The 144,179-nt window shown below is 46.5% G+C and overlaps 2 protein-coding genes across 2 annotated transcripts; one reads left to right on the top strand and one right to left on the bottom strand.

Annotated features, from left to right (window-relative positions):
• The first annotated feature begins 2,881 nt into the window (after positions 1–2,881).
• LOC129405859 (ubiquitin carboxyl-terminal hydrolase 17-like protein 6) lies at positions 2,882–4,348 on the top strand. Its single transcript, XM_055143541.1, has one exon. The coding sequence runs from the start codon at positions 2,882–2,884 to the stop codon at positions 4,346–4,348; it is 1,467 nt and encodes a 488-aa protein (XP_054999516.1).
• A 29,132-nt stretch (positions 4,349–33,480) lies between these two features.
• Positions 33,481–104,705, bottom strand: CHRNA7 (cholinergic receptor nicotinic alpha 7 subunit). Its single transcript, XM_004617757.2, has 10 exons — positions 104,543–104,705; positions 104,188–104,327; positions 72,135–72,179; positions 61,523–61,632; positions 47,672–47,751; positions 45,613–45,780; positions 42,835–43,029; positions 41,435–41,521; positions 41,162–41,271; positions 33,481–36,996 (listed from the first exon to the last, which is right to left on the bottom strand). Exons 1-10 carry the CDS (start codon positions 104,595–104,597, stop codon positions 36,472–36,474), a joined length of 1,515 nt encoding a protein of 504 aa, XP_004617814.1. The 5' UTR covers positions 104,598–104,705; the 3' UTR covers positions 33,481–36,471.
• Positions 104,706–144,179: the final 39,474 nt, after the last annotated feature.

The raw sequence follows: 144,179 nt of genomic DNA, 5'->3' as shown, positions 1-144,179 counted from the left end.
AAGAGAAGAGAGTTGTGCGTGTGTGTACTCTTTGTGAGCTTGTGTGTGCTATCGCGCGCACGCATGCCTCTGTTTCCGATGAGCCTCTGGAGTCAGAGCGTCCCTTAGGGCCCCCTGGGACCCTGGACCTAAGCGGGGTGGTGGTTGACCTGGTGCAGCACTCAGAAATGTGCTCCGGGGAAGCCTTATGGGCTGTACCATTTCTCGGTTGATTTCCAGCTGTAGACAATTGTTTGCGACTTTATACATTTGATTTGTAACTTTTGTGTGATCCTAGACATTTTAGTGAACATGATTTCTATAAAAGTGTACTGGAGTAGTTGCACATGCGCGGTGGGGGGCTAGGGGGGTGGGTGGAAGGGGGGACGTATACCGTGATTCTTGGTGGTGGTATACGTGCACTGGTGAATGGATGGGTGTTTGAGCATCGCATAACGGAGAGTTCAACCTATAAGCTTTGTAACTTTCCACACGGTGATTCAGTAAAGAATAAAATAAAATGGAAGCAATTTTAAAAATGTGTACCGGCGTAATTCTTTTTTGTTTGCATTGTTTCGTTGGGTTTGCTCACACCCAGCTAGCTCACGACTTTCTCCTGACTCTGTGCTCAGGGATTTCCTCCTCCCATCCCATGAAACCATATGTGAGTGGATGCAGGACCTGAGCTGGGCTGGTGTGAAAAATACAAGCGAGTGTGGGTGGAAGGGGTGTTGTCAAAAGAGACAAAGATTCCTCCTGGGGGAGGGGGAGATGACGTCTTCGTCACGTTCTGTTGTCCGAGGGCTCTCGGGGCAGTTCTCTCTCACGCACCTAGCATGTGTTCAGTGTTCTCGAGCTGCTGTGTATGGAGCGGATTTATCCATCCCTTTCTTCGGTTCTACCTTTTGATGCCTCTACAAGATAGACTATCTCCGTGTAATGTGCAGCAGAGGAGCATGCCTGAGGAGGTGCTGGGCCAGTCCGAAGGGCTCTGGAGACAGAGCGTCCCTTAGGGCCCAAGAGTATCTTGCACGCACGGCAGAGCCTGTCAAGCTACCCGTGGCATATTCGATATGCCAAAAACAGTAACAACAAGGCTCACAATGAAAATGTTACTAGTGGCCACTCGAACAAATCAATGAGCAACAGGATGACAGTGATCAAATATATTTATTACATATCGATTAAATCTGACGAATATTAATTATATTTTATATAATACTTTTTCCACATAACCCTTCTAAAACTTACTTCCAAAGTCATTTGGTGATTTTTCCCTCATCCTACCCACCAAAGGAAGGAAGGGTGCAGGGTTTTGGATTTGGATACCATTTCTCACTGAATCTCTGTGTCTGTGTCTGTCTCTCTCTGACTCCCTGTCTCTCTCTCTTACAGACACACACTTGTGATACCTTCGAAGTTAGTGCTAGAGAAACTTTTCGTATGAGAGAAAGAGAAGAGAGTTGTACGTGTGTGTACTGTTTGTGAGCCTGTGTGTGCTATCGCGCACGCGCATGCCTCTGTTTCCGATGAGCCTCTGGAGACAGAGCGTCCCTTAGGGCCCCCTGGGACCCTGGACCTAAGCGGGGTGGTGGTTGACCTGGTGCAGCACTCAGAAATGTGCTCCGGGGAAGCCTTATGGGCTGTACCATCTCTCGGTTGATTTCCAGCTGTAGACAATTGTTTGCGACTTTATACATTTGATTTATAACTTTTGTGTGATCCTAGACCCTTTAATGAACATGACTTTTATAAAAGTGTACTGGCGCGGTGGGGGGCTGGGGAGGTGGCGGGAAGAGGGGAGGTATACCGTGATTCTTGGTGGTGGGATACGTGCACTGGTGAATGGATGGGTGTTTGAGCATCGCATAACGGAGAGTTCAACCTGTAAGCTTTGTAACTTTCCACACGGTGATTCAGTAAAGAATAAAATAAAATGGAAGCAATTTTAAAAATGTGTACTTGCGTAATTCTTTTTTGTTTACATTGTTTCGTTGGGTTTGCTCACACCCAGCTAGCTCACGACGTTCTCCTGACTCTGTGCTCAGGGATTTCCTCCTCCCATCCCATGAAACCATATGTGAGTGGATGCAGGACCTGAGCTGTGCTGGTGCGAAAAATACAAGCGAGTGTGGGTGGAAGGGGTGTTGTCAAAAAAGACAAAGATTCCTCCTGGGGGGAGGGGGAGATGACGGCTGTGTCACGTTCTGTTGTCCGAGGGCTCTCGGGGCAGTTCTCTCTCACGCACCAAGCTTGTGTTCAGTGTTCTCGAGCTGCTGTGTATGGAGCGGATTTATCCATCCCTTTCTTCGGTTCTACGTTTTGATGCCTCTACAAGATAGACTATCTCCGTGTAATGTGCAGCAGAGGAGCATGCCTGAGGAGGTGCTGGGCCAGTCCGAAGGGCTCTGGAGACAGAGCGTCCCTTAGGGCCCCCTGGACCGGCCACCCTCTATGCTTGCCACAGCCTGCTGTGGACGTCCGCTTGGGGGTCAGGTGAGCTGAGGGATTGGTCACACACTCACTCTCCCGTCATTGGGATTGGACAGGTTGGAGATGGGTGGGTCTCGTCCAGGGGCTGCTGGGTCAGGCCAGACAGTATTTAGGGACTCGCCCGCCAGGAGGTTGGGCTTCTCTCCAGCGCTCTGCCAGGAGGTTGGGCCTCTCTCCAGCGCTCTGCCAGGAGTTCGGGCTTCTCTCCAGCGCTCTGCCAGGAGTTCGTGCTTCTCTCCAGCGCTCTGCCAGGAGTTCGGGCTTCTCTCCAGCGCTCTGCCAGGAGTTCGGGCTTCTCTCCAGCGCTCTGCCAAGGGAAGTCGTCGTTCCGACGAAGTCTTAGTCGCCGAGTTCTGGGGGCACGGAGGCCCCTTCTCTGCACCGGGCAGCTTTCCCCCCAAGGCAAGAGATGGCACACGCCGAATCCCGGAGCAGCAAGAACGCTGAAGTCTGCAGCGCCACGGCCCTACAGTCACCAGCCCCGACGTCCCAGGTGGGTCTGGCTCCCCCGGGCCAGGGCCAGGGCCGGGCTGGCGCCAAGGCTCTCCCTCCCCAGGGGAAGATGGGGCGTGCCGTGGGAGCCGGGCTGCGGAACGTCGGGAACAGCTGCTACGTGAACGCCGCCCTGCAGTGTCTGACCTACACCCCGGCCCTGGCCAGCTGGGCAGCGTCCGGGCTTCATGGCGGCGCCCACGGCCAGCGGCCCTGCTGCAGGTCGTGCGGCGTGCGGGCGCACATCGGCCGGGCCCGGCGCCACCCCGGGGAGGTCCTCGCGCCGTGCCCCTCGCTGCTGGCCGGATTCCACAGGGAGCGGCAGGAAGACGCGCACGAGTTCCTCATGTTCACGCTGGACGCCATGCAGCAAGGCTGCCCGCAGGACGGCGGGCGGGAGCCGGCCGACATCCCGGGCATCTTTGGAGGCCGCTGGCGGTCCCAGGTGCAGTGTCTGCGCTGCCTGGCCGTCTCCGACACCTTTGAACCTTACCTGGACGTGGCGCTGGACGTGGGAGCGGCGCCGAGCGTGGCCCAAGCCCTGCGAGAGCTGGTGAGGCCCGAGAGACTGGAGGGGGAGGACGCCTACCTGTGCGGCACCTGCGGCCAGAAGACGCCCGCCACCAAGACGCTGACCCTGCACGCGGCCTCGCGGGTCCTGATGCTGGTGCTGAAGAGGTTCTGCCAGGGCGGCGACGCCAAGCTGGCTGGGCACGTGAGCTACCCCGAGTGCCTGGACGTGGGCGGCTGCACGTCGGAGCGCCAGGAGGGGCCTCTCGCGTACGTGCTCTACGCCGTCCTGGTGCACACGGGCTGGAGCTCTCACGGTGGCCACTACCTGTGCTACGTCAGAGCGGGGGACGGCCAGTGGTACCAGATGGACGACGCCAGGGTCAGCGCCTGCGACGCGTCCCGCGTCCTCAGCCAGCAGGCCTACGTCCTCTTCTACGCGCAGAAGGCCGAGTGGGAGAGAGTCGGCGGCGACTGGGGCTGGGCCGGCCCGGAGGGGCCAGGCTGCGGGGCCTCGGCGATGCCCAGGGAGCGGCCGGGCCGTCCTGCCAGGGACCGCGAGCCCTCGGTGTCTGGCCACCTCGAGCCTTGCGAGGACTCTTCTGCCATCAGCCTGGACTGCTGGAGGCGGCTGCAGGAGCAGAGCCGGCCCAAGCCGCCGCCCGGCCTCAGGAGGACGGTTGCCGCCCTGCCCGCCAACGCAGTGGTCATCCACCGCTCCAGACACAGCCACGGGGCGCCCTGGGAGCAGCCTGAGCCCCGGAAAGCTGCCCCAGAAACGTGTGCCACGGCCGCCAAGAGGAAGAGCAGGAAAGGCCAGAAAAGCCTGCGGGTCCTGCACAGCCTTCAGCTCCCACGGGGGCCCCGCCTCTGACAGCCCAGCGGCCGGCGCCAGATCCAGCACCACGGCACCAAGCGTGTGCCCTCTGCTGCCTGCCGAGACGATTTTCCTATGACCCAGCATGTGGGTGGCCGCTTCGCACCCCTTAGTCTTTGCCGGGACGCGCAAACATAAGTCCTAGTGTCGGGTGGGGGGGGGAGGGTGGTGATGATCCGGGTGCGGCACTCAGAACTGTGCTCCGGGGGAGCCTTATGGGCTGTACCATCTCTCGGTTGATTTCCAGCTGTGGACAATTGTTGGCTACTTTATACATTTGATTTGTAACTTTTGTGTGATCCTAGACATTTTAGTGAACATGACGTTTATAAAAGTGTACTGGCGTAGTTACACATGCGCGGTGGGGGGCTAGGGAGGTGGGGGGAAGGGGGGAGGTATACCGTGATACTTGGTGGTGGGATACGTGCACTGGTGAATGGATGGGTGTTTCAGCATCGCATAACTGAGACTTCAACCTGTAAGCTTTGTAACTTTGCCCACGGTGATTCAATAAAGAATAAAATAAAATGAATGAAATTTTAAAAATGTGTACTGGCGTAATTCTTTTTTGTTTGCATTGTTTCGTTGGGTTTGCTCACACCCAGCAATGCTCACGACTTTCTCCTGACTCTGTGCTCAGGGATTTCCTCCTCCCATCCCATGAAACCATATGTGAGTGGATGCAGGACCTGAGCTGGGCTGGTGTGAAAAATACAAGCGAGTGTGGGTGGAAGGGGTGTTGTCAAAAAAGACAAAGATTCCTCCTGGGGGGAGGGGGAGATGACGGCTGCGTCACGTTCTGTTGTCCGAGGGCTCTCGGGGCAGTTCTCTCTCACGCACCAAGCTTGTGTTCAGTGTTCTCGAGCTGCTGTGTATGGAGCGGATTTATCCATCCCTTTCTTCGGTTCTACCTTTAGATGCCTCTACAAGATAGACTATCTCCGTGTAATGTGCAGCAGAGGAGCATGCCTGAGGAGGTGCTGGGCCAGTCCGAAGGGCTCTGGAGACAGAGCGTCCCTTTGGGCCCAAGAGTATCTTGCACGCACGGCAGAGCCTGTCAAGCTACCCGTGGCATATTCGATATGCCAAAAACAGTCACAACAAGGCTCACAATGAAAATGTTACTAGTGGCCACTCGAACAAATCAATGAGCAACTGGATGACAGTGATCATATATATTTATAACATATCGATTAAATCTGACGAATATTAATCATATTTTATATAATACTTTTTCCACATAACCCTTCTAAAACTTACTTCCAAAGTCATTTGGTGATTTTTCCCTCAACATACCCACCAAAGGAAGGAAGGGTGCAGGGTTTTGGATTTGGATGCCATTTCTCACTGACTCTCTGTGTCTGTTTCTGTCTCTCTCTGTCTCCCTGTCTCTCTCGCTTACAGACACACACTTGTGATACCTTCGAAGTTAGTGCTAGAGAAACTTTTCGTATGAGAGAAAGAGAAGAGAGTTGTGCGTGTGTGTACTGTTTGTGAGCCTGTGTGTGCTATCGCGCACGCGCATGCCTCTGTTTCCGATGAGCCTCTGGAGACAGAGCGTCCTTTAGGGCCCCCTGGGACCTTAGACCTAAGCGGGGTGGTGGTTGACCTGGTGCAGCACTCAGAAATGTGCTCAGGGAAGCCTTATGGGCTGTACCATCTCTCGGTTGATTTCCAGCTGTAGACAATTGTTTGCGACTTTATACATTTGATTTATAACTTTTGTGTGATCCTAGACATTTTAATGAACATGACTTTTATAAAAGTGTACTGGCGCGGTGGGGGGCTGGGGACTTGGCGGGAAGAGGGGAGGTATACCGTGATTCTTGGTGGTGGGATACGTGCACTGGTGAATGGATGGGTGTTTCAGCATCGCATAACTGAGACTTCAACCTGTAAGCTTTGTAACTTTCCACACGTTGATTCAGTAAAGAATAAAATAAAATGGAAGCAATTTTAAAAATGTGTACTGGCGTAATTCTTTTTTGTTTGCATTGTTTCGTTGGGTTTGCTCACACACAGCTAGCTCACGACTTTCTCCTGACTCTGTGCTCAGGGATTTCCTCCTCCCATCCCATGAAACCATATGTGAGTGGATGCAGGACCTGAGCTGGGCTGGTGTGAAAAATACAAGCGAGTGTGGGTGGAAGGGGTGTTGTCAAAAAAGACAAAGATTCCTCCTGGGGGGAGGGGGAGATGACGGCTTCGTCACGTTCTGTTGTCCGAGGGCTCTCGGGGCAGTTCTCTCTCACGCACCTAGCATGTGTTCAGTGTTCCCGAGGTGCTGTGTATGGAGCGGATTTATCCATCCCTTTCTTCGGTTCTACCTTTTGATGCCTCTACAAGATAGACTATCTCCGTGTAATGTGCAGCAGAGGAGCATGCCTGAGGAGGTGCTGGGCCAGTCCGAAGGGCTCTGGAGACAGAGCGTCCCTTAGGGCCCAAGAGTATCTTGCACGCACGGCAGAGCCTGTCAAGCTACCCGTGGCATATTCGATATGCCAAAAACAGTCACAACAAGGCTCACAATGAAAATGTTACTAGTGGCCACTCGAACAAATCAATGAGCAACAGGATGACAGTGATCATATATATTTATAACATATCGATTAAATCTGACGAATATTAATTATATTTTATATAATACTTTTTCCACATAACCCTTCTAAAACTTACTTCCAAAGTCATGTGGTGATTTTTCCCTCAACATACCCACCAAAGGAAGGAAGGGTGCAGGGTTTTGGATGTGGATGCCATTTCTCACTGAGTCTCTGTGTCTGTGTCTGTCTCTCTCTGACTCCCTGTCTTTCTCTCTTACAGACACACATTTGTGATACCTTCGAAGTTAGTGCTAGAGAGACTTTTCGTATGAGAGAAAGAGAAGAGAGTTGTGCGTGTGTGTACTTTTTGTGAGCCTGTGTGTGCTATCGCGCACGCGCATGCCTCTGTTTCCGATGAGCCTCTGGAGACAGAGCGTCCCTTAGGGCCCCCTGGGACCCTGGACCTAAGCGGGGCGGTAGTTGACCTGGTGCAGCACTCAGAAATGTGCTCCGGGGAAGCCTTATGGGCTGTACCATCTCTCGGTTATTTTCCAGCTGTAGACAATTGTTTGCGACTTTATACATTTGATTTATAACTTTTGTGTGATCCTAGACATTTTAATGAACATGACTTTTATAAAAGTGTACTGGCGCGGTGGGGGGCTCGGGAGGTGGCGGGAAGAGGGGAGGTATACCGTGATTCTTGGTGGTGGGATACGTGCACTGGTGAATGGATGGGTGTTTCAGCATCGCATAACTGAGACTTCAACCTGTATGCTTCGTAACTTTCCACAGGGTGATTCAATAAAGAATAAAATAAAATGAAAGCAATTTTAAAAATGTGCACTGGCGTAATTCTTTTTTGTTTGCATTGTTTCGTTGGGTTTGCTCACACCCAGCTAGCTCACGACTTTCTCCTGACTCTGTGCTCAGGGATTTCCTCCTCCCATCACATGAAACCATATGTGAGTGGATGCAGGACCTGAGCTGGGCTGGTGTGAAAAATACAAGCGAGTGTGGGTGGAAGGGGTGTTGTCAAAAAAGACAAAGATTCCTCCTGGGGGGAGGGGGAGATGACGGCCGCGTCACGTTCTGTTGTCCGAGGGCTCTCGGGGCAGTTCTCTCTCACGCACCAAGCTTGTGTTCAGTGTTCTCGAGGTGCTGTGTATGGAGCGGATTTATCCACCCCTTTCTTCGGTTCTACCTTTTGATGCCTCTACAAGATAGACTATCTCCGTGTAATGTGCAGCAGAGGAGCATGCCTGAGGAGGTGCTGGGCCAGTCCGAAGGGCTCTGGAGACAGAGCGTCCCTTAGGGCCCAAGAGTAACTTGCACGCACGGCAGAGCCTGTCAAGCTACCCGTGGCATATTCGATATGCCAAAAGCAGTCACAACAAGGCTCACAATGAAAATGTTACTAGTGGCCACTCGAACAAATCAATGAGCAACAGGATGACAGTGATCATATATATTTATAACATATCGATTAAATCTGACGAATATTAATTATATTTTATATAATACTTTTTCCACATAACCCTTCTAAAACTTACTTCCAAAGTCATTTGGTGATTTTTCCCTCAACATACCCACCAAAGGAAGGAAGGGTGCAGGGTTTTGGATGTGGATGCCATTTCTCACTGACTCTCTGTGTCTGTGTCTGTCTCTCTCTGACTCCCTGTCTTTCTCTCTTACAGACACACATTTGTGATACCTTCGAAGTTAGTGCTAGAGAAACTTTTCGTATGAGAGAAAGAGAAGAGAGTTGTGCGTGTGTGTACTGTTTGTGAGCCTGTGTGTGCTATCGCGCACGCGCATGCCTCTGTTTCCGATGAGCCTCTGGAGACAGAGCGTCCCTTAGGGCCCCCTGGGACCCTGGACCTAAGCGGGGCGGTAGTTGACCTGGTGCAGCACTCAGAAATGTGCTCCGGGGAAGCCTTATGGGCTGTACCATCTCTCGGTTATTTTCCAGCTGTAGACAATTGTTTGCGTCTTTATACATTTGATTTGTAACTTTTGTGTGATCCTAGACATTTTAGTGAACATGATTTCTATAAAAGTGTACTGGAGTAGTTGCACATGCGCGGTGGGGGGCTGGGGAGGTGGCGGGAAGAGGGGAGATATACCGTGATTCTTGGTGGTGGGATACGTGCACTGGTGAATGGATGGGTGCTTGAGCATCGCATAACTGATAGTTCAACCTGTAAGATTTGTAACTTACCACACGGTGATTCAGTAAAGAATAAAATAAAATGGAAGCAATTTTAAAAATGTGTACTGGCGTAATTCTTTTTTGTTTGCATTGTTTCGTTGGGTTTGCTCACACACAGCTAGCTCACGACTTTCTCCTGACTCTGTGCTCAGGGATTTCCTCCTCCCATCCCATGAAACCATATGTGAGTGGATGCAGGACCTGAGCTGGGCTGGTGTGAAAAATACAAGCGAGTGTGGGTGGAAGGGGTGTTGTCAAAAAAGACAAAGATTCCTCCTGGGGGGAGGGGGAGATGACGGCTTCGTCACGTTCTGTTGTCCGAGGGCTCTCGGGGCAGTTCTCTCTCACGCACCTAGCATGTGTTCAGTGTTCTCGAGCTGCTGTGTATGGAGCGGATTTATCCATCCCTTTCTTCGGTTCTACCTTTTGATGCCTCTACAAGATAGACTATCTCCGTGTAATGTGCAGCAGAGGAGCATGCCTGAGGAGGTGCTGGGCCAGTCCGAAGGGCTCTGGAGACAGAGCGTCCCTTTGGGCCCAAGAGTATCTTGCACGCACGGCAGAGCCTGTCAAGCTACCCGTGGCATATTCGATATGCCAAAAACAGTCACAACAAGGCTCACAATGAAAATGTTACTAGTGGCCACTCGAACAAATCAATGAGCAACTGGATGACAGTGATCATATATATTTATAACATATCGATTAAATCTGACGAATATTAATCATATTTTATATAATACTTTTTCCACATAACCCTTCTAAAACTTACTTCCAAAGTCATTTGGTGATTTTTCCCTCAACATACCCACCAAAGGAAGGAAGAGTGCAGGGTTTTGGATTTGGATGCCATTTCTCACTGACTCTCTGTGTCTGTTTCTGTCTCTCTCTGTCTCCCTGTCTCTCTTGCTTACAGACACACACTTGTGATACCTTCGAAGTTAGTGCTAGAGAAACTTTTCGTATGAGAGAAAGAGAAGAGAGTTGTGCGTGTGTGTACTGTTTGTGAGCCTGTGTGTGCTATCGCGCACGTGCATGCCTCTGTTTCCGATGAGCCTCTGGAGACAGAGCGTCCTTTAGGGCCCCCTGGGACCTTAGACCTAAGCGGGGTGGTGGTTGACCTGGTGCAGCACTCAGAAATGTGCTCAGGGAAGCCTTATGGGCTGTACCATCTCTCGGTTGATTTCCAGCTGTAGACAATTGTTTGCGACTTTATACATTTGATTTATAACTTTTGTGTGATCCTAGACATTTTAATGAACATGACTTTTATAAAAGTGTACTGGCGCGGTGGGGGGCTGGGGAGGTGGCGGGAAGAGGGGAGGTATACCGTGATTCTTGGTGGTGGGATACGTGCACTGGTGAATGGATGGGTGTTTCAGCATCGCATAACTGAGACTTCAACCTGTAAGCTTTGTAACTTTCCACAGGGTGATTCAGTAAAGAATAAAATAAAATGGAAGCAATTTTAAAAATGTGTACTGGCGTAATTCTTTTTTGTTTGCATTGTTTCGTTGGGTTTGCTCACACCCAGCTAGCTCACGACTTTCTCCTGACTCTGTGCTCAGGGATTTCCTCCTCCCATCCCATGAAACCATATGTGAGTGGATGCAGGACCTGAGCTGGGCTGGTGTGAAAAATACAAGCGAGTGTGGGTGGAAGGGGTGTTGTCAAAAAAGACAAAGATTCCTCCTGGGGGGAGGGGGAGATGACGGCTTCGTCACGTTCTGTTGTCCGAGGGCTCTCGGGGCAGTTCTCTCTCACGCACCTAGCATGTGTTCAGTGTTCCCGAGGTGCTGTGTATGGAGCGGATTTATCCATCCCTTTCTTCGGTTCTACCTTTTGATGCCTCTACAAGATAGACTATCTCCGTGTAATGTGCAGCAGAGGAGCATGCCTGAGGAGGTGCTGGGCCAGTCCGAAGGGCTCTGGAGACAGAGCGTCCCTTAGGGCCCAAGAGTATCTTGCACGCACGGCAGAGCCTGTCAAGCTACCCGTGGCATATTCGATATGCCAAAAACAGTCACAACAAGGCTCACAATGAAAATGTTACTAGTGGCCACTCGAACAAATCAATGAGCAACTGGATGACAGTGATCATATATATTTATAACATATCGATTAAATCTGACGAATATTAATCATATTTTATATAATACTTTTTCCACATAACCCTTCTAAAACTTACTTCCAAAGTCATTTGGTGATTTTTCCCTCAACATACCCACCAAAGGAAGGAAGGGTGCAGGGTTTTGGATTTGGATGCCATTTCTCACTGAGTCTCTGTGTCTGTGTCTGTCTCTCTCTGACTCCCTGTCTTTCTCTCTTACAGACACACATTTGTGATACCTTCGAAGTTAGTGCTAGAGAGACTTTTCGTATGAGAGAAAGAGAAGAGAGTTGTGCGTGTGTGTACTGTTTGTGAGCCTGTGTGTGCTATCGCGCACGCGCATGCCTCTGTTTCCGATGAGCCTCTGGAGACAGAGCGTCCCTTAGGGCCCCCTGGGACCCTGGACCTAAGCGGGGCGGTAGTTGACCTGGTGCAGCACTCAGAAATGTGCTCCGGGGAAGCCTTATGGGCTGTACCATCTCTCGGTTATTTTCCAGCTGTAGACAATTGTTTGCGTCTTTATACATTTGATTTGTAACTTTTGTGTGATCCTAGACATTTTAGTGAACATGATTTCTATAAAAGTGTACTGGAGTAGTTGCACATGCGCGGTGGGGGGCTGGGGAGGTGGCGGGAAGAGGGGAGGTATACAGTGATTCTTGGTGGTGGGATACGTGCACTGGTGAATGGATGGGTGTTTGAGCATCGCATAACTGATAGTTCAACCTGTAAGATTTGTAACTTTCCACACGGTGATTCAGTAAAGAATAAAATAAAATGGAAGCAATTTTAAAAATGTGTACTGGCGTAATTCTTTTTTGTTTGCATTGTTTCGTTGGGTTTGCTCACACACAGCTAGCTCACGACTTTCTCCTGACTCTGTGCTCAGGGATTTCCTCCTCCCATCCCATGAAACCATATGTGAGTGGATGCAGGACCTGAGCTGGGCTGGTGTGAAAAATACAAGCGAGTGTGGGTGGAAGGGGTGTTGTCAAAAAAGACAAAGATTCCTCCTGGGGGGAGGGGGAGATGACGGCTTCGTCACGTTCTGTTGTCCGAGGGCTCTCGGGGCAGTTCTCTCTCACGCACCTAGCATGTGTTCAGTGTTCTCGAGCTGCTGTGTATGGAGCGGATTTATCCATCCCTTTCTTCGGTTCTACCTTTTGATGCCTCTACAAGATAGACTATCTCCGTGTAATGTGCAGCAGAGGAGCATGCCTGAGGAGGTGCTGGGCCAGTCCGAAGGGCTCTGGAGACAGAGCGTCCCTTTGGGCCCAAGAGTATCTTGCACACACGGCAGAGCCTGTCAAGCTACCCGTGGCATATTCGATATGCCAAAAACAGTCACAACAAGGCTCACAATGAAAATGTTACTAGTGGCCACTCGAACAAATCAATGAGCAACTGGATGACAGTGATCATATATATTTATAACATATCGATTAAATCTGACGAATATTAATCATATTTTATATAATACTTTTTCCACATAACCCTTCTAAAACTTACTTCCAAAGTCATTTGGTGATTTTTCCCTCAACATACCCACCAAAGGAAGGAAGAGTGCAGGGTTTTGGATTTGGATGCCATTTCTCACTGACTCTCTGTGTCTGTTTCTGTCTCTCTCTGTCTCCCTGTCTCTCTTGCTTACAGACACACACTTGTGATACCTTCGAAGTTAGTGCTAGAGAAACTTTTCGTATGAGAGAAAGAGAAGAGAGTTGTGCGTGTGTGTACTGTTTGTGAGCCTGTGTGTGCTATCGCGCACGTGCATGCCTCTGTTTCCGATGAGCCTCTGGAGACAGAGCGTCCTTTAGGGCCCCCTGGGACCTTAGACCTAAGCGGGGTGGTGGTTGACCTGGTGCAGCACTCAGAAATGTGCTCAGGGAAGCCTTATGGGCTGTACCATCTCTCGGTTGATTTCCAGCTGTAGACAATTGTTTGCGACTTTATACATTTGATTTATAACTTTTGTGTGATCCTAGACCCTTTAATGAACATGACTTTTATAAAAGTGTACTGGCGCGGTGGGGGGCTGGGGAGGTGGCGGGAAGAGGGGAGGTATACCGTGATTCTTGGTGGTGGGATACGTGCACTGGTGAATGGATGGGTGTTTCAGCATCGCATAACTGAGACTTCAACCTGTAAGCTTTGTAACTTTCCACAGGGTGATTCAGTAAAGAATAAAATAAAATGGAAGCAATTTTAAAAATGTGTACTGGCGTAATTCTTTTTTGTTTGCATTGTTTCGTTGGGTTTGCTCACACCCAGCTAGCTCACGACTTTCTCCTGACTCTGTGCTCAGGGATTTCCTCCTCCCATCCCATGAAACCATATGTGAGTGGATGCAGGACCTGAGCTGGGCTGGTGTGAAAAATACAAGCGAGTGTGGGTGGAAGGGGTGTTGTCAAAAAAGACAAAGATTCCTCCTGGGGGGAGGGGGAGATGACGGCTTCGTCACGTTCTGTTGTCCGAGGGCTCTCGGGGCAGTTCTCTCTCACGCACCTAGCATGTGTTCAGTGTTCCCGAGGTGCTGTGTATGGAGCGGATTTATCCATCCCTTTCTTCGGTTCTACCTTTGGATGCCTCTACAAGATAGACTATCTCCGTGTAATGTGCAGCAGAGGAGCATGCCTGAGGAGGTGCTGGGCCAGTCCGAAGGGCTCTGGAGACAGAGCATCCCTTAGGGCCCAAGAGTATCTTGCACGCACGGCAGAGCCTGTCAAGCTACCCGTGGCATATTCGATATGCCAAAAACAGTCACAACAAGGCTCACAATGAAAATGTTACTAGTGGCCACTCGAACAAATCAATGAGCAACTGGATGACAGTGATCATATATATTTATAACATATCGATTAAATCTGACGAATATTAATCATATTTTATATAATACTTTTTCCACATAACCCTTCTAAAACTTACTTCCAAAGTCATTTGGTGATTTTTCCCTCAACATACCCACCAAAGGAAGGAAGGGTGCAGGGTTTTGGATGTGGATGCCATTTCTCACTGAGTCTCTGTGTCTGTGTCTGTCTCTCTCTGACTCCCTGTCTTTCTCTCTTACAGACACACATTTGTGATACCTTCGAAGTTAGTGCTAGAGAGACTTTTCGTATGAGAGAAAGAGAAGAGAGTTGTGCGTGTGTGTACTGTTTGTGAGCCTGTGTGTGCTATCGCGCACGCGCATGCCTCTGTTTCCGATGAGCCTCTGGAGACAGAGCGTCCCTTAGGGCCCCCTGGGACCCTGGACCTAAGCGGGGCGGTAGTTGACCTGGTGCAGCACTCAGAAATGTGCTCCGGGGAAGCCTTATGGGCTGTACCATCTCTCGGTTATTTTCCAGCTGTAGACAATTGTTTGCGTCTTTATACATTTGATTTGTAACTTTTGTGTGATCCTAGACATTTTAGTGAACATGATTTCTATAAAAGTGTACTGGAGTAGTTGCACATGCGCGGTGGGGGGCTGGGGAGGTGGCGGGAAGAGGGGAGGTATACAGTGATTCTTGGTGGTGGGATACGTGCACTGGTGAATGGATGGGTGTTTGAGCATCGCATAACTGATAGTTCAACCTGTAAGATTTGTAACTTTCCACACGGTGATTCAGTAAAGAATAAAATAAAATGGAAGCAATTTTAAAAATGTGTACTGGCGTAATTCTTTTTTGTTTGCATTGTTTCTTTGGGTTTGCTCACACCCAGCTAGCTCACGACTTTCTCCTGACTCTGTGCTCAGGGATTTCCTCCTCCCATCCCATGAAACCATATGTGAGTGGATGCAGGACCTGAGCTGGGCTGGTGTGAAAAATACAAGCGAGTGTGGGTGGAAGGGGTGTTGTCAAAAAAGACAAAGATTCCTCCTGGGGGGAGGGGGAGATGACGGCTTCGTCACATTCTGTTGTCCGAGGGCTCTCGGGGCAGTTCTCTCTCACGCACCTAGCATGTGTTCAGTGTTCTCGAGCTGCTGTGTATGGAGCGGATTTATCCACCCCTTTCTTCGGTTCTACCTTTTGATGCCTCTCTAAGATAGACTATCTCCGTGTAATGTGCAGCAGAGGAGCATGCCTGAGGAGGTGCTGGGCCAGTCCGAAGGGCTCTGGAGACAGAGCGTCCTTTAGGGCCCCCTGGGACCTTAGACCTAAGCGGGGTGGTGGTTGACCTGGTGCAGCACTCGGAAATGTGCTCCGGGGAAGCCTTATGGGCTGTACCATCTCTCAGTTGATTTCCAGCTGTAGACAATTGTTTGCGACTTTATACATTTGATTTATAACTTTTGTGTGATCCTAGACATTTTAATGAACATGACTTTTATAAAAGTGTACTGGCGCGGTGGGGGGCTGGGGAGGTGGCGGGAAGAGGGGAGGTATACCGTGATTCTTGGTGGTGGTATACTTGCACTGGTGAATGGATGGGTGTTTCAGCATCGCATAACTGAGACTTCAACCTGTAAGCTTTGTAACTTTCCACACGGTGATTCAGTAAAAATAAAATAAAATGAAAGCAATTTTAAAAATGTGTACTGGCGTAATTCTTTTTTGTTTGCATTGATTCGTTGGGTTTGCTCACACCCAGCTAGCTCACGACTTTCTCCTGACTCTGTGCTCAGGGATTTCCTCCTCCCATCCCATGAAACCATATGTGAGTGGATGCAGGACCTGAGCTGGGCTGGTGTGAAAAATACAAGCGAGTGTGGGTGGAAGGGGTGTTGTCAAAAAATACAAAGATTCCTCCTGGGGGGAGGGGGAGATGACGGCTTCGTCACGTACTGTTGTCCCAGGGCTCTTGGGGCAGTTCTCTCTCACGCACCAAGCTTGTGTTCAGTGTTCTCGAGCTGCTGTGTATGGAGCGGATTTATCCATCCCTTTCTTCGGTTCTACCTTTTGATGCCTCTCTAAGATAGACTATCTCCGTGTAATGTGCAGCAGAGGAGCATGCCTGAGGAGGTGCTGGGCCAGTCCGAAGGGCTCTGGAGACAGAGCGTCCCTTAGGGCCCAAGAGTATCTTGCACGCACGGCAGAGCCTGTCAAGCTACCCGTGGCATATTCGATATGCCAAAAACAGTAACAACAAGGCTCACAATTGAAATGTTACTAGTGCCCACTCGAACAAATCAATGAGCAACAGGCTGATAGTGATCAGATATCTTTATAACATATCGATTAAATCTTACGAATATTAATTATATTATATATAATACTTTTTCCACATAACCCTTCTAAATCTTACCTCCAAAGTCATTTGCTGGTTTTTCCCTCAACATACCCACCAAAGGAAGGAAGGGTGCAGGGTTTTGGATTTGGATGCCATTTCTCACTGACTCTCTGTGTCTGTTTCTGTCTCTCTCTGACTCCCTGTCTCTCTCTCTTACAGACACACACTTGTGATACCTTCGAAGTTAGTGCTAGAGAAACTTTTCGTATGAGAGAAAGAGAAGAGACTTGTGCGTGTGTTTACTGTTTGTGTGTGTGTGTGGGTGTGCTGGCGCGCACGCGAATCCCTCTGTTTCCGATGAGCCTTTGGAGACAGAGCGTCCGTTAGGGCCCCCTGGGCCCCCTGGACCTAAGCGGGGTGGTGGTGGACCTGGTGCAGCACTCAGAAATGTGCTCCGGGGAAGCCTTATGGGCTGTACCATCTCTCGGTTGATTTCCAGCTGTAGACAATTGTTTGCTACTTTATACATTTGATGTATAACTTTTGTGTGATCCTAGACATTTTAATGAACATGATTTTTAAAAAGTGTACTTGTTGGATATCATTGGTTTGTCCTTTCCCCCTTGCCACAAGGAGCTTAGGTTTATCAGTCACACCCATCAAAGTGCTCCCGAGTCACTCCCATTCTTTTGTTTATCTGTAACCAATTCTACCAGTTTATCTGCTCTTCCCTTAATCAAACTCTGTTAATTGGTAAGGTCAGAACTTCCTAGGACACTGACTATTATAACATTGCCTTTCTCTCCTCTTTATGCCTTTTGAATAATTTACTTTAAAGCTATGTCTTTTTTGTATAGACACAAGAAGACAATATTATGTTTTTATAACTTAAGACTTAATTGGCCTCAAATGATATTCCCTCCTGGGCATCTGCTTTCTCCACTTAAGCCTCAGTTGCCCTCAGTTCCTAGCACCCCAAAGTAGGGTCCCCGACGTGGGACGGGAAGGATCCAGGGCAAGCGGTGAGTTATGTGCTACCCTGGCATCGAGATGGGCCTGGCCAAAGTGCCTAATTCTTAACTATAAGTTAAGAGCTTGATCATAGACAAATGCTGTCATGATCCAATAGTAATTATGAGACTGGGACCCTGCTAGGGATAGGAACGACTGATCTGGCCTGAGCACTGTAGTCTGAGATTGAGATGGCCCCAGGAGAGCAATTCTATAAGCTTTAATGCATCTCTTATTGTGTCCATACAAAATAATTAATATTATGAATTCTTATATGCTTGCTGGCTGAGGAGAAGAGAAACACATTCATGGGACTCTGCCCTTGGGTGGATCCTCCTGCTGAAAGAGAGATTCTGTCCTAGTGAAGGCATTCCCCTAAGAGATAGAACTATACCCCCTATGGATTGTAACCACACCTTTAGATAAGCCCCAGGCTGCTGGGGGACGGGGAGATTTAAGGTAGCTGTACGAGGGGGCAGAGAGAGAGTTCCAGAGGAGAGTGGATAGAGGGAAGATTGGAATAAACTGCAAGTGAGACCAACCATCTTGGCTCCGTTCCTTCCTTCGCCTGCCACATCTTTGCCATCAACCTCCCTGGGGTGGGGGAAGCGGCTGGAGGCTACCGAACTCGGGTGGCGGGAGAGACAGCTGCTGCCCTAGGCCCTGTGCCTGGCTCGGTGCGGTGAGGCATCCCTTTCCTCGCCCGCGCCCTTTCTTTTTATTTTTATTTTTATACATGTACTGGCGCGGTGGGGGGCTGGGGAGGTGGCGAGAAGGGGGCAGATATACCGTGATTCTTGGAGGTGGGATACGTGCACTGGTGAATGGATGGGTGTTTGAGCATCGCATTACTGAGACTTCAACCTGTAAGCTTTGTATCTTTCCACACGGTGATTCAATATAGAATAAAATAAAATGAAAGCAATTTTAAAAATGTGTACTGGCGTAATTCTTTTTTGTTTGCATTGTTTCGTTGGGTTTTCTCACACCCACCAATGCTCACGACTTTCTTCTGACTCTGTGCTCAGGGATTTCCTCCTCCCATCCCATGAAACCATATGTGAGTGGATGCAGGACCTGAGCTGGGCTGGTGTGAAAAACACAAGGAGTGTGGGTGGAAGGGGTGTTGTCAAAAAATACAAATATTCCTCCTGGGGGGAGGGAGAGATGACGGCTGCGTCATCTTCTGTTGTCCGAGGGCTCTCGGGGCCGTTCTCTCTCACGCACCTATCTTGTGTTCAGTGTTCCCGAGCTGCTGTGTATGGAGTGGATTTATCCATCCCTTTCTTCGGTTCTACCTTTTGATGCCACTTCAAGATAGACTATCTCCGTGTAATGTGCAGCAGAGGAGCATGCCTGATCAGAGGTGCTGGGCCAGTCCAAAGGGCTCTGGAGACAGATCGTCCCTTAGGGCCCAAGAGTATCTGCATGCACCGCAGAGCCTGACAAGCTACCCGTGGCATATTCGATATGCCAAAAACAGTAACAACGAGTCTCACAATGGAAATGTTACTAGTGCCCACTCGAACAAATCAATGAGCAACAGGCTGACAGTGATCAGATATATTTATAACATATCGATTAAATCTTACGAATATTAATTATATTATATATAATACTTTTTCCACATAACCCTTCTAAAACTTACCTCCAAAGTCATTTGCTGGTTTTTCCCTCAACATACCCACCAAAGGAAGGAAGGGTGCAGGGTTTTGGATTTGGATGCCATTTCTCACTGAGTCTCTGTGTCTGTTTCTGTCTCTCTCTGACTCCCTGTCTCTCTCTCTTACAGACACACACTTGTGATACCTTCGAAGTTAGTGCTAGAGAAACTTTTCGTATGAGAGAAAGAGAAGAGAGTTGTGCGTGTGTTTACTGTTTGTGTGTGGGGGGGGTGTGCTGGCGCGCACGCGAATGCCTCTGTTTCTGATGAGCCTTTGGAGACAGAGCGTCCGTTAGGGCCCCCTGGGCCCCCTGGACCTAAGCGGGGTGGTGGTGGACCTGGTGCAGCACTCAGAAATGTGCTCCGGGGAAGCCTTATGGGTTGTACCATCTCTCGGTTGATTTCCAGCTGTAGACAATTGTTTGCTACTTTATACATTTGATGTATAACTTTTGTGTGATCCTAGACATTTTAATGAACACGATTTTTATAAAACTGTACTGGCGCGGTGGGGGGCTGGGGAGGTGGCAAGAAGGGGGGAGGTATACCGTGATTCTTGGAGGTGGGATAGGTGCACTGGTGAATGGATGGGTGTTTGAGCATTGCATAACTGAGACTTCAACCTGTAAGCTTTGTAACTTTCCACACGGTGATTCAATATAGAATAAAATAAAATGAAAGCAATTTAAAAAATGTGTACTGGCGTAATTCTTTTTTGTTTGCATTGTTTCGTTGGGTTTGCTCACACCCAGCAATGCTCACGACTTTCCCCTGACTCTGTGCTCAGGGATTTCCTCCTCCCATCCCATGAAACCATATGTTTCATTGCACCTGAGCTGGGCTGGTGTGAAAAATACAAGCGAGTGTGGGTGGAAGGGGTGTTGTCAAAAAATACAAAGATTCCTCCTGGGGGGAGGGGGAGATGACGGCTGCGTCACGTTCTGTTGTCCGAGGGCTCTTGGCACAGTTCTCTTCTGTGTCTCCCCCTATTTCTACTAGTCTTAGCTCTTATAGCAATCACATAGGGCGGTAACACAAAGGTGGGTTGAACATTATCAAATCAACAAAGAAGGGTAAGACCATTTCTTGAGCAGAGTAACAAAATCTCATCTAAGTAGATTACTACTAGATCTGCTTAAGGGTGGGGTCCAAAAAAGGGTGTGTTTGGGTGTGTCCCTTTTTCCTTCCTCAGCTAGTAATCCTCTTAAATCAGTGTAGTAAAATTACCTTTAATATTTCTTGCACTCTCATTCTGCATGAGCGCAGTAAGAGATGTATCAAACATAAAGTTTTGTTCTTCCTGAGGACATCTCACTATATATTCCAGACCACATTCCTCAGGTCACGTTAGTCTTTCTAACCCCAGCAGGGTCCTAGTCTCATCATTACTTTTGGGTCATGACAGCATTTGTCTATGACCATGTTCTCAACTTTAGTTGATTGTTGTGGTGCTTTGGTCTGGCCCATTTTGATGCTTGTGTTGTTCACAGCTTGCCCTGTGCCCATTCCATCCCTTGTCTGGACTCTGCTTTTGGGGTGGTAGGAACTAAGGGCAACTGAGTTGAGGAAGCATGTGCCCAGGAGTAAATATTATTGGAGTCAATTGGCTCCCAAGTTACATAGCATAATATTAACTGTCTTCCTGTGTCCATACAGAAAGGCCAATTCTCTAAGGTAAACTAAGTTCCCTGTGGCAATGCTGAAAGAACAAACCCCGTGTTATCCATCAGGTTGAGTAATGTAAAAATTATTTTCTTTGCCCTCTGCACATTTCTCCCCAGTCTCAACTGATTAAAAAAAATAAAGAATCAACAGTAAAAAGACTAAGTATCACATGAAGGCTATAAAATGCTTCTAAATTAATCTTATTTAGCCTATAATCTTTCATAATTATGTGGTGAAATATAGAATCTAGGTTTTCCCAGACCAGCATGTTCCTTGCACTCCACTAAAACACCAATTTCACACATTTGGCTAAAGAAACACACCCAGTAGTAGAACGTACTGGCAATTCCTGGTGTTACCTGACTTGCTTCATAACAGGACCTGAGGGTTGCACAATCAGGGCACTTTTGCAGCTTTCGGAAAAGTCCCCCCTTTCTTAGAACACCTCCATGTGACCAGTTTCAGAGTCGACTTGGGAGTGCGAAGCTTCCAGAAGCTGTGGTGAGAACTATACTGCACTCTTTTTTGCTCTTTGTGGGCAGACGGGAGGAGTGTGTGTAGATGTGGACATATGTGCCAGGCTTCTCCTGGGGGGGCAATGCGGAGCATGGTCTGCTTTTCAAAGCTGTCATTACTTGCCACACCACACGAATGACTGTTGCACTTGGCTTGGGTTGTGACCACACCTTGTGGTGCTCAGGCCTTACTCCTGGTTATGCACCGAGGGATCCCACTAGCTGGAGCTCAGGGGACCATATGGGGTGCTGCGGTTCAAACCCAGGTCAACAGCATGAAAAGCCAGCACCTTCCAAACATTAGTATCTAGCACCATGCCACACTAATTTAGAAAAGCACAACAGCTTTCCATACCTCCTGAATTTGTAGGGATGGAGGTTGGAGAAGACAGAATGGGTGGACTGAGAAACCAGAAATGCTGAAATAGCTTATGTTGGTCTGTCCTACCTGCCTGGAGGGAGGAGCGTGGGAAGATGGTGGGAAATGTACAGACAGGGAGGGGAAGGTGGTGCCATTCAATGACTGGGCTGTGAGGTCATGCAAGCCTGCAGGTCTGGACAATTCTGCAAGTCTCCTGACATCGCTTTTGTGAAACCTTGGGGTCCAGGTGACCTCTGATTAGAATTGAGGACAGGGTGAACTGGCGAGAAGGCTCTAGTTTTTGAAAATTTAGTTTCATTCTATTTTTAATTCCTGGCCGCAGATGATTTATGTCAAATGGGGGGAACAGAGGCAGCAGCCCAGAGAAGGGAACACCTCTCTCTCTTGCTCTCTCACTCTCTCTCCCTCTCTCCCTCCTTCTTTATCTCTCTCCTATCTCCCTCCCTCTTCTTCCTCACTCTCTGTACTATCTCTCCCCCCTCTCTACTCCTCCCTCTCTCTTCCTCCCTCTCTATCTCTCTCTCCTCTCTCTCCTCCTCTTTCTCTTCCTCCCTCTTTCTCCTCTGTCTCCCTCTTTTTCTTCCTCCCTTCTTCTCTCTCAGCATCTCTTCCTCTCTCTCTCTTACCCTCATGCTCTCCCTCTCCCTCTGCCCCCCACGATGAGCTGGAGAAATCTAGACTGATCAAGTCAGCTCCGAGCCCCGACCTCATATCCCACCCTCCCCACAGGCAGCCGTCAGACCGCACCTGAGCCCACTTGTCCTTGGCGGTGTGGGAGTTGATCACCACTACCTGATTTCTCAGGGAGCATGAATGCAGGCTGAGCTAGAATTTGCACTTTGCAGGAAAAGAAAGTCAGTTTTAGACTTAAAAAGAATCTATTTATTTTTTTAATTTAAATCTATTATTTTTAATTGATAACAGTGAGTTACACAGTTACAAAGTTGTTGATGATTTAGTTTCAGTCATATAATGTTTCAACACCTGTCCCTTCACCAGTGGACATTTTCCCACCACCAGTTTCCCTCCTCCATCCCCAACTCTATCAAAGCCACTTTTTGTCTCTCTCTCTCTCTCTCTCTCTCTCTCTCTCTCTCTCTCTCTCTCTCTCTCTCTCTCTCTCTCTCTCTCCTTCTGGGCATTATGACTTGTAATGTAAGTCATAATTTTTCCTGTGACCCAGCTTGTGGGTGGCTGCTTCCCCCCTCCTTCGTCTTTGCTGGGACACGCAAACATAAGCCCTAGTGGGGGGAGGGGGTGGTCCCGGTCCAGCACTCAGAATTGTGCTCCGGGGAGCCTTATGGGCTGTACCATCTCTCAGTTGATTTATAGCTGTAAACAATTGTTTGTTACTTTATACATTTGATTTATAACTTTTGTGTGATCCTAGACATTTTAATAAAAATGATTTTTATAAAAGTGTACTGGAGTAATTCTTTTTTGTTTGCATTGTTTTGTTGGGTTTGCTCACATCCAGCAATGCTCACAACTTCCTCCTGACTCTGTGCTCAGGGATCACTCAATCCAGGACCGTATGATTCAGGGGAAGTGCGGTGGACAGTGTGCAAAGTGTGTTCTTTTGGTTCCAGGATCAATTGCAAAGAAAGGGTCAAAGTTCATGTAATCTGCACAGCCCACCATTTCACCCTCCCCATTTGGCCAAATATCTGTAATGCTTATGTTCTGAAATTCGGAATCTTAGATTTTCTGCACCAGCTTGCTCCTTGAGTTGCACAAAAATGACCAACTTCACATGCATTAGACTAGTAGAATTTACTGGTAGAATTTACTGGGAATTTCTGGTGTTTACAGATCTGAGGCAAAGAAGGTCACCAGCAGGCTCCTTTCACTTCCTAGGGAATATTCCGCTGTTTCAACCACCAACTCTGGTCTATACCCAGAGTTGTCTCTGCAGTGGGGAAGCTTCAAAAAGGTGCTGTGGGAGTGCACCACACTCTACTGCTCCTCACTCGAGCCCAGGACCTGGAGACAGCAGATAAAACCTGTGTGCTGAGGCTCCTCTGGGCATGCCACACCAGGGGTGAACCTTGCCACATTTGGCCAACACTGTATCATGTCCCTCTGCAGCTGTGAACACACCTCTCTGCTACAGCTGAGGATTCATGTGATATATCTGACAGTGAAGGATGCAGTGAAACCTTTCAGCAATGTGTAGGTGTCCACTGGCCATATTTTAGCTTCAGGGACTGACTCCAAGATGGTCCAGCATGAGCTGAACCCCATGATGGAAAAGTTCCTTTCCTAGCCCCACCCCCTCCCATCATTCCATCCTTGGAGATTTGAAGACAGTGGAGAAGCCAGGCCACATATTCGGTTTAAGGCTGGCCCAGGTGCTGTCCTCAGGGGTCACCAAGTGGACACATAGGTGGAAGGAAAGGACATGCCTTGTTCACCAGTGAGCCCTCAGGCACAAAGAGCGGCCTGCAGCACAGGCATTGCTGCCCGCTCAGCTATGTCCAGCCTGGAAATAGGCATTTTTCTTAGTCTTGCTTTATTCATCCTATTTCAAAATTATAGTTTAGGGAATAAGGGTTGAAACATATTTTTGATATGAAATGTTATCAAAGCATCACGTACAAGGCTATGAGGTCAGAGCTACAGTGAGCATGTCTCTCCCTCCCTCTCTCTCTCCTTCCCTCCCTCCCTTTCCCTCCCTTCCTCTCTCTCTCTCATGGTTTGGGGCCAGGTGGGGGTGTGGAAGGAGGAAAGCTGCTTAACACATTGGCAAAGGTCTGATGAACTTGCTGCATCAGGAGGAGCTAGATGCCCCCTCCTTCAGAAAGCCCTGAGAATGAGGCTGTAGTTGCACTAATTGGGCCTGGAGGAGAGAGGAGAGAGGGACGAAGAGCATGAAGTCAGCTTAGGGATCTCGACTAGTCCTAGGCAAGAAGAGTTGGCTGGGGCCAGTGGCAGTGCTGGGCCTCATCCACAGGCATGGACGAGAATTGTCCTGGAGACTTGGGTGTTGAACCCAAACTCACAGAATCAGAGACAAGTAGGAGATCCAGGAGTGCCCCCTCACAGATGCACTTGGAGTCTCAAGTCCAGTGACAAGGGAGACTAAAGCACGAAGGAAGAAATGAGTCTGAGGAGTGACTATCACAAATGGAATTAAAAAGCTTTTCCATGCCAAAATCCCACAACCAAGTCAAACCCAAAAGTCACCTCACAGTTTGGAGAAGATAGTTGCACAGCATATATGCAAGAGCTTCCTCTTCGCACTGTATCAAGATGGGGCTGGAGCAGTAGGACAATGGGGAGGACCTTGCACACATCCAACCCAGGTTCAATCCCTGGCACCCCATAGGGTTTCCCAAGACCACCAGGAGTGATCCCTGAGGCAGAACCACGAGTAAGCATTGAGCACAGTCAGGTGTGAACCCCAAACAAAATAGCAACAACAACAAAACTGTGTCAAGAAGTCACCTAACTCAAGACCAAAACAGCAAGGAATCCAGCTAAAAAGAAATGGGCAAGCGGCCTGAGGTGTGGGTGAGTACAGAAAGCCTGCTTTGAGATATTGCCTCCCTAGGTTAAGAAATGAAAAGCAAATATATAAGGGCAAAAACCCAAAATAAACCATCTCTGAACCAAACCAAATCACTAGCCTATTTATAATGAGTCGTTGGCCTATTTTCCAGCCCTCACATTACTGCTTGTTGCCTGCTCTGAGGAATAATTCTCCCTCTTCTCTTAAATTAGCAAGCAGCCTCCTGACTACTGCTTGTAATGGGGAGTCACGTTAGAAAGTTGCTGAGAAGCAGGTCCTGAAAGAGCTCATGGGTGCTGATACATACGTGCGCGCGCACACGCACATACCCCCCCACACACACACCCATGCACGCACACACACACGTACACACACATACAGCTCATCTTAAGGAAACAAATCATTGTAACTGCAGTGATGTAGGGATGGCTTTGAGGATCATTTCACAATATGCAGAAACTTCGTGTTGTAAGTCTGAGAAAAATGTGCTTAGATTCATGCATATTTATAGTAAACACTTCATATGCATATATTCATATTCATATATATACACATATATATCTTAGACACTCTGCATTTATTACATTGTATTAAAAGAGATATTGATAATGGTGTCAGCGGGAGGGTGGAGCACCAGGTCACCCATTGAGCTAGTGGAGCACCAGAATTCCTACTTCCTACTTCCATTAATTTTGCCTACCTGAAAAAGTGTTCAATCAAGAATAGATGCTGTGGCCCGCTTATGCAGCCACACGACCTTTCCTGATATCCAAAGAAAACACTCAGGAACGGCTCCGCCACCCCTAAGCGGCCATTATACCAGAGGCACAGAAACCCAGAGGCTGCCGGCAGCTACACTCATGGACTTTGAACTTAACTACGGTCCCGTGCAGCCCCAGGAGGGAAAGGGTTTTTGTCCTCATCCTTTTTCCCTCTCGGCAGCATGACGACCACCACTGTTTAGTGCCAATTGGACAGAGAGGTAAAAGTTTGCAATGATGGGACGCATGGGAAATCTCGCAATGGCGGTGGGGGGGTGGGCAGAACCCGCCCTGCTTCCTGCCCAAATGAGACCCCATCGGCCTCCCACGAACAACTCCCCCGATCCTGAACAGCCATGATCCCAGAGGCACACAAACCAATCTCAGAATGCAGCGGCTGCTGGCAGAAATACCTCTGGACTTAATACCAGAATCCCAAAACTGGGCGACCAATTTCACGACTGTGGAACATCGTATGCTCATTGTTATCAACAACAGAAAACATACGATCTAATGATGCCATTCTGACAGGTCTGACTGTTGGGGGGAAAACTCCAAATAATGATAGTGAGTTTTCGGTCAAAAATTGAATGTTATCATAGCAATGAGAGAGTTAATTGAAAATAATCTGCCACACAGGCAGAGGGGGAGAGGGAGGGAGGGCCTCTGGGGTTCTTGGTGGTGGATCATGTGCACTGGTGAAGGGATGGGTGTTTGATCATTGTATGACTGAGACTTGAAAAAAATAATATGATAAAAAAATAAATAAAATACAATGCAATAAACAGCAACAACAAAAAGAATAGATGCTGTGGGGCTGGAGTGATAGCACAGTGGGTAGGGCATTTGCCTTGTACGCGGCTGAACCAGGTTCAATTCCCAGCATCCCATATGGTCCCCTGAGAACTGCCAGGGGTAATTCCTGAGTGAAGAGCCAGGAGTAACCCTGTGCATTGCCAGGTGTGACCCAAAAAGAAAACAAAAAGAATAGATGCTGGAGGACCGGAGCAATACAACACCAGGGATGGCTCTGGCTTAGGTTCTATCCCCGCACCCCATAGGGTTCCCAAAGCACTGTCAGGAGTAATTCCTGAGTGCAGAGCCAGGAGTAACCCCTGAGGCATCACGGGATGTGACCCAAAAAGCCAAAAAGAGAAAAATAAACAAATGATGGATAGCAATTAGGAGATGAAATAGCAGTAGATTTTTAAAAAAAAACCACCAGGCTGGCTTCTGGGCTGCTCGTTTTCTGCTCACATTCACCTGCACGCATGGAAGTGGCAGAATCAGGCAGGACTTGAATGCCTGGACAATGACAAGGGACTGATCCTGGGAGTTTCAGCTGCACGCATGTGACCGTGGTTGGGGGAAAGCTGGGCAGAGACAGGGACTCACTGGGGCCCAGAGAGAACGGCCCAGTGACAAGATTTCAGATGTAGGGAGTTGTACATTAGATTGGGTATCAAGGGACAAGACCAGGCCATTATCCATCGGAGGCGAGCAGGACGGTATAGTGTAGGGACAGACCAAATCATCAGATGCAGGGCATGGCTGGGACAGGGAGCAGAGAGGCACAGGGTGAGTGGTATGGCATTGCTACTTTTTTTGGTTTTGGTTTTGGGGCCACACCTGGTGATGTTCAGGACTTACTCCTGGCTCTGTGCTCAGGAATCACTCCTGGTGGGTTTGGTGGTCCATATGGGGGGTCGGGGATTGTACCCAGGCTGCATGAAAGGCACATGCCCTCCTCGATGTGCTATTATCTCTCCAGCCTTGGATAAAAAACCTTAACCTCTGGGCTTTGGGTTTTGTCTGAAATTTTTTGTACAGTTCTCAAGAACCCAGCGACACAGAAAAATCCACTTTTGTGGTAACAATACTAGTTTATACTGAAGTTGTTAACATTTTTTGACACACTGAAATATTTGTTAATTGTGTTATGATCAACCAAAGAATTGAACTTGGCACCAACAAACATACTACCAAACATTGAAGAAGAAAGAAGGGGAAAACTGGGGAGAGAAAAAGAGAAGAGAGGGAGGGAGGGGAAGGGAGGGGAGAGAAGGAAGGAGAGAGAAGGGTAGGAAGAGGAGAAGAAGGGAGAAGAGAAGGGGAGGAATGAACAAGAAGAGAGGAGACAGGAAGGGGAGAAGAAGAAAGGAGGAAAGGGAAAGGAGGGGAGAAGAGGAAAGAAAGGGACCCAGACCTATGTACTTGAACTGTATAATAAACTTTTTTTTTTGTCTTTGGGCCATACCCAGTGATGTCCAGGGGTTACTCCTGGCTCTAAACTCAGGGATCACTGTTGATGGTGCTAAGGAGGCTCCATGGTGTAAAAAATTACAAAGGCACGTGTGCGTGCTCGTGGGTGGGCAGCAGGGGGGTGCGATGTGATGTGTGTTGTGTTGTTGTTCACGGCCTCTCGAGACAGTTCTCTCTCGAGAGCGTGCCGCTCGTGTTCAGTGCTCTCGAGCCACTGTGTGTGGACCAAATCAGGATGGCTCCTCCTTGTGCTCTGCTTCTGTGTGTGCCACTGTGCTCTCTTCTATCTCCCTGTCTCTGTCTCTGTAGTCTCTCCTCTGGTCTCTTGTGACCTCTCTCTGTCTCTGCTTATGTGTCTTCTCTCTCCACTTCTGTGTCTTCTTGCTATGTCTTCTTCTGTCTGTGTCCCGATGCCTCTTCTTCTGTCTCCGCTGTCTCCCTCTCTTCCCCCACAGTCTTAGTTTAATGTATAAATACATACATACATTACATGTATACTTTATACATTTGATTTATAAATTTTGTGTGATCCTATACATTTTAATAAAAATGATTTTTATAAAAGTGTACTGGCATAATTCTTTTTTGCTTGCATTGTTTTGTTGGGTTTGCTCACATCCAGCAATGCTCACAACTTCCTCCTGACTCTGTGCTCAGGGATTTGCTCCTCCCATCTCATGAAACCATATGTGAGTGGATGCAGGAACTGAGCTGGGGTGGTGTGAAAAATATAAGTGCGCGTGGGTGGAAGGGGTGTTGTAAAAAATTACAAAGATGCATTGGAGGGAGGGGGAGATGATGTTTGTGTCATGTTCTGTTGTCCGAGGGCTCTCAGGGCGGCTCTCTCTCAAGCACAACTCTGGCGTTCAGTGTTCTCGAGCTTCTGTGTATGGACTGGATTGGGACAGCTCCTCCTTGTGCTCTGCTTCTGTGTGTGCAGCTGTGCTCTTGTCTGTCTGTCTCTCTGTCTCTGTCTCTGTAGACTCTCCTCTGGTCTCTTCCAACCTCTCTCTGTCTCTGTCTCTGCTTCTGTGTCTTCTCTCTTGCTTCTGTGTCTTCTCTCCTGTCTCTGTCTTCTCTCCTTGCTGTGTCTTCTGTCTGTGTCCTGCTGCCTCTTCTTCTGTCTCTGCTGTCCCCCCCTTGCTTCTGTGTCTTCTGCCCTCGCTTCTGTGTCTTCTCTTGCTTCGGTGTCTTCTCTTGCTTCTGTGTCTCCCCCTATTTCTTCTACAGTATTAGCTAATATAGCAATCACATACAGCAGTAACACAAAGGTGGGTTGAACATTAACAAATCAACAAAGAAGGGTAAAACCATTTCTGGAGGAGATTAACAAAATCTCATCTAAATAGATTACTAGTAGATCTGCTCAAGGATGGGGTCCAAAAAAGGGTGTGTCAGGGGGTGTCCCTTTCTTCCTTCCTCAGCTAGTAATCCGCTTAAATCCTTGTAGTAAATTGACCTTTAATATTTCTCGCAATGTCATTCTGTATGAGCGCAGTAAGAGATGTATCAAATTTAAAGTTTGGTTCTTCCTGAGGACATCTCACTATATATTCCAGACCACAGTCCTCAGGTCACGTTAGTCTTTCTAACCCCAGCAGGGTCCTAGTCTCATCATTACTTTTGGGTCATGACAGCATTTGTCTATGACCATGTTCTCAACTTATAGTTGAGTGTTGTGGTGCTTTGGTCTGGCCCATTTCGATGCCAGGGTTGTTCACAGCTTGCCCTGGGTCCGTTCCGTCCCTTGTCAGGACTCTGCTTTTGGGGTGCTAAGAACTAAGGGCAACTGAGTTGAGAAAGCAGATGCCCAGGAGTAAATATTATTGAAGTCAATCGGCTCCCAAGTTACATAGCATAATATTAACTGTCTTCCTGTGTCCACACAGAAAGGACATTGCTTTAAGGTAAAGTAAGTTCCCTACAGCAAGGCTAAAAGGACAAACCCAATGTTACCCTACACCATGGGGTACCGGGGATCGAACCTGGATCAGCTGCATGCAAAGCAAATTGCCCTCCCTGCTGTGCTATCACTCCCACCCATATCACATGTTTAGAGTGAATCTGCCCATCTCAGCCTCTGGGAGTCACACAGGTATGAAATGTGGGTTTTAGTAGTGAGCCAGGCTTTTCCTATGGCCCTGGGTTTTGGGTCTGCCCTGCCCCTGGTGGTTCAAGGTCTGGAAATAGCTCCCCAACACTCTGGCAGCCTCCAAGAAGTAAAGAATTCCCTGACTCTGAGCTTGATAACCACACCTGATATGCAAGTCCCATGTCCCAAACACAGATGCTCAAGTCAGACTCCAGCCCCATCTGCATCCAGGCCCAGTTCACTGTGTTTGTGCTGCACACGCACTTACCAAGACTGGATCAGTGTTCTAGGAGGGACCACCCAAGTCTCCCAATGGAACTGGAATATTCGCCTCTTTGCTTTGCAGAAACAGTCCCCATCTCCCTTTACTTTCTATGTTTTGGATCTGAGCTCAACACTTCTGAACATTTTGGGATCTTCTGAGTCAAACTGAATATAGGCCTTTGGAGCATTTCTTTCTCCAAAGTTTCGCCAGGGTTTCTCTCTGCCGATGGCCTGGAGCACTGGCTGCAAGAGAGGGCCTGGAAGGCCCAAACACTACCAGTAGAAAGCAGAGGCCCAGGATGACAAAGGAGAGTGAGACAGCTCGAAGATGGACATAACCTTGGGGCTGGAGAGATAATGCGGGGGTCAAGGTGCTTGCCTTGTATGCAGCCAATCCAGTTCAAACCTTGGCACCCTGTAGAGGCTCCTAAACTCAGCCAGGAGTAATTCCTGAGCTTCGAGCCATGAGTCATCCCCACAGGGTGTGGCTTAATCTCCCCAAAGCACCCTCCTCCCGCCCCGCCAAAAAAGGAATGGACAGAAGCAGATCATTTTAAGGGCATGAGAATTTTTCCAGTCTTCTGATATTTTTAAAGTCAAACAGTGATTGAAATGGGACAGCAAGGGCCCAGATGTACACAAGGAAAGCTAACACTCCTTTTAACTTGAAAATACTTATCTAGGCAAGAACACTCATTATTACGCTAAAGTATTTCTTTATTTCTGCAACATTCTCCTTGCCTCAAAATGAGAAGAGGGAGGTGGTCAGTATTAACACAGGGCATGCAGACAGCAGTGGCCAGTCTCACTTATCATGAGAGAAACACAGGCAGAGAGATGGAAAAACACCAAACTCCATAATGACAGAAGATCCTTCAACACAAAGATCGATAGCTTCCGCACGCAGGTGAAAACATCTGCCAGGTCTCTGTCAGTTTACTGCGCACATAACTCCCCGCAGCCTGGTGCTACGGTCTGATGCTCTCCACTGCACCTCATTTTCCTCAGGAAGGTCAAGGGCATTAGGGAGAAATCATGAGGCTATAACGCATCCCAAAATGCTGCACCCAAGCTGAAAGACAAGGCAGGTCCAGGAGAGTGCTCCAGAGGCAGAATAGAGATCTGGCCCTGAGTTCCATCCCCTGGACCACATGCCCCTGAACACTGCCAACGGGGGTCCTGGTGGCCCCTACAGCTCGCTGGGTCAAGCACCCAACCATGAGGTTCCCACTGCCATGCTGTGCATGTCTGGGGGTGGCCCTGATTGCCCCCCCTCCACACATGTTATACATAGAAAAAGTTAAGGAGTGGGGTTTGTCTGAAAAGTCCTAGACCCAAACTCAGTGTGGGATCATTCAATACCCCTTGAAACACCTGGTTTTCTCTCCTTCCCCACTGAAGGGGGATGTGGAGGGAGTGAAGGGTCACACACTTCAGAGTTTTGGTTCACTTCTCACTCAGTGCTCGGGGGTGTGTTCAAATGGTGCTCAGGGGTCCTTGCAGTGCCAGGACTTGAACTGAAGTCTCCTGCATGCAAACCATGTGCTCCAGCCTGTTGAGGCCTTTCTGAACATGGACTGAATTTGAACTGAGAAGCTATCGTCCGGGGAGGAATGTTCTAGAAATCCCTTGAGCACAGACTCCTTCACAGGATCTCCTGATTCCACTGAGATCCCCTTGAGGATCTCAGTGGAATCAGGAAGCATATGGGGTGCAGGCGGGTTGCAGTAGTCTCCCACAGGGGCAGAAATTAAATGAATGGATTCCAACTACCATCCACGAGGGTACAATCAGAACCTCCGGCCAGTCTGCTGGCTATATGCATAAGGAGCTTCTCTTCTCTCTGAACCAACTGGTGTGGGCCTGATCACCAGCACCCCACAGTCCCCTGAGCATCATCTGGAGAAGCTCTGGAACTACCAAGCACCTCTAGAATGGCCCCAGGATCCCCAGCACCAAATGGCCCTAGTAACAATGCTTCATCCAGCCCTTGTAGGGAACCCCTGGCTAGATGAGCTGAGAACCTCCTGAGGTTGGCCCCCCAAAACCGACATTAAAGGATGGGAGCATGGGAAGTATTTCATGGGCTCCAAGGCCAAGATGCTCAATGAGAGCATCAAACCCTCCTTGGATGGGCGAATAATGCAAGATTTGGAGAAGAAAGTCTTAAGCTCTCACAGATGGAAATAAGGTCCCCACACAGGAACTGAAATTCAGCAGGAGGAAGATAAATTCAAGGGCTAGAGAGATGGTATCGGGGTAAGATGCCTGCTAGCCTTGCACACAACCAACCCTGTTTGACACCCCCAAACTGCATGGGGTCCCCCAGTCCCAGCACAGCCAGGAACAAGCCCTGAGCACAGAGCTAGAAAGAAGCCCTGAGCACCACCAACTATGACTCGAAATACAAAAAAAAAAAGTATGCCTCGTGAATTATTATTATCAGTACATCTGCCTCTTCTCAAAAGCAACTGGCCAGGAACAAGAAATAAATAATGGAAAAGAGACACAGAAACTCATAGATATAATAAGAAGCCCACATTATAGTAGTTGGCTACCTGAATACACAAAATCAATTACTTTTCTCTATTTTCAGTTAGAAAATAAAATGCAAGAATCATTTCACTGAGAATGGTAGTAGAACGACAGGATACCTAGAAATAAAGAAGAAATTCATGGAGCTCTGTCTCAACAAAACAGCAAAACCTCTGGAGTGACCAAAATCTAATATTTAAAATTAGATTTGAATATAAGCCTAGATTGTTCTTGTACTCAATTCATCTATAGAGTCAGTATGATTTAAATTAAGAAATAAGGTGCATGTTCGTGAGAGGAGGGAGATGAGTGGAATGTGTGTGGGGTTGAGGGGGTGCTGGGTTGACTTAAAAATACTGATTACTATAAATATTTGATACTAATGTAATGAAACCACAGCAATTGAAGACATCCTTAAAGAGATAAATTAATAAAACAGAAAGAGTTACACATACTAAAGAGTTTACAATATTGTAGAATTTTAATATGTGGAAAAAACTATAATTGTTTTATAAGAATGCAATGTTACATATTTTTCTGGTACAACTGGTTAACTGGAGAGATAAATCTATGTTTACCTTCACTTTTTGTGAAAAAGAAAAAGAATTCTAGTAAACCATAAGGACTTAGAAAAAATAAAAACTAAAACCATAAGGACTTAGAAAAAAATATGAGTAAGTTTATTTATAATTTCAGAAGGAGAAATTATTGAAATTATTGAAAATGGAAACAAATTCCAAGAAAATATGGAAAAACTGCACATAAAATCATACATTTTCTACATACCAATAAATAAATTAATAAATAACATCAAAAGACAACTAATAAATGAATCAAAATATTTTCAAGATATAACAGAAAACTTTCATGGTGCACAGGCAAAATAATAATTAAAAAAATCCAAACACCCCAATTGAAAGTTGCATAAAAAAACAAATTTATAGGAATGCAAAATACCAACAAAACATTTCCAAAGAGTCTCCACTTTGCTTATGAAATGAACTAAATTAGAATGCTACTACAATATCTGTTTTATTTTCCATCTCACCAGATTGGGAAAAACGTTCTTTAATGATTCATAAAACAATATGAGAAATCACCCTATATATAGGGTTTTTTTGAGAAGCTAACCTGACAGATCTGACAGCGTCTATGAAAAGGTTAAATGCTCACAGTCTTAACGGAGAAATTCCATTGCCACTTTGGAATTTATACCAAGACAGTCACAAGAAGATGCCGGGTTCCAAGTCCACGGATGCTAATTACAGGTTTATGTACAAAAATAACAAATAGCAGATACTCTATAGGTTCCCCAACAATAGCCTAATCAGAGAAATGAGAGGCCACCAAGAAAATGGAATGTGAAGCATCAATTAGAACGAGGTAGCTCTTCCTATGTTGCCATGGAAAAGTTCTCTAAGATACACTCAATAAAGAAAGCAAAGTGCAGAGAAAGGAAAGTGCATCCGTGCATAGCAGTGTCCAAAAGGAATATCTCTCTCAATTAGCTCCCCCTTCTTCCCTTTCATTCTGGAAGGACACGACCCCTTACCCAACACACACACACACACACACACACACACACACACACACACACACACACACACACACACACTCCACAGTAGCTTGCCATGAGCATTGAAGAAGCAGAGAGGGAGACAGATTTGACCCTCTCATGCTTAGCGTTCACCTACCTGTTCCTTACTAGATCCTTATTTAGGTGGGCAAAACCAGAACCACTTTTTTTTTCAGGTTATGCCATCTCAAATGCAATCCAAATGCATTTGTTTGTTTTAAAGCCCAAGATGTAAAAAGTGAGTTTGTGGGCAGCAAGAGAAATGAAATCGTCTCTTTTGCTGGAAAACACTTGGACTTAAAAAAAAAACAATAATAATAAATAGGGAAAATAAAGTGCATCAACGATTCATCCCTTGTATAATGGGGAAGGGGGGGTGACAGGACCTTGAATTCACACACACACACACACACACACACACACACACACACACACACACACGGAAAGAGTCTTCCATTGTGCAAACAAATTCATCCATTTTCCCCAGGAAGGACTGAAATACACAAGTGAATAGATGTAGGCAATTCCTTTCGCTCTGAAAATCAATCTTCCCTCATGATGTGCCCATGGCAGGGGGAGAATCGAGTCAAAGATGCCCTGGAGCTCAGAAGCTCAGAGATCCGAGTTCTAAGCTACTCCTGGGTAAACAGAGAAGGACAGAAGAGATTTTTCTAGGTGAATCACCCTCTGATCTCACTAAGAGAAGAATGGGAGAGGGCCCAGAGGACTATTATCAGACAATAGAAGGGGTGTGCTCTATTGCCGAGTCAAATGAAAGTTTCTTTCTTGAGACACACATCTTGCCTGTTTCCTGAGCTGGAAATAATAGTGAAAGGGGGACAGAGCCCCCAAGGCCAGAGGCTAGAGTTATGGGGACTGGGCAGCTGTCTTTACCTGTCCTCCAGCAAAGCCAAAGCCTTTCTGACACATAGGGAGCATGATGAGGTCTAAACTGCCCTGATATGGATTTAAAAAATACCCATAGGAAATGTTCACTTTATGTTATCCACTTGGATCCACGAATGTCTAAGTCTAATCAACTACAATATAGGTAAAGTATTTAACAGGTGAAGCATTTAATAGTGTACTATTTTACACACACACAAATTTACCTTCACTTCATTTAGCTTTAGCTATTATATTGGGCTGAGAGTTCTGAAGTGACTTTGTCCTGTGGTGTCTGCAGACAGCAGTCAATCCGCAGCCCAGAGTTTGGCAGAAATGCCCTAAGATTCCTGGGTCCAACCCTAGTCCACCGTCAAACACAGTCTGTGACACCCTGATTCCTCAGACAAGGTCGGGTTGGAGCCATCAGGCTGGTGAGAGGCTTATTTACAATCCCAGTTTGCTCTTTGTCTGAACATAGCATCAAACTCTCTCTTGACCAGGGATTGGTGGAGGAAAACACAAAGAACAAAAAAAGAAGCTTTCAGTTTTGGTTCCATGTCCCCTTTCCTGACTTTCCTTCCCACCAGGCAGTCATTTGAGTGGATTTGCAGTCATTTGAATGGGTTTTGAGAGTTTTGAGGCAATCTGGGTTCTTACACAGGCAGAAGCATACGAGGGGTTTCCATGGAAATGCATCATGGTGAGTGACATGCAATCATGCGTACTGACCATCCAGTGCCCACCCCAGCCCACCCTTCTGAAAGGCTTGCCTCTAGGGGTAAGGCCATGTGGGGACGGGGGGGTCCTTGCAGATCTGATGCTGCACAGTGATCACAGAGCTGGGTGGGAAGAGTGAATCTGAACCAGGCTGAGCCCCTCTGCAAGTGACAAGGGAACCAACATGACAGACAACGCTTGGGGGACAGACACTGGGGTGGCAGGGGGCACAGGCATCCCAGCAGCAGGGCCCATCTGACCCAGCTCAAGCGAAGTCTTTGGACACAGCCTCCACGAAGTTGGGCGCTGACATGAGGATGCCAATGGTGCAGATGATGGTGAAGACGGAAAAGGCCATGAGGCACAGGCGGTCCACGACGCAGGCGGCGAACTTCCACTCGCTGCAGATGGCCTCGCTCTCGTCTTGGCAGCGGAAGCGGCTGGCGATGTAGCGCACCTCCTCCAGGATCTTGGCCAGCTCCGGGTCCCCGTCAGCAGGCGGCCCACCATGCAGCAGGTGCTCATCGTGAGCGGGCGAGCAGGCCAGGCGGCCGCACACCACCCCGGAGTCCGGCGTCGGGGAGCAGTGCATGCCGTCCAGCCCACGGAAGCCGATGTAGAGCAGGTTGCCATTGGCAGCCGGGGGACCTGCGGCCACAGCGCTCATCTCCACGCTGGCCAGGCTGCAGCGCCGCAGCTGCTTGTGCGGGCAGGCCGGACGCACCTTGTCCTCACCTGGACGCTTCATGCGCAGGAACCACGCGCACCAGTTCAGAAGGATGATCCGGGTCTATGGGACACAGAGAGTGTCATGGGCTGGCGGTCAGGCTATCCATACTACTGACCCTGCAGGAGCGCCCCACCCCCTCCCCCCGCCCCCCTTCCCGTGCGCCCTGCAGCCAGTACCTTCCCCTGGGAGTGTACCCAGGGCAGCAGGGCCTGAGTGTTAGCTCAGTGATGCTTCGCGTTATCATGTGGAATGGAGGGGGGGGGCGAAACCCTACTTTCTAGGAGGCACCCCAGAATGTCACAGCAAACTCAGGATGCTCTGGGAGAACTGAAAACTTTTTCAAGTTAAATTAGTGTTTTCTTTTGTTTGGGGCCACACCTGGTAATGCTCAGGGGTTACTCCTGACTCCATGCACAGGAATCATGTCTGACAGTGCTCAGGGGACCTTATGGGATATGGGATGCCAGGGATCAAACCCAGATCAGCTGCATGCAAGGCAAATGCCCTCCCTTCAATAGTATTACTACTTCATCCCCAAATACTTTTTTTTTTCTAGAAGTGTCAAGTGATTGTGTTGAAGAGAGAGTGCAACAAGTAAGGCACTTGCCTTGCATGCAGCCTGATACCTGGCACAGCTGGGGCCCCTGAGCACAGAGCAAGGAGTCAGCTCTGAGTGAGTCCCTGTGACTGTAGGTAGGAAAGCACTTTGAAAAAACAGGCCAGGCACAACTGGACAACCACATGTAAAAAAATGGGCTTAGACCTTGACCTGACACCATGCACAAAAGTCAGATCAAAATGGATTAAAGACCTCAACATTAGACCACAAACCATAAGGTACATTGAAGACAAGGTCGGCAAAACCCTCCACGATATTGAAGATAAAGGTATCTTCAAAGGTGACACAGAACTAAGCAATCTAGTAAAAACAGAGATCAACAAATGGGACTACATTAAACTAAAAAACTTCTGCACCGCAAAAGATACAGTGACCAGAATCCAAAGACTATCCACAGAATGGGAAAGGATATTTACACAATACCCATCAGATAAGGGGTTGATATCAATGGTATATAAAGCACTGGTTGAACTCTACAAGAAGAAAACATCCAACCCCATCAAAAAATGGGGCGAAGAAATGAACAGAAACTTTACCAAGGAAGAAATACGAATGGCCAAAAGGCACATGAAAAAGTGCTCTACATCACTAATCATCAGAGAGATGCAGATCAAAACAACCACGAGATACCACCTCACACCACAGAGACTAGCACACATCCAAAAGAACAAAAGCAACCGCTGTTGGAGAGGATGTGGGGAGAAAGGGACCCTTCTACACTGCTGGTGGGAATGCCGACTGGCTCAGCCCTTCTGGAAAACAATATGGACGATTCTCAAAAAATTAGAGGTTGAGCTCCCATTTGACCCAGCAATATCACTGCTGGGAATATATCCCAGAGAGGCAAAAAAGTATAATCGAAACAACATCTGCACATGTATGTTCATCGCAGCACTGTTTACAATAGCCAGAATCTGGAAAAAACCCGAATGCCCTAGAACGGATGACTGGTTGAGGAAACTTTGGTACATCTATACAATGGAATACTATACAGCTGTCAGAAAAAAGGAGGTCATGAATTTTGTATTTAAGTGGATCGGCATGAAAAGTTTCATGCTGAGTGAAATGAGTCAGAAAGAGAGAGACAGACATAGAAAGATTGCACTCATCTAGGGTATATAGAATAACAGAGTGGGAGACTAACACCCAAGAATTGTAGAAATAAGTACCAGGAGGTTGACTCCATGGCTTGGAGGCTGGCCTCACATTCTGGGGAAAGGGCAACTCAGAGAAGGGATCACCAACTATAATGTAGTCGAAGGCCATGTGGGGGAAGGGAGTTGCGGGCTGAATGAGGGCTAGAGACTGAGCACAGTGGCCACTCAACACCTTTATTGCAAACCACAACAGCTAATTAGAGAGAGAGAACAGAAGGGAATGCCCTGCCACAGTGGCAGGGTGGGGTGGGGGGAGATGGGATTGGGGAGGGTGGGAGAGATGCTGGGTTTACTGGTGGTGGAGAATGGGCACTGGTGAAGGGATGGGTTCCCGAACTTTGTATGAGGGAAGCATAAGCACAAAAGTGTATAAATCTGTAAATGTGCCCTCACGGTGATTCACTAATTAAAAATAAATTAATTAATTTAAAAAAAAAAAAGAAAAAACAGGCCAGGGCTATAGGACAGCAGGGAGGGCACTTGCCTTGCACATGATCGACCTGGGTTTGATTCCAGGCACCCTATTTGGTCCCCTGAGCCTGCCAGAAGTGATTATTGAACACAAAGCCAAGAGTAAAGTGTAGCTCTAAAACCAAAAACCAAGAACACTCTAGCCAGGGCTGGCTGGCTGATTGCACAGGCCACAGTAACATCATAGCTCAACAATTCTGCCCAGCTGCAAGAGAGTAAAATCCATCACAGACAACAAGCCTGTTGTTCCTGCTCCCAAGGGTTCTGTATGAACAATGCCTGTGGAGTTAGAAAATTCTGGATGCTAGGGCTAGAGAGGTAGGACAGTGTGTAGGGCACTTGCCTTGCACCCGGCTGGTCTGGGATGGATGCCTGATACACTGTATGGTCCCCTGAGCACCAGAAGGAGTCATTTCCTGAGCACCGTCAAGTGTGGCCCAAAAACAAACAAAAGGAAATACTGAGTGCAAATCACTCAGCATTGCTATTGCTTTTCCTCTCAGGGTGAGAGAGCCACCATCTCAAACCCACACCCGCAGAACCCAGGTTCTGTTCTCTCTACCTGTCACGTGAGCCCAAGCTCCCTCCCTCTGGAAGACTGTGCAGAACTGGGTCAATGCACCAGGCAGCCACTGGGCAGGGTTTGCCCAAATCCACAGCTGTGCCAGCCTCCTCTTTTGCACATTTTTGGGGCTGCACATCGTGGGGAGAGGGAACAACTCAGGTGGGCACGCTGCACATCCCAAGTCTACTCCGAATATCCACAGCGTGAATCATTAGCTTTCAAAGCTCAGGCATCTGAAATGATGAGATTATCCCCGTGGCACCGAGCACACTGTGTACGTGACCTCTCCTGTTCTGCGACTGTCTGGACTCAGGCTGCGCAAATGTCACCTAATTCTATGGCTCCCGGCAGCATCTTCTTCACAGCAGTGGATCATAAGAACCATCACAGGGAGGCCGTTTATGTTCCAAATGTGCAAGGGAAGGAAGAACGCAGGGGACTGGGGAAATGGCAAAGCATTGACTTCCCCACTTCCTCTGCCGCCCTCAGTCTTACCGTGATCATGTATTGACAGGGGAGTGATGAGTCTCTGCTCAGAATTCAGATTTCCCTGAAACACTAAAGAGCTACTACGTCATGAAAAACTTCTGGGTATTTTTATGCCTAAATTCTTTTTTTTTTATTTTCTGGGGGTCAGGGGTCTTTTAAGCAGTGCAGAGGCAGCACCCAGGTGTCTCCTCTTGGCTGGAGGGTCAATGCAGAGAGATGAGGATGTGGTGCAGCTCAGACCCTTGGAGCACAGGGTACCTGGCGGCGCTCAGGGAACTAGGTGGTGCTGAATCTCAAACCAGGGTCAGCAACGGGTGAACCACCACCCCCCGCCTCCACCCGGCCCCTCCCCCCCCCCGTTGCACCGAAACCAGATAGCACGGAGAGCCGGGAAGTACAGCTGGTGCTGGCCCTGCCAATGGAGACTGTCAGGCATGCGTGACCCCGGTCAACTGCCACCAGATCATCAAGAACAACGAGGGGTGGGAGGAAGAGAGAAGCAATTTTGGACGTTGATAGGAAGAGAGCAGGAAAGCTCTACTAGGTGGACCATGGATCTGTGCAGAGGCACGGTGCAGGATCTCCACTCCGCCTACTCATAAGAGGGACACCCCACACGGCTGGTGCTGGGGTTTATAGAGTCAGCCTCTCGGGCCCCAGCTCTGGGTAGAGGCACCCCGCTTCCGTGGTGGACCAGAAGGACAATGTCCCTCACGGTGGGAGGGGCCTATTCACAGTGGGAGGAGCCATTTATTCATGGTGGGAGGGGTCTTGTGGAGGGAGGGGCCATGTCTCCATAGTGGGTGGAGCCATGTTTATGGAGGGTGGGGTCTTTGCAGAGGGCAGAGGCATGTCTACATGGTGGGCGGGGCCTTGCAGTGGGAGGAGCCATGGCTCCATGTCTCCAGGGCAGAAGGAACGTACCCACTTGGGCATCTTGCCGCCATCAGGGTCATGGTGGTGGTACTGCAGCACGATAACCGTCACCACCACTGAGAGGCCCACGATGATCATGGTACTGGCAAAGTACTGAGCTGCCGGGAGAAGAGAGCGGGTAAGCCAAGAGCCCATGCACTGAAGGCCCCCCTGTTCGTAGTCCTCAGACCCACAGGACACCAGTACCACCTGTTCTCCGACGCTAGGGGCAGGGGTGCCCAGGGCACAAAGTTCCACCATTCCAACCTGGGGCTCACTCACCAATCAAGGGCACCGAGTCCGAGGTCGCAGGCATGATCTCTGCTACCAGCAGCATGAAGACGGTGAGTGAGAGCAAGACCGTGATCCCTGAAACACAGACACAGCTGCACTGTCCAGGCTCAGCTGAGGGCCACAAGCCACCCACTGGGTTCCTTAGCCCTGCTGGGGAATTGCTACAGGAGGAGCCTGGGGCGTCCTGAACCATGATACATGCTTCTTGGGGCCAATGGGCAGGGCACTTGCTTCGGAACTTGAGACGTGTTAAGAACCGAGCCTGGCACACAAGTACCTCCTGAGAGGGAGGAGGAAAGGAGGTGTGTGCATACAGGAATGGCTGCCTTCTCCACTTTGCCTGCTGAGTGTCTCTCCTTGGACCTGGCATTAGTGGCAGTGCCTGAGACTTGGGTAGGAGAACAGGACACTAAGAAGGAAGTTGGAAGGGAGTGAAGCTGGTATGTCTGTTCTTTCTTTGCTCCCCTATCTATAGGCGGAGGGAAGGAAAACCAGTGTCAAGTGAAAAACACAAGAAAGCAAGTGAAATACACAAGGTAAAAACTGAAATATAGAAGCAGTGGCTGAAATACACAAGGCAGAGGCTGAAATACACAAGCCAGTAGGAGAAATGGTGGAGGGATGGGTGTTTGATCATTGTGAGATTGTACCCAAACATGAAAGCTTGTAACTATCTCATGGTGATTCAGTAAAATTTAAAAAATTAAACACACACACACAGAAATGCACAAGCCAGAGAGCGAAATAAATACACAGCCAGCGGGTCAGTTCTGCGCCTCTACCAATGTTCCCTAGGAGCTAAAGCCAGCAGGGATGTGCCTGAAGTCCCCCTCCCCCACTATAAGCTCCCAACCACCCCCAAATCTCAGAAAACAGCATAAGGTTGACCCAAACTCTCAATATTCCCTCTCTTTGAGGTCAGAGCTAGGGCTGAGGGGCATGTGAACCTGGCAAGAAGAGAGAGCTCACAAGTTGGGCTCAGTGGGACTGGAATTTCTCTTGCGCTTGAATAGACCCATTCAACTGTTTCCTGCCCACTGTAAGTGTCGCCGGGCACAGGAAGGCAGTGGACAGAGACGTGCTGAGGAAGGGCAGAGCCTAGCCCTCCTGAGCATCTATGTCCTAGTGCTGGCCCAGGGGGAAGGGAGGGTCTGGGACATGCACATGACCATGGGGACAGAGCCCCCTGGGGGCCCTATTTGCTTGGACATGGGGTCAGTGGGTGGTAGATGCCCCCTCTCCCCGAAGGCCCTGGGACAGTACAAAAATCCCCAATCCCCATCCTGTGCAAGTACCGTGGGCCCAGCAATGCTGCCCTCAGACAGTGTATCCCCATCCCCACCCGACCCCACAGCAGACCCCCGCTAAAGGCATATAGGGAAACGCACCAAGGGAGATTTTCTCCCCAGAGTCAGCAGGCAGCAGGAAGACCAGGAGAGCCAGGGCAGAGATGAGGACGCAGGGGATGAGCAGATTGAGGCCATAGTAGAGGGTCCGGCGGCGGATGGTCACTGTGAAGGTGACATCTGGGTACGGCTCCTTGCAGCACTCATAGAACTTCTCACTCCGTTTCCCCGGGATCCCTCCAGGAAGGAAGGTGATGTTGGAACTGAGAACCAGGCTCCACTCTGTCCATTTTTGTTGTTGTTGTTGTTTTGTTTTTTGGGTTTTTTTTTTTGCTACCACTCAGGGATTCCTCTGCCCCTCTCAGAGAGCCTGGCAAGCTACTGAGAGTATCTCGCCCGCATGGTAGAGCCTGGCAAGCTACCCGTGGCATATTCAATATGTCAAAAACAGTAACAAGTCTCATGATGGAGATGTTACTGGTGCCCGCTCAAGCAAATTGATGAACAACGGGATGACAGTGTCAGTGACGGTGACCACTCAGGGCAGTGCCAGGATGCCAGGGACAGAACTGGGGACCCCACCACCTGTGTCCCTTCCTGGGCCCCCAGTACACTCACTTTAGTGGGTCCCACCACCTGTGTCCCTTCCTGGGCCCCCAGTACACTAACTTTAGTGGGCACCGCACAGCCAACACAAACACACTGAACCCATGCCTTCTGCTCTACTGTCTCCTTGGTTATCTTGGGAACATTTGAGCAAACGGATTCTGGTTTTGGTGGTGGGAGGGGCTGGACATTGAACACAAAGGTGAACTATTACTCCTCCCTGGAAACACATTCCTAGCCCCCACCATCTGTTGGGACAGCCCAATATTCCATGGGCAACAGACAAAATGCTTGTGTCAGCTCCAAATCGTGTTAGCTCCCAGAGCCTTTGGAAGGTGATAAGCGTGAACCCCACCTGAAAAGGCTTAGTAACTTTAAGGAAAGAAGCCCATATCTCCACCATTGATTATCAGGGAAATGCACAACCAAACACCAGTGAGATATACCACCTCACAGCAGTGAGACTGATGTAGAAAAGAACAAAAGTCGTGGGTTCGGGGACCAGACACAGGGGACACCCTCATCTACTGCTGGTGCTGGTGGGAATGTCGACTCTGGAAAACACTATGAACACTTGTCAAAAAAGCTAAGAACTGAACTTGCATTTGTCTCAGCAATTTCACTCCTTGGCATCTATCCCCAAAGGCCCCAGAACATTACTTTGAAAAGTGCTCTCTGCAGAACTACCCACAACAGCCTAAGTGTGGAAATTACCCCAGAGTCCATGAATAAATGAGTGATAAAGAAACTATGATTCATATGCACAATCAATATTACTTGGTTGTAAGGGGGGGCGGGAATCAAGCAATTTGATGCTAAGTGGATGGGACTGGAGGGAATCACGCTGAATGAAGCCAGACTGAAGGAAGGGAAGGGGATAGACACAGAATGATCTCTCTCTTATGTGGAATATAAAGTAGCATAATGAGGGAATAACAAAAAGCCAAAGGCAAGAGAATCCCAGAAAGAACTGAGCTGACTATGTCTGGACGGGGTGTGGGGAGCCTGAGGCAGTGGTAAGGGGAAGTGGGCAAATCTGGTGTGGAGGGCTGGGGTTGGCACATTGGATGCATGGCACTCTATAATGAACAATACAGTAAATAATGGTGCTTCAAATAAAGAAATAAAATGTAAAAATAGAAGAAATAAGCCTCAGAGAGTTGCCTGGTTTCTTCTGCTCTGGGAGGACTAACCAGGAGACAGTCTATAAATCAGGAAGTGAGTTTCCACCAGACCTGGGAAGTCCCTACAAGACATAGGTGGGGTGACCTTGTCTGAGGTCGACTCTGGGAGGTTCATGGAGCCAGCACAGGGAGACATCACTCCCATCTTTTGTATGCTACCTGTTCTGTGGTACTCAGTAAGGTCTGGCCTGTGCAGGGCTCATCACCACCATTCCTCAATCTTCCCAGACAAGTGCTGGGTGATTGAGGTGGGGAGAGAGAAATAAAACAATAGACACACTTCTCGGGGATGCCACTCTGTTTGCCCCCCTTGACATAAATCACCAGCAATAATCCCTGGCACTGCGTGGTCCCCTGAGCACCATCAGGAGTGACCCCCAAACACTGAACCGCCAGGAACAGACCCCAAGTACCAATGGGTGTGGCTCCCCACCAAACCAATACCGCAGACCCAAACACACACAACCCAAAACCTGGGTCCCACTGCTTGCCAAGTGAGCCGACCTGCCTAGTGAGAAGGATATTTGAGAAATGCAGAGCAGATTCTCTGCTCCTCTAAATGTCAGGGCTGTTTTCTCATTTCAAACCAATGATTCTATGTCCTCCCTCCCCCGATCTACCCTGTGCCATTTGCAGCCCAAGCCGACTGGGTGTGAGTAACGCAGGGTTTCCTACAGCGATGATTCCCCTCCAAGTTCCTCCTGGAAAGCATGGAGCTTCCTAATTGTTTTTTTGTTATTGTTGTTGTTGTTGTTTCTCCTGCTATAGCTCTCTGTGAATTATGGACAACACCGCAGGCTTCCATAAATGCTCATACGAAAACGTGGTCAGGGGATCAGGCGTTTTTCTTCAAGGCTGCCAAGTTCAGCTCCTGTTTTTTTTGCTGTGTGTATGTGTATATGTGTGTGTGTGTGTGTGTGAGAGAGAGAGGAGGATGGAATCTGCAGACACACATACGTGGCAAAAGCTCCCACCTACTCCCACTCAGCACACCCCTCCCTATGCCCCAGGCTGGTCAGGAGTTCCTTACCCACAAGGTCCCACTCGCCATTGGGGATATAGCCGCTGATATCTGCTTCTTGCATCTGGAGGTCCAGGGACCAGCCTCCGTAGGACCAGGAGCCAAACTTGAGCTTGCACTGCTGCACATCAAAGGGGAACCAGCGCACGTCGATGTAGCAGGAGCTCTTGAATATACCTGCATGGACCACAGGTGCCGTCAGGGGGCACGGGGCACCTGAGTGGGCTTTAAACACAGACCAGCAGACACCGGCTCCTTGGGGCAGAGGACATACACCTCAGTGGAGTCACTCTGGAAACTGCATAGAGGCTCTTCGAGAAATTACAAATAGAGCATCCATGTGTTCCAGCAACCCCGCACCCGGGGCTGTGGCCAAGGCAATGAGGTCACTATCCCCAGGAGAACATCCACAGCCTGGGTTCTCTGCAACCCAACCCATGACAATGGGAAATGAGTGCAGCACATTTCCAACAGGTGTCAAACCCCGAATCTGGTTTTGGGCACCATGCACGCCCACCTCAGCACTCAGCACCGCCACATGTGGCCCCTGTAAAATCAGTTTAATCAAAAACACCTTCATGGAGCTAGATGCAGAGTAGGGGGAGGGGGAGGGTATTTGGGAGGTGCAGACACCAGGCCTGGCAACTCTCTGTCATTCAGGAAAGGACAGGTTTAGTGCTAGGGCCCTAGGAGGCCGTGCTGAGAACCACAGGGGCCACATTGGGAGTGCTTGGGGTTACTTCAGGACTGCCCCCTGTGCCAGGGACCAAACCAGATGACTACAGGCAAGGCCAGGGCTTTAAGCTCTGTGCTCTGTCTCTGATCAGTGCATTATTCATTTGCAGTACCAGGGACAGCATTCAACCTCACACAATCAAGTCACATGCTCTCCCTGCCCTCTGGGAAGCTCTCTAGCACAGAAACATGGACAGACCCTTGGTCTCTGTCCTCAGACCCCATCATGCCAGGCTAGTACCAGGCACAGTGGAGAGAGATGTCAGCCCACAGAGGCAGACGGGCTGGTCCCTGATCTGAGTGTATGGCTAAGTCATTGCCATGTTGCACATGTCCATCTGTCCACTCTAGGTACATCCTACAGGAAAACGTTGTCTGACTGTACCATCACATTTGATTGAATGACCAGGGAAAGAGCAGCAAATTAGCACTACAGAGGCTCCAGATTGGCACAAGCTGACAGCCAGGGAGGGGGTAACCTCAGACAGACAATACAATCTTTCCAGAGTTCCATGGTTGTAAACAAAAGTTCACAAAACAGAGTGGGTGATACTCATGCCAGTCTCGGCCTTTATCAAAATCACCAACTCCTGCTCTGTATAAGGCAATATTGACGCTGTCCCAGTGAGAATGCAAAGAGAGGATGATATGGAGAGTAGAGTAATTTTCTAGTTGAACTTCTGTGGCAGAGCTGCCCCCCACACACACACCCAAAATACTCCTGTGCCCGGGCATGGCTGCTGGACAGGACAGCACCTGATCCATCACTGGGTCCACCATGGTCTCTGCCACCCACAGCCTCTGTCACACAGCTCAGGACTGTCCAGCCAGCATACAGCGAGTCCTGTCGTTATGGCTCAGTTCCCTGGGCAGCCCAGAGATCCGAGATCCTGCTGGGCAGCCTCACGTGGAGGGTTCTGGGGAGCGGCACTGTGCCCCCCCTTGTTGAGTCTTCTCTGGTTACACCCTCTAGTTACAGCTCTGTGGAGATGCCTCAGGTGGATGGGGGCTGCTCTCAGGCTTGGGGGCGGATGGGGGTCTGTATGTAGTGGGTCAGGCTCTGCCAGGGTTTGCAGGCAAGGAGGGGGGAGGGAGGAGGCTCAGGGGCACAGTACATATGATCCCTGGTGTGGATCGTCACCAGGATCAAACAGGACACATGCACAGAACAGGTGCATATCGAGGACCTGGGTGGCATGGGACCTGAGATGCAGGAAGAGGCATCTGAGCACATGCATGGAGGGGAGTCTGGGGGGGACGATAAGAAGGAGGGGTCACCTGACTGACCGCTGGCTTCCATTCTGGTTATGGGGGCCAAGGAGGAGGCTCTTACCTGGAGGGAGGTACTGACAATGCCCCGAAGAATTCACTAGCACATTGGTGTGGAATGTGGCATCGAATCGCTCGTCGGCACTGCAGAAAGCCAAAGGGGACTGGGTGAGCAACTTTGCACAGACCCACCAGCCCCCACGGTTGGGCTAGGACAGATGCCAAGGCACCATCGCCTGAAGCCAGGCGCTAGTCTGGGAGGGGGTCCACTGCATACACAAGGCCCTAGGCACTGGGGCTGCTTACTGAATGTTACATTTATTATCCTCACATTTCAGATGGTTCTTGCATATTTTGTTTTGGGGTGGGGAGGCCACACCTGGCAGTGCTCAGGATACCAGGTATAGATGTGGACCAGACTGTTGGGGCCCCTACGAAGGCACACCTCTATCTGCATCTACAGACATTTCTTCATCGGGTTGTGGGCCACACCCAGCTGTGCTCAAAGCTTACTCCTGGCTCTGTGCTCAGGGGTCACTCCTGGAGATGCTCAGAGGTCATGTGTGATCCCCGGGACCAGACCGGGAGGAACTATGTGCAACTATGTCTTAACCTTGGCAGCTCACTAATATTTTTATCCCATCAATTTTCCTCAAAACTGACAGCTCTCTGCTCAGCCTGAGCAGAAGTAAGATGGAGTGCCTTTCTCCTGCAACTTTTGTCAAGAACTCTTTCTTCGGGCACTATTTCCCAATATTTTAATCATAGTTTATTTTAGGGAGCCCCAAGCTCAGCAATCTTATTTTGCATATTCAAACTTGCTCATATTTACTGGAATTTTTACCAGTTGCTTTGCTTTCTAATCCTGCTCAAATCCTGTTACTCAAATGTCTATTCTGATTGTCTCCATAATAACTAGTGTTTCTGAGCCTTTCTTTCTGGCAATTTAACCTCTGCAAAGTAGCTCTGATTTCCTGAAAATGTCCTGATTTCATTTCTCCCGCAGAGAATGGTTTAATAGGTGACAGAATTCTACGTGGATAATTGTCTTTCAGTACTCAGAAGATATTATTTTTTTCTGGCTTCTGTTCTTGCCACTGAAATGCACACATCAGTGCAACTGGCATTCCTTTGTGGGTAACCTAGGATCTTTCTCATGTTTGTAGGGTCCCCTAAGCTTGTGCATCCTCTAACTCTCATTCATTTGTCCAGGGCCCTTTTATGACCTCTTTCCTCAGACTTCTTCCTAAACTACTTTGGCCATCTGAGGATGTCTGTTTTTCGTCAATATCACTGCATCATCAGACATGCCTTTGGCACACAGTTTCTGTAGAAAAGAAGTTTGCTTTCAGGTGGAAAACATGGATCTGGGTTAGCTGTTGCACCCTGCCTGGTGTAGACAGGACTTTGTAGCTCTTGTTAAATTGCAGGCAACTGAAAGATATATAAATTGGTAGTAATTTAATTGTCAGGGATTTGACTTCCTGCAGCCTGTAGATAAATAGCTGACGTGACCCCTCTTGCCATTTATCTCAATATTCTTTTCTACCAGATAAATTTGTCCTGATTTGACATCTTTGAACTCCTCCTAACATCTGCTTGATCCCCTTACATCAGACGCTTACAGCAAATTATCTAACAGGTGTTTATCTTCTCAACACTGAGATAAAGCTGGCATGAACACTGTGTACCTCTACTGTCGGCTGAGTTATATTTCTGCATAGTGATTTCCATGGTACATTTAGCTCCCACTTCTCACAGGGCACATCATTGTCATTATTTTTTGGTGTATGCAGTGAGATTAAGATCTAGTTTTGTTTTGATTCTTTTTTCTTTTTGGCCACTTTGCTCACGGCTTACACCTCATTCTAAATTCAGGGATTAGATCACTCCTGGTGATGCTAGGGGGCCACTCTTGGTGCCAGGCATCAAACTCAGATTGGCTGCACCTAAGGCTACCGTTCTATACATAGATACATATTATAATCTACATATTGTATAGATATTACATATAACATACAATCTATATATTATACAATTATATATACAACCTGTATGCAATATATTAGAATATATTATTATAATGCACATTTTTAACATAATACTTATTATATATCTTTTTGTTTGTTTGGGAGCCACACTCAGCTGTGCTTAGGCTTACTCCTGGCTCTTTGCTCAGGGGACTACCATGGAATGCCTGGATCAAACCCGGGTTGACCATAGGTAGTGCGAACACTCTACCTGCTGTGCCCCAAATTCTAGCCTTCTTTAAAATTTGATTTTATTATAATGTAGGCAACATGGTAATAGAGATAGCTTACAGTGTTGATGTTTCTGGTATTGACATATAGTTATTGCACTCTCCCACCCCCCAAATGACCAAGACCTTCAATCACTGTGGCTGTTTCCCTCTTGTCCTCCTTTTCCTTCCTCCTTGTCTTAACCACCCCCCTTCCCCCAGTGCCTGGGAATTTGGGTTTTGTCATCCAAGGCCAAGGGACTGCCACCTTTCAATACTAGCATCTAGTTTCTTCTTTCTATACACCATAGATGTGTGAGACCATCTGGTATTTAAGGAACAACACGATCACAGAATGCAATCATTTCTTTGTTGTTAGGAGTGCATAATTAAGACAGTCTTTTGAAAAATTTGATACATTTCAAAACCATAAGAGCCAACACTCGTTGAAGCATCTGACCCAAGCTGTAATCATCTTCAAATGTTTGCTAAGGAGGTGGAGTGGGGTGGGCAGGAACATTGGCAAGGAGGCTGACACTAGTGGGGAGTTTGGGGTCACATTGACCACCTGAAACTGACCAACAACTTTGTACATCACTTTGCCAAACAAAAACAAATGAATTGTGAAAGATAAAAAAGATAGTACAGGGAATACACCGCTTCCTCACATATGGCAGGTCTGATCCCCAGCATCACACCGGGGCCCTGAGCCCCACCAGGAGTGAGCCCTGAGCACAGAGCCAGAAGCAAGTCCTGAACACCACCAGATGTGGCCCCCAAGCAAAATATGAAAAATAAAGTTCAAAACTTGAAATACTGTATTGCTGCCATGTGCTCATTCTTCAGTAACTATATTCATCAGGATTTGCCTCTGGAAAGTAATCACACTTCTTACCCCCATTCCTCTACAGTTTCCTTCTATGACAGCAGTGAATGTGAGTGACCCTCCCCAGAGGCTTCCTGTGCCTTATAGGGTCAAGCTTTTGGTTGCTGGGGCTCCCTGCCATCCTACTTTCTCTATGCCCTTAGCAATGTGCACCAAAAGTTGAAAAATAATGATTATGACAGCACCTTCCATAAAAGCTAAGCCAATTAGGGGTGGAGCAATAGCACAGTGGGAAGGGTGTTTGCCTTGCATGCAGCCTACCCAGGTTCGAATCCCAGCATCTCATATGGTCCCCCTAGCACCGCCAGGAGTAATTCCTGAGTGCATGAGCCAGGAGTAACCTCTGTGCATTGCCAGGTGTGACCAAAAAAAAAAAAAAAGCTGGGCCACAGTGGAATGCACTGTACACAGACAGGACCTGGCACTTGAAAACTCCAGCCAATTATGGCATTTGCTGTGCTTTCCTTCATCTTTCCCATCCATCTATTAGCTCATAGGGATTCATCCAGGAAATGCTTCTTCAACTGTGTCCTATTGGTCATTCAGCACTTCCTCTGAGTTTTTCATTTGGATAATTTTTTCCTCCTTCCTAGTCTCCTGACTGTTTCCCCAAGCAGATTTTTATTGATGCTGAGGGAGAGGAACTTGGGGCCACTCCTAACCAAGTGCTGCCTGGCAGTGCTTGGGAGACACCAGTGTCACATCATGGGGTGCTGAGGGCGATGCCAACCTTTTGGGGAAAAAATATGGACACTCCTCAAAAACCTAAGCATTGAGCCTCCCTATGGCACAGCAATTCCACTCCTGGGCATCACCCCCAAGAATCCCAAATCTCTATTTAGAAAAGGCATTTGTGTTCTTATGCTGCAGCACTGCTCACAATCACCAACATCTGGAATCAACCCGAGTGTTCAAGAACAGACAACTGGATCAAAATACACAATGGAGTATTACACAGCTCTGCAAAAAGCGAAATCATGCAACATGTCACCACGTGGCTGGATCTGGACAGGCTCATACTGGGGGACATGGACCAGAGGGAGAGGGACAGACATAGAATGATCTCTCAGGTGTAGGATAAAAAGAAACAGAATAGGGCATAACAAATGCCCCAAGGCAAGAGAAACTGAGAACTGGTCTTCAGTAGGAAGCTTCCCAGTGGGACCACGGTGGGGAATAAGACAGGTGGGGGGGTTCGGGGGAGAAGACACAGAGACAACGGTGGGTACGGATGGGCATTTGGGGGAACAGAGTGGTAGTGTACATTCTAGGGGGACAGGGTGGTGCTGGATTTTGTTAGGAATGAAACGTCACCATTAATAGTATTGCAAATCACAGTGCCCAAAATCAAATATTTTGAGCTACTTCCTAGGGGGATTGGGAGAGAGGCAAGGTGCCCCCCAATTTCGCAGCCCAGAGGGCACCCATCTTTCCCCCTGCTGGTTCTGCCCTGGAGCCTTCTCCTAGCTGAGCCTCCTTCAGTGGAGTTTCCCACACATTCTCCTACTCCAAACAGCAAATGTTTCCTAGAACTGACACTCCCAGCTTGCTGGAAGTTTTCCTGGTTTTGTGCTAAGGCAGGGGAGCACTGTTAGAGAGGCGGGCAGAGAGCAATATAAGATGGAGACATGGGAAATCACTCAGAGAGGAACTGAGCTGGATGGAGCAGCGGGAAAATCGGGGGTGCAGACATAGCCCTGAACCTAACCGCACCTCACATAAGGCAAAACTTAAAGGGAGTCACAGACTTCACTGTGAGTCTCCAGATACAACCAGAAAAAAAGGCAGGAAAGAAATCAGGAGGGATTTTCTTCCAGGCTCATTGTCCTTTGACCAAGCACACAATCCATCAGAGGGGGAAGAAACAACAACAACAACAACAACAACAAAGACTTGATAAGCTAGATTTCATTACAGTGGAAAAAGTACAACATAGCACAAACATTTGTTCTGCGAAGATCCCGTGAAGGCCTTGGAAAAACACGGTAAGGTCAAACACAGATCAGATCTATTTAGAAGAACGAACTCCCCAAATTCCATGGTAAAAATACACTAAAAATGAATGACTCAAGGCCAGCAAGTGCACAGTTAGGAATGAGTTATCATTCCACAGTTATCAGAGGGGCCCAAGTGAGAAACAATGAAGGCGGAATGCAACTCCTTTATTGAGATGCTTGGGGGGGTTGGAGGGCATGTGAGTGGGGCAGATACTCTGAGAGAAAAATATAAAGAAGAGTTTGGAAGTTTCTTAGAAAACTGAACATCTACTTATCATAGAGCCCAGCAATCATACACACTCAGGTGATTTATATTCGAGAAATGAAAATTTAGGCTGCCATACAAGTTTAATCATGCTTCTTCACAGAAGGTAGATTTATATTTACCAAAATATGCAAATATTTTGGGGCTGGAGTGATAGCACAGCGGGTAGCGCATTTGCCTTGCACGTGGCCGACCTGTGTTCAATTCCCAGCATCCCATATGGTCCCCTGAGCACTGCCAGGAGTAATTCCTGAGTGCATGAGCCAGGAGTAACCCCTGTGCATCAGCCAGGTGTGAGCCAAAAAGCAAAAAAAAAAAAAAGTAAATATTTCAAATACCCCTTTGCAGGTGAATGGTTAAATATATTACATCCAACCACAGAACACCCTCACCCACTGCCCCTAGGCTTCAGGCTATATGAGTTGATGTACCACCATAACATTGAAACCCAGTAAGTCTAGAGGTAAAGAAGTGTTAAACCAGGCCAAGATCTCCCTAGAAGAATCATATGAAGACAAGTTGTGATGCATTGATGCATTGCCGGGTGTGACCCAAAAAGAAACAAAAAAGCAGCTAACAATGAAATAATCTCTCTGATTTGTACCTTGTCCATTCTTGATTATATTAAGTGATTGGGCTATTGAACCTATTGAATAGTCTAATAGTGATTAGACTATTAGAATATAAGTGTGGGGAGGAATTGAATATAGAAGGAACATCTCTCTCTATTTTTCAAATGTGCTGTTCATTAGGAGTCCATGGTGATAGTCTTATATCAAAACTATGAGAAACTTACTAAATAGCCAACAGTGGTAGATTAGGATATACTTGTTCGCTGGGATATTGTCACCATGAAAACTTAGTTGAATAGTGCACCAGGAGGGCACTTGCCCTGCACATGGCAGGCTTGGGTTCAATCCCCTGGAACCCCATCTGGTCTCCAAAGCCCCACCAGGAGTGATGCCTGAGCACAGAGCCAGGAGTAAGCCCTGAGCACTGCCAAGTGTGGCCCAAAAACAAACCAAAGAAATTAAAATAAAATGGTGATTTAGGGTAAAAAAAAAAAAGGGAATGTGTGAGAGGACAGAAAGATGCACACAAAATGCACCAAGTAGATGGACTGTAGAATGGTACGTAAAATCAAATTTAGGCTGGGGGCGGGCTCAAGGCTAGAACATGTGCCTGAAAGTCACAAGGCTCTGAGCACCATCCCCAGGCATCCCATGCCCCCTGCACTCCCCCCAGGTGCGGCCCTGGTCGCCCCCCGTCTTGTCAGCCCCAAGACCTGAACCATTGGGCCTATACAACCAGGCTGACTTATTACCAGAGTGGCTTCAGGAACCCCTTGAGCACATCTGGCAAGTCCCCACCCCCCCCCCAAAGAATCCACAAAGCAGCCGTTCACTGCCCCCTCCTCCAATACCAACACTGCCACTCAGTGCCCTTCGAGAGAAGGAATGCTGAGATGCTTGTACCAGAGCAGAGCCGAGTGGCTTGAGGGCCTGACCAGAACCTTCTGCTGCTGCCCTACTGCTGAGTCCTCCCCACAAGATCAGAGTTGAGGAGGGGGGGGGGGGCAGAAGCAATGAGGAGCAGGAGGACATTGTTCTGGGCTCCATAGATCTGGGTAACTGATAAAATCTGACAGCCTTCCCCCTATTGGGGCTCTGCTCACTGTTTTATTTGTGTTTGGTTTGGGGGCTGCGCCCAGCAAAGTTCTCAGTCTGTCCTGGTGGCAATTGTGGGAAGCCAGGGAGAGAGCTCAGGCTACCCGCACAAAAAGCTCAGCCCATCAGGCTCGCTCTCTCTTGCGCTCTCTCTCGCTCTCTCTCTTGCTCTCGCTCTCGCTCTTTCTGATATAGCCTCACTATTTTCAGCCAAATCCTATTTTTCCCAAGTGACTTCACCCATCACTAATGAGAAGCTATTATCTCTTCCCTGTTCACTTCTCTTCTCTGAGTTCATGGAGTGTTAGAACTGGTTCTATTTTTAGGTCAACAATCAACTGGAAGACACGACCATGTTGTAGCTTGCTCTGTAGTATTCTGGATGGCTTGTTTTTAATTACACTCGCCATGTGCTGGCTTCTAGCAGGCAGAGCTGTCATCCTTGCCTGGCCGAGGACTTGCCATGAATCGGACTAACTGTGCAAGGGTCACCTTTCAGCCAGTCGCAGCTTTCTTGTGCATAAGAGTCAGTCAGTTGTGGAAATGCTCTTTGATTCTCAAGCGCTATTCCCAGCTGGAGGTGAACTCAGCAGTTCCTCCTTCTCCACCGAGACTGAATCTTTCCTTTCAAACATTATGCAGTGAATCCCACTTAGTTAATGTACTAAATCAATCCACCCTTGTCTACACTTACCTGGTCTACTGGATTTCATCTGCTAGTATTTAATTGCAATATCTACAGTTATGTTTGAGGTTTGCTGATAGTTCTCTAGAGAAGCCTAAATATTAACATATTTAATATGTGTTGGTTTACAAACTTTTCATCTTTTACCTATGTTCTAGAATTAATGCCTATGCAATTATTCTTTTATTAAAGAAGCATATTTTTCTGCTACAAGGGAGAAATGTAATGTCTATGTTAAAATGCCATTTCTTGATATCATCTAATATCAATTCATCTAATATTTAACTACAAATATTTATTTTCATTTTTTTCATTTTGGACACATAGAATCTCTTATGAATACTATGAATCATAACTTATGAATCAGAGAGACTCCTTGCCACCAATCTCCACTGATACTCCTTTATTCTCAATCTCCTACAACCCAAACCCTCTAAGCTATCATTTACATTTGAAAAGATTATCAAATACTTAAATCTGGCTGATTTCTGGGTGGTTTCTTTCCTGACAACTTCTGACAACATCCCATGGTTGCATATCCCTAGTTTTATCTCATTTTATTGAAGCATATCCTGGGAACATTCTTTTGGATATGATGTCAATCACTGAAGTCTTTACCCATTTGAAAATTTCTTCATTTTTGTCAGGATTGTCCAGTTCACCTAGAGATGCTCATGTTTAAAATAATGCCCTTCTCAAACTTGAGTCCAGTGCTCTATTAACTTAGGCAAATTTGCTTCTTGTTACAAAGGCCTCTTCATTTCAGAGCTTTTAAAAATGTTTTACTTTGATCTTGGATGTTTTAATTTTCAGCATGATAATCAAAGCCTATGTCTCCTTCACTTTTCCTCACTTAGTATTAGTCATTCCTGAGTAGACAAATACAGTCACTCCATTTCAACTCAGTGGGGGAAAGATAGAATGATCAGTAAATCATGTCAGGACCATTTCCTACCTTTAAAGGGCGATAAAGTTAGATCCTTATCTCACACCACATACAGAACTTTGGGGAAACTCACACAAAACGCAATTCAGAGCTATTTGTTTCACAAAGAGGTAAGAGAAGGGAATGTAACAGAAAGCATTTATAATCTTCTGGTAAGGAACTCCAAAGTCACAGAGGTTACATTAAAAAGTAATAAAAGATATGATTAAGAATGGATCATTTATTTTGAATAAAAAGCCATCAATCCTACTAAAAGATAACTTGAGCTAATTAAAATAGGATAATCCTTCATGAGACATCGGTATGGGAAGGAGAAGAGAAATACTCTCTAAATTAACTCTCAGGCTAAAGCCAGTACATTTTCTGACCTAGATCCAACACCTTTGCTACCTCAAGCTAGAATTCAAATTTTTAATTATGTCTTACAAGGGCTCTCTCTCTCTCAGGTTCTGGCCTCCAGCAATTCTCTCCTAAGTGATATCCCCCAGTAGTACCTGGAGTCCAATAGGGTCTCTGTTTGCTGTCTCAGATATTCTCCTTGTGCCACACTAACTTCTGGGAATAAAAAAAATGTGATAAGAACATGACCCCTAAGAGTGGCTTACATTAAAAGTGGCAACTGCAAGTATGAGATAGGGATGAAGAAAGAGGAATCTTGTTCACTCACTCATAGGATATCTTTTAACTTATTAGAGATTCCCCACTGCCAATTTCCATTGATCTGCCTTTATTTCCAATCTCCTACTAACCCAAACCTCTAAGTCATAGAAGTCACATGACTGATAAATTTATGTTACCAAGCAAAAAACCACAATGGAATATCCTCAAGAAAATAAGAAGATTCCATGGGCCCAGTCAACCCACTTCTGGGTTTGAAGAGAGAATGTGAAACATCAACACAAAAAGTTATTTGTAGGGCCCAAGAGTTAGTACAGCAGGTAAGATGCTTGCCTTGCACATAGCCAACCCTGGATTCAATCCCCAACACCTCATAGAGTCCCCCACACACTGCCTAGAGGGATCCTCAAGTGCAAAGCTAGGAAGAAGCCCTGAGCAGAGATGGTGTGACCCAAAAATCAAAAAACAAAAAAGAATTATGTTATATGTGCCCTGATGCCAAACATTTATGATCGCTAAACCATGGACCCATCCAGAGATGACTGGATAAATATGATATGGTGCATGTATATAATGAAATGCTCCTCAGCTGTCAAGAAAGAGAACATTTTCCCATTTGAAACATACAGAAGAAACCTGAGAGGGTTATGTGAAGTAGAAAAAGTCAATGACCCGTGATGCAATTTAAGGACATAAAACTATGAATGAATGAAACAAAACAAAATGACAAGATAGGGGACATTGACAACAGAACTTAGGTTAACTGTGGAGAAGGCAGTGGGAGAAGGAGTCAAGCTGAGAGTAGGGGGAGGGAAATTGTGGGACAGTTGAAGAAACCAGGTGCTATAATACAAATAATACAAATATACAAATATACAGGTGCTATAATACAACTATAAGAGATGTAAACAATAACAATAAGTGCTTTTAAAACAAACATCACCTAAAACATGTTATGAAAAAACTGACCCAGTCCCACAGCCACCATCATGGCAACTCACCCACCAGCCCTGATCTTCAGGTTCACAACCTAAATCTTCAAAGAGGTACAAGTCAGGCAGCTGAAATTCATGGGCACACTTCGGGGCAGGCCAGTCCCCACCTGGTGGTGCCCTGGCAGCCACACCCACACACCGCTATTGCCACCACACCAACAGCCTATGGCTCAACTCCACGGCTTTACGAAGAATCTCTGCACACTCGTCCCAGTCCTACAGTTTCTGGACTGTGCAGCCACATGTATGACATGCCCCAAATTCCACAGTACTGAAATTCCAGTAGAAGCACACCAAATTAGACAAGAAAGTAACGTAGAAGTCAACTAAACTCAACAACAAAAACAAGAAACCAGAAGGCTCAACTAGCAACAAACAGTTCAGTAACTTCTCAGACTAAGACTCAACAACTCCGTGGTAAGATAGAAGTTTTTACATTATTTTCTTTTACTGAAGAATTTTAATAATTCCTTTAGCCATTGTAATAAATAATATAAAAATTAATTGGTATTGGAATATTGCACTGTAGCACTGTCGTCCCATTGTTCATTGATTTGCTGGAGCAGTACCAGTAACGTCTCCATTGTGAGACTTATTGTTACTGTTTTTGGTATGTCAAATACGCCACGGGTAGCTTGCCAGGCTCTGCTGTGCAGGGGGGATACTCTCAGTAGCCCCAAAAGGTGCCCATTCTGCCTGGATCTAACTTCTCTCCCTGTGTCTTACAATATGGGTCTCTCTTAGAAGTGACAGGGTCACACAGCATCCCCAGGAGGGCCAAGTCATGGGCAACAGGCCTCATTGGCCACCCTCCCCACTACTGCATCTCCCTTCTCCTGCTGGCCCAGGATGCTTCTTTTCTCAAGATACCAGATCCTAGGGGAGGTGAACAAATGGGTTGGGAGCCTGCACACTCCTCATGCAGCTTAGAAACAATTCCACTCCTCAGGGCTTCACGCCTCCCAGGCAATCAAATCAGAGCTGACTCCCAGGGTCAAGGGCTTGGCGGCTGATTACAGCCCTCAAGGGCAGCCAAGCATGTCTTCCTCTTAGGAAATCCCCACCCCTAGTACCTCATACTGAGTGGAGGCTCAGAAAATTGCCCTGAGCTAAGCTGACAGGTCTCCACAAAAGCCCTGGCACCCCCCCCCCCACAAGCCTCAATCCTGCCCCATGTGCTGCAGATTCTCTGGCTTTCAGCACACTCAGCTGGAGGGACCCCACCCTGCAGAGTGGTACTCTAGGGCTCCCCCACCCCTCACGAGTCTTCCCTGAATATCTCAACTTCCTTTTTGCTCACTGTGTCTTCCAGCCGGCATAACTCAGGACGAGGCAGGAGCAGGGCTAACCTTGGTCCCCACTGCCCACTGCTCACTGCTCCATCCCTCCCTGGGGCAGCCAAGATGCTGATTGAAGCTCCCATTGGATTCCTGTCTCCTGGATTGATCCTGCAGACCCTGATAATCCTGTTTGGCTCTGTGTTCATCACAGAAAGATCAATATACTCATCTCCAAAAGCCAGACCATGGGGTCTGATCAGTTCCCAGGCCCCCAGGGGTCAGGGGTTACTCAGGAGTCAGATTTCTGGCCACAGGCAAGAGCACAATTCACCCAGGGCCACCCCGGAAACAAAGCTTACCCAGAAAACATCGAAAGATGCTCAGTTCTATTTGGAATTCTGCTCCAGTTCCCAACATAGCCTTTTGCATTTTGTCATTCCACCGTGCTGGCAAGGGATTTGCCCCAAGAAAAGTGGGATGTCAGATGCCAAGAAAAGATCATCCCGATGTGAGAATATGAAAATCCCCCAGCAGCCTTTCAGCCGGGGAGGGATGGGCTCCCCCCATCCCAAATCCAAAAGGCAGAACCACTCTCTGGATGCAGGTCATCTCAGGGAAAGGGAAACGATTTTGCTTCATCTAACTGGCAGAGATACCAAACTTGAAGAGCTGTGGAAAGGCAAGACCAGCTGCAGGGGACTCTATAGTCAGGCCCCGTTGGCTGTATGAGCAGAGCCAAGTGACTGACCCTCTTTGAGAATCCTGGGAAATGGAGGTGCCAGTATGGACTTGAGGACAAGCAGACCCTTTGCAGAGAGTAGATCCAAGCAGGCCGGTGGTGCCATCGGTCCAAAAACAGCAGTTTGAGCCAGGGCAGACAGGCTGGGTCCCCCCAATGGGCTGATGGAGGAGGACAGTGCCTGCCGTCCAGTCACTGAACATGGATGCACTTTCACGGGCCCGCATTCCCACTGTGCTGTGGACCGTGTCCACCCCCTCATGCCAGCAGGGGCATGGAGTAGAGCAGCTACTCACTTTGGGAGCAAATACTCAGGGGACTGGGAGTTGTTTCAGTAGACCAGAGGGAGAGCGTGCAACAGGTCATTATTCAAGGAAGAAAAAGGGGTAGGAAGCACAGTTTGATTAGAAGGATTAGCAGGCTGGGGAGTGGGGCAGGGGCTGGAGCAAGTGCGGGCAGGGGAGGGCTCAGGGTCCCAAGGCTTTCGGAGCACCCAAAGTATAATTCTGCTGGTCACCAGCACCTCTGTGGAGGCTCCAAGCTCGAGCATGCATGTGTATGCACACACACACACACACACACACACACAAACATGCACACAGGCATGCATACACAACAAGGGAAATGGATTTGAGTTTGAGACCCACCCCTTGTGTCATCCCCCAGCCTTCTGGAAGCAGCAGGAGCAGAACCAACAGATGAGGGGGAGAGACTGTTGTGGGGGACTCCCAGGTCAGGAAGTAACAAACCTGATTCTGGAAGCTTCTTTTTTTCTGGGGGAGGGGGGTTAAATCTAGTGATGTTCAAGGGTCACTCCTGGCGATGCCTGGGGGACCATATGAGATGATGGAGATCAAACTCAGGTCAGCAGTGTGCCAGGCAAGCTCCCTCCCTGCTGTGCTATCTCTCCGTTTCCTCTAGAAGCTTCTTAAACAGAGAACCGCTAGATTCCTTTCTTTGTGTTTGTGGAACTCGGGAGCATTTTTACACTTCTAGAAACTGGCCTTGCTGGATGCCTGCACTGTGGACCTCTGCTCTGTCCATCAGACCAGCTCAGATGACAGATAAGTCCCTACTTTCCAGACCTCAGGAGAAGGATGGTTGGAATAAGACCACTCTCGGCCCTTCTCTGTCACATATCCAACCTGCGCGTCCCTTGGGTCCACTCTACTCAAGCTGCCTACACCAGCTGACCCCCATACAAGTCCCTTGGGCACACGACTCTCCCCCAGCACCCAGTAGAGCATGGCAGGGATGTACTTGGGTCCAAACAGCAGGTCTGAGCTCTGCAGCCTGAGAGCAAGAAGCTTCTTGTGCCATTTGAGGGGCAAAAGTTTGCTCAGCATGGATTGGTGCTTTTTTTCTCTCTCTTTGGGTCACCCCTGGTGATGCTCAGGGGTTACTCCTGGCTCTTTACTCAGGAATTACATCTGGTTTGCTCAGGGATGCATATAGTATGTTGGGAGTCTAATCCAGATCAGCCACATGCAAGGCAAACGCCTTCCCCGCCCCCCACCCCATCCTGCCTATTGCCAGCATTTCTTGATTAAATGCTGGCAGGAATAAATCCACTTTCCCCTGTGGGCCCAGGCACTTACCTGTTGTAGAGAAGAATGTCTGGCTTCCATATCTGGCCATCTGGAAACCGGACGTTCTTCACGCCCGGGTACTCCGACATGTTCCACTGTAAGTAGTGATCTGTCCAGGACTGACACATACAGACAATGCCATTAGTGGCATTCACGTCTCTGCAAACTGGTCTCTTTCCCAGAGGCTACTCGGGATTCCAGAGCCAGCCAGAGGCTCGGCATTCATTTCCACAACAGACTTGCTCTCTGCCTCCCAAGAGGAAGTGGGAGCCAAAGAAACTCTTCTGAAATGCTTTGGAAAAGCATAAAACTCACGCCTCCGGGCCAACGGTCACCAGAACCACATAATGACAGAAGCGTTATGGAGAAGCCAGTCTGCTGGCTGCCGGCCGTCTCCGCCTACACCAGATGGTCACCCGCTGGCCCGGCACAGAGCATTACTCCCCAAGTTGTTCAGTTGAGGAAGGTTTGGAACAGCTGCACACCCTTTCCACGGGAATGACACCTCACAGACAGCCGCAGGGCACTTGTTTGGACCCAAGATTCTTTTTCTTGCAGGAAGGGGTGCACTTCTGAAACCCCAGCAATTCAAAACTCAGAGGACGAGGTGAAATGCTGAGCCAGGTGCAGTCCCAGAAGGCATTCGGAAAGCACAGGCATTTCCGGGGGCCTGGACCCCAGTTTAGTTCCAGAAGAGGAGCCATGCTTGGGGTCCACCCTCTCAGTCTACTTGGGGTGCACGGGCCCCAACAGTTGTCCCGAGGTATCATGCCGGCAGGTGAGACAAAGAAGCCTCCACGAGGCTCAGCCCTGTCCTCGGGGGCCACCTGTGGGTACACATGGGTCAAACTTTCTCAATTTAGACCAGCCAAGTCCAGAGTTGGTTGAAGGGTTAGAGGCAGGAGCCTCGTCAGATACCATCAGGGCAGGGCAATGCCCATCACAGGCGATCTTAATAATAATAGTAACAATAAAACCCAAAAACAAAAACAGAGCATCAGTGTGGTTTGAGTTAGCAGAACAGAGCAAAGCTTTAAATTAATTAATTTTGGTTTGGGGGTCACTCCTGGTGGTGCTCAGGGCTGACTCCTAACTCTGCACTCAGGAATCACCCCTGGCGGTACTCAAAGACCATATGGGATGTCGGGGATAAAACCCAGGTCAGCTGCATGCAAGGCAAATGCCCTCACTGCTGTTCTATTGCTCTGACCCCTAAGATACATCCTTGAGTCTCATGAGTATCCCAGGAATCTTAGGAGTCACGGGATCCTCTGATTCTGGACCTGCAGTGTGGGAGCCAGGCACTCAGAGCTGGTTTCTAGGGAGCCAGTGTGGGGAGCCCTGAGACTAGAGATTCTGAAGAAAAATGCAGGAGGATGGTATCTTCTGGAACGGGCCTTGTGGCCTGCAAACACCTACAAACAGGCCTCACTAGCTCTCCCACTCAACTATTTTGAGCTCCAAGCATGGACTATGGACGAGGATGTCCTTTTCCACTTCCCCCCTTTTATCCTCCTCCCTGCATCATCTCTGAGCACAACTCGTGATATTTCTATGGCTCGGAGATGAAGTGATGAAGGAGGCAGATATGCCAAAAAAGCAGCATTGCCAGCATCTATCTGTTCTGCTGTCTCACCTGCCATGAGGGAAATAATAGAACTCCCAGAAAGAGGTGTGGGAATGAGAGGGGAGAGGGGAGAGGGAGAGGGAGACGGAGGGGGAGAGAGAGAGGGAGAAGGACAGAGGAAGAGGGAGAGGGAGAGGAAGGGGGAGAAGGAGTGGGAGAGGGAGGGGGAGGGAAAGGGGAGAGAGGAAAGGAGAGGGAGGGGGAGGGGGAGAGGAGAGAGGGGGAGGGGGAGAGAGAGAGGGAGGGAGAGGGAAAGAGCAGGGTGTGTGAGAGAGATTAACCTAAAACAGATCGGAAAGCCTAAACCAGAAACACGGTCTCTGAATTCCAAAGTCAGACTTTTGTTTTGCTTCTGTGTTGTAAAGTCAGGGCCTTTTTTCTGGATAGCTCAGATGTCTCCCCAGAAATGGATTCTGTCCTTTCTCTTCATAGATGAAATCGGATTATGTCAGATGGGCCTCCCCAAATGATAAAACCAATCCACAGAGAAAATATACCCTCTGCTTCCTCCTGGCAATAAGAAGAGATAACTGGATCAGCAGACATTCTCTTCCTTCAGCTTTGCTAAATGAGTAGTTTTTCAACCTTTTTATGTCCACAAACCAGTGAAAATAGGAGACATATTTCATGGGCCACTAAGACAGCAATAAAAACCATTATTTATAATAACATTTTGCCTATTGGTTTTCAAATCTAATAGTGTGAAATGAAAGCCATGTGTTAAGTGGCAATAACTTTTCCAAGAATTGGCAGGAAATTTCAGCGAACCAGCAGTTGAAAACCTCTGGTCCCAATAACCAGAAAGTGCTACCAAATGGAAGACACTCAAAGGAGGAAAAATCAGGGCAAGCAGGACCAGAGACAGGGTAGGAATCAAGGCGGTGTCAGCATGGACCAACCTGGACCAGGTGGTTCTAACATATCCGAAGCTGTGTCAGTCTGTGCCAGCATTGCTGGGTGGTACCTTTCTGTGCTGAAAGGTGCCAGCTCATGCCAACAGGTTCCAGTCATGTACACCTGTGCCAGGTGGGACCAGTCTGTGCCAAACTGTGCTAATCCATACCAATCAGTGCCAGGTAGTGCCAACCAGTGCCAGTTCGCCTTACACAAAGTCCAAAGTTGTGTCCAAGCACCACAAAGTTTGGCCCAAACTCTTTCCACCAAATGAAATAAGATCAATACAGTTCATAAATTTGAAAAATAATCAACAGAGGATCAAAGAGCTGGTAGAGGGGTTAAGGCGCTTGCCTTACTCATGACTGACCACACAGGATTCCCCAAGACCAGCAGAAATGCTCCCTGAACACAGAGTTAGGAATAATCCCCAAGCATTTCCACCTCCATCCTTAATAAGGACATGGATTTAAAATTAAAGGAATAGAGGGGCCGGAGCGATAGCACAGCAGGTAGGGCATTTGCCTTGCATGCAGCCGACCTGGGTTCGATCCCCGGCATCCCATATCGTCCCCCAAGCACCACCAGGAGTGATTCCTGATGGCAGAGCCAGGAGTAATCCCTGAGCATGGCTGGGTGTGACCCAAAAAACAAAACAAAACAAAAAAAACTAAAGGAATAGATTAAAAAAAAAACTGTAAGGGAATGAGAACTTTCTCCACACTCTTTACTGCTGTTTGAGAATACAGAAAAAATCAAGCCTTCACCAGCATGACCTTATGAACAAAAACCTTAAAGGGAAGATCAAGGATGTGGGCTGAGATTTTCAGAACAGGAACTCAGGCAGGAAATAGACCCACTGAGGGAAGATTTCTATGCTTTCCTTACCCATCCTCCTCGTTAACTCTGTCCTACCCCTGCCCTGACGAGCTTCACTATCAAGCCCTTCTCTGGGGCTGGCTTAAGCCAGGCTTGGTCCCCAGCCAGAGAAAACAAAACCCACACTGGTTCTGGTGACATCAGGTGACATCATGTCCATGCTATGAATGGACATGGCAAGTAGCTGGGCAGAAAGAAGTTTCCCACTGTAAGGGTTCACACGTGCACTTCTTTCTAGACCAGCAGGGAGCTGGTGTGGCAGCCACCACTGACACCCACTCTCTTTCAAACAAACACACCATACACTTTCTAAGTATTCCTGCGGCAAAGGCACCAGGGTGTCCCACATGCAGAAGGGCTACGCCCCCAAGTCTCCAGTGTACCCCATCGCTGCCTTCCCTCTTTCTTGCCGCAAAGCCAGCGTCTCTCCCCCAGGCTGGCCCGCATCCATACCTCCAGGCCGCCTCCTGTCCTATGTCTCGGGAGCTGCCCTGCTTGGCTATATTCCCCTTTCTGGGTTGGCACACACTCGGGCACGGCTCGACTGTCAGGGCTAAAAGTGGAAATGAGGTTTCGTGCCTCGCAGCCATCCAACTCCAGGCCCTGCCCAGTTCAACGCCTACCGCTCAGCAGGTGCTCCCAGAGAAGAGATGAATCGGTAAATGAGACAAAAAGGCTCGGAAACAAATGATGCTGCAGCTGCTTCTGCCAGAGGAAATCTTAATTAGAAATAAACTGCACTGGAAGGAATTTTAGAAGTCTGCAACGACCGGCCCCCAAGCTGCGGGTGCTTATCTATGGAAAGTTTCATCTCAACATCTGACTAACGTGTCTTGGGGACTTCAACACCCTGTGAACAAGAAAAATATGGTTTTATTTTTATTTTACTTTTTTTTTTGGTGGTGGATACTGGGTGTGGGAACGTTGAATGACTGAAACCCGATCATGAACAACTTTGTGTATCTCATGGTGATTCAATTAAATGAATAAATAAAATATTTCATGTGAACATATATTTAAAAAGTGTTCTAAAAGGCCAAATCATCTATATTGCTGAAAATGAACCCCTTAGTAGGGCTGAGAAATGCGGGTACCAGGGAGACAGGCCCCTCTCTGGCCCCAACCTGGCACACAGGCTATGGTCCCCTCTGTGTAGAATGACAGGGATCAAATCCATGCAGACAAGTTCCCTTTAGCCCTATTTCTTTCATGTGTGTGTGTTTTGTTGTTTTTCTTTTTGTGGACGGGTCTTACTGGGCGACATTCAGGACTGACTCCAGGCCGTGCTCAGGGATCACTCTTGGGGGTGCTTGAAGAAACATATGTGGTGTTGGAAACTGAAAGGGATCGGCTGTGTGCAAGGCAAATGCCCTCACCCTTCAGGCCTCTCTCTGGCCCTTGCTTCTCATTTTTAAAGAAAAATGTTCATAGTATCTCTGTTTCTCAGCAGACATGAGGCCTGCCTGGCTTTATGTATTAAGGAAAGCTCCCACCTCAACCTCCAAACTGCAGGGTTGGTTGGTCTGGGGAGGTTGGGTCACACCCAATGATGCTCAGGGACGACTCCTGGCTCTATGCTCAAGGATCACACTTGGTGGGGCTCTGGGAACCATAGAAAGTGCCAGGGATTAAACCCAGGTTAGCCATATGCAAGAGAAATGTGGAACCTGTTATAGACTTTGAGAATCTGGATGACTGTGCTTGGCCTTATCTTGTCTCAGTCCTAGCCTAGGCTTGAGATTTTCCTTTCATGAATTTATTTCATGGAAGTCAGCCTCCAGCTGTGTTGGGGGGTGGGGAGGGAGGTGGGGTAGAAGAGTGGAGATTCTAGACTAATCCCAGCCTCCTGGTGACACATTCTGGTAAGGAAGGGAGGATCGGGTTCAGTGAGCAGAAAAATGGTTTGACAAGGGTGGCAAATGTGTTCAAATGAAGCAAGGAACTAGGGATCACAAGTCTGTGCACCCACAAATGTTACACTGCCTCTCTCATTCCATTGTGAGGAGGTCATGGAGGGACTGCTTGTCCCGAAAAGCTTTCCACCAGGATGCAGCAGGCCCCAAAGGGAAAAGTACCAGCATCCAGGCCTTCAGCTCCAGAACCTTGACATGTAAGGCCTTAAAGTCTTACCCAGCTCCTGAGGTCTTGAGGCAGGAGCCCAAGCTGAGCATAGACATGAGTGTGAGAAGCAAGGGGAGGAGCAGAGAGCATGTCACTGTACCTAGGACTCTGTGGGACTCATGGAAATGATCCTTGGGGAGAAAATGGAAAAGAGACAACTGCAGCTTTGGGAGAAAGACTCTTCAAGGCCAGCGGGACAGTGCAAAGGCCCTGGGGCAGGTGTGTGCATGCGTGATGAACACAGGATAGCAAGGAATGCAGGGGCACAGCAGAGAGAGGAGAGCAGGGAGGGATGGAGTTGAAGGTCGCTCCAAGGATATTTGCTTGTAAGCAGTGCAGCCAGGCAGGAAGTGCACATTTCCTGCCACTGCAGAGACCAGACAGGGTGGTAACAGCAAGGCTTTTGGTGGCTGGTGATAAGAACGTGGGGGGAGAGTGGGGAAGGGAATCCCCAGCAGCAAATCTAAGGGCACCATAAAGCCAAGGAAGGTCTAGAGAGAAGTGCCATAAACCAAGAGGGGGGTATGGGGGAGGAGCAGGGAGGAGGGAGAGTAGAGGGGAAAAGAGGGGGGTGGAGGGAAGGAAGGAAATGGAAGGGGAGGAGAGGGGAGAAAGGAGAGTAGAGGAGAGAGGGAGAGTAGAAGGGAAGAAGAGAGAGCAGAGGTGGGGGAGAAGGGGAGTAGGTAGAATGGAGGGAGGAGGGAAAGTGAGAGGGGGAAGGAGAGGGGGAGGAGGAGGGAGAGTGGGGGAGGAAAAAGAGTGGAGGGAGAGGAGGGAGAGTGGGGAGAAGGAAGAGTGGAGGGGAGAAGGGAGAGTGGGAGAGGAGGAGGGAGAGTGGAGGGAGATGAGGAAGAGTGGAGGGGGAGAAGGGAGGGTGGAGGGGAAGAGGAACACCCAGAGCATTTCCAAGAGGCTCTCAAGAAGAAATCAGTCTACTGACAAGGAAACTTCTGCAAGTCCCATGAGCTGCCCTTTCACATATGACATTTTATTTGGAGTGTGGGGGGGGGGGGACACATAAGGGAGCTCAAGAAGACCACTAGGGTCCTTCCAGTGATGACTAAGGTACCACACAGTGTTGGGAATCAGACTCAGGGACCCCGAATGCCACGAATGTGCACCAGCTCTTGGTGACAGTATTGAGAGCCTGTTAAGGTTACCAATAAAATCGTGACCTCCAACATTTATTTAGTTCAAGGTCCCTCAGACCCTGCCACTCTTTCTGGTTTCTGGTATGCATTATTCGTTCTCTGCAGCTAATTAAGGCCGGAGAAGCATGGGGACAAGGTTGAAACCAAAGGTTAATGAAGTTCTCCACCAAGCATACAGTTATTTTTTATTTCACAAGCACAGAAAGCAAAGTTGCTTACAGAAAGCTAATCTCAGCAAGAGATGTGGTTGATGGTCTTTGATGGGACTGATGAAAGATTTCAAATGATCTATAATATATTTTAAAAAGATAAACATAGAAGAAGTTAAATCAACAGAAGGATGAGAGGTGGCCGGAAACGGGGCGAAGCCAGGCAAGATAAGCATCAAGCACAGAATCATGAGAGTGTGGGGAAAGTTTAGTGAAAATTCCCTCAATCTGACTTTCTGGTGTGTTTGAAAATAAAGTCAGTGGCAGTGAGTGTCTCAAGGTGTAAGAAAACTCCATGTGGATTTTTAAAAGTCAGTTTGTCTTTATGCCAAAGTAGAACAAAACCATGAAGGCTGGAAGCCCATTGAGATGCAGATTGAGGGGGCCCACAGCAAGCCCAAGCACAGGAAGAAAAAGCCTTGATAAGAACATTAAAAGAAGACCACCCCACTGGAAGTTCCAACTCTTCCCCACAATATCCTAGCAACACTCTCTACCTCCCAGGGCCTAGGGAGCAAGGGAACATAAAACCAACTTTCAAAGACCAGGTGTGATTCACACCTTGAATTCTTTGCATTTGACCAGACCAACAGAATGAGAGACTCACTCATGAAGTTACAGGCAAACAGATCTTGATGAATTTACCTGGGTGAGTGGCAGAAGCAGCTGAAGCAACTGAATTGTTATTCGAGTTGCCATAACAAAATGCTCTTCATTACCAGCCAGACGTGTAAGGACATCTGCTCTTAAAATTACAGAGCTAATGGGGAAACCTGTCAGTGTCTCATTCCACGCAATAGAAAATTCATCTGTGAAGACATTAATTCATTTAAAGCAAAGCCCCACATTCGGTTGGCCTTGGCAGAACCCAGGACTACTGGACCCAAATATTGAACCAGGCCTGGTATCACCAAAAGGACCCCAGACCCTAAACACTTCTTGGTAGCTCCCACCCCCAAGATGTATTTTTATGACCAAGTCCCATCTCTGGTAGGTGACTTTACTTTTTTTTTTTTAAATGCTTCACACTTATTAAAATTCATCATTTGCAACACCGCAATGAATTACGAGTCATATTCACTGGAGTCCTAAATCAATGCAGAAGAAAGAAATGTAACACTAGTTTCAAGGCAAAAGGTTCAGGTTCATATTTACATCGCAGAGAACCAGGATGAGGCAATGAAGAAAAGATTTTCTAACAGAAAATTCTAAGACATAGGGTAAAAATTGGATGTGAAAGTAGAGTGGGGAAAATAAGTACCAGTAGGTTGGCTCCATGGCTTGGAAGCTGGTCTCACTTGCTGGGGGAAAAGGCAGCTCAGATAGAGAAGGGAACACCAAGTAAAATGTGGTTGGAGATCCCGCTCGGGAAGGGAGATGTGTGCTGAAAGTAGACTAGAGACTGAACACAATGGCCACTCAATACCCCTATTGCAAACTACAACACCCAATTGGAGAGTGAGAGAGACCAAAAGGGAATACCTTGCCACAGAGGCAGGGTGGGGTGAGGAGAGATGGGATTGGGGGGGAGGGATACTGGGTTTATTGGTGGTGGAGAATGGGCAGTGGTGGAGGGATGTATTTGTGAACATTGTATGAGGGAAAAACAAGTTCTAAAATGTGTGAATCTGTATCTGTACCCTCATGGTGATTCACTAATTAAAGAATAAAATTAAAAATTTAAAAAATAAAAAATTTTTAAAAAGTAGAGTGGGGAAAGAGGAGGTGAGCAAACTGCTCGATTCAGGAAGAGCTTGTTGGGGCTGGAGTGATAGTACAGGGAGCAGGGGGGGGTTGCCTTGCACACAGCCAACCCATGTTCAATCCCTGGTATCTGATATGATCCCCCAAGCACTGTCAGGAGTAATTCCTGAGTACAGAGCAAGGAATAAACCCTAAACATCACTGGGTGTGACCTAAAAAGCCAAAATATTAAAAAATTACAGATTGTTACCAATATAGTTGTGTGGATTGAAATGCTGAGGGCTGATATTAGGAAATATGGATGAATTTCCTTTTTGTAATTTTATGTTACAGTTTAGGTAACATGGTGACATTACTGTTAAGGTTTACAGTTCTAATGTACAAAGTTTCTGTCCCTTCACTGGTGGTGAAGGGACCAAATTCCTCAGACCCTCCACCACTGGCATCTATGTCACTTCTTGTCACTCTTATCATCCCCTCACCCACTGGCATCCGAGCTCATCCAAGGTCAAGTGTCTATCATCATTTAATACTATCATTCCCTCAGTTTCTCTCTGTATCCCAAATTCCTTTTCTCTTTGACTTATTTCACTTAACACCTGGCCCTCAGTTCTTTCAACGCTGCAGTGAACTGCAGATTCCATCTTTCCTTAGGTCACAACTGGGTTTTAGACTGGCTGGAAGGTAGGGTTGGGGAGTCAGGGTGAAAGGAACAGTGGCCATTAAGCACCCTACTGTCCAACAGTATTGATGATCAGATGGCAGTGATGGCATTTGTAATTAATTAAATGTGGCTTCGAACTTCAGAGGCCAGGCTGAAAAAAAAAAAGAAGCATCACTGGAATACAGTGATTCAAACCTCTTGCAGGGTTAGTGGAGTGGGAAGTGATTAGGATCTTAAGAAAACACCAAAGATCCAATAAGGATTCAACTGCACTTTTCAAGGGCAATGAGTTTTGGGGGAGTTGGAGGGCTGGGGGCACTGTAGCACCCCGGTCCTGGACTTGGAAATGCAGGGGTTGTCTTGGGATAATGGGGGGAGTCTTGTGGTCATCACGGAATACCCACAATATTGTATAAAACAATATTGGCTTATTGTTTCAGTTTTTAATTAAAAATAGGGGCTGGAGGCGCATACGCTGCCTGAGCACATGTGCTGCTTGTGCCCACGTGGCCGAGCAATTGTGGTGCCCGAGCACATGTGTCGCCTGCATCTCCCCCCTTGAGATGTGTACTTTCATGCTTTCGTGTCCAGTGCTAGGATGTGTGTGGAGCTTCCTCCACCCTTGGAGAAGCCCGCGTTCTTTCTTGAGCGCATTACTCCTACTGTTTTTTCTTTTCCTCTTATCCCTTCCTCCTTCCCTCAGAAACCTCTAAATAAAATCTATTTACTTCAAAAAAAATAGGGGCTGGAGGGAAAGGACAGCAGATATGGCACTTGCCTTGCAAACAGCTAACCCAGATTCGATTCCCAGCATCCTATGTGGTTCCCTGAGCACTGCCAGGAGTAATTCCTGGGCGCAGAGCCAGGAGTAACCTCTGAGCAACACTGAGTGTGGACCCAAAACAAACAAACAAACAAAAACCCCTTTTTTAAAATTAAAAATAGGGCCAGAGAGCTAGAACAGGGGCTAATAAAGCGTTTGCCTGGTACCTCATTGGCCAGGGTTTGAATCCCCAGCTCCAAATCCTCAGGGCACCACCAGGGGGCACGCTTGAGTGCAGAGGCAGGAACAGCCCTTGAGCATTGCTGGGTGTGACCCCCAAAACAAAATAGTAATAATTATGATGATGATGATGATGATGATGATGTGCTCCTGCCATTCACCAGTGCTTTGCAATGAGGCACCTCTAAAACTGCTCCCCAGTGCTCTGGGGTTGAGACAGCCGGCAGAACCCAGCAGGAGGTGAGTTTCACATCCAAAGGCTTTGTGTCCCCATGGTGCCCGTGTGAGCGGCTGGGGCCAAGTCCTGACTCGGGGGGGTGGGGGTGGGGACCTGGGATTTCCTACACAGACAGGCAGGTCTCAACTTACCATCTGCAGCCAAATGTTGGTGGTTAAAACTTGATTCTTCTCATCCTTAAAAGGAAAAAGAAAAGAATTGTAAATAATTTTTCTGTGGCTCCTACAGACGTGGTGTGATGATTCTGTGGTTGGGCACCTCACAGGAGTGCAGACTGGAATCATTTTTATTTGTTTTTTTGTGTGTGTTGGGGCGGCGGGGGGGAACCTCCCAAGTGGTGATCAGAGGCTGGTGTACTCAATCACTTTTGGGGGGCAAGATATATCCTCTCCAGGCAACCAGACCAAGAGCCAGAAAACTGATGTGATCTGAGCTAGGAGCCAGTGAAACTTGCTTGGTCACAGGTGATGCTGTTGTTAATGGAATAAGAACTAGTCGCCCAAGAGACGGGCAAGCAGGAAAGGCACTGGCCTTGCACTCAGCCACCCGTGGTGGCATCCCTGGCACCCAGATGGTCTTTGTCAGGAGGGATGCCTGTACACAGAGCCAGGAGTAAGCCCTAAAGACCACCAGGTGTAGACCCCCCCAAAACAAAATGAGTATATGGAAACCATGGCCTGGGTTTCCCAGATGGAGCACTGGGGCGGTGGTATGAGCATTCAGTGCATGAGACCTTGGTTTCACCCTGGTACTGGCCCTGGCAGCACCACCTCATCCTATTAAAGCCTGCATGAAGGGTGGGGGACATGTGGACGAACATAGTCAGGGACCAGGTGAAGGTGCCTGTCTGGTTTGTACCCCAGCACTGCCCAGTGACCCAGTAATCTCCAGAACCACATTCTTGAATCCTCACCAGAAAACAGCCAAGAGACCTCCCAGTCTCTTGCCAGGTTCCCCTCAATCAAATAATTCATAAAACCAGAGACAGAGGGACAAATTGCACCTGAGCCACTGACTGGGATGGAACGTGGCTGGTGGTGAGGAGAGTGCCAAGGACAGTCTGGGTCAGGAAGCGTAACCCTATAATCCCCAAACCTCCAGTTCTATAACTAGTCTTTTCCCGTGGACCTACTAAGAGACTGAGAGTGTAAATCTTCTTTCCCTGAAATGATAACTTCCATTTAAAAAAAGATGGCCAGTAATTTGGGAATTGATGGGAATGATTGGGGTGGATGAGAGGATTTCACAGAAATATATATATTTATCTACAACTCCACCCAATTCTATGCAATTAACTATGCACATTTTTGACAAGGCAATCATACCTCAATAAAGTGTTTGTTTTAAATACACTTTAAGGAACCATGTTTTAAAAATCAATCTCAAAAAGAAAAAAAAATAATCAATCTCCCCAAATAATCAAATCTTTGCTATAGATTACTGTGATTCTGATGATAAATAATAGGCTATCTTTCATTTCTATGGCTATTATCTTTCTAGGAGTTACAAACTGACATTCAAGATTATTATATGAAGCTACCAAATACTTTTCTCTGTTTCTGTGTAGTTGAGAAGGGAAAAGGATATAAAACTGAGAGCCATAGATCAGTGTCTAATTCCTTGTTTGCAGGGAAAATTGCTGGAGAATAAACATTCATATTTATGTAACACCAAGATTGCTTCTTTTATCAATTGAGTCTTTATGCCAACCATATTTTTGACTTAGCATTACAGAGTAATAAACCAAAAGTCAGATTTTCCCTGATCGGTGAGATATTGGGTCTGACAACAGCCTCATATCCAGAATAAGGAATAAGCTAGTACAAAACAGTAAGAAATAAAAGAATAGGGAATCCAACCCCAAAACCAGCGGAAAAAGAAAAAGAAATTTGCCAAAAAGGCATCCAGAACTAAGCTCTAAAAATCAGATTGCTCACTCTAAAACACAATTTCCTTTCTTCTGAATATCACACACACACACACACACACCACATCACACACACACACCACATCACACACACACACCACATCACACACACACACACACACACACACACATACACACATGCATGTATGCATGCACACATGCACGTTTCAGAACACTCATTGACAGTTGTGTCCACTCCCCAGCCCGAGGATTCTGGAAGCACCTGCAGATTCAACACTCCCATATCAATTCTGTGTGAATTTCTACTCCCAGCACCTCTCACCTTCCCAGCTGGAGGGACAGCCTGCAGCCACCCACCCGTCATGCTTTCCGACATATTCTCTGCTCCCCTTGCTTTGTTTCTTTCTGGAGTGTCTGTTGGTACAGAGAAAGGCGGGCAGAGCTGGATGCTGTCCTCTACAAGCTGTATCCCTGGGGTCCAGTACATTTCTCCACAAACCTATGTCTTAACAGAAACAGGTCCCCACTGTCCCTCCAGCGGGCTCCAAGGATCTCTTTCTATCTCTGTCTCTCTCTCTCTCTTACACACACACACACACACACACACACACACACACACACCCTGTAGGTAACACTCAAGGTGTGGCATACTTCAAGATGCAACTCTTAGTACTGGGAATATTTCAATATTTCAAGCTGGGGACAATGTAAAGCTCTCGCAGGCTCAGGAAAAACTTTTCATGACCTGCAGAAAATTTTGAAAATAGAGAACTTCGGAGTGAGTGTTTGGATCCCCTGTATTTCATGGCCCTCCAGGGTAGCCCTGCATTCAAGAGGGCTCTAGGGACTGGCTGGCCCTGGCTCTGAAGCATCTCTGGGTGTGGCTCCTATCTAAGACAATGATGTAAAAAACTACAGAGAGTTGTCTCTGATGAGGAGCACTGCCAGAAACAGTGTTTCCACCAAAGCAATATCTCCAGGCAAACATCGAATTACAGAGTGTCCGGTCTTCAGTGCAAGATGCCACCCCTGCCCCTGATGCTGTTCTCCCTCCTCTCCCCTGGACGCTGCCAGGTCCCGCATGCCATCCTTTAGCTGCAGGGTGCAGGGAGAGGGGTGCACGCCATGCTAGGGGTGCAGATGGAAGCTTGAGCTCTGCGCCTAAGCTCCACCCCAGCCCTCTGCCCTATAAGTGTCGTGTCTGCTGCGGTGTGTGAGTTGCTACGGGTGTGACTCCATTCAAGGGGAGTGATTCCCACATGATGCCTCACTCGCCCGCACCGCCCCAGCCCAGCAGAGGGCACCGCCAGGGCACCTCCAGGTTGCCCTTCCTGGAGGAGGCCCCCTGAAGCCCGCTGAGACCTTTATAGACATCTGCTGGCTCCCCACAGAACTGCTGCACCTGCGGGGATCAGCCATATGTATGGGTCGAAGCAATAAGACAGCAGGGAGGGTGCTTGCAGTGCACACACAGCTGACCAGGCTTGATCCCCGGTACCCCACAAGGCCCCCCAGGCACCTCCGGGAGTAATACCTGAGCGCAGAGCCAGGAGTAAGCCCTGAGCACAGCTGGGTATCGCTCAAAACCCAGAAACAAACAAACGAAAACCCCACACATTCCCGTTGACTCTACCCCAAGCACTGCACTGAGGCCAAGCTGAAGATCCCTGAGCCATTTCTACCTCCAGGACTCCCCAGAGAAATTCCAAACTCTTTCCCTTTATTTCTGATTCCCCAAGTGGCGGCTGCACAGCTCTGAGATACTATTTTTAGGAGCACAGGCACGAGAAAGGCTTTAACTTTTTTTCCTTTTCTAAAAAATCATAGGAGAGTTCACACATGGAAGCGATCTTCCTTCCAGCGGGGCTGGTGCGTGATTCCCAGCCAACGGTCACCCCAGGAGACACACATGGTCTATTCCATCAGGTTGGGACCCCTAGGAAGCCCACATGACAGATGAAGGGGGTAAGGGGTATCTCCTCCTCTGACCATTGCCCACCCATGTCCCCTCAAAGACACGCTGCCCGGTGCCACGCTGTGAATTTGCCAATGATTAGTTAGGGACAAGTACAGGGTGGAGATTCTTCAACTGTCTACTCATGACCGCTTTGTGGCCCAGAAATGCAACCCGGGAGAGCAACTGTCAGAAAGCTGGGTTCATAACAGTGGTTGGTTTCTGAAGTTCTAGTCTTGGCCCATTCTGAAACCTTTTACCAATTTCTCCAGTGATGCCACAGGGCGGGGGATGGGGGGCTGACACAATTCGCAGTCAGAAAAGCTCAACTCCAAGACATGAAAGAGAGGAAACTGGAAAGAACCAGACATAAGCCTTGGGGGACCGTGGGTGAATGAATGAAAGTTCAAAACTCATGAATAGGATAGGGATAGGAGTGATAGCACAGTGCGGAGGGCACTGGATTTGCATGTGGCTGACCTGGATTCAATCTCCAACACCCGATATGGTCTCCTGAGCCCACCAGGAGTGATCCTTGAGTACAGAGCCAGGAATATAAACCCTGGGCACTGCCAGTTGTGACCCAAGAAGGCAAAAACTAAAACAGAACAAATACAAGGACAAAGATGGCTTAGCCAGATACAAAGAAGCATCTGGAAACTAAATAAATACATACATAAAAAGGCCAGGATGAGAACAGACTGCTGTGTCTTTCTTCTTCCTAACTTAATAAAGCTGTGGATCAAATTAAACATGATTCCAAAGACGAGATTATAAAATACCTGAATAAAATAAAAGGGAGACGGCAGAGCTAAACAAATAAGCAGTGAGGCAACACGACATTGTGGCAGGGCTGAAAAATTAAGACGCAGAGAGGAACAGAACAGACACTGTGGAAAATCAAGTTAACGGCATGAAGACTAGGCATGAGGTCATCAGAGACTGTCCAGAGGAAAAACACAAGGCTATTAAGGTGGTCAGAGAAGGGGGTGGAAAAAAGCTGTAGGACCATTGTAGGACCAGGAGTGGAGGTGGAGGCAGAGGGAGACACAGGAAGGATACAGCGTGGGGACATGAGGCCTCAGGGTACGTGGGAAATCAACTTTGGATCTGGTCAAATCACTAAGTCTAAGGGAAAAGTAAAGCAAAAGCTAAAAGAGCTGGTGTCCCAGTGGGTAGAGTGAGGGGAGAGAGATAGCTTTGCCAGTTCCATAGGCCTGGCTTTGGGGGACAGCACAGAACCTGGACACACTTCTATGCTCAGCCACAGGTATCAGGAGACAGAGAAGTTTGTTGAGTAGGGATCAGGGTGGTATGCTTATCAAATTTCTCAGCAACGAGGGTTTGTGTTCCGTTGGACATTATGGACATGATCTGTTGGTCCCTAGATTCCCATTGACTCTAACCCACACACTACACCAAGGCCAAGCTGATGGTCCTTGAGCCATTTCTACCTCCAGGACTCTGCAGAGAGATTCCAAACTCTGGAAAGTAGCAGCAACTCTGAGCCAAGAATTGCTGAACAATGAATAACTCGAGTTATGGTGGTGAAGAGGTGTGGTATGGGTATATACAGAACATATATGGTAAATGTACAGACATACATCTACAAACTACAGAGCCCACAATATTGCAAGCATGGGAGCTAAACTCCAATGACCAAACTTGCAAATGTACCAGCCAAGAAGACTGACCAGGCATCAGGGGGTACCTGGGGACATTGTTGGAGGGAAGCAGACACTGGGGCTGCAACTGGTTTTGGAACATTGAAATTCAACTATGTATAACTATGTAAATCACTGTGCCTTAAGAGATAATGTTGTTAAAAGTTTTTTGAGAAGTGTTCATATTGTTTTCCAGAGGCTGGACCACCAAGCTGACTTTTCCCGCTAAGGGTGGTGCCATCCTTTTGCCCAATATCCACACCAGCACTGGTTGTTTTTGTTCTCCTTGATGTGGCCTCACTGGGGTGTGGTGCTACCTAAGTGCTGTTCTGGCTTGCATTGATGGTAAGAGATAGCGAATGTTTTTTTTATACCCATGGGCCATCTGTCTGTCTTCTCTGAAGCAGTGACTGTTCATCTCAGCATCTACCCAAAGGCCCACAAACATTACTGCCAAAAGCAATCTGCACCCCTGTGTTTACTGCAGAACTATTCTTATTAGCCAAACTCTGGAAACAACCTGAGTGTCCGAGAACAGCTGACAGGATAGAGAAACTGTGGAACAGACACACACCAAAATATGACTCAACTCTACAAAAGAGACAAAATTGTGCAATCTGCCACTGCATGCTGAGTGGAGTTAGCCAGAAGTTATGGATGTGGGACAGAATATATGATAAGAGAATAACAGATCATCTGAGACAAACAGATTCTGTGAAATTGAGAACTGAAATGGAATTGAGCTTAGCAAGGGCAGGGGACATGGGACTTTGTTGTAGGAAAACAGACACTGTGGTGGAAAGTGCAGAGTGGGGACATTGCATGCGTGGAACCCCATCATTAGCAGTATTGGAAACCACTGTGCTCAGAAAAAAAAAATAAATTTTTAACCAAAATACTGCTGGTCCAAGAATAAACAGGGGTTAAGGCCCTTGACTTGAATTTGTGGAAATTCTTGTCCCGTGTATAATCCCCCAAACTCTCCAGGAGTACTCCTGAGCACAGAACCAGGAGCAGCCCCTGAGCAACGCCAGGTATGACCCAAGAATCCTTTTTTTTTTAAAAGTGATCCAGGCTAGTGGAACTCGAGGCACCAGATGGACGAAAAGAGAGCACACATAAATAAGCAAGCTCAGAGTCTAATGAAATAAGAGAGCAAATGGAATTTAAATAAAAAATCTTTTTCCCCAGAAAACAGGGCCAGGATCATGTGCCACCAATGCAAGATATAAAAATGTTCTATGAACAAAATACTAAAGGTCAAATGCACAGGAATAATTCCCCAGCCCCAAACTCAGACCAGAAAGCCAATAGCAAGACAACACCGAGTGAGTGCATATGTGTAAGGATTGGAGTGGGGTCAATGCACAGATAAAGGGGAAAGGGCAACAAAAAAGTGAGAACAGGACAGAATAGGAAATGTGACCCTCAGATCACAAGGCACTTTAGGGCTCAAGAGCAGAGGAGGGACAAGGGAATGGTCCTTCCTGAGAGCAGACAGAGGCTGGAAGCAGGAAGACAGGAAGAATGAGTCAAAGAGAGCCAACACACCGAGAAAGAAACAGTTTCAGAAAGAGGAGATGCAAAGAAGGAATGGCTGAGACATTTCCAGAAGACAACCTAATTCTCAAGACACAGTTCTCAGGGCCGGAGCCATAGTTGGTGGAATAGATACATACTTGGATCGCACGTAGCCAAGCCAGTCTACTCTCTGCCATCGCAGGAAGAGTCACCCCTGAGCGGGTTTGGGGTGGGGGTGGGAGCTCAAACTCAAAACAAAAAAATTGTAGATAAGATTGTAGTGAATGAACTCGCTGCTGATATCAGAACACTAACTCAAAGCAACTCAATAGACGTTGAGGATCCCATCAACTATGTCCAAACATAGGGTCACTCTGCCCTTTGGGTCACTCTGCACCAAGCACGGAAGATTTCAGGGGAAAAGCATAGGGTCTGGGGGGACCTTACTTCCCCGACTTTCGGGACTGGAGAGAGGGAAAAAAAAACAGAGAAAATACCCTCAGGAATGCAGACTCGGGTCCCCTCAAAAGCCCACAGGATCAAAGATTCTATCCCGTGCCCTGTAGAGCCGCTGTTCCCAAAGGAGTCTTGCAAAATTTTTTCTGCATCGCTATCAAATCTAGGAACAATGAGTCTCCTGCAGATATTTAGGTGCAAATCCTACTCTTGGAGATAGGGAAGAAAGAAAAAGCATAGTGACTGGCATCCAGAAATATCTTGCCTTTCATTCAAACTTGTGACCAAGTTGGAGTTCGAACACGCAGTTCTTCCAATGCTGGGCTGATTCCACCCAGAAAGGAAAATTTTACACCTCTCTCCTCACCAGCCCTCACGTCCCATTGTCTCAGGCCAGAAGGGCTCCTTGTTCTCTTCTGCCTGGAACAATGAGGCACTAAATAACCCTGCTATTCACAGAGCTCTTTTCATCTTCAGAGAAGGACCCAAAAAGCTGCACCAATTACCAAGAGAAATGTTCTCTCACAAGCCCAGAGCGGGAAGAAGGGTGCTTCTTTGTAATGCAGGTGATTAACTAGTTTGCATAAAGCTCCCAAGAAATTCTTACTTTTATAAATGACCTTTTGCAGGGTAGGGGGGTGGGAAACCTGTGAGCCACTTAATAAGGGAGAGAAATGTTTCCACCAAGCACTCTAAACTGGGCCAGGAAGAAAGAACTCAGGATGGGAGTATGCCCGGGTTGAAACAATCCACACAAAACTCCCAACATGCTACCCATGACCACTCTGTACACTTGGACAAAAAAAAAAAGTGAATGAGCAGGTTCAGGGAGATGGTACAGCGGGAAGGGCAGCCCCCTCCCCTTGGCTGACCCTGGTTCAATCCCCAGCACCCCATATAATCCCTTGAGCCTGTCAGGAGTGATCTCTGAGCACAGAGCCAGGAGGAAGCCTGGAGCAACACCAGGTGAGGCCCAAAAACCAAAATAATAGTAATAATGGGCACCTATTTTAGGGGAAGAGGCATACCCAGGAGTTCTCAGGGATTACTCCTGGCTTTGTGCTCAGGGATTAGACACAGATGCACATGCAAAGGATATGCTGGGTCCTTTGAGCCATCTAGTCACCTTTTTTTTTTCCTTAATAGGGACCACACCCAGTTGTGCTTGGGGTGCCCATCAAAATCAAAGCCTTGCACACACTAAGCATGAGGCCTGACCCAGCTCCTAAATTACTATTTTAGTCAGACTCAGAAATGCTGAGAGAACTGGTAAATTGTCACCCCAGCCACTAGTACAAATTGATACATACTTTCTTCAAAACAACCTTTAAGTTAACCTTTAAGTCAAGAGACAAAAAAAAATGGTAATCCACCACTATTACCGCTCTGGGCTAATTCCACAACTATGAAATGATTCTAAAGCAGCAGCAGAATAAGTCTGGAAGTCTAATGATGCTGTCTCTGTGGTTATTGATGGGTTATCAACTTGCTAAGTGCCCAGTAATAATATAGAATGGCAGATCAGATCCAGGAAGTGAAGACTGAATAGTCACAAAATACTTCCAAATTAATATCTTCACGTAGAAATAAAGCTAAAGCCAAAGAGAATCACCTGGGCACGCTTGGATGTGCCCCCACAGAAATAAAAACACCCAGACTTAAAATCTAGTCTCAGAACCCAGCCCTGAGCTTCTTCAGAATATTTGGCAGGGATTTCGGAGTTCTGCCGGCGGTGGGGGAGGGGGGTCATTTCCTGCCTTTGCACACCTTCTCCAATTCAGTTGCAGAGGCAGATTTGAAGTCCTGAACCATGACAGCTCTGGAAATCATACTCTCCCGCCCTTAGGTCTGTGCTGTGCAGTCCTTTAGCAGCTTTCCTGAATCAATTCTGAGAGGTCTGTATTGTTGGCCCCTGGCATCCTTGGGAGCCTGGTTAGCTGAGCTGTCAACAGATTCTGATGGCTTGACGGAATCTGCAAATGTTCATCTCCGTGTCAGTACAGAGCATTGCCGGGGAGGGAAGGCCCAGGTGACAGCCACAAGAGTGACAAGATGACTGGTTAGAGCCGCAGGATCCTGCACACACCCAGCTCCTCCACAAAGAAGTGGACCTGGAAGACCCTTCCCAGGGTTCCCAGCATTCTCCACTCTGGAGAGAACCATCCAGAAGGGCAACAGTTATGGGAGTGACAATGCACACGGCATTTGGAAGTCAAGAATTCATAGGTGAGTTTCCCATTTTTCCAGGTGGCGTGTTGAAAATGGGGGCAGGGCAGGACTACCAGCCCCCTCAGCCCGCTAATGGGGGTGTGCAGGACTACCAGGCCCTTCAGCCCCCTCAGCCCAGAATTCTGATTGCCAGGATCTAATGTCCACATGCATTCTGGGTCTCTGAAGATGCTGCTCACCTCAAGAAAAGAGTGAGTCCTACTAAGGTCCCCAAATACCAGTCCAGCCAAAGCAGGCAATGGGGAAGCCAACTCCTCCAACAGCACCAGCATCTGGTGTTAATAGACACACCACACACTCACACATACATACACACACACTTTTATACATGCATGCTCACACGCACTCAAACACAGTCATTCACACAGACACAATCACAGCTGCTCACACACCCTCACACACATACACACACACTTATACATGCATGCTCACACACACTCAAACATGATCATTTACTCAAACACAATCACAGCTGCTCACACACACTTGCACACACACATCTACTCTAATATATGCATGCTTACACACAACACACTCAAGCAATCATTCACACAAACACAATCACACCACTCACACAAACTCGCATACACACACACATACACCCTTATACATGTATATTCTCAGTCATTCACACACACAATCACAGCCTCTCACACACACTTGCAAACATACAGTCACACACTCCCACATACACATGCGGACTCACGCTCTCACACATACTTAAGTCATTCACCATTCACACACATATACAGTCACATGTAGTTACTCACACATACACAGTCACACACATTCACATTCATTACCAAAGTCACCCACCCACACACATACATACTCTCATTCTCATCACACATACTCATACATACTCACAAACCCTCATTCCGGTTTCTCTCTCTTTCTCTCTCTCTTACACACACAAACACACACTTCCACTACTAATCACATAATAAAAACACTCACATAATGACACAGACATTAATCACACATACACAAACACACTCACATCCATTTAAACACCCACACAGACATCCTCACACAGACCACACAATCACGCACATATTGTCCTTCTAACAGGAGAAATGCTTCACCATCAGAAGCAGGGGAGGGAGATTTGGAAGGAACAGACCATAAATGAAGCACATAACACCCTTAATAAGACAAATCATACCTGACGGCAGCAATTCTGTCATACAGGACAAGCAAACACAGAGACGCGGTCCAACAACATCAACAACATCAAGTTATACAGAGCAGATGTTCTCCTGTTAAAATATCTATGTCCTGGATGTCAGAAATGAACAGATCAATAGCAGATCATATTTATTTACAGGCATAATGACTCATGCACTGAAAATAAGGATTGGGGGGGGAAATCCACAAATAGGTGACCCCACACAGTTGAAACCTATGTTCCAGGGCCAGCTCTGCTGGCCTGCATGAGTTGTTCTAAGGAAAGGGCTGTGGGAATCCCAGAATTTAGTCATGCAGATTGAGCTGCTGTGACACAGGGAACACACTTGAAGCCACAGAGAGAAGCTGAGACCATCCTGGTAGGGATCAGATCTGTTTCAGATTGGAACCGCACACTAAGCCCTCAGGGCCAGAATTATTTGTCATCGTTGGCCCCTGTTGATATCAAATTTGTCGACAGATTTCCCTCAAGATGAAAGGAAATCCAGTTTCAAAAGTCTGTGCAGAGGGGCCAATTTAGTAGCAGACAAGAAGGTTTCGTGAGACAGATCTGGAAGATACAGAAGTCGCATCTGAACACAGGAGAACCTTTCGTAGTTCTCATGCCATGCACAGACATGAGTGAGCAAGACTCAGCAACGGGAAAGAGATGATACCATCCTCTCCAGAGAAACTCGACTAGAAAAGAAGCATAATCTTAGGCCACTACAGGGCTCGGGGTTATATTCATTTCAAATTGTTTGCATATATGCACTGTGCATTGACTTAATTCAGAGTTGCCTGAATTTATTTAGCTTATCGTTGCCTTTTTCAGAAGAAAATGATAACAAATTAGCATTTCTCCACCTGGGGAATCTCTGTAATATAACAATCAGAAAGCACTCCCCAACTGCCCCCGAAGCCACTATACTACCACCCTCGCATGGTTCAAGCACCCACCAGGGGCCAGGATTGCCAGCCCTCAGAGACGCTGATTCAGCCTGAAGGTGAGCCAAGGAGGGGGCGGGTGTTGTTACTGAGGTGTGCAGTGGTAGCCAGTGGGAATAGCACTGAATCCTCACTTTCATCTGGGATGACCTTAGCTGCGGCCATCACGCTAAGTCAGATTGTAGTCACTTTGATCACATGTGCTTGATTCAGAGATGGAGAGGGAATCTCCAGGAAAGAGCTGGAAGGATCTGGAAAACAGATCCTGTATCTCCTTCCTTGAGATACAGGAAAGCTGCCTTCCATGGCATCAGCGCTTAACTCAAGTTGCAAGAACTCCAGTGGCACAGGGCAATTTCCTCTTGGCTTCCCACCCACGCCCCCTGGGACCCTCAGTGTAGGGATGGGAGTTTCTGAAGTTCCTACCATGAAGGAGAGTCTAACCTCAATAGCAAACGTTGCTGTTTTTTATTTCACTTCATTATTTTTTCTTTTTGGCAGGGGGGCCTGAAGTGATGCTTCAAGGTGCTTCTCCCTCCCAGCAATTCTCAGACAACCAGACCCGTGGTTCAACGCTAGGGTCCAACCATATAGGGCTGCTCAGATGCTATGATGCTAGGGATTACCCAGGCTGTGTGTGCCACATCAGTCAAGTGTTTGAGACTATGTGGTGTCAGGGATCGAACCAGGGTCAGCCCCATGCAAGGCATGTGCCTTAACTCCTGTACCACCTCTCCAGCTCCTTACACTGTTTTTAATAATCCCAAATATGGTATTTATCTCTGAATTATCCTCTGCAACTCATAAATAAATCACTGGATATAATGGTAGGGGGGAAGATGAGTTTGGACTAGAAGGGATCTGAAAAATTCTTTTTAAATGTTTTTGAGGTAGAAGTTTTCAGATCTTGAAATCACTGTTTCTTCCTTGCAGCATTGTATGCTGCACAAATTACTGGTGTCAAAATCCCTCCACTTCTGTCCCATGGTCCTGCTCCACCTCCACCCCGTCCCCTGACCCCAGGTCTATTGACTGAGCGTGTGTCAGGATTTATTTTCACTAGAGATTGTGCAATCCTTTGCTTTATTTCTTCATCCTTTACTCTCTGGGTGAGAGTAGCCAATATTTGTCTTCTACTTTTCAACTCACTTCACCTCACGCTACACCCTCCAATTCCATCCAACTTATAGCAAACTGCCCCGTTTCATCTCTTCCCATAGCTAAGGAGTATTCCATTATGCATAGAGACCAAATTTTCTTTTTGTGGGTGGAAGGTGTCTTTTGGGGGGCTACACCCTGTGATGCTCAGGGTTATTTCTGACTCTATGCTCAGGGATCACTCTTGGGGATGCTCGGGAATCCTATTTGATGCTGGGGGTTGACCCAGGGTTGGCTGCATGCAAACCAAGTACCTTAACCATTGTACTATATCTCCATCACAAGACCACAATTTCTTTACCCACCTGTGTGAATGGCATTTTTTATAGAAAGTGTCCTCTAAGACTTGACTGGCTGCCACGTGCCCGAAGCAGCACCGGTTTTCCGCTTTCTCCTGCTATTCCCTAGATTTTAGCACTCAGTCTGACCCCAGTAAAGCCTGGCACAGCCCATAACCTGGCTGCAAACGCCCAGGTGGTTCTGCTTTAATTTTCTTATAATCTGGTGACTCTGGTAACTGCCAAGAATGTGGCCCAGCTCAGGTGTCCCGGCAGCAGACTCAGGTAAACACTAGCATATTGCCACAAGGTCCGACAGTGGGGTCATGCTTATGATATGGCCATGATGCTTTGATCTTGTCCCTGGCGAGGACCAAGGAACCCCTGAGATCCTGAGTTCCGTAGTTTAGCCTGATATGTGTTTAAGGCTCCCTGTGGCCCAATCACAAATCTCCCTTCCACATTTTCACAGTGGCCAGTGCCAAGGCCCCTTGCAGATGGCTTTCCTTGATGGGGGCATTCATCAGAGTTCTCCAGAGACACAGGACAAATTGGAGACCAGCATTTATCTGAAGAGATTTGTTATAGGAATTGGCTCGTGCTGTACGACAACTCATCTCCCCATCTGCCATCTGCTTAGCTAATTGGCTCCATGAAAACATGGAGCCACAGGGGCAATATAGTGGGGAGGCACTTTCTTTGCATGCGGCCGACCCGGGTTCTTTCCCTCGTACCCCATGAAGTCCCCCAAACACTGCCAGCTCCAAGTAACCCCTGAGTATCACCGGGTGTAGTCCCAAAAACAAATTTAAAGAAATCACTCCCACCCAGGGTGAGCAGCTATCAGGTCCCAGAGCAGAAACAGGAGATGTCACCCCAGAGAGACTTTGACCTTCCTCCATCTTTGCGTTCCATGTGATCCACAACGTGATCACATGTTGCATGGTGCCATCTGTAGGACCAAGACTGTCGTTACTCAATCTACTAACTCAAACATTCTTCCAACCCAGAGACACACTCTCTCTCTCTCTCTCTCTCTCTCTCTCTCTCTCTCTCTCTCTCTCTCTCTCTCACACACACACACACACACACACACACACACACACACACACACACACACACATTGGGAACTTGGTTTCCCAGCTCTCCGGCCTTAGCGCAGCTGGGCCGGGGCAGGTGAACAAACCATCACAGCGGGCCTCCCTTGGAGCAAGACAGGGTGCTGCAGCCACCACCCACCCCTCCACCTGGTCTTCCAGGTGTCTGTCTCCCTGCTCAGCTGTTCCTGCTTTCCAGGGGATTTTTAATATCATTAATTATTTTATTCCATCTCTTGGGAGCTGCAAAGAAATGGCACCTTTGAAACTGCATCTGGTGTCCCGGGCTTCAAGCTTTCGCAGTATCATGATTCACAGTATCATGATTGTGGATGAGACTGGACTTGTTCCTGTAATCAAAAGTGCCACAGCTTGGTTGGTTTCTTTTAGTGTGTTTTCTCTTTATTTTTTTCATTTTATTTTGCCATTTTTACTGAAACTATTTCCAGAGAGTATTCCACGGTGCATTATGAGACTCAGGTTCTTGGTTCCACTTTTTACCTTCAAGGTTTGAAAATTATTGGTCTATTTTCATTTTTGTGGTTATTCAAGGTTTTTCACTTTTGAGAAAACTGCCTTTTCATATAGGCACATTTCTTTTTAAGTGTGTATCTATGGATCTATATGGTTACTAACAATGATTCTGGAAATGTTATAAAGATTTGCCTGATTACTTGTATTTCTCAGACTACCACTCACTTTGGTTGAGTGCTTTTAGGGGGGAAGGTTGTTTTGGGGCCACACCCAGAGATGCTCAGGGATTATTCTTGCTCTGCATTCTGGAATCACTCCTCGCAGTACTCAGAGGACCATATGGGATGCCAGGGATCAAACCTGGGTCAGCTGTATGCAAGATAAGTACCCTACCCGCTGTTCTATCTCAGTGACCCCAAGAATGCATTTTTGTTTTTGCTTATAATATTGTTAAATGGAACAAGAATTAGCTAGTCATTCTGACAATTTAAGAGTGGTCAATCAGTCACTGACTCTTTGAAGACATTTTTCTTTGAACTTTTCTTCATAGTCTTGGAGGGACTTGGGGATAATAATTGGTTTCTGGTCTGAGATTTCACATTTCAGCCTATCGTCTTCTCCCAGTCCCAACTTTCTAATCAGGGAGCATATGTGTCTTCGGCAGTCATTCTTTGGCAAAGATTTTCATGTTTTGGGTAGCACTGTCGTCCCATTGTTCATCAATTTGCTCAAGCAGGCACCAGTAACGTCTCCATTGTGAAACTTGTTGTTACTGTTCTTGGCATAGTAAAAATGCCACGGGTAGCTTGCCAGGCTCTGCTGTGCAGGTGGGATACTCTCGGTAGCTTGCCGGGCTCTCCGAGAGAGAGGGAAAAATCAAACCCGGGTCGGCCACATGCAAGGCAAATGCCCTACCCGCTGTGCTATCATAAGTGAAATAATTTTCTTTCCTTCTGTGGGTTCACGAAGATAAAGCATTCTGTTATATTTGTGTTATATCTGTGTTAAGTGTCTATTGTATCTAAGTAGAAGATATTCCTTGCACTTTTTGAAGCGTTCTTGAAGCTTCCCAAAGGATTTCTTTATAACCACACTTGCCTTTTTCTTAGGTTTTCTTTCTGAGAGATCTATGGGACTCAGTCCACATTTATACAAATACCTACAGTCCATCACTGGTTTCCAAATACAATTTGCCTCCAAACGGCTCAATAAAGTTTGAGCCAGCCTGGAGTAAATGATACAAGATTGGCCTAGGACACCCTCACTGTATATTATATCAGAAAATAGAGGCGTTATCCAAAACCCTAGAGACTATAACAGACCAAGAGACAACCTGGCCATCTGAGCATCAGAAACAATGGCAAATGAATCCTCAAAATGCATCAAATAACCTCCCAAAGTCAACAATTCAAAAGAAGAATCAAATCTTGGCATTTATTTCATTTTTTTTCTTTTTCTGGTTTGGGGGCCACAGCTAATACTGCCTAAGGTTACTCCCAGCTCTGTGTTCAGGGATTCTTGCAAAGGATCATTGAGAAAAGCACTCAAGTGAGTGGCCAGCTGCTGGCCTGCACCCCCAAGCCTTGATTTCTTTTCTCAGCCTTTGTCCACTCCCACCGCTTTGCTTTGGGCAGTAACTGAGACACCATCTGTCCACCGCTGTTTTCCTCATGTGGCTACAGACATGGAAGGATCCCAGACCACGGCATTTATTCTGGGCATGGCTCTACCCTCGGGAAGCCGTGCACTTTGGAAATGAGAGAAGCATCCAGCTGCTCCCTTCCAGGGAAAAGAGAAGGACCAGGATCTGGGATCTGTCCACCCATCCATCCCCTATATCCAGAGGAGCAGTGAGTACACCTGTCACTCCCAGCCTGGAGGCCAGGTGAGTGGGTGAGCAGAAGGTTTACAGCAGAAGCCTCAATGCATTTCTCTTTGCTCTGGAGCTGGACGCGCTACACACCCTTTCTTCCAGAGGTGGTGAAACCTCCAAAACATTGCTGCTGAGATGGCCTAACCTCAGACAAGAAACACAGGCTGGGGACACAGGTCAATGGCAAGGGCCTGCTTGGTGGCCATGAGACACGAGTTTTGATCCCTGACAATGCCAAAGATAAATAAACAAACAAGCAGTATTCGGTCTGCAAATATGGCTCAAGTGGCAGAAAATGTTCTAGGGCTTCTAGAATGTTCTGGGCCCTGACTTTCTCCTCTGACACCATATGTCCCGCTGGGTATGACCCCAATTTAAAACAGACAGGGACCAGAGAGATGTCACAGCAAGGAGGGTGCTTGCCTTGGACCCAGTTGTCCCTGGTTGAAACCCCAGCACTCCATCGGGTTTCCGAGCCCTGCCAGGAGTGATCCCTAATGAGCACAGAGCCAGGAGGATGCCCTGAGACTTCTAGGTGTGGCCTCAAATCAAAAAGAAATTCAATAAAAGCAAATGAAACTTACAAAATAAAACAGATGACATCCATTTCCACTTAAAGAGTGGGCAGGTGAGAAGCGCACAGAAACGCTTTACTGCTTCCTTCCTGAGACACTGAAGTTGAGGGGGGAACCACAGCAAAGAAAACTGCGACTTGTAATTGTATTTTGTAGACACCATTCCCTTAAGCATACTGAAATAGGCCATAAAAGACCATCTGGAGAACTTGCTCTTCTGCCCGCCAGTCCAAGGAGTCTGACTGAGAAATGACAGACGCCCAGGTGATGCTTGTAGGGCTGAGATCCCCAAAACTGCAGAAATCCCCCTTCCCAAAAGGGCCCAGAGATGGCAAAAACGACCCCACTATGCCCATGCTCTGCATACAGGAGGCCTGAGTTCAGTGCCCGGCACAGCACACTTCCCTTAGCATTGCTGGGAGCAACCCCTGAGCTGGATTGTGGGAGGAGGTAAAAAACAGCCTTTGTGGAGCGGGAAGGCACACACCCATGACCAGATAGTTTGATGAGGTCTTTACATGTTGCTTTTGTAATTGCTAAGGCCAAATTAGGGGTCACTGGAGGTCGAGGATTGAACTCGGGGTCTCATAGATGCAAGCAGTAGCCAAAGGGAGCCTGGCCTTTTGAAGGTACCAAAAGTAAGCCAGAAAAGTAGGACAGTGGGTAAGGTACTGGCCTAGCATGCGACTAATCCATGTTCAATCCAGCACCCTATATGGTCCCCTAGCTTTCCTGGAGTGTCCCTTGAGCACAGAGCCAGGAGCATGGCTGGGCATGGTCAAAACAACAAAACAAACAAAAAACAAAAATGTGATGAGTAGAAGGGAGGACAAAGGTGTGAGTGATGGGGCAGGCTAGGATAAGCCGTGTTCAGGTCCAGGATAACTAGTAGCAGAGAAAAAACAGACTGAATTCCTGGAGAGAACAGAAAGATGAACAGATTCTGAGAACAGAAACAGAACCAGAAGCAGACAGTGTTTGAGTTCTTGAGAGAAAGGCTGACAAAGGGATCCCTCCTCCTGTACCACTGGTCTTTGCGAGCCACACTTGGTGGTGCATAACAAAGGGGCTATTCCTTGCTCTGTGCTCAGGAGTGACCCTTGGCAGTGCTCAGGGACCTTATGAAGTACTAGGGATTGAACCAGGATCTTGCTACATGCACGGTGAACGCCTTAACACCTGCACTATCCCTTCAAATGTCTCTAAATATACCACCAGGCTTCCTAAATGCTGTGTCATAGTGACATGTTTTCTTTAATTTAAAAAAAAGCAAAACAAGAAAGCTCATAATTAAAAGTTAAGACATTTAAATGGAGTTGAGCTGGCACAGAGAGACTTGGCAAAGAAAGCTGTCAGCTGTATTGGATAGCAACCATCAGCAGGGGCTGAGAGAAGTCCAGGCACCTCCTTCCACATTGTACACACGCCCATTGACTCAAAAGTCCACGGAGGTTGGGGTCAGAGCAACAGTACAGTGGCCTGGGCATTTGCCTTGCACATAATCAACCCAGGTTCAATCCCCCGAGCCTTGCCCAGAGTGATCCCTAAGCACAGAGCTAAGAGTAAGCCCTAAGCACAGCTGGGTGTGGTCTGAAAACCAAAACCATAAAAAAAAAATAGGGGGCTGGAGCAATAGCACAGCGGGTAAGGCGTTTGCCTGGCACGCGGCCGACCTGGGTTCGATTCCCAACATCCCATATGGTCCCCTGAGCACTGCCAGGGTGATTCCTGAGTGCATGAGCCAGGAGTAACCCCTGTGCATCGCCAGGTGTGACCCAAAAAGCAAATAAATAAAACACAGAGGTAAACATGGATAACATGACATCTTCATAAAGTCCCACAATCATGCCTTCATTCCACCAACAAGCCTTTAAGTATGTTTCAAAACATTAGTAATCACTTAAGGGCTCCAGGGAAAAGTGAAATAGAGACAAAACAAAGTAGCCCCTAAAATGCAGAAAACTCCATTCATAAGCCAAGTTTTTTAATACAATATAATAAGCATTAAACACGATTTCCTATATTCTATACCACCTATGGTTTATGAATTGGGCTACATTAAAACTAAGAATTTCCATTCAGGGTCAGAGAGACAGTACAAGGGGTTAAGCATTTGCCTGCATTAAACTGACACCAATTTGATGCCCAGAACCACATATGGTCCCCCAGGGACCCCCAGGACTGATCCCTGAACAGAGTCAGGTGAGGCCCAAGCATGCCCCCCACGCCAAAATAAAGAATTTTTGTTGATCAAAAAAATGCAGCTAGAGAGATAGGACAGGGTTAAGGCATTTGCCTCACATGCATCTGACCCCAGTTTGATCCCCAGAACCTTATGGTTCCCCTCAAGTACCCAAGAGTGAACCCTGAGCACAGAGCCAGGAGCAGCCTCTGAGCACAGCTGAGTATAGCCCCAAAACTACCCCACCACACAAAAAAACCCTAAAGCAAAATACTATTTACCTGTAAGTATATTTTATTTCAATCCGAAGTTTATCAAGAAAGAAAAAGGAAGCCCCATATGAAAAGGAGATAGACAAGTGAAGGGGTGTGAGACATTTGTAGTTATCACTGACTAAGAATCCCTCAAATTCATAATCCAGAAAAAAAACTCACAAGGATAATAAATTCACCCCATCTCAACCTAAATGCCAAAACCCCAACAGTAAGAATCATGAGAAGGAACTCCTCGAAGGAGAGTCAAGTGGGAAATCAGGAAATGAAAACACATTCAGCTTCACTGGCAATCAGGGAACTGCCGATTAAAATCAAAAGGTAATGGCATGCATGCCACCAGAATGACAAATGCCAGAAGGCTTAAGATGCCAGGCTCCAGGGTGAGCCTGTGAGAATGTTCCCTAAGCAGCTCCGAAGGTGGGTGAGCTTGGAGCCCACAAGAATGTTCCCTAAGCAGCTGGCAAGATTATTCAAAAGGAGGGCCACTGTACAAAGGGGCTTCATCTGGAAAAGCTAAAGTGAAGCCATCATTATATCCTGCCAGCCCTGCCTCTGAGTGCACACATATGCGCATGCATGCACCAATGGGTACTCATGCACATGCATGCACGCACCAATGGGTATTCACGCACATGCATGCATGCACAGACAAATGTGTATGTGTATGCCAGACATGCTAACATCAGGATCTCAAAAGGCATGTTCTATAAGACTATGCAGGGGCTGGAGAGAGATTACAGTGGGTAGGGCACTTGCATTGTCTGTGGCAGACCCATGTTCTATCCCCGGCACTCCATATGGTTTTCATAGCCCCGCTAGGAATGATCCCTGAGTACAGAGCCAGGAATTAGCCCTGAACACTGCCAGGTGTGACCCAAAATCAAAATACAATGAGAATACCCGTGATCTTTTCTTCATAATGGAAAAAGCTAGTAACAGTTTAAGTATCCATCCAGAGACTAATAAATCATGTTACAGTCCTACAGTCAAAATGAATCCACTCCTCAGGGCTGGAGAGATAGCACAGGGATTAAGACACTGCCCCCTCCCCATTAGATTCCTGGAACCACATGGCTCTCAGGCATTGCCAGGCATAACTTAGAGGTGCCCTAGCACTGTGGAATGTAGCCTTGGAAAATCCCCAGGCATTGCCAGATGTAGCCCCCAAGCACTCCCAGGGCCTGGCCAGCACTGCATCCTTGGGCCCTGAGGTCCTGCTGGGTTGAGAGTCAGCAGAAGTGACTGACACATCCCCAAGCACTACTTGAGGACAACAAAAAAATTAAAGGGAAAAAAACAATAAGTTTAAATTCAGAAGTTTAAAGCTCAAAGAGTAGGTTCCAAAATAAAATTTAAGTCTGGGAGATCACTGGTGCATCCATAGTTTCTTCAAAATTCCATCCAACATCCAAATAGGAAAGAATAAATACACTCAGGCTTCCTGAATCATGATTTGATGGAAAATCCTAGCAATCTGAGCTTATCATATTGACCAGCAATCCAGAAGCTACTTTATTTGCTTAACCCAACCATGGATTCCCACACAACAGATTGGGATGAGCATCTTCAAACAGAAGTGCTTAGGGTCAGAGCAATAGGACAGAGGGGAGACCTTGCACGAGGCCAAACTGGGTTCAATCCCCAGCACCCCATATGGTCCCCAGAGTCTCAGCAGAAGTGATCCTTGAGCACAGGGCCAGAAGTCAGCCCTGAGCATAGCTTGGTGTGGACCAAAGACCAAACAAACAAAATAGATCTGTTCAAGACACAGCACAAAGTAAGGCTCTTGCCTTGACTGAAACCAACCGGAGTTCCATTCTGGGCTCTGCATATAGACCCCTGAGCAGTGTCAGGAGTAATCCCAGTGCAGAGCCAGGAGTCAGCCCTTAGCGAAGTCCAATGTGGGAAAATAAACAAACAAACCCGTTCAATTACAAAATTGTTAACAATTCTGAAATTTCAAAGCTTTCTCTCTCCCTCCTCTCTCTCCCTCTCTTTTCCTCTCTTTCTCTCCCTCTCTCTCTCTCACACACACATGTGTATACTTATCCATAATCCTCCTCTCTTGAATCTTCACACCATCATTATGACTCCAAGATTGGAAATTTTTACTATTTGCTTCCCTCCATATATGTCAACTTCCCCAGGGAGACTGTCATGATGGGCCTGGCCCCACCTCCACCAGAGACAGGTCAGGCCGACTTCTACCCAGCTGGGCATCTGGTATCATACTCAGAGCTGGATTGCTCATGTGACTTTTAATCCAGAGTTCAGACAATTCTTTACATAATCTTGTTAGTTTCAGCCGATTAGTGATTAGTTCGACTGACTCTCTAGGAGCTGGCCCTCCCTGGCTGGGGCTGTAACTTCTAAGTATTTGCATCTAGAAACAAAGTGAGCATCTTCTAGGACATCTTCTCTGATGATCTGTAGAAGAAAATCATGCCATTTTCATAGTAGAGATCATGCTGAGTGAGATCAGTCAGAAGGGAAGAGATCCAGATAACATGATCTCTCTCATTGGTGGCACTTAGGTACACAACAAGGAGCAAAAGAGAAGGCAACACAATAGGTGAATTGATCTACACAGTCAGGTTGGTGAGGGGGAGAGAGAGCCCTAGGGCGAGGGAGGGAAGTACTTGAGGAGGTGGGTGGTGTTGGAATTCTGAGCAAGGAAAACCATCTTTAACAGTATTATAAATCACAGAACCTCAATAAACTATAAAAATTGATATAACAGCGATGAGAGCATTTGCCTTGACTGCAGCTGACCCAAGTCCAAGCCCCAGTACTGTATAGAGTCCCCTGAGCATCACCAGGAGTGATCCCTGAGCCCAGAGCTAGGAGTAAGCCCTGAGCACCACCAGGTGTGGCCCCAAAACAAAAACAAAAAACATTCAACAATGAAACGCCATCCCAGGTGTGTATACACGTCTACTCACAGATATGCCTCTGTGCTTTACACTAGCTGCAGATTTTTATTGGGGGGTTGAAATAGGTGGGTGGCAGCTGCTGTGCATGAAGAAGGAAATTAGCAAGAGAAGCATTGGCTTGAAGATAGCCCTGAACTTTCTTCTCTGAAAAGCCAAAAAACATGACCAGGTCATGATTCATCAACAACACTAGTGTCTCACTGGCAATCACACAACAAGACCATTTCTCTCCCTTCTCACAGAGAGTCGGGGTGAAGTAGGAGTCCTGCGAACCAGGAGCCTGTCGGGAAATATTCCGTGGGAGATCTGAAAAGGCAACGTTCCCAAGAAAGATTCCTTCCTTGATAGCGCCTGAGTCCTCCCTGCTACTGATCAGCATTTCAGACACATTCAGTGTCACACAGCAGTAAAAACGTTTGCAATTTTTGCCATCATAAACAGAGATCCATTTTAAATGGGCCTCTACGAAAGTTGTCATTTGGAATCTCAGCTCTGCTCCTGACCAGTTACACTCGGTGACCCTCAAGCAGCATCCAGTAATAACTGGGAAAAAAGCAATGATGCTGAACTCAAGGAGACGGAACCCACAGGAGGTAGGAACTGAAGGGCAGGAAGTTTAGTCTGTTGGGCTGAGAGCTGGGAGGACCAAACAGGAGTCTGAGGTTATCGACAAAAGGGGAGATGCTAGAAAATTCTCTCTCTATGTCCTAAAATAGAGATTGCCTAACTTTTTCATCTATCATCCTTGGCAGAAAAATTAAAAAATTACTCAGTACTCCACACTCCCCCTGCCCCTGGAAATCTTCTTATTTTATTTTGATTTATCTGATTTTGTCAAGGGGGCTTTTAGGATCCTCTTAACAACCATCCCTGCAGTTCAAAGCGAGCATCCAATGGGCGCCAGAGTGATAGTACAGAGGGGAGGGTGGTTGCCATGCATGTGGCTGATCTGCATTCAATCCCCAACTTCCCTGAGCACTGCCAGAAATAATTCCTAAGTGGAGAGCCAGGAGGAACCCCTGAGCATCCCTGGGTGTGACCCAAAAAGCAAAACACCAGAAATTTTTCAAAAAGTGAGCATTTAGGATATGGTGCTGCTGGGGCCCTGCAGAGCTGGAGATCCCCTAGGACAACCCCCCCACCCCTACCGGCAGTGTATGGACACCTCCAGGGCCACACCCAGCAATGCTCAGGGGCCTGTGTGGTATAGGGATTGAACAGGGCTCAGCATAGACAACATACATACCTTGAAGTCTGTCCTAGCCCGTCGGTAAAAGCCTAACTTCTTTGAGAGAATAGATAATGCCCCCTGATTGCACCCCATCATTTCAGCACCCCTGGTAGGGGGACAGAGTCACCCACTTAGACAAACACTGAGGCAGACAAGTATGGACAGAAGTCTGGCATCTCCATAGGCGAGACTACGAAGATCTGTAGTTCAAGCCCTTAGTCTGGAGGTGGGTCAAAACCAACTTCCAATGAGAAGAAAGTTGTTTCCTTAAAACCCTCAGGTTTGGGACAGAGTGATGGTACAGCCGGTTGGACACTTGCCTTTCATGTAGTCAACCAGGATTCAATCCCTGGCATCCCATATGGTCCCCTGAGCCTTACCAGGTGTGAACCCTGAGCACAGAGACAGGAGTAAGCCCTAAGCATTGCTGGGTGTGGCCCAAAAATCAAACAACCCCACCAAAAAAAAAAAAAGTCAGGTAATTGCCGCCCATTATTCACCTAAGTGTCTGCAAAAAAATTAAAAAGTAACCAGACTTAGAAGTAACATCATGAATCATTTGTGTACACTTTTAAACCATTTATAAAATAAAAATAGGAGTGAGAATTAAATATGCATCGAGGAGACTTGTGTGAGGGTGGGAGAAAAAGATGCATTTTCAAACTCACATGTGTTTACTACTTGGCCTAATTGTGTCACTTTCAAATTAACGCCCGTTAATACGATGGGAGGCATGAGGCATGATTTGACTCCAGTTTTGCCTTTAAATGCTCCTCTCCACATTTACAGAGAGCTTAGCTCCATGAGAATGCCTGGAGAATGGTGATTTTGGGCATTTCCTTCTCCACCCTTCAAGTCCTTTTTATCTGTATTTTGGTTTCTTGTATGAAACATACATTTGTCATTTTAAGAACTACAGGGAAGGGAAGGGAAGGGAAGGGAAGGGAAGGGAAGGGAAGGGAAGGGAAGGGAAGGGAAGGGAAGGGAAGGGAAGGGAAGGGAAGGGAAGGGAAGGGAAGGGAAGGGAAGGGAAGGGAAGGGAAGGGAAGGGAAGGGAAGGGAAGGGAAGGGAAGGGAAGGGAAGGGAAGGGAAGGGAAGGGAAGGGAAGGGAAGGGAAGGGAAGGGAAGGGAAGGGAAGGGAAGGGAAGGGAAGGGAAGGGAAGGGAAGGGAAGGGAAGGGAAGGGAAGGGAAGGGAAGGGAAGGGAAGGGAAGGGAAGGGAAGGGAAGGGAAGGGAAGGGAAGGGAAGGGAAGGGAAGGGAAGGGAAGGGAAGGGAAGGGAAGGGAAGGGAAGGGAAGGGAAGGGAAGGGAAGGGAAGGGAAGGGAAGGGAAGGGAAGGGAAGGGAAGGGAAGGGAAGGGAAGGGAAGGGAAGGGAAGGGAAGGGAAGGGAAGGGAAGGGAAGGGAAGGGAAGGGAAGGGAAGGGAAGGGAAGGGAAGGGAAGGGAAGGGAAGGGAAGGGAAGGGAAGGGAAGGGAAGGGAAGGGAAGGGAAGGGAAGGGAAGGGAAGGGAAGGGAAGGGAAGGGAAGGGAAGGGAAGGGAAGGGAAGGGAAGGGAAGGGAAGGGAAGGGAAGGGAAGGGAAGGGAAGGGAAGGGAAGGGAAGGGAAGGGAAGGGAAGGGAAGGGAAGGGAAGGGAAGGGAAGGGAAGGGAAGGGAAGGGAAGGGAAGGGAAGGGAAGGGAAGGGAAGGGAAGGGAAGGGAAGGGAAGGGAAGGGAAGGGAAGGGAAGGGAAGGGAAGGGAAGGGAAGGGAAGGGAAGGGAAGGGAAGGGAAGGGAAGGGAAGGGAAGGGAAGGGAAGGGAAGGGAAGGGAAGGGAAGGGAAGGGAAGGGAAGGGAAGGGAAGGGAAGGGAAGGGAAGGGAAGGGAAGGGAAGGTTCTAAAAGGCTTAATCTGGACGCCAAACTCTGAAACCTATGCAGACATTTCTCATTTGTGTATAATTATATGTGGATGCAGATGATTCATTTTTAAATACCTTCCTCTCGTACAAGCTTTCCCAAGTGTGCACATGAACTTTATGCAAATCCACAATGAGCCTGGCCCAGCAGGGTCTATGGATGATGAGGCAGTACAAATAAAGCAGAAATATTATTGAAAGGGTTGGCAGCTTACAACCTTCCATTTACATCACTTCAACAAGATTTCTTGGATATTATCTCCTTCCTCGCCCAGTTACAAGCCCATGAAGTAAATTAATAATCACCCAAAGTCAGAAGATGCATTCAGGGATAATTTAGGTACTTCTACTGAGCAAATTTATCTGACTACCTGCACACAGTTCATCTGCACAGCAATACATCACAGCATGTCTGCCCGGACTGTCTCTGGGACCTGACCACTCTGCATACTTCTAATCATTCTGTCCCAAATGTGTGGGTTCTCCCCTCTCTAGTTCTTCCTCCCACACACTGACCTCTGTGTGAAAGCCCGGAGCTAGCGCCTTGCTTCTCTACTCAAAATCTGCTTTCTCGGCAGGGATATGGTAAGAACCCTCACTCAGTGTTGATGGAAATGTCATCTGCTTCTGCCTCTGTGGGAATCTGGAGATTTCTTCAACAAACAATAGAGGCTGGAGTGATAGTATGGTGGGTGGGGCACAGGCCTAGCACCTGGCAAACCGGAGTTCATTCCTCCTATCCCAGATGGTCCCTCAAGCTACTCCAGGAGTGATCCCTGAAAGTAGAGGCAGGAGGGAGCCCTGAGCATCACCCAATGTGCCCCTCACAAACAAACAAAAAGAATGGAACTTCCATACAACCCAGTGATACCACTTCTTGGCCTCTCCCCCGCCCCAAATCACAAAACTGTCAACTCAAATGTGTTGGATATGTGCACGCTTATGGTCACCACAGCATTCGGGCCAAGAGTCAGGGTATGGGAAGGATCTGAGTGCCTAACTATGAATCAAAGAGTCAAGAAGCTATAAAGCCCGTGCACAACACAATCTGACACAGCTGGAAAGAAAGCAAAAATCATGCCACGTGATGCTCAGCGGATGCCCCTCAGTGGGGGGCATCCCACTGAGGGATGTCTGTTGGTACAACCAGAAAAAAGAAATATGTGCTCTCTATATGGGCTATGAAGAAACCCCATCAAGGCAGAGTCCATGGCCAATGGCATCAGAACTGCAGGGTCAAGGGTGAGGGTGGGAAATGGGACTGTGGCTGAGGGGTGCCTACTATGTGCCTGACTCAGCATATCAATTCCTGGTACCATTGGTTGAGCAAGCATCACCGGGGGTAGCCCTGGAAGCCCCTGGCATGGACAGACCCAATCAGCGCTGCATCCTTAGCCCAATGGTTTGGTTGAACGAGACCAAGACCCAATGGCTTGGTTGAATGAAAATCTCTGGTGGCACCCTGGAGTCCCTGGACCCCATATAAAGGCCACACACACACATACACACACACACACACACACACACACAAATAATAACAATAAAATGAATGCAAATCTCCATACACACACACCTCCCATTTCTGATCTGTTAAACTTGTTCTGAATGCCAGTAACCTGGTATGGAGTATTTCTGTTTCTGGGAAGAGAAGGGAGAATAAAATGAAGGTGCAGCTTCATGAAGCCCTGGAAAGCTGTCCCGTCTTTTCCTCTGGGAGCAGCTCAGATCAAATCTGAGCTCTAGGGGGATCTGGGAGCCGTGGGAGAGGCTGAGACACTTGTCACTGAGTTTCCTGGGATCTCCTATCCCTGTGTCATTTCTAGCCTTGATCTTAGGGCTTATCTGGAGAATCGAATTCTTATCCAAGGGGCTATAAAAGTCTGATGCAATTGGTCATTCCTCCAGCCACCTTCTTTAAAAATACAACGTTCAAAAAAAAAATCCGACATTCAGAAGCCAGAAGCTTAGCCAATGTCCTGACAAGTCTGGTGCAAAATCTCTAGCCAAAGGTCAGTGGAAGAGGTGGTGCTGTAGATCCACCCCTAATGGGGTGCTCTCCTGAACCTCACTCTCAGATCTCAGCAACTCTTTCTAACCCACAAATCCATGCCTATTTTCAGCAAACTCCTCTTGGAAACCACTCCCTGCCCCCAGGGCTAGGACTAAACGTCTCCCTTTCTGGTAGCTGGTGCACTCCTATGAGCACTTACATCCCATTTCACCTGAGGTCATGTGGATCATAGCCTGTCTGTCTGTCTCCCTAGCCAGGCCGTGAGTTCGCAGAGGGCAAAGCCTCCTTTTTCCATTTGTGAATTCCAAGAATCCAATGCAAGCCACGAGTAGAGCACAGTCACTAGGTGGAGAGTTCAGCTAGGAAGGGCACTCGATCTTTCTGGAGAAGTCTGCAGCATCCTTTTGATCTCTCTCCGCTGCTGGGAACTGTAGGCCCAATAAGGGAACCACACCAAGATCTGGAAGGTTGTCAGGCTACTGAAGAGCCCCTTAGGGATGGACAAAGGTGCCAGGAACTGAATTGGTCCCGGAAGCCTGGCCTCTGTCTGAGGCTACTTTATACACATCCCAGGAGAGCCCGTGGGTCACTGAGGACACTCAGCCACTGACTGGAAAGCTCTGGCCAGTTTCAGAGCCAGACAGAGCAATGTCCAGCTGGGGACCTTACGAGTGCCCATTATCTCTGAGACAGAGGCTCTCTCCCCACCTCAGGCTCTGGGGGTGTGCACACTGGGTCCACTGGAGGCACAGCCAACCTCCTCTGCAAAAGTGACTCTAAAGAGTATGGGGAATATTGTCTGCCATAGAGGCAGGAGGAGGGTGGGAAAGTGGGGGTATACCCAGGATATTGGTGGTGGGGAATGTGCACTGGTGGAGGGATGGGTGTTTGATCATTGTGAGATTGTAACCCAAACATGAAAGCTTGTGACTATCTAACGGTGATTCAATAAAATTTAAAATTTTTTTTTAAAAAGTGACTCTAAAGTGTGTGGGGTGGTGGGGAGAGGAAAACTGGGGACACTGGGAAATGTACACTGATGGAGGGATGGTTGTTGGAACATTGTATGACTGAAACCCAACCATGAATAACTTTGTAATTGTGTATCTCACTGGGATTCAACTTAAAAAATAATTTTTTAAGGGAGTCTAAAGGCAGAAGAAGATGCCGAGGATTTGGCCCTTCCCCAACCTGCCGCTCCCCCTAACACACACACACACACACACACACACACTGACACATAGCCTGAGGCTACGTCTTCCTGATCTTGGGCCTGAGTGGTGAACTCACAAAGGCCCAAACTTGCCAAAATGGAGCTGACAGGCAGATGTTGTGCATAGGGGCCCAGGTTCTACCCCCTTGCACTCCTAGGCACTACCCCTGAGAACTGAACTGGAAGCAGCGCCCAACACCACCAAGTGTGGCCTTGGAACTAGAGAACTCACAAACTAGAGAGGAATCAGAGAGAGAGTACAGGGGTCAGGCATACAGCTCCTTCCTCCATTTGATTCTGGCATTGCCTGAATTCCCCCTAGTACATCAGAAGTGATCCCTAAGCACAGAGCCAGAAGGAAGCCCCTGAGTACAGCCGGGTGTGGCCCAAAACAAAAACAAAGTTCCCAGGTTGGTCTAAATCTCCTTCCATGCACCAGGAACAGGAGAGGCAAGAACACCTCCTACAGGCTGCCTGCCAGAGCTGGCAGCAATCCTGGCGGGTAGCTCGGTGCATGCCCTGCTGCATCCCGGCCAGCCGGCCTCCCTCCCACTGTGTCTGCCTCTGTCTCTGCCGCTGACCACTGGCTCCTTCATGGTGTCTCATCCTGGAATCTTCACCTGGCACGCTGGGCTCCCAAGTCTCATGGCAGGGATATCTGCAAAGCTGACAAGGTGGGGTGTGCAAATACACTTTCTCTTCCACGCTCTCTTCCTGCAGCCCCTATGCCAGGAAGGGGCTGCTCATGCCCAAATGCCAGGAAGAAGCCCTTCAACCTGATTCTGTGGGGTCTCATGGGCAGGGGGCCTGAGAAGAGGTTGTCTGGGCAGGAGGAAGAGGAGGGAAAGAGGTTATCCAGGTGGGAGAGACTAGGGAGGGGGTGTGGTGGAGAGGGGCTGGGAAAAAGAAACAGCTTCCCAGAGCAGGGAGAAGGCACATGACTGCCTGGGCCAGAGACACGGCACAGGACTGGGTGCAGCCTTGGACCTGCAAAGACCTGGCACCACCTGGGCCCAGTATCACCGAAGCACCAGGCCCCACCCCTGAACCAGGCAGCCAGGTTGGTAGTGGGCAGAGTGGCTCCTGCACCCCTTGAGCACCTGAGAGAGAGATGGGGATGGAGAAAAAATAGGGAGAGAAAGAGAGATGGAGAGGGAGGAAGGGAGGGAGGGAGGGAGGGAGGGAGGGAGGAGGGGGAGAAGGGAAGGAGGGAAGAAGAAAGGAGGGAGAAATAAGGGAGGGGAGTGAAGGTAGAGGGAAGGAGTGAGGGAAAAAGAGGGTGGAAAGAGAGAGGGAGAGAAGAGAGGGAAAGGGAGAGGGAGAGGGGAAGAGAAAGGAAAGGAAGAGGGAGAGAGTGAGAGGGAGGGAGGGAGAGGAGAGAAAGAGGGAGAGAAGAGAAAATGAAAGAGAGGAAGATAGTGGGAGAGAGGGTGAGAGAGAGGAAAGGAAGAGAGGGTGAGAGAGAGGAAGAGATTGGGGAAGAAAGGGAGAGGGGAGGGGTGGAGAGAGAGGCCTCCACAGCTGCAGGCCAGCAGAGAGCACGTCTGTGACTGTGTGCTCCAAGTTGGGGGCGGGGGGCAGATTCTGATGTGACCCTCTCACACAGAGAGCATGGGGGTGCAGGGTGAGTGGAGGCACTTGGACCCCTGACATGGACATGGCATGGGGGAGGGGCTAGGCTGTGCTCATGTCCAGGACTAGGTTGGTGACCCCTCGGAGATGCCTCCAGGAGACAAACGACACAAAGTGATCTCTCGCATACAGGCATAAAAAGACATCACAGGGAATAAGGAACACCCACAGGCAATGGAAACAGTGTGAGGACCATTGAGGGGCTGGAACAGGAGTGGGAGGGCAGCGGCCACTGGACGCGGTGCTGGAAGTGAAATGTGTGTCTGAAACCCCACCAGTATCCGGACTGTCAAGCACAGCACAAACACTCACATACCAGGAAATCAAAAAGCGCCTCTCTCAGAAGCAAACAGACTGGTGGGCGGGAGGCGAAGGAGGGGATGGGGGGTGGACATTGGTGGAGGGAAGTGGACACTGGCGAAGGGCTCCGTGTGGAAACAATGAATGCCTGAAGCCCAATCATGAATAACTTGGTAATTTCACAGTGGTTAAATAAAATTTAAAAAGTAAAAGAAATCACCACGGGAAAAAAAAAAAGAAGGCAGCCTCAACATTCTTGTCCTCATCAGCAGTCAGGGCAGGACACCTGTGATTTCAACACTTGGGAAACTCTCCGAAGGCCACGGGGCAGAACCCAGTGGACATCCGGGCTTCCGCCCCACAGTGCCCACAACCAAGTCCAGAGCCTCCTGCGAACTCAGCTCTGAAAGCAAGGAATCAGAAGTTCCACCTGGTTGCCAAGCATTTGTTTTCCTGAAACAAATGGCGTGAAAACTGAATATTCAGAGCCTCGTGTGCGTGTGCGTGTGTGTGTGTGTGTGTGTGTCCGCGCGCACACGTTGGAGCAGAGACTTCCCAGGAGCAGAGACACGGAAGGCACTTGCCTTGCACGTGTCCCACCATGGTCGGATCCCCAGCACCCCAACACCGGTCCCAGAGCGCTCCCTCCCCTCCCTTGCAACTCACGATGTGGTCCAAAAAAGAAAACAAAAAGGCACTTCCAGAAACTTCCAGATTTCACAGATGTGCCTAATCAGGCTGCAGGCGGGGGTGGGGGCTGCCGTGGCCCTGGAAGAAGCTGACTGGGGTTCATCTGGAAATGCACGTCCTGATCACCATCAGAGCAGATGGCAAAACATCCAAACGCCCCCAGACCAGGCCCTCTGCCTGCACTAACGGTCCAGACGCAGTCAAGCCCCTTCCCCAAAGCAACTCCACCAGCACTGTCGCCTCCTGGGGGCTGGGGAGTGGGAGAGCCTAAAACATACCCACACCCATTCCCTTGTCCTGAAGTCCCCACGCACAGGTGGCCGGCACTGGCTTTCTCCTTAGCGGGCCGGCGGGCCTCGGGAAACTGAGGCACGCAGCAGCGCGCCGGTTCAGGTCGCCGCCCCCGCCCAGCTGAGAAGGGTCCCGCGTCATGTCAACCCCGCGCAAGTCGCTCCTCACCCCCAGGACCCCTCTCCAGCCCTCGCCGCGGACCCCTCCCCAGCCCTCGCCCCAGCGGGGTCCCCGGGCTGGACTCACCACATCCATGATCTGCAGGAGGCTAAGCGAGAAGTAGACGGTGAGGGGCTGCGAGTCGTTGGCCACGGGCCTCTCCAGGGGGTTGTAGTTCTTGATCAGCTCCTTGTAGAGCTTCCTCTGGAACTCGCCTTGCAGGGACACTTTGGGGAGCAGAGGGGGGGCGCGCGGCTCAGGGCAGGCCGGTTAGGGGCTGCGCCCTGTGCCCCGCGCCCCGCTCCCTGAGCCCCGCGCAGCGCACCCGGGCCAGGTGCCCCCAGAACCTTCCTCCAACCCAGCCCCGAAGCGGGGCGCTCCGAGGAACCCCGTAAAGGCGCCCGGGACCCCGCGGCTGCGGAGCGCGCGCGGGGGCTCCTACCGTGCAGCAGCGACGCGGCCAGCGCCAGCCAGACGCCTCCCCGCGAGCCGCGCATGCTGGTCCCCGCGCCGGTCCCCGAGCACCCCGGCCGCCCGTGTCCTGCTGCCGGCCCGGCCTGCGCCCGCGGCCGCCCGCCACCTCCCCGGCCCGCCTGGCGCCTGGCAAGCGCCCCGCGCGCGCCCCCGCGCGCCCCCGCACGTGACGGGCCCCGCCTCCGCCCCCCCGGGCCGCCGGCCGCGCGGGGAACTGCAGGCGGCCGCGGGGGGCAGCGCCCGAGGCCCCCCCAACCCCGCCGCCGGCGCGCACGACTCGGCCGGGCTCCCCCGCGCGCGCCGCGCGCGCCCGCCTCGCCCCCGCGTTGTCCCGGGCCGGCCCCTCGCTCCTTTGTCCCCCACTCCGCCTGGGAAGGTTGGAAAGGATGGGCATCTCTCCCTACATCCCTCCGCCGCGCAGCGTCCTGGGGACCGCGCCCCAGAGGGCTCCGAAGTGTCGCCACCCCCTGCCCCCATATGGGCTTGGGAACTGCCCCTCCCCTCTGCCTACCTCCACTCCCGGGTGGTCTCGAGGGTCCCCAACTTGAGTCTTTCAGACGGGGTTTCCCTTGAATATCTTTTCCTATGCCCAAAGACTGAAAAGTTTGAGGGCCAGATCCCTAGTAGAGAGGGGAAGGGCGCCTGCCTTGCACTCTGTCGACCCGGGGACAATCCCTGGCACCCCATATGGTCCTCCGAGCACTGCCAGGAGTTATCCCTGAGCACAGAGCCAGGAGTAAGCCCTGAGCGTGGCTGGGTGTGGCTCCCCCCCAACCCCCACCTCCCAAAAAAGACTGAGAGTTAAACTCCTTACTGGTAGACAGCCAAATTCTGTTGGAGGAGGGACGACGATCAGAAGTCAGGGGCTAAATCCTGTTGTAGAAGATGAAGAGGTACATAGCTTTGGGGGAGGAAGGGTTGCCTGTTAGCTGGGGCCCTGCGCCTGACAGCATCTATCCCAGCCAGGGAGGACCAGCAGAAGCCAAGCCCAGGACGCTCAAACGCAGGAGAAGAGCTGGAGAGAGAATACAGCAAGGAAGGAGCTTGCCTTGCACGCCATGGACCCAGGCTCAATCTCTGGCATCCCAGATGGTCTCCCAAGTACTGCCAGGAGTAATTCCTGAGTCCAGAATGAGGAGTAAACGCTGAGTGCAACCTCAACCCCCCCCCCTCAAATAAACTACAGGAGACTCAGGATTTGGCGAATGACACTAAGAACCCCAAGGGGTTCTCTCCCCAAAATCTCGCTCCCTTTTGGATGGACCCCTGGCAGTGGGCACAGGCCAAAGTCCCTAGTTATGTGGTTTGGTGATTTTGGCCCACGGAAATGCAACAGCAGCTGTGGTTTTGGTCACCCTGCAGGGAATGAACTTTCTGGAAATGAGTTCGAAGGGGCTCGCCCCTGAGTAGGGGGCACTGGACTGTTCGTTCCTAGGGAGCAGACAGGCTGTGCCATTAACTTCCTCCAGCTCCTACATTCCCCCATCAGCTGTGGCCATCTGGATACACACAAAACTGGCAGGTGGGAAGGAAAGAGCTGCAGGATACTTTGGCTGTTGTCGAAAAGGGAGAAGAAAAAATAAAACCCGGCAACAGAGGAAGAGATACAAATTAGATTGTCAGAAGCATTGTCAAAACCCTGCTGGTTCCAGGAAGGCAGGATCTCACACACCTGAGTTTTGAAAGTGCTGAAATACCTATGCTAAATGTCTGACTGTGGGATGGGGGGAGCAAGGTGGGGACACAAGGGACGGGGATGAGGAGAGGGGTTGTTATAGATCTTAAGTATGAGCTTTGGGATCACATTCCTAAAAGCACAACCACTTCCTTCTGTCCCTTATCATAGCCCATAGTATCAGAAACCTAGAAATAAACCATTTTCCAGTCAGCCAAGAGGTCAGTCCAAATGCATTTATGCCCTGTGCTCTGCTAGGTGCCTGAGAGGGCATACAAGCACTCACTCTACCATTCAGAACCGCTGAGTCTGGAGATATAAATTCACAGCTATGAACATCCCAGTGTGCCTCCCTTTGATCCCCTCCCTGAGATTCGGATCTTCCAGGAGCAGAAGATTCTAGAAGCAGGATCAGTTAAGTCATTCAAGTCCCATACACTCTCTCTCACATACCCAGTAGAAATGGGAAATAAAATCAAGAAGCAATTGGATATATATTTGGATTTAAAAAGTGAGTGGCCACCAACCAGATTGGTTGTCAGTGATTTTCTGGAGCAGATGATGCCATTGAGACGTTGGCCTGCAGGGTAACGAGGTAAAAACTGTGGGACAGGCTCCGAGGTGAGCATCACCATGTTTCCCAGTTTCGCAGCAACTGCTTGGCAGAAGCTGGAGATGAAGAACAGCTGCTTGGTTGGTTGCTCTGGGGGGCAGAGCACTACACAGTGTTCAGGGGCTATTCCCAGCTCTGGGCTCAGGGGACCATGCATGCAGAGTGCCTGGGTGGACTGTATCTCAGCAAGCACCTTAACCTCACACTGTGTCTCTGGTCCCATTGCAACTGGTATTTTTTTTTGCAGGAAAAAATAAAAACAAGTAAACACTCACTTGGACACCCCCCTTCTCCTTTTCTCAACTCGTCTTTTACCTTGAAAACAGCCACAAGATTCTAAGGCCTATCACTGACAGCGTTTTATGGGGAAATGCAGAGAAAACACACCCTCTTTGTAGTTATCCTGAGACAGCCTGTTTTTCTCCTAATATCCCTCCTTGTCTTGAAAACCACCTCCTGGTTTTCAAGAAATAGAACAGAGGCACCAAGCCCCTCCTTCTACCTGGGTAAATATGAAATGAAGGGATGGGAAGGTGGATGTGCGCGTTGCTTTGCCCCCTTGCACTCTGCCTTGGAATAAAGCGTTTTCCTTCTTGCAGAAGCCAGCCAGGACATGGTTATCTTTGGGATGTGGTCATCAGACTTCACAGCTGTGACCCAGGGAGTAGCAGCCCAAGGTCACATGGGCAATAGAGACATAGGACATAGGTCAGTGAGGCAGCCGCCCTGAGCCTCTGAGCAAGCGGGTGGGAAGTGGAGCAGAGACACCCGCATCAATCCACAACTGAAAAGTTTCCCCTTCATTGTCAAAGAGACAGGAACCCCCAGACCAAGCCCCAGGGAAGTGGGATGAAGCATGCTTTCTCTTTTGGCTTGTGGGGTGAGCAGGTGGAGGGGAAAAACCACACATTAAAAAAGAAATCTGGAGTGTGGAGTTCAACTCTACATTAGCTAATCAGGTTAGAATTCAAGAATTTCATAGCTTCACACACAAGACTTTAAATATATATAAAGTATATATTTACATATTTTGTATACTAAAATTTATAAATTAACAAATATTTTATATGCAAAATATATTTATATAGTTACAAAATTTATATAAATTTAAATATATCTGGCAAACCACATACATCCCCATTCCTGGAACAGCCACATCCCAACTCATCTCATTTTGGGATTTGTAACTCCTTTCTTCTTTTCTTTTGTCTTATGAAGTTCCCTTCTCTCTCTCCTCCTCCTCCTCCTCCTCTTCCTCCTCTCTCCTTTCTTCTCTCTTCTTCCTGTCTTTTCTCTTATTTTCCCTAAATAAGACTTTTTAACTACAAAACACAGTGACAATCCTTATGAAAATAGCCTCAAACTAAAAATTATAATGTCCACAAGAAAATGAACGCTAAGCCATATGATAGGCATAGAGAGGAAAAGCCATAGGCAGATGAATAGGATGATGAAAACCCAGCCATTTGGAAGAATGGCTGAATCTAAAAATGATCTGGAAAGTAATGGTAAAACATGTATGTTTAAAAAGCTCAAATTATTGACCATGGTATCAGTTACAGTAATAGCCCACATATCTCATTGGGTCAAAGTTGATTTCTACCTCAGCTCAGGCAAATGTGTAAGTGACTTTCCTGGTTGGCTGCCTGGGACTTTCAAGGATGTTTTTATCATCAGGAGTAACTGTTCTGGGACAGAGGGAGCCCGAAACCAAATACTTTTGCATTCTCAAGGGTACAAACAGGTGCACCTAGCTGGCTAGAAGCAACTCATATCACTCATATTCATAGTCCTTTGGCCAGTCACTGGGTCATAACCCAGCCTCGCAAGAGGGAAGTTAGAATGTCAACTTCCTGTCTAGGCCTCAAAGGCAAAATGCCGGAAACAGCAGAATCACCTTCACTGGGTACAGGACACAGGAATAGGACTATGTTCTTCTCAGCCTTGTCTAGTTTCTGAGAACTTTCATCCTTGCTATCATAGAGATATAAATAGCTTACATGTCCAATCACATGTGGAAGAATACTTTTCTTTCAATTTGGATCAATTTTGAATGGATAATTTACCTTCAAAGTATAGTTATGTGCCCATGTTTGTTTGCCCATAGCTTTCAAAGCATTGGGCAAATACTTAGAAAAGGGATTGACTAGATTCAGACTATGTTCAGTGCAGTGTTTGTGTTTGTGTGTGTGTATGTGTGTGTTGGGCAGGGAGGCATCCCCCTCAGCATGTAGGGGGTTTCTTGGGAGAGGTTCTCATGCATTGCCAGGAATTGAATCCAGGGTCGTGCACTGTACCACGTGAGCCATATCCTTGCTTAAGTGTGTTATATTTTCTAGATCTGCTCTAACATAGATCTAGAAACTGAGAGATTTCAGCCACAGAGATCTTTTGGCTCTAACCAACAAGTTCCAGGCTGTTAAGGTATAAAGAGGGATTGGTTCCTTCTGAGAGCTATGACAGACTATATATTCAGTATTTCTATCTTATTTTTGCATGGTCTCACGAGCCTTTGTTACAAAGAAGCATGATTCTGGTTTTTGCTTTTCTGCAGGGTAATTCTCTAGGTAAATGTCTCCCCATTTCCTTTTTACAGGAAGTTAGGGTCTAGCCTACCCCACCATGATGCCCCATCGTCCATGATGACTAATTATATCTGAAACAAGTCTACTACCGAATAAGGTGACCTTTTGAGCACCTTCAGGGAAGAATTCAACTTATGAATGGAAGAAGGACACAATTCAGTTCATGAACTTCCATTTTTTAAAGAACTGATCAATTTGTCTTCCAAAATGACCTTATTTTGTTTTCCATCAGAAATTGGTCCTTATTGTTTTCCTGTCTTTACAAAAAGTCTATTGTTGAATTTGGGGTTCTGTTGTCATTTTTCCTTGCTAAAAAAGTCTGTAGTGGTAGGTAATGAAGTACAAATTAGTAGCAGTAGTAGTAGTAGTAGTAGTAGTAGTAGTAGTAGTAGTAGTAGTAGTTTGTGTTTGGGGGGTTGTAGCTAACAATTTCTTACTCAACCCAAGGTCATATGAAATTTTCTCTCCTGTTTTGTAGTTTTTTCCCTACAGCTTGTTAGGATTTTAATTGGTACTAAGTTGAATTTATAGAGAAAGTTGGGGAGAACTGACATCTTAAACATACTAGGCCTTTGTCTGCTTCATCCTAAAATAGTTCTCATCTATTTAGATCATTTCTGATTTTTCTCATTTGTATTTTGCAGTTTTCTGCATTAAACTATTGAGTGCACGTTTTGTTGGATGTAGACCAAATCCCTTCATTTCTTTTGGTGCTGGTCTGAGAAGCATTGCCTTTGAATTTCAAATTCTGTCATTGGTATGTAAGAAATCAGTTTATTCTAGCATATTGACTTTGCATCCTGAACTCTTGCTATTCCCATTTCATTCTTTGATGTTTAGGTTCTTCAGTGTTTTCTACATAAACAATTATGATAGCTGAAAACAGTGTGATTTTATTCTCTATATGTAAACTGTCTATTTTTCTTCAAGGATGTTGATGAATAGGAATTATAAAAGAGGACATTTTTCCTTTTTACAAGAGCTCAGAGGAATAAAGCCTAGTTCTCATTAATATATATACTAGGCATAGATTTTTTATATGTTTGCTTGGTTTGGTATGGTTTGGTTTTTGAGGACTTGTATTATGAGTGAGTCTACAACTTTATCAAACACTTTTTCTGAATTTAATGGTGTGGATTTTATCTTTTAGTCAGTCTGTTGTTTAATATCCAAGCGCTAAAGGCATTCTATATAAAATCAGAAGCGATAAAAGCTGACCACTGTTTTAAAAGAGCCCAAAGTGTGGGGTCCCCATGCCCTCAAATGCTGAAATGTGGAGGTACAAAGGATGAAAAGTACCAGAGAGAGAGATAAAAAGAAGTGAAGGCTATGGAACTAACTTCCATATATTTCTTATTCCAATAGAAGAGCAAAGTAAATAGGGGACATATGCAATATTAAAAAAGATAAATCCTAAGGGCTTTTCAATATTGATGAGAAGCATCAAGCCATAGATTCACTTGATCGTGGATTTTATTAATTCTGCACTTGATTTGCTAATAGATTTCAAAGGAAAAAATCCATCTACTTCAATAAATGATGTTCCTTTGTGGTTTTTCACTTCTTGTAATGCCCTTGCCTGATTTTGGTGAAAATATTAATTTTGTCAAGCAAAAATGTGTCCTCCCTCATTTTGCTGTTTGTGCAAGTGACTATTTCTTCTTTAAAGATTTGTAGTACTGGTGGAATTATCTTTCTTGAAGAGTTCTTATAAGAAAATTTATATAAATAAACTCAAATTTTAGAAGATATAGAATCTCTCGTAGGAGATAGAACTTCTCCCTATGAGAGTATTAGGTTGCATTTTTCAAGAAATATATCTTGTTACTGGATTTACTGGCATGGATTATTTATTATATCCCTTAATAACTATCTTTATGTCTGTCAGTCACATAATGCTAGTTCCTTTGCATTCTCATTTCCAGTAACTTGTATTTTCATTTTGTTGTTTGTTGTTTAGTTCATTTTTATTGTTGTTGATTACTTTTGCTAGAATTCACCAATATTCTTATTCTTTTCAGAGAACAAACATTTTGCTTTATTAACTTCATCAGAATCTTACAAATTTGGTTGGTTTCCACTCAAGTTTATAATTTCTGAGATCATTCCTGGGTTTTACTTTTCCTTTCAGTTGAGGGTTCTCCATTTTGGGCCGATTCTTGCCATCTGCATACACATTTACAAAATCAACTCAGTTTATTTGATCTGATAAGGGGCTACCACTGAAATTGTGCTGGTTTGCACTTCTGCCTGGTCTTTCAGGAAATGGTCTTTCAGGAAATTTCACTGGAAAATGCTCTGTGAAAGTACACAGAAGGGCACTAACCTATCCGAAAACAGATGGCTTCCTTATTGTGCTGTTTTGAAACTCAAGTTGGCCTGATCACCCAATTTCCTTTAAAAAACAGGGGTGGCCTGTAATGGAACAGGTCACTTGGGGAATTCCTGGTAATAGCAATAATAGTAGTAGCAATAGTAGTGGTGGCAATATAATAACAGTAACAACAATCATAACAATGATATTTCAGTCATCTCAGGAGCATTTCTTGGGAGCGGTTCTCCTTGAGGAATCCCTACTAGCTTCATTTTTCAGGAAGATGTTCCACACGTATATTCTAATTAAGTGGGCCCAATTAACTAAAAGTAATTTGGAACTCCAGTGGCCATGACGCAGAACTTAGTAAAAACAAGCTCACTTTCCTTAAAACAGAACTGGCCTGGCATAGTTCTGAACTTGTTACAGAAGGAGAATCTCCCCCCACATGGCCTCTGAAGCTCCCTCCCACCTCCCGAAAGTTTTCGTTTTCCACTTTGAAAAACAACGACTTAGAATGCAGGGAAGCCACGCGAGAATTGAGAAAGAAGATAGTCTCCAAGTCTTCCCTGCAGACAGCCTCTCCCTCTGCCCCACCTTCTTGTCCCCAGGCCTCCTTTCCAGAGCCACCCTGCTGTGTCTGCCATCTCCCTTCCAGAACCCAGAACCCCAGCCTACTTATTCTATACTACCTGCTCAACTACCCATATTCACTAAACCTTGTTCTGAACCTCCCTTTTCTCAATTTATCAAAACCTATTTATGGAGTGCCACAGGAGTAAATCATTTTTTCCCTTTTTTTGGTCACACTCGGCATTGCACAGATTACTCCTGGCTCATGCACTCAGGAATTACTCCTGGTGGTGCTCGGGGGACAATATGGGATGTTGGGAATCAAACCTGGGTTGGCTACATGCAAGGCAAACACCCTACCCGCTGTGCTATCGCTCCAGCACCACCAGGAGTAATTTTTGAGTGAAGAGCCAAGAGTTGCCTCTGAGCATTGCCATGTGTGGCCCCAAGAAACAAATCAAAAGATCCCAAAAAATCTACTCATGGAAAATGAAACTGTCTGAGGGTTGAGACCGGATCCCTCATATCCCTTACAGTGATCCGTAAATACTAGTTATTATCTTTGGGTTGAGAACTGGGTATGATGCTTCAAGAAGCTCCCAAAGGAACTGCTGGTCTCTGTGGTGTGATAAGGAGTTTTAAGAATAAGACAAACCTATCTGCTTGCTCCTCTCAACTCATACTAATTCTGTCACATGCTTGTAGGGAGAGTCAAGTCAAACATGAAGTTTTGGCCAAATGGAAAATCCTGAAAAATAGTTTAGACAAACAGCACCCCCACTTAACATTCCGCCAAACTGTAGGACATTCCCAAATAATTGTATCCAAAGTGCTCCTGTGAGCATCCCTAAGCCTGCTGTTGGGAGCAAAGGTCAGACTGTGACCAGTAACTTCAGCATCTTCATAAGGAGATTTAGCTCAGGTTGTTTTCAGAGAGGATTTAGGGTTAGTGATGGTTCGAGGTTGTTTATTGACCTTTCTCTTTTAGTGAAAGAAAAACCAAGTAGAATAGGAAAACCGGTAGCAATCCAATCTAGGAGACTTGGCAAATCACCTCAATTTACACCTCAAGAGGTAATTTACAATTTATAAGTTTATACCATAAATAAACATTGCAAAGATCCTTAATATTTAACCACACTGAAGGAAAGTTTCTCTCCACAACTCAAACTTCCTATTCATTGCCATCACTGTAAAACAAAACAAAACCAGGCAGGGCATTGCAAAAAGATATCCCCACAAACTTGGGAGTTTGAAACTTTGGCAGACTTTAACCATCCTGGGACCATCACCAGGCTTTCTAACCAGGACTATATAAAGTCCTTCTCATTCTCAGTTATGGGACTTCAAGGAATCAGAGGGGTTTTTCTCAATCCCCCCTTCTTACATGCTTCAAAGAATCAAGTCTCCATCCTGGGAATAACTCTTTGTTTGTGGCTACATTTGTGCCTTTGATGCTTAATCCCCCGACTATTAAGAGCCCCTAGGTTGAAGTACTCCAATGGTTTAATAGTGAGGGTTTCTCATAAACCTCAAATGTTTCTTATCTCTGAAAGAGAGCATTCCTTTTGTTTAGGCCCCTTGAAAGATACTGGTTAGTCCCATCTCTCTGCTCATGTTCATGTATTCCAGAAAGACTTCTTAGGGAAATAGGATGCCCGAGAAATGTCCTTCCTCAAAGAGGAGAAGATCATTCTAAAGATTGACAGTCACTGTCAAAGAAACTAGCCATGTGAATTAAACGAGCCATTGCCAGCCTTCGTTTGCCCTTTCTGACTCCAGGAAAGTTGATTTTGGAGAGGCTGATCTCTGATCCTTAGGAAATTAGGTACCATTTTCCTTATCAGCAAATCCTCCTACTGGTGCAGAAAAAGTTCATAGTCATGGCCCAGCACGATTCAGATCGATCCCTCTAAACATATCCCCAGAATTAAGCAATAACCTATACGTAAAGAAGCCTCTCGAGACATAAAACCTATAATAGCAGATTACGAGGCAAACAGCCTCATTATTCCTTGCACTTTTCTTTGCAGTTTTCCAATTTTACCCACAGGAGACCCACGGAACCGGAGTGGAGCTTTGCCCAGAACCTCCAGGCAATGCACAACATTGTCTATTTCTCCACATTTCCTTGCGCTGAAATTTCCTAGGGTAGAAACCCTCTCGGATTCTTGTCACATGGCACTTTCAGCCAACCGAAGGGGATTCGGGTGAAACCATTTTTTTCTGAAGTGGAAATTTTTTCTCAAAAACACACCCAGTAACACAGTAACACTACCTACACTACTACCTGTGTCATACGTGAAGGTCCTCCAGACTGCCTGATGGTAGCACGTCCCCTGTTGACCCCTCCTGATGCCCAGCAAGGCCTGCCTTTGGATAATGCTGACACTTCAGAACTCATGCTGATTCATATCCCAAAAGAGGACATGGTTAATATGGCAGAAGCAAATAAATATCAATTTCTGGATGCGTTGCCCTTTGCTTTGAAGACTGAGATGCCAGGGTACATGCGGCAGCAGGGGGACCATCTCCCTGATGGACAGAGCTGCAGACCCTACCTTGATGTGGCAGTATGCATTCACAATAGCCCATGACTTTGTCTTGTGAATTTTGTTTTTTTTGTTTGTTTGTTTTTTAAGAGGATTCGATTTTGTATTTATTTAATGTATTATTTTTTTCTTATCCAAATGGTTTGGTTTGGTTTTTTGAGCTTATGGATTCTTTTCTTCTTTTCTTTCTTTTTTTTAATTGACTCACCATGAGATAGACCATTACAAAGCTGTTAATGATTGGATTTTAACCATACAATGTTCCAACACCCCTCCCTCCACCAGTGTGCATTTCCCACCACCAATGTCCTCATTTTCCCTCCCACCCCCCTGCCCCCAGCCTACCTCTATGGCAGGCACCTCCCTCCCTCCCTCTCCCCCTTTCTGTCTCTCTCTGTCTGTCTTTCTCTCTCTCTTTCTCTTTCTCCCTCTTTTTGTATTATGTTGCTAAGAAACTAAGCAGTCATTGTGTTTATTTAAGGCATTCAGTATTTTTATTGGGAAGGTACAACTGGAGTACTTCTTTAACTGGGGTGGCAGCTTCGGGCTGTGGACATGACTGCTGGGGCTTCTAGAAGAACAGGGAAGTGGGGGGATGGGAGTCCATCCCCACTCTGAGAAAGCCTAAAAATTTCAGTCACAAAACCCACATACCCAAATTTCCAGCAGATTAATATCTAGGTTAGGTCTAGTTTGGGGCATAGTGGTGATTACGGATTGTGGGAGCAAGTTGATGCCAGGGTCACTGTTTGGGTGGGCACTGGGCTAATCTACTCCTCCAATGAACCCCAGGTTATTCAGCCATGTGCAGGTCCAAGACCATGACTTTGGAAAAGGGTGGCATCATCACTGTTTTGCCAAATTTCAAACCACCTTTCCTTTCAGAAATTGAGGCAGGGCTTACAGTTACTTTAGCTTTTACCAATGTTCTAGGATGTTCCAAAAATGACTCTCTGATTAGTGATCTTTGCTAATATTTCTGAGAGAAAATCTGCTCTCTTTTGTTTTGTTTGGGGGGCACACCTGGCAGTACAAAGGACTTACCCCTACAGATCACTTCTGGCAGACTCAGGGGACCATATGGGGTGCCGGGGATTGTATCCACTGTACTATGGCTCAGGCCTGAGAAATGCTACTTCTACAGGAACAAATATGGTTAGCCTCTGCCATTGTCCTATGGCTGTCTCTCAAATGAATAACTAAGGGGAGAGGCTCAAACCTTTCCATCCACAGTATAACCCAGAGGCCCCTGTTTGCATGAGTCCTAGGCATTGCTGTTAATTGAATTCCATCTGGCCACCTGGGTCTCATAGACAAAGTAAGTCTCAGTCACGCTCTATGTGTCTTCTCACAGTTAACAGGCCAAAATCATCCTGGAATAGGTTAGACCACCTTGGGGGTTTCCTCTTGATAGTCACAGTGCTCAAGGAGCCCAGTTTACTGTCCTGATGCTCTGCCAAGTCTGTGCCATGTTCTGGTTGTGTCTTAGTGGCAGTGTCACTGTGCCAGAATCCTAGATCATGGCGCTTTATGGAACAACTCTGTAGAAACTCAAAAGGGAGCCAGGAGCCAACATAAGGGCTCGAGAACATGCCCAGCATGTGTGAGGCTTTGATTTTGATCCTGTGAGTGGCATGGGCCTTCCGAGGTATGGCTCTGGGAGTCCCCAACTATCAGTGGAGCTCAGCACAGTGAAGCTCTTTCTAGGGCTCCCACTACCCCCCCTCATTCCTCACTAGAGCACTTCGAGGTATGGGTCTTATTTAGAAAACTTGGCAATGGGTACTAGCCAAAACTAATGAAAAATCATTGCCCTGGGTCTTCTAAATCTCAAATATACTGCTCTGGGGACTGACACATGTTCCCCCTTCAATGGGCATTGAGTGCCCACTAAACCTTGTCCCTGCTTCAATTGATCCAGAGGTGATCAATTAGATTGATATCATCTGGTTCCCTGGAATTGAAGGTCTCTGGGACTTGGAGCAGATGGTGCCTTAGGAGACAGGCTTTCCCCAAAGGAGCAACACAGACTGGTAAACATTTCTCTCACTTCCGTCGCTTCCTTTCTGTTGGTTTTGTTAGTCTGGGGCCATACCCAGCTGTGCCCAGTAATTATTTCTGGCCCTGCGCTCAGAGATCACTCCTGGTGAGCCTCGGGGGACCATAAGGTGCAGGGGGTCAAACCTCATGCCAGGCAAGCGCCTTCCCCACTATCTCCTCTCACCAGCCCCATCTGCTGGATATCTCTTTTTCTCACTTGCATGGACAGACAATGATCATAGGATTGATTTTTGTATCTATTACAAAGGGGGAAATCTTCCTGACTCTGGGGGATGAAACAAGAAAAAGCCAATACACCAACACCACTCCTTCATCATTGAAGAGCTAAGTCCACAGTCAGAACAAATTTCAACTCAGCTATCAGTTCTTGACTCATGGGCTAAGTTTATTTTTGATCACATCCTTAATGAGTACATAGGTATCTGCACAGTAGCAAATATCACACAGCACATCAGCTGCTAGACAAGGAGAAATGCCTGAGGGAAAATGATATTTGGTGATGTATAAACATAAAAAAAAACAAGTGTGTGGCTGATCACATATGGCCACATGCACTCCTGTCCTTTTTGCAATCAATTTCATGGGTTTGTTTGGGTCTATCTCATCCCATCCCATGCCAGATGTCTAACATTGTGTTGCTTCTGCTGTTTGTTTATTGTTTGGTTCTGTCCTTACCTGGACAGTGTTTGCAGAAAATTAGGTCAGGTAATCTAAGCCTGAATCACCACTCTCAGAAGATGTCCAAATCTCATGTTTGACATAATACATAGTCAAGAAATCTCTGGGAAAATGGGGTCATTGGTGGAAAGAAATCACACTAGTGATGGGACTAATGTTAGGACATTGAACTCCTGAAACATCTGTGTTATAAACAACTTGGTGAATCACAATGTTCTGAAAGGAAAAGGAAGAAATATCTGCAATCTCTCTCCTACCTTTTCTGTCCCTCCAATGTGACCTCACTATGTTGCTGATCTAGATGTCTCCTTCCAACATGGGACACAGCACCAAGAAACACAGGGAACCCAATGAATCCAGGAGATATTTGATTCGTGACGGGTGGGTCTCCAAGGATGATCTGGATGGATAGGGGGAATATGTGACAAATAATACACCATTTCAACGGGGTGGGGAGACAATAAGAGAACCAGCATGTGGAATCAGCAAAGGTAAAGACCCAGCCTGCTCATCTTCTCTGACAGGAAGTGGTGCAGTTTTTGCCCATAAGAGAATTCCCAGGGCATCCAAGGCCCTTGGATTTGGAGAAGCATATCTTTCTAGGAGATACGCACTTTCTTATCTGCCCTGTGTGGTCCTCTACTGTCAAACTGACCTATTTTGCTGTTGGAATCATGGATCACTACTGTTTTAGGTCAACAGTATGTTCCTATCTTGGGCTGGAAGTTAGCCACTAAAAGTTTCCTGTCTTATGCACAATTTTGGATTAGAACTGTACCAGTAGCTCCCTCATCTCCAGTTTGCTGGCTCATCCTGCGGATCTTGAAACTTGCCAGTCTTTATGATTGCATGAGCCAACTTCTTACAATAAATCTCTCTTTCTCTCTGCTCACAACACACACACAGGCACACACTGTCTCTCTCCGTATGCATTTATGAGAGATAAGGAGAATCTTGTTCTAATTATAGTCCCACCAGTGCATGAGCGATCTGGTTGACTATGCATACTCATCCACTTGATTTAATTTTAGTCATTCTGGCTTATGGATAATTTGATCTCATTGTTGCTTTTAATTTGCATTTCCTTGATGACTAAGGAAGTTGGACAGCTTTTCACATGTTTATTGGTTTGTTTTTTAATATCCTCTTCTGTGAAGTGACTTTTGCCCATTTTTCCTCTTTGGCAGCATGACTTTTTCTCAGTTTTTCATGGGGATGCACTCTTTGCTCAAGATATGAGTCTTTTGTCAGACATATATAACAGTTTTCTACAATTCTTCAAACTTCATAGTCACTTTCTTAGTGGTATCTTTTGAGGAACAGATGTGCTTAATGCTAATAGAGTTCCAGTCTTCAACATTTTCAATCAGTTTGCCCTAGTTTATGACTTACTTTAGATGTTTTTGTCTGCCACAGGTTGTAAAGCTATCATCCAGGTTTTCTTCTAAGAGCTTTGTGACATGACCTTTCACACTGAGAACTGAAAATTTTTGCCCAACTGGCATTAATTTTTGTCTATGCTATGAAGTCTGGTAGTCTAGTAGGAAAATTTATTAATTGACCTAACTCCATTTAATAGGAGAGGAAGATTTTTTCCTCCCTGAATTGCTGAGCCACCTTTCTGCAGTAGAAGGAAATATCCATGCCAGTCTGATCTGTTTGCTTATCCTTGGTCCAATATCATGCCCCCTTTACTTGAATAAACTACTGAAATCGTTCTTTCTTTCCCTATTTCTTCAAGATGGTTTTTGCTATACTTAACCCTTTTTGTCTTCACATAATCATGATTCAGGCTCAAAGAAACAGTTCGGTGTTTAGACTGCCTGCTTGATCTCTGCTCAAGATCCAGAGACTATAAAACAAAGCTTCCAGAAGAGAGCAACATAAGGCCTTCCTTGAGTTCAATTCCAGGGGTTGCCACATGCACTGGCCAGGATCCCAGCAACTCTACCATCTGTGATCCCCTCCTAGTGATGACAGGCTGAACCACTGGCAGATATGTGAGCACCATGGCAGAAGGTGTGATCACTCTAACTGAAAATATGTGCAAGCCCAGTGCCAGGAAAGATGGCCCCACAGGGACCCCACTGAGCAAAGAGCACCGTGACAAGAGTGCAGGTCAGCTGAAGTGTTGAGCTCCATGAGCACATGACAAGTACCTCAAAAAGGAAGCACCAGCCACAGGGCACCACAGCCAGTGTACATGGACCCCACCAAAGCAACAACATCAACACCAGCAGGGAAGGGTGTAGGGGCAGGGGAAGAAAGATGGCTGTGATTCATTTTTTTTTATTTGGGAAATTGCATGAGATTTTTGGATCAATTTGGGGGGGATTTTATGCCTTCATCATTCTGATTTCTTCCAACAATGAACATGATCGTTCAGTCCATCTATTTCTATTTATTTTTTCAAATCTCTCAATGATATTTTGTTATTGTCAGTGAGAATATTTTGGGACTTTTTGTGATGAGCATCCATTGCTCTTTAATTGGTTGTACTACTAAACAAACTTAAAATTCCATTTTAGGACAATCCAACAACTCTAAGACAATATAAGAGTTGCATTCACATGTATTTATATACAATATATGTATCAAAAATATGTATTGAATGTATACTGAATATGTGGTATATTGAATACATTGAAAATTGTATACTGAATTGAAAACATTGTATATTATATCAAATGAATTAAATACATCTATATTAAATATGCAACACATGTATTGAATATGTATTACTTTGAATAAATTCAATATACATATATTCAACATACATTCAATATACATATTCAATATATTAAGTGTATACTGGATACATTGCATATATTCAATATAAGTTGTATATTTAATATTTGTATTGAATACATTGTAATATATGTTTTGAATATATGTGTGCTGAATATATGTGTTGAATACGTTGCAATATACTTGTAACCAGTGAATTCCCAAACTTACAGTTCTAGTAGTTTTTCTGTCTTTGTGTAAAATATACTCAGTTGGTGCCAGAGGTATAGTTACAGTGATTAAGGAGATTGCTTTGCATGTGGCCAACTGTGGTTTGATCCCGAGTCCCACCAGAAATGAACTCTGGGCACAGAGCCAGGCATAAACCCTGAGCACAGTCCAGTGTAGCCCCCAAATGAACAAACAAAAAATTCGTTGTAGAAGCCATCAAACCAAACAATTGTAAAATTTTCTCTCCTATCCTTATTTTAAACCTTGCTAGCCAGCAGGGCCAAATTCAATATTTAGTAGAAGCAATGGCACGCTATTTCATCTTGTTCCTGCTCTCCATAGAAAGCCTTCAATAATTCACTACGATATTTATGTCCTCAGGCTTCCTTAGCAAAGTATCAAAAATTGGGTGACTTTTAACACAGAAAAGCATTGTCTTAGAGTTCTGGGGAGCCAGAAGTTTGATACCAAACAGTCAGAAAGTTCCCTCTGAGATCCTGGGTAGACCCTGGCCTGCACATTCCAGGTTGAGGTGATGGTTAGCAACCCTGGCTTCGGTTGGCTTACAGCTGCTTTGCATCAGTTTCCCTGCATCTGACAACAGGGTATTTACCCCATGTCAGCATCCAAATATCCCCCTTTGTAATAATGCCATTTATATTTGTAATAATGTCATTTATTTTTATATTTATATTTATATATTACCCTCCTTACCTTCCCAAGAAGAGCCTCGGCAGCCAAAAACCTCCACAACCCAGGCACAGCCATGCTCAAGGTCACTCTCCACACACTCAGACGAGCCTCACCCATGAAGGAACCGACAGAGGAACCCAGGTATGCGGGACCCATGACTGAGATCTCCAAGCCTGCTCGGATTGGGACTGGGCCTCCTGCACCCAGATCCCCAGTTTTCCAGTAGCTTGGCAATCACACCCACAAATTCCCCCCGGAGCCATGTAATCTCATCAACGGTCAAGATCCAGAGACTATAAAACAAAGCTTCCAGAAGAGAGCAACACGATTTTTTCTGGAGCGCACAGCTGCATCTGCAGCCATGCAACCTCTTTATTTTTATTTTATTTTATTTTATTTTATTTTTCCCTATGCATGGAAGAGCCTGGCAAGCTACCTGTGACGTATTTGGTATGCCAAAAACAGTAACAACAATGTGCTCTTTGTGTTCCTGGAGTGAGCAGAAGCCATCGGGCTATACTAGGACATGACAGGGACAAATGAAGATGTTACTGGCGCCCGCTTGAGCAAATCGATGAACAACGGATGACAGTGATACAGTGATACCCCCTCAGTATTCTTATCTTGATCTTGCTGCATCTTCAAAAACCCTATTTCCAAATAAGCTCACAATCACATGTGCCCAGGGTCGGGTTACGTCATTTTGGGGGGAATACAATTAGACCCACTGCACCAAATGTTGGCTATTGGGCCAAAGAGATTGACCATGATACTTGTTTTGCATACAGCCAAACCTGGTTTGGTTGGTTTTTTGGCCACAACTGGCGGTGCACAGGGCTTATTCCTGGCTCTGCACTCAGGGATCACTCCTGACAGGACTCAGGAAACCATGTGGAATGGCAGAGATCAAATACAGGTCAGGTACCTGCAAAACAAGTGCCCTATCTGCTATACTATCTCTCTGGCCCCTTGTACCATCCTTTTTATAAGAAATGTCTCTGTTCTTCTCAAATCCACTGAAATATCACCAACAGACATGGAAGTATATTTTTTCAGCCTCTATTAAGATGATCTATGTTTCTCTTTCCCTTCAGTCAATAGTTTGAATTGCGTTGACTTTGCCTGGTTAAATTAACCCAGTGCATACATAATGAGAAGACCCAAATGATCAATCAGCCTTTTTCAGCCCTCCAGCCTGATCCAGCATCAAGCTTTGCTAGTGATTAGTACAAGATGCAAAGCAAGAGCAATGATATGCGACACTGATTCCACTGCCATTAGCCCTCCATCTCCTCCTTCCTGATGTAGAGTGAATTCTGACTTGAGAGCTGAGTGCTTTACACACAGGGGTGAGTTAGCCCCAGAAACAGCTGTATTTCGCTATTGTTGCCTTTCTCTCCTGCATCTCAGAGAGTCTTGCTCTGCTTGTGTGACTAACTTTGATTATTCAACACAGATGGTCCATGAAGCACAGATTTCTCGATCAGAAATGTTACAGATAAGCCAAATAGATCATGCAAAAAACAAAAATGCTGGCTAGAGCTATAGTACACTGGGGAAGGTGTTTGCCTTGCACATGGCCAACCAGGGCTCAATCCTACATAGAATTCAATCCACATAGAATTCCCCCAAGCTCCACCCTTAATGATCCCTGAGCACTGAGCCAGGACTAAGCACTGAGCAACACTGGGTGTGGCCCCCAAACAAAAAATGCTGCTTTATCAATAATCAAAAGCTTACCTTCAGTATCAATATTGCAAACCTCAATGCCCAAAAGCAGAGGAAGAGAGAGAGAGAGAGAGAGAGAGAGAGAGAGAGAGAAGAAAAGCACCTGCCAAACAGTTAGGCAAGGGGTGGGGGGGTGGGGGTGATGGTAGGGAACCTGGGAATACTGGTGCTGGGAAATGTACACTGGTGGAGGGATAGGTGTTGGAATACCGTGTGACTGAAATTCAATCATGAATGGCTTTGTAATGCTCTAAAAATAATAAGAAGAAAATAAAAAATAAAAAAATCAAAAGCAGTGTAAGATGACATCTCATTGTTGTTTTGATCTGCATCTCCCTGATGATTAGTGATGAAGAGCATTTTTTCATGTGCCTTTTGGTCATTCAGATATCTTCTTTGAGAAAGTTTCTGTTCATTTCATCCCCCCATTTTCTGATGGGATTGGATGTCTTCTTTTTGTAGAGTTCAACCAGTGCTTTGTATATCCTTGATATCAATTCTTTATCCAGTGGGTATTGGGTAAATATTCTTTCCCATTCTTTGGACTGACTTTGTATTTTAGTCACTGTTTCTTTTGAGGTGTAGAAGCTTCTTAGTTTAAGCTAGTCCCATTTGTTTATCTCTATTTTCACTTTCTTGGTCAATGGCATGTCATCTTTGAAGATAAGTTTAGCGTCAATATCGTGGAGGGTTTTGCCAACCTTGTCTTCAATGTACGTGATGGATTCCAGTCTGATGTTGAGGTCTTTAATCCATTTTGATCTAATTTTCGTACATGGTGTTGGGTAGAGATCTGGACCCTTTTTTTTTGCATGTAGCTGTCCAGTTTTGCCAGCACCATTTGTTAAAGAGGCTTTCCTTGCTCCACTTCACATTTCTTGCTCCCCTATCAAGGATTAGGTGATCATATATTTGAGGGTGTGTTTCAGGATATTCAACCCTGTTCCTTTGGTCTGTGGCTCTGCCTTTGTTCCAGTACCATGCCGTTTTAATTATTAACCAATTTGTAGTAGAATTTGAGGTTGGGGAAGATGATGCCTCCCATCTTCTTTTTTCCAGAACTGCTTTAGTTATTCATGGGGGTTTGTTGTCCCATATAAATTTCAGGAGTGTTTGATCCACTTCTTTGAAGAAAGTCATGGGTGTCCTTATAAGGATCATACTAGCCCATATCCAAAAAAACAAAGGCAATTGGTATTGACATGGATGTGGGGAGAAGGGACTCTCCTTCACTGCTAGTGGGAATGTCAACTGGTTCAGCCCTTTTGGAAAACAGTATGGACGATTCTCAAAAAAATCAGAAATTGAGCACCCATTTGACCCAACTATACCACTTTTGGGAATATATCCTGGAGAGGCAAAAGAGTATAGTAGAAATGACATCTGCACTTGTATGTCCATTGTTGCACTGTTTATAATAGCCAAAATCTGGAAAAAACCCGAGTGCCCAAGAACAGATGACTGGTCAAAGAAACTCTGGTACATATACACAATGGAATAATATGCAGCTGTTAGAAAAGATGAAGTCATGAAATTTGCATATAAATGGATCAACATGGAAAATATATCATGTTAAAAAATGAGAAAGAGAGGGACAGACATAGAAAAATTGCACTCATCTGTGGAATATAAAGTAACAGAATGAGAGAGTAACACCCAAAAATAGTAGAGATAAGAACCATAAGGTTTATTCCATGTCTTAGAAGCTGGCCTCAAATGCTGGTGGAAAAGGCAGCTCAGATAGAGAAGGGAACACTAAGTAAAGGGTATTTGGAGGACCAGCTCGGGTTGGGAGATGCAAGCTGAATGTAGACTATAGATCAAACACAATGACCACTCAATGCCTCTAGTGCAAACTGCAACACGCAAAAGGAAAGAGAGAACAAAAGGGAATGCCCTCCCACAGTGGAGGGGTAGGGGAGCGTGGGGGTGGTGGAAGGGATACTGGGATCATTGGTGTTGGAGAATAGCCACTGGTAAAGGGATGGGCACTTGATCATTGTATGACTGAAACACAAGCACAAAAGTTTGTAAATCTGTAACTGTATCACACAGTGATTCACTAATAACAATTTTTTTAATTTTAAAAAAATCAAAAGCTGGGGCTGGAGCAATAGCACAGCAGGTAGGGCGTTTGCCTTGCACGCGGCAGACCCGGGTTCGAATCCCAGCATCCCATATGGTCCCTTGAGCATCGCCAGGGGTGATTCCTGAGTGCATGAGCCAGGAGTGACCCCTGTGCATCGCCTGGTGTGACCCAAAAAGCAAAAAAAGAAAATCAAAAGCTTATAATTCCTGCTAAAATTCTATTTATTTTAGATTCCATCTCTTTGGGGTCCTTTTCAGCAATGTTTGGGGCTGGGGGGATAGGGGATATTATATTGCTCAGGCCTAGTCTGCTTGGTACCCTCAGGATCTATACTTGAGGGTGTTTGAGGGGACATGTGTACCGGGTGGCTCAAGCTCAAGGCCTAAAGCACAAATAGCAAGTATTCCAGCCCCTGGGCTCTCTCTCCAACCAGGCTATTTGTGGGGGAATGATGCATACTCAGTAATATTCAGGGCTTACTCCTGACTCTGTGCTCAGAATCACTCTTGGCAGGGTTTAGGGGACCATATGGGATGGCAGGGATCAAACTCATGTTGTCCATGTGCATGGCAAAGGCTCTACTTGCTGTACTATCATTCTAGCCTTTCCAGTTTTCTCTGAAATGTAGCAGACTTGAAGTGAGAAAAGCCACACCTAGCATTACTTTGGGACCATTCCTGGCTCTGTGCTCATGAGTGGTTTTTGGCACCCTATTCTGTGTCAGGAGTCAAAGAAGAATCTGCTGCCTGTAAAACAAGCACCTTAACCCTTTTCCTATCTACCAGTTTTCTTCTAAAACTTTTATTGGGGCGGGAATGATAGAACAGCTGGTAGAGCATTTGTCTTGCACACGGCCAATCCATATTTGATCCCAGCATCCCATAGGATCTCCCAAGCACAGCCAGGAGTGATCCCTGAACACAGAGCCAGGATTAAGTCTTGAGCACGGCTGAGTGTAGACCAAACACCAAAAAAAATTAATTAATTTTATTTAATATTGATTTCACTACTGTAAATAAGTGAGGAGTACGGAGAAGGCCAGCAACTGTAGATAAGTGAGGAGTAGGAAGGTTCACTGACCTCAATGGTTCACCACCTCATTGTGGCGAGAGAGTAGCAATGATGCCAACCAGCAAAGAGCAAATCAACAGGTGTTGCCCAGAGCTGCAGGCAGGTGCAGGACTGGACCCCTTGAATCGACTGTGTCGATCTGGCCAGTACTTTCTATACGTGAGCAGCATGTCCTAGCACAAGGTATGTGGTTTGTTTGTCAGCGTGCAGATCAGTACAACATTCCACCCACACAGCAGAGCCTGGCAAGCTACCCATGTCATATTCGATATGCCAAAAACAGTAACAAAAATGGGCCTCATTCCCCTGACCATTGAGGAGCCCCCAATACGGCAGAGTCGCGAAGGGCGAGCAAGGAGAGGCTGTTAAAATCTCAGGGCCAAACTAGGCTGCCAAAACGAAGAAGTACTAAAATGACTGTCTGCACTTCTAATGCATGTATATTGGCATCAGAAGTATCCATCGAGGACCTGATGGTGCAAGTGCAGAAGATCAAGTACAACATCATTGGATTGACCGAGATGAGAAGGCATCAATCACATCACGCCATTTTCAACATGAAGAAGAACTGTTCCTTGGAACATGCAACAGTAGAGGAGTTGGTGGTGTCGGTGTCCTCATCAACATGAACTTGGCCATGAGCATTGACTTGTTCGAATACCTAACAACCAGAATTGGATGCTTATGTTTGAATAGATGTAGCTCACTGCTGGCAGTTTCTATCTTCATCATCTATGCACCAACATCCAACTCAGATGAAGAAGAAATTGAGAAGTTCTACATAGGGCTGGAGAAGTTCTATAAAGAAGACCACACGTTCTACAGGGTCATTGTGAGTGATTTTAGCGCCAAGATAGGACCGAAAGGATCGCCCAAAGAACTCCACATCGGGACCCAGAGCCTAGAATGGAACGAACAGGGTGAGAGACTGAGTTCATCATGTTGACCAAGACTATCCAAAGTGACTTGCAGTTCCAGAAGGCCAAATCTAAACATTGGACATGTGAGTCTCCCAGTGGAAGTTCCACAACAAAATTGACCATATCGTATTCAATCAATGGTTTTGCCTGACTGATGTCGCTGTTGTCCCAAAATTCCAAGCAGGATCAGACTACCATCTTCTTCGTGCAAAATTCTACTTCACGGAGCTGGAAGAAAGGGCTGCAAAATTGAAGAAGAGAACTCCCAGAAAGACCACCAACTGGCCGCTCTTTGGTACTATTGCAGCAATATGGGAAGATGCCATTGTTGACAACAATGACAAGGAATATAATCGACTGGTTCAGCGCCTCCATGATTGTGCGAGGAATGCTGAGAGAAAGCCACAAAAAGATGCTTGTCTTCAGAAACTCTCAAGCTCATTCGCCAATATTGTTTGGCACAAGCCTTAGGCTCAAGCTAACATCTGAGATCACAAAGACTGTGCAGAGAAGTGATAAAGGACGACCTCAAAGAGAGAAGAGCAGCAGTGTTGGCCAGTGCAGCAGAAGCCGGGAAAAGTATTCGCAACGCCAGCCTGTCCTTTGCCAACTATAAGACCAACATCACTGCCCTCTGATATCCTGATGGATCTATCACATTTTCCAGAAGGGCAGAGGAAAATGTTATCCACAACTTCTACTCAGATCTCTTCAATAGCCACGTCCACCTGCCCACATACCAAATACCACAATATGGACATGTTGTTCCCAGTATTCTCCCTTCCAAAATCTGACATGCCATTTCATCGGTAAAAAAGTGTCCAGCACCCGGTCCAGACAAGGTCAGACCCGAACACCTGAAGAATCTGCCACCAGTACTCATCAATACACTGGCTCGGCTCTTCACACACTACCTGTCTGAATACAAGGTTCCATCCCAGTGGAAAACCAGTAGGACCGTTCTGTTGTACAAGAAGGGAGACACCCATGACATTGGCAGCTATCGCCCAATCTTCCTGTTGTTCGTTGTCTACAAGTTGTTCACTCGAGTCATCCTGAATAGAATAGGCAGAACACTAGATGAAGGACAACCATGCGAGCAAGCCAGGTTCTGAAAAGGATTCAGCATGATTGACCATATCCACACAGTGACCAAGCTCATTGAAGTTTTGAGAGAGTTCAAGATGCTGCTCTGTCTAACCTTCATTGATTTAAAGAAGGCCTTTGATTCTGTTGAGACTGAAGTGGTCATAGAAGCCCTAGCCAAATAGGGCATTCAAACTCAGTACATCAAGATCCTCCGAGAGCTGTATTATGGATTCACTACCAGGATCTCACCATTCTACAAGGAAGTGATCATTGACTACAGACCAGGGTTCGGCAAGGCGATACCATTTCATTGAAACTCTTCAGTGCCACCCTTGAAAACGTCATATAATGACTGGAATGGGAAGGAATGGGAGTTAAGATAGACAGCTGGCAACTACACCACCTCTGCCTCTCTGATGACATCATTTTCATAATACCAAACATTGGCCAAGTGGCACAAATGCTGGCTGACTTCAACCTCAAGTGTGGAAAAGTTGAACTGCAGCTGAATCTCACCAAAACAATGTTCATAAGAAACAAATTAGTCCCTGACGTTCCATTTGCTCTCAATGGAACGAACATCTCCAAATGCAGCAGCTATGTGTACCTGGGTCAAGAAATCAACATGAGGAGTGACTTATCACCAGAACTGCGCAGGAGGAAGAGAACAGTGTGGAAGATTGTCGAGGAAGTAGTTAAGAAGATGAAGAACCTCCAGCTCTGGGCACATTTTTTCGACTCCATCGTTCTTCTTGCGCTAACATATGCCTCAGAGACCTGGGCCCTACAAAAACAGGATGAGGATGCTATTCAGGTATCCCAAAGAGGAATCGAAAGAGTTATGCTTGGAGTATCATGTTTCACTCAAGTGAGAGAAGGAATCCAGGAATCCTTCTGACCTCCTTCAACAATCAAGAATCAGGGACGCTGTCTCATTTGCCAAGGCGTCAAAAATCAGATGGGCCGGACACGTAATGTGATTTGGAGATAACCACTGGACTAGAGCTGTTACTAACTGGATTTCATGGGACGTCAAAAGAACACCTGGCTGCCCACCTATGACATGGTCAGACTGTCAAAACTTTGAACAAATGGTCTGAGGCTCTTCGTGTTCCTGGAGCAAGCAGATGCTGTTAGGCTACACTAGCACGCAACAGGAATGAATGGAGACATTACTGTCCCCCACTCAAGCAAATTGATAAGCAACAGGATGACAAGTGACAAGTGACATAATATTGATTTGGTTTTGCGCGCGGCCGCGGCAGCCTAATGTCATCTAATCATCAGCAATATGAAATGGTTCCTTTGTAATGGGTTGGACTTTGGGGGGGACCATAATAGGGTTAAAGTTTGTAGCGACGTGTAATTTCTGGCTGTACTTTCCCTGGACTTTATACAGAAATTCAAAGCCGCGAGGCTGCTGCCATGGCCGCGCAACCTATTGTCATTTAATCATCACCAATATGAAATGGTTCCCTTTTAACGGGTCGGACTTTGGTGGGAAATCCTAACAAGAATAGTAAGTCTTTTGCTGAAATATTGAAGGCCACCAAAGTGGTAGCCATCTCTATAGACTGAACTAAGCCATATCCCCACGCCGGCTGAGAAGAAATATCCTTCTTTCTCGGGAAGAAACTCGGCGTGGCGTTAACCATAGTATGATGTCCATTAAGCTGACACGGTACCTGGTGGAGTGGGAATCGGATACAAGGGAATTAATTATTATGTACTTGGAACAGCGGGAAGCTGGTGGAATCTTGAGCCGGGGCCAATACCAGCGTATTACTTTTGGTTCCAGAAACTGCTTGCAGACATTCTACCAGACTATCAACTAAGCCAGAGCCCCACGCCGGCTGATGACGAGAAATAACCATCTCTTTTGGTTTGTTTTCCCTTTGTCAGGCAGCGTGGTGATCACTAAACAGGCGTGATCTCGGTGGCGCGGGACGAGGGGGGAAAAAAATAGAAAAGTTATGTAACAAACAGCGGGACTTAATATCTCTACATTCTCAGCAATGGAGAGCCATCAAATGCTTCCTTGACAGTGGGACTGTCTTCTCTTTTTGGGGGGGAAACCCTAGCAACAATAGTGAATTATGTGTTGAAACATGGACTGTAACCAAGATAAAGCGTAAACGAAGTGAAACTTATCACTTACAAGGGCGGGGACTGGGGGGGGCGGGAGGGGGTGGGAGGTATAATGGGGTGGTTGGTGATGGAATATGGGCACGGGTGAAGGGAAGGGTGTTTGAGTACTGTACAACTGACATAATCCTGAGAACTTTGTAACCCTCCACATGGTGATTCAATAAAATTTAAATTAAAAAAAATTGATTTGGTTTTGGCTTGGGGGTAATACCTGGCTGTGCTCAGGTCGTAATCCTGTCTCTTCACTTAGAGATCATTCCTGGCAAGGCCCTGGGGACTGACCCTATGGGGTGCCTGGGATTGAAACCTCTTGTCTGCGTGCTAGGCAAGTGCCCTCCCTACTGTCCTACAGCTCTGTCCCTACCATATTGACTCTTTTATCTCTGACACTGAGAGCTCTGACCCATCTGTAATTAACTGTGCGTGCTCTGAGGCAGGATTGAAGACTATTTTTCCCCCTGTATGGACATGCAACTTAGTGCACCACTTACTGAGTCAGCTTTCTCTGTTAAATTTCAATTCCACTGTTGAAACGATATCCAGTGATAGTTGGATTCAAGGACAGTTTATATGAGGGTTTGCTTCTCCAACATGCTCTTTTCATTTGGGCCAATTTGCCCTTATGCATACATTGTAGAACTAGCTTCTTTGTCACCAAAAAAGAAAATCTGCACCTCATCTTTTTGTTCTCAGAGTTGTTGCTTTTTTTTTAGTTAGAAGGTTCATGTGGTAAACTGCACAATCTGAAATAGAGACTCTATTCCATTCCATTACAAGAAAGGAACTCTAATCCAAGAACCCTTATTTGGGGAGTGAGCATTCACTTCCAGAAAGAAAATGGTTTTATCTTGGAAAATATTTTCACTGGATATAGGATTTTAAATCCACCATTCTTTCCGTTTCAGCTCTCACAAATATGAGGTCTTTCCCCTTTTTCCCCTTCCCATCCTGATGTCGATGAGAAATCTGGCACTATGGGAAACATTTTTATAGCACGATCATTCAAATGTGACTGCTTTCAAGATGATTTTCTCTGTCTTCCGTTTTCAGAAGTTAAATGTGTTATATCTGGACACAGATTTCTTTAAGTTTGTTCTGTTTGTGATTTCTTTGAAACATATAGATTCTGAGAGAGAGACAGAGACAGAGATACAGAGAAAGAGATAGAGAAGAGTGTGTGTGTGTGTGTGTGTGTGTGTGTGTGTGTGTGTGTGTGTGTGTTTGGCAAACTGAGCACCTTGTCAGCCTTTATTTCTGCTCATCACTTGTTTTTAGCAGCACTCTCTTTCTTCCTCTCTCTCTCTCTCTTGGATGCTGATGACATCAATTTGGGCTGGTGGTTGTTGTCTCCTGCAACGCTCAGGCTATATTTGGGTCCCCCACCCCCACACATTTTTAAATTAGATGATTTCTATCATTCCAGCTACAAGTTAACCAATTCTGTCCTTTGTCTGTTCTTCTACGGAGTCATTAGAGCAAATTTATTTCAGCCATTGAACTCTTCCACTTGCTCTTATTTATACCTGGTATTTATTTTCTGAGTTTCTATATTAACTGAATAAAAGAGTTCCCTGGGCATTTTTTAAAAAGAAACAAAAATCTTTTCAAGGACTTTTCAAGTGATGCCAATACTCCCAAACTCAGGTCTGTTGATCGCCTCTTCTAATAGTAGTTGAGGATGTGTGTGTTTCTTTGCATGCTGAATAATTTTGGATTTTACCCTGCACAGTTTGAATATTATGCCAAGAGACCCGAGGTCTTTGTTAAATCTTATGGAAAATGCTGATATTTATGTTTTAGCTTTCTGGATGCTGTGAGTCTAATACCACACCAGTTTTCTAAGTTTTTCAGTGCTCTTCCACTGGAAATGCACTACCCAGTAGTCAGTTCAGGACCAGACATGGGCCTTTTGGTTGTAACAGTTCTCAAAGCCTTTTAGTTCCCAGTGAGGGTAAGATCCATGAATGGAGAGGTTGGTTAGTAAGTGTAGGATACTCTAAAACCTCTATGGGGTCCCTTTCTCTCTCTCTCTCTCACTCTCCCTCTCTCCTTGTGCCCCTGCCATAGACAAATCTCAGGAAGAAATATTGACATGGACACCACTTTGTTCATTTCATCAACAAATTTCTTCATTAATCCCAAAGGACATTTCCACATCTATGTTCATTGCGGCATTATTTCTAATAGCCAAGATGCAGAAACAATCCAAGCACTCAACAACAGATGAGTGGGTAAAGAAATGTGGTCTTTGTACACAACGGAATTCTGCTCATCACTGGGGAGGGAGGAATGAAGTCCTGTGATTGGTTGCAACTAGGATGGAATTGGAGGGAGGCATGCTAAGTGAAGTGAGTCAGAAAAAAAAAAACACCAGATGAGCTCAGTTATTTATGGAGGATGAGAAAAGAAAAAAAAGGATTTAGACAGACCACAATGGAAATGACCCTCAGGTGACATCAATGGCACTATAACCTAAGGGAGTACAGGCAAAGGGGTTGCAAGGGGATCTGCAAGGATCCAGGCAAGAGGCGCCTGTAGTAGCATGTATAAAACAATGATATTGTTCTATGGTTAAAACAAACAAGCTTAAATCATTACTTCAAAACCCCAAACGCTTCTTATTCCTCTTGCTTTTCCTCTGTGTTCACTCACTTCTCTTGTGTGTGTGTGTGTATATATATATATATATATATATATATATATATATCTTTTGTATCTATTTTAGTGGCTTTATCTGGTAAGCTTCTGTGGTTATGTCTCTGTCTCCCCACCAAGTTCTTATCGTTTTCTTGTCAAAATAATACAAATTCAGAAAACATCTTAGGACAAACGGACCCCTCAAAGAATTATTACATGATAAACGTCTGTATAACCCCATCCAGAAACCAGACAAAATTAACCACAACACCAGAAAGTTTATGTTCTCCCTGAAGTAAGCAAAAGCCCCTAATGAGAGTAACTACAACTCTAGATATATATATAAAGTCCCTCAATTATTTTAATTGCAATTTTGTATACGGCTGAACATTATGACTTAGTCTGATTTTTTAAAAAATGTCTCTTGCCCCTCTATATCTTTTTTATCTTTCAAGTTTTTGTTGAATAAATCAACCCTGTGGAATTCAATATTACTAATTGCAGTCCCATGATGTTGTTTGATATTTTCATTTGTCCCCAGGATTTCCTGCAAAGGAGTACCTGCATCTGGAAACAATCTGATTCAAATTTTACTTTGGGAGGAAGATGACATCCCTGGCGCGATTGAGTTCATTGTCAGGGGGCAGATAACAGTTGAGCTCTCTGTTGATGTGGGTGACAGCAAGAGATTCTTCGTTAGCAGTGCTTTGTGCTTTATTTTATAGACGTGACAAAATGGTAATGCCCCAACTCTCTCATTCCTTATTCATTTAAATAAACACACACACACAGCTGTCACTGAATGTCCCAATAATAGAGTTTGCTCAGGAAAGGGAGGAAGATGGATATCTGAGTCTTCCCTGTTATTAACAAATTTACTATAATAAAGTACTAGTGACTTAAAAGTGCCTAACTAGGCGGGATGGGCAGGAGGGAAACTGGAGACATTGATGGTGGTAAATGTACTCTGGTGGAGGGATGGGTGTTGGAACACTGTATGACTGAAACCAAATCATGAATATCTTCATAACTGTGTATCTCGCAGTGATTCAATAAAAAATAAAAACAAAATAATTTTAAAAGAACTAGTTTCTTATCCTATAACAAATTAGTCTGGCGTGTGTAAGAGAGAGAGACAGAGAGAGACAGATCATGCAGACATCAAATTTCAGGAAGCACAATTTATCGGGTTCCAACTACTTCTCTGTGCTAAGGTTATACCCCTTGTTTCTGAAAAACATAGGACCTAGATGCAGAATTTTCTAGCAGTCAACTTCATCTGAAGCTCTTCCAGTTGTTTCCCAGAACCTTCTCGAGTCGCAGCCCATGGCCCTTCCATCCAACCTTCCCCTTCTCTTCCTTTTACTTGAGGTCAGATTCAGCCTCTAGTTGGCTCCTACATGTCTGGTTTCATTGCCTGTGCTCTTCCACGTGGTTGTTTTCTCCAACAAAACATGTGCCCACATCACCTGTTCTTGGTGTGCTGCTTACAGAGCCTGAGAGAATGCCATGTGGCATGATGCACTTACGGGGGCTTACATGCTGGGTCGTTCTTCTCTCTGAAATACTTGGGTATTTGTTACTCTTGGGTCTTTCATATGTTACTCTTGGGTCTTGTTAGTGGAAAGATCCAATTTACCTATTACTGACCAACCAATACAAATCCCTTTCTCTCTCTACATCTATTTGATCTACCTCCCTCATATCTACTTATCTACCTGCTTATCTACACATCACTGTGCCCACTATCAACCTACCGTCTAGCTATTGTAAATGCCTCAAGCTTAAATTTAGAATTACAGTGTGAGTCTTTTTCTATCTTCTCTTTGAAACCCCTTTAGCTTCTCAAAAACAGTGAGGGACGAATATCTAAAGCAATCCTTGGAAAAAAAGAAGATGGGAGGGATCACCTTCCCCAACCTCAAATTCTACTACAAATTGGTTAATAATTAAAACGGCATAGTACTGGAACAAAGGCAGTGCCATAGACCAATGGAATAGGGTTGAATATCCTGAAACACACCCTCAAATATATGATCACCTAATCCTTGATAGGGGAGCAAGAAATGTGAAGTGGAGCAAGGAAAGCCTCTTTAACAAATGGTGCTGGCAAAACTGGACAGCTACATGCAAAAAAAAAAAGGGTTCAGATCTCTACCCAACACCATGTACAAAAATTAGATCAAAATGGATTAAAGACCTCAACATCAGACTGGAATCCATCACGTACATTGAAGACAAGGTTGGCAAAACCCTCCACGATATTGACGCTAAACTTATCTTCAAAGATGACATGCCATTGATCAAGAAAGTGAAAATAGAGATAAACAAATGGGACTAGCTTAAACTAAGAAGCTTCTACACCTCAAAAGAAACAGTGACTAAAATACAAAGTCAGTCCAAAGAATGGGAAAGAATATTTACCCAATACCCACTGGATAAAGAATTGATATCAAGGATATACAAAGCACTGGTTGAACTCTACAAAAAGAAGACATCCAATCCCATCAGAAAATGGGGGGATGAAATGAACAGAAACTTTCTCAAAGAAGATATCTGAATGACCAAAAGGCACATGAAAAAATGCTCTTCATCACTAATCATCAGGGAGATGCAGATCAAAACAACAATGAGCTATCATTTCACACCACAGAGACTGGACCACATCCAAAAGAACAAAGGCAATTGGTGTTGGCGCGAATGAGGGGAGAAAGGGACTCTCCTTCACTGCTGGTGGGAATGCCAACTGGCTCAGCCCTTTTGAAAAACAGTATGGACGGTTCTCAAAAAATCAGAAATTGAGCTTCCATTTGACCCAACAATACCACTTCTGGGAATATATCCTGGAGAGGTAAAAGAGTATAGTAGAAATGACATCTGCACTTGTATGTTCATTGCTGCACTATTTACAATAGCCAAAATCTGGAAAAAAACTCAAGTCCTCAAGAACAGATGACTAGCTAAAGAAACTCTGGTACATCTACACAATGGAACACTATGCAGCTGTTAGAAAAGATGAAGTCATGAAATTTGCATATAAGTGGATCAACATAGAAAGTATTATGTTAAGTGAAATGAGTTAGAAAGAGAGGAACAGACATAGAAAAATTGCACTCATCTGTGGAATATAAAATAACAGAAAGGGAGACTAACATCCAAGAATAGTAGAGATAAGAACCAGGAGGTTTACTATTCAGGTTGGAAGCCAGCCTCAAATCCTAGGGGAAAAGGTAGCTCAATAGAGAAGGGAACACTAAGTAAAGGGTGTTTGGAGGCGGTCAGGTTGAGAGATGCATGCCGAATGTAGACTATAGATTGAACACAATGGCCACTCAGTGCCTCTATTGCAAACTACAACACCCAAAAGGAAAGAGAAAACAAAAGGGAATGCCCTGTCACAGAGGCATGGTGGGGAGGGGGAAATGAGGTGGGGGTGGTGGGAGGGATACTGGGATCATTGGTGGTAGAAAATGGTCACTGGTGGGGGGATGGGTACTCGATCATTGTATGACTGAAATGCAAGCACGAAAGTTTGTAAGTCTGTAACTGTATCTCATGGTGATTCACTAATAATCATATGAAAAAATGCAGTAAGGGAGTAGTCCCTGGTGGGTGTTGGACCATTGGATGCATGAAATTCTAAGCTGAAAAGAATTTCAAATTATAGTATCTCAAAAAAAACTAGACATAATAAAAATTTAAATAAAATGCAGCCATGAGGTCAAGGAAAACAGGGGCTAGGAGGACTGGTCAATGGTTGGAACTAACCACAAGTGTGTGAGGGGCTGAGGGCAAGTAAGAGAGAGGAGACCAATATGACAATAATAGCAGGGAACGATCATTCTGGACAAGATCTGAGTGTTAAAAGTAGGTAAAGGGATATTCTTGATAACCTTTTAGTATCAATATTGCAAACCACAATGCCCAAAAGGGGTGAGAGAGAAAGAGAGAGAGAGAGAGAGAATGAAAGCACCTGCCATAAAGGCAGAAAGGGGTCAGGGTTGGGGTGAGGGGTGATGGGAGGAAACCTGGGAACACTGGTGCTGGGAAATGTACACTGGTGGAGGGATGGGTGTTGGAATACTTTATGACTGAAATCTAATCATGAACAGCTTTGTAAGGGTCTAAAGAAAAAGGAAAAACATGCAGCCATGAAAATAAGTAAAAATCTAAGTGCTAGTTTGAAAACAAAAACAAAATCGATGGGGAATATTTGAAGCAAAATACATCCAAGCTCATTTGCTTTTTTTCATTTTACAAACAAAATATATTCAGAATAGGAATATCAATGTTACTAGAGAACTAAGGTTACTAGATGATAGCTTTAAAATCGCTCTCTTGTGGAGCCAGAGTGATAGGACAGTGGGGAGGGTGCTCATCTTGCACATGCCAGACCCTAGTTTAATCCCAGGGCCACAGATGACCCTCTCAAACAACAAAAACTTGCATCCTTGCTTATGTTTGTGCCATTGTCTCTTCCCCTTTTGAAAAATTTTTACTGTGCAGGAATCACCAGAGCACAGAGTTCAACCATGTGACACTCGTCCCCTCCTATCTGTCACAGATCTGAACTTTAACATACCATAGTCATGACGCCCACAGCTAGTCTTCACGCCAATGTCAGCTAAGTAGGATTTGCTAGTTGCCGTGCCAGAGCCACAAGACTCCGAAGGTCTCATAGAAAAATGTTCCCAATGTATTTTGCATATTGAAAGCAGTTTTTCTCTTTATACTTGAAAGTCAGTTTGCCTGGATATAAAACCCTTGGCTCATTTAGAAAATTCAAGGATCTTTGAATGTATTACCCCTGGCATCAGTGCAGCTCTTGAAAGGCCTGACGATAATCTAATCTTCTTTCTGTTTTATGTCACTATTCTCCATTCTGACTTTTCCCCCTTGAAACTCACAGGAGAGTTCTCTTTTGTCTCACTTTCACTCAAATCCTCTGGCTTCATTTCCATCATTTTAAAACCATCCCATCTCTTTCATTTCTCTTAAGACCTGTCTGCTGTGTTTACTTATGCCATCTTTTTTGTTTACAAAAATTTCTGTTTAAAATACCTCTCCCGAGACTCTCCAAACAATAATAGTGAGTTTTGTTGAAATATTGTATGCAATCAAAGTGAAAGTAAAGTGAAATTTATTAGTTACACAGGCGGGGGGGGGGGGGCTTAGGGTGGGGGGGCTAGGGGCGTGGGGGGGTTTGGGGTGTGAGGGGGCGGGGTGGAGCTATACTGGGATTCTTGGTGGTGGAATATGAGCACTGGTGAAGGGATGGGTATTCCAGCATTGTATAACTGAGATTTAAACCTGAAAACTTTGTAACTTTGTAACTTTCCACAATAAAAAATTAAAAAATAAAAAAAAAGAAAAATAAAATAAAATAAAATACCTCTCCCTTCACACTGATAGTGTTAGAACACTAAATGCCTGAAACAACTGTATAATGAACAACTTTGTAAATCGTGGCGTTTTTAATAGTAATAAATAAAATAAAATAATATGATTACAAAGGAAAATAAATAATACCTTCCCCTGGGTTCTATCACTAAATTGTTGGCTTTGCTCTTCGTCTTTGACAACATTCCCTTCCATTATTTTAGAGATGCTACTATATAGACCTTATCTGTCCATGTATATTTGAATCTTCTTACCAGTGTGTGTTTCCAACAGACCTTTTATTCCTATAAAGGCTCTATGTGACTGAAACCCTCTCCTGACACAATTGGCATGGCCTTTGGCTATTCCACACTTTCACGTGGATATAGGATTCTGGGGGTATTCTTGGTGGCAGTTCCCAACTGCTATGATGGTATTTAATAAACCTGCTTGAAAACTGTTTCCTAGACTCCTTTTCACTGGATTTCTATGCTAAAACTTTTTTAATTGAAATATCATTGTCACAATAGAGTTGTTTTGGGGCCTGAGGAATCATACAGCAGGGAGGGTGCTTGCCTTGCATGCAGCTGACTCACGTTTGGTTCCCAGGACCCCATAGTTCCCCTGAGTTCACCTGGAGTAATCCCTGAGCACAGAGCCAAGAATAAGCTCTGAGAACCTCCAGGTGTGGCTCAAAACACAAACCCCAAAAAACAGTGTTATTCATTATGCTTTTGGTACATCAAGTCACTGAACCTCCACCAAATTTCCTGACTCAGGGCTTCACTCAGCAATATTCAGGAGGCGACATGATACACTTTGTTCCTAACATCTACTCCAGCCCCACACTAACAATTTTAAAAGATATCCAGGTAATTCGAAGGATAATTTGAGAACGTCTTGTCTAGACATTATTATAATGCACCCTGAAAGTCCATATAATGCTGCAATGTGATGTTACCTCAATTTAAAAGTTTTTTAATAGGGGCTGGAGAGATAACACAGTCAGCAAGTCACTTGCTTACACATGACAGACCTGGTTTCTTCTCCAACACCATATGGATCTCCAAATTACCAGGAGTGATCCTGAGCCACGAGTAAATACTGGGCACTGCTAAGTGTGGCCCCAAATGGAAATAGAACAAAAAATTTAAATATGTTTTAAAATATACTGCTTCTTGTATCACCTTTCCAGAGTCTATGAAAAATGTCTTTTAACTGCACATAAAATTTTACCATAACAGTTGTCTCCACGTAACCCTTTAGAAGATTTTCTTCCACATCGTTTTCCCTAAATCTGACATCATTCTTGATTGTTTCCAGGTAGTTACTTCATTTTTTTCTCTTCATAAGAGTAACATAGTTTGATGTGTGTTTTTTTCTTCCATTGATAATCTTCTGTTTCTCTGGGACACGCCTGATGTGAACTTTTGCTTATCCCATCTAATACTCAGAGTAAATTTTAATTTGAACTCTCCTTACTGTGGAAATTATTTGCTGATATTATCTCTTCTAAAGTTGCTTTTCTAATAAAAATGGAAATTTCTGGGATCCAGCGATACCACTGCCAGGCATTTATCTGAAAACACTAATTAGAAAGGACTTACACCCTTAACTCCACAGTGGCCTCTTCCTGAAAGCCAAAATATAGAATCCACCTAAATAAATACCTGTGGAGATATGACTGAAGAACAAACTCTGTGTTTCCAAACACTCAAAGGAATACTACTCTGCCATTACAAAAAAATAATAAATAGTGAAATTATGTTCTTTGGAAGAAAACAAATAAACTTTGAGTTTATTATTCAAAGTGAAATAAGCCAGAAAGTGAGAGAGAATTCTAAGATGACTTCTGTCCTGTGAGGGATATGAATAACTATAGCATACAGATGGGCAAGAAACAGCAAAACTCACTCCTGGACTAGGTAAATCCCAACTCCAACTTGAATGCTCATGGGGGGCATTTCCTTGCTGGAGTGGCGCTTCCTACCCCTCAGGTCATCCAAGGTCACCAGAAGACTTCTAGGCAAGCATGGGTCAGGGGCTTCTGTGTGTGCTGCACTTTGGCTATCTCCTACAGCCCCTTCCCTGAGACAAGAAACTCATTCAAACATCTACATGTTCCCCCTTTTCAGGTTCAAAGGCGACCACAGCCCACCAGCTCCTGTTTTCTGGATCCTACCCCCACAGAGGGGTTTGCTTACCTTGCAATGGAGCTGCCCGTTTAAAAATATATATACTTGTTACAATAGTACCAATAATATAGTTTTATGTTTGCAGCACTACAAACAGTGGGATACTAGACCACCCCACTGTCAAAGCATGAAGAAGATCTTTGCTCCAGGGTCCCTCCCTCTACCACCCTTAGCACCCTCAAATCAAAATTCTAGAAACCACATCTGGGGTTTAGTTTATATTGGGGATCTCCCATTACCCTGATTTATCTCTTTAATACTTTAATACCTGTGAATGGGATCATCTTACCTGGGTCTTTCTCTCTTTCTTGCTTTGCCTTAGCTGCCCACTTGGGCTCTCATCCTCAGAGTTATTTTATCTTTGTAACTGGAGAAGAAAAAGGCTTTGAAAACATGATCTCTTAATGCCAACTTATAAGTGAAATTTCATATTAGCCGATAAAATTAATAAAGACTAAGAATTTCAATAATTCAGTCTAGTGTTTGTGTGGGGCTGGAGCGATAGCATAGCCTTGCATGAAGCCAACCCAAGTTTGATTCCTCCGCCCCTTTTGGAGAGCCCAGCAAGCTACCAAGAGTATCTTGCCCACACAGCAGAGCCTGGCAAGCTACCCATGGTGTATTCGATATGCCAAAAACAGTAACAAGTCTCACAATGGAGACGTTACTGGTGCCTGCTCGAGCAAATCAATGAGCAACGGGATGACAGTGACAGTGACAGTGTTTTTGTGTGTGCTGGGGGAGAGGGTAATTGTTAAGGAAAAATCCCTTCCCATTCACTGTTATTGGATGGGGGTGCCACTGTTTCAAAGAGCAATTTGGAAATATTTATAAGAGTTTCCATTAGCCTCCCATTTAATACATTTCATAATGTATCCTAAAGAATCCAGTGAGAAATATTTTCAATTTATGTTTTAAGTATTTACTTCATACTTAGGCTAACTAAAAAAATGAACAAATCCCCTAAACGACTATCTTGAAGAAATGCGTCCAGATCATGGTAGAAATACAAATGTAGTCCAGGTCATAGAAGAAAAACACATGGGTCCAGATCATGGTAGAAAAACATGTGTTTTTCTACGAAAGAAATGTAAGAAATGATAAAATCATGCAGTTCTTTGCAACGTGGATGGAAGAGGAGGGAATCTGTCAGATGTAATAAGTCAGAGGGAAAAGGGTAAACATGGCTGATCTCACTCAGCTGTGCTGTCGAGAGAAACAAAATAAGGAAATATTATGACAATGCAAAATCCTTGGTCTTGGGTAACAGAACTAAGATTACCAAGAAGTCGAGGGGGAAAGGTAGGAGAATGAAGGCAAGATTTAGGGATGTGAGGTGACTTAAGAATGGGGGTGGAAGGTCTTGGGCATTTGCAGGGAGGTGGGTGCAGTCTCTTTGCACATTAAAATCATTCATGCGAACATGAGTGTAACCATGTTACCTAAATGTAATAAAATACTTTTAAAGAAAGAGATTAGTGCCAGAGAGATAGTTCATCAGGTAGGGTGCTTGCCTTGTACATGGCCGACCTGGGTTCTATCCCCAGCATCCCATGTGGTCCCCTGAGCACTGCCAGGAAGTAATTTCTGAGTGCAGAGCCAGGAGTAGCGCCTGAACCTAGCCTGATGTGACCCAAACACCAAATTAAAAAAAAAAATAGGTTGAAAAAAAAACAGAATGGTATCTCCATAAACTCAAGTACCAGAAATTCATAAAGAATGTCTGTGTACAGACATAGAGGGACTGCACTCATGTGTGGAGTATAAAATAACATCACATGAGGCTGACACCTAAGGACAGTAGATACAAGGGCCAGGGGGATTTCCCCATACCTGGAAGGCTGCTTCATGAGCGGAGGGGAGAAGGCAGATGGAATAGAGAAGGGATCACTAAGAAAATGATGGCTGGAGGAACCAGTTGGGATGGGAGATGCATGCCGAAAGTAGATAATAGACCAAACATGATGACCTCTCGGTGTCTGTGTTGCAAGCTATAGTGCCCAAAAGTAGAGAGAGAGAATGGGGAATATTGTCTGCCATAGAGGCAGGGGGAGGGTGGGAACGGGGGGTATACTCAGGATATTGGTGGTGGGGAGTGTGCACTAGTGGAGGGATGGGTGTTTGATCATTGTGAGAATGTAACCCAAACATGAAAGCTTGTAGCTATCTCACGGTGATTCAATAAAATTTTTAAAATTTTTTTAAAAATAATATAAAAACACTAAAAAAAGAAGAATGTCTGTGTAGTTATGGCTAAAGGAGCAGCATATGAAGGAAATTACTGGTAGCTGTATCCAAATAGCGGATTTGGATAAGACAGTTCTGGAAGGCAGGCATGAGCTGTCAGCAGGCATTAATTGTAGTCATCAGGAATGAGCTCACAGGGATTTTCATATTTGTATCTGGTCACGCACTTGCAGTTTTATTAACATCCCCCTTCTTGTGCCCTGATTTTTAAAAACCATTTCTCACTGCAGGTGGAACATGAAAGCGGGCACTCCTCGAGAGAATAACTTGGAAATTTCTTATCAAAATGAAGTGATGAAACTGCTTACCATGCTCAGATGGCAAAAACCTGAATCTTATTGGGGCTGGAGAGATAATACCACAGGTAAGGTGCTTTCGTTGCATGTGGCCAACCGGGATTTGTTCCCCAGCAGTCTATGGGGTTCCCTGATCCCTGCCAGGCGTGAGCCCTGAACACAGAACCATCAGGAAGCCCTGGTAACTAATAGGTATGCCCTCAAGACAAAAATGCTTTTTAAAACCTCACAGTCATGAAAATTCCTTTTCAATTTGCCCCCAAATGGAAATAACCATGACACCATTCAGAAGATGAAGAAACCACAGCAAATCCTTACTGTGAACAACTACTTAGGGCAAGAGCTAGGAAGAAGGCCCAAAGGGCTCGAGCTTCAAGGGGCTTTGCAGGAAGGAGTCTAGATTCGATCTCCAGATCCACGTACCCCTGCATCAACACTCCTAAGTGTAGCTCATAAAACAAAGAAGCAACATACTGATAACTTTCAGTAGCTGGACACCTCTCAAGGAAGTAGTTAAACTGACCTTGAAAAACAGTGCTTGGCACAGGAGAGATAGAACAATAGATAGGGCACTTGCCTTACATGCAGATCACCTGAGTTCGAGCCTCAACATCGCCTTTGGTACCCCTGTCCCTGCTAGGAGTGATCCCTGAGTGCGAAGACAGGAATAACCCCTGAGCACAGCAGGGTGTGGCCCCAAAACAAAAAGGAAATTCAATTCAATTAAAAAGAGTGCACACATAGCATTTAGAGCTTATCAAGGACCAAACTATGGAAATGGAGACAGATGTACTAGAGGGTAAGGATGGATGTCTAGACTGGAATGGATGGATTAGGGTTAGGCTTAGGTTTAGGCTTAGGGTTAGGGTTAGGGCTAGGGTTAGATTAGGGTTAACGTCTAAGTTGGGAGGTGGGTATGTGAGCCATGAAATGGCAACTTGAACATCCTTGGTAGCAGAGGGCCTGTTTTATATCTTGACTGTGAATATGAGATCCCCCACCCTCCCGCAAGTGATAAAACTGCGCAGCAAGCACTTTCACTCAAATCAAATGAATCTTTATATGTACCACAAGGGCGATCTGAGTCAGGAGGTGGACCTGTCA

This window comes from Sorex araneus, chromosome 6 (genome assembly GCF_027595985.1).
Source record: "Sorex araneus isolate mSorAra2 chromosome 6, mSorAra2.pri, whole genome shotgun sequence".
NCBI classification, from domain to species: domain Eukaryota; kingdom Metazoa; phylum Chordata; class Mammalia; order Eulipotyphla; family Soricidae; genus Sorex; species Sorex araneus.
Note: the sequence above shows the minus strand (reverse complement) of the source record. Positions and strands in the feature narration are given on the sequence as shown.

What these genes read in the sequence shown, in the direction of transcription:
- LOC129405859 (XM_055143541.1), top strand. Translation starts at nt 2,882, where the DNA reads ATGGCACACGCCGAATCCCGGAGCAGCAAGAACGCTGAAGTCTGCAGC.
- CHRNA7 (XM_004617757.2), bottom strand. Translation starts at nt 104,597, where the DNA reads ATGCGCGGCTCGCGGGGAGGCGTCTGGCTGGCGCTGGCCGCGTCGCTG. An exon ending in TCCTGCAGATCATGGATGTG is followed by an intron (nt 72,180 to 104,187) that starts GTGAGTCCAGCC and finishes TTTCCTTTTAAG; the next exon opens with GATGAGAAGAATCAAGTTTT. An exon ending in GGACTCGGTGCCCTTGATTG is followed by an intron (nt 41,272 to 41,434) that starts GTGAGTGAGCCC and finishes TTCTCCCGGCAG; the next exon opens with CTCAGTACTTTGCCAGTACC.